Here is a 144,179-nt window from a genome sequence, read left to right as displayed (position 1 = left end):
GCTATCACAGGAGCGGATGAAGGGACAACTTGTTACAGCCTATCTAAGGTCTTTATAAGAGAGCTTCAAAGAAACCTGAAGCCAGCCAGGACTGCTCTGGCCTGAAACGACCACATCTGTAGGGCATGTGGTGCCTTAGATCCTTGCATCATGAATATGAGGAAAGCATATATTAATTCCAGAGATCGAGTGTGAGCCTTAGAGGAAAGATGAAGAAAAACCTCTGGTACTTGCTAATCACTCATTAGTGTGAGAAACTAGGTCAGACACTAACAATGAAGGATTTAACCATGCTCAAGAGTAGTTAGAGAAAACAAACTATAGTAAAGATTAAAATGTATTCTAATTGATAGGCTGTGCAGTTTTAAATCAATACCAAAGTTCAAGGAATATCATGGCAAATAGCTGAGATTCATCTGGCAGAACTGGGCAAAAATGTTAAAATTTCTTTTCATATTTTAACAATATTACAGCGTGATAATAATATTATAGTCTCATAAACCAGAAGAGAGCTGGTTAAACAGAAAATTGAATCAGTAAAAACAATAAAAATTCTATGAACAAGAAGCTATAAACTCTTCAAGAAGAGACCCTATTCATATTTATCCCTGTTGAATTTCTACCTAACACTGTGCGTGGAACATATTAGTAGCTTAACAAACACTTAAGAAAATGAACTGGGATCACCAGGTGTAATATAGAGAAAAATTAACTTAAAGCCATTTTCCATGCCATATACTCAATTTTAAGAGCAACTGTTATGAAATGTTCTTATTGTGTTGGTTAAGAGTCTGGGCTTTAGAGACAGAGATCTGAGTTTAATTCAGTTCCCTGTCTTACTAGGCAGGCCAATGATGGACACTTTATAAGCCTGCTTTCCCCAGGGCAAGATAAGCCTCCTCCTGCTATAATACAATTCACAAAGGGACAAGAATTAAATAAGAAAAATATGGGAACTGAAAAATATTTGTTATATTAATTAAACATTTTCATCCTTTAAAAGCCAAGGAAAAGGACAGGCATTTTAATCTAAGCTTTGGGGGGAAATACAGCATCTGAAGGTCTAAGAATTAGAAGAAATTATGAAAAACAAAGGCAGAGTCATTTGATTGTGTGGAAGTGTTCCATAATGAAATATAACACAGCAATGTTAAAAGTAATAGTTTCACAGAAAATATGTATGTGGAAAACATAAATGAAACGGTGTTATCACTCACACCAATTATTTACACAGGAGGTAACCAGATTTCCATTAGTTTTTTAACAAGATAGTAGAATGATCAGATGAGACACTGTTGAAATTTGTAATTTAAAAAACCTAATAACGACTGTATATAAAATAGATGAACAACAAGGTCCTACTGTATAGCACAGGGAACTATATTCAATATCTTATAATAACCTATAGTGAAAAAGAGTATGAAAAAAGAATATATGTATATGTATAACTGAATCACTGTGCTATATACCAGAAACTAATACAACATTGTAAATCAACTATACTTCAATTTAAAATTTTTTAAATATATTATTGGTAATATATATTATTAGTCTGTTTTGTAGCCTAACACTATAAAAGTAAACAAAGGATCTCAAAAGAAAATTTCAACCAAAAAAAAAAAAACAAACAAAATCCAATTAACAGAGGAATTCTGAGTTTTAAATTAAAAGTAAAATTTAAATACAATTTTGTTAAAAATAAACAACAGTATTAACCATAAGATGGCAAGCACTATTTAGGGTTTTCTATGACACTATTCTAAATATTTTGTAAGAAATAACTCATTACATCTTCAAAATAATCTCCGACAATACATAAGAGGTAATTTGACCTAAACTTACATCAACTATTGGGGTTGGCACGGGGAAAGATGTTGCAAGACATTTCAGGCATGACTTCTTTGACATACCTCAGTAATCAGAAGACTAAACCTTATGTAAACACAGCCATAAATTTATGACCAGCTGCCCCTCTTCCATTCTTATCTCCAATATGCAGGTACATAGTTACAAGACAAGATAAACTTTAAAAATAGAGTTTAAGGAGCAGAAAAATAAAATCCAGCAATGCACTGTCACTTCAAACCTTGGTTTAGAACTGTTATATTTCCACCAACACCCCAGGGCTTCATTCTTTCCTCTCAAAGCAAAGTGTAGCACCTTAACATGTGGTCTTGTGCTCCTACTAGTATAATGCTAAAAATCTCACAGAAGATATACATGTGGAATGCACAGATGAAACAGTGCCAGCATTCTTATATCAATTATTTACACAGGCTGTAACCAGATTTCCCTTAAAGTTTCCTAATAAGATAGCAGAAAAATCAAATGAGACGTTATTGAAATTTGTAGTTGGGGCGATCGGCAAAAATCATGTGACATATTTAGCTACAGGAAGAGGAGAGACTAACATCAGCAGTAATTATGTTGTTTAATTTTATCTGCATATAAAATATTTCTATCTGTCTGGGAGCAAATATACCTGACATCACCTACTTCAACAAGGTTTGCCTTATGTCTTTTTACTTATTTATCTTAGCTTACAGTTGAGTCTCTGAGCCGTCCCAGTAAGGACAAGCCTAGGGCAACGGCTGGTTTCTGGTTTTTGTTGTTGTTCAGTAGCTCAGTCATGTCTGACTCTTTGCCACCTCAGGGACTGCAGCATGCCAGGCTTCCCTGTCCTTCACGATCACCCAGAACTTGCTCAAATTCATGTCCATTGAGTCAGTGATGCCATCCAACCACCTCATCCTCTGTCTCCCCTTCTCCTCCCGCCTTCAATCTTTCCCAGCATCAGGGTCCTTTCCAATGAGTCAACTCTTCAAATCAGGTGGCCACAGTACTGGAGCTTCAGCTTCAGCATCAGTCTTTAAAATGAATATTCAGGGTTAATTTCCTTTAGGACTGATTGGTTTGATCTCCTTGCAGGCCAAAGGACTCTCAAAAGTCTTCTCCAACACCTAATTCATAAGCATCAATTCTTTGGCACTCAGCCTTTTTTACGGTCCAACTCTCACATCCATCCATGACTAGTGGAAAACCATAGCTTTGACTAGACAGACCTTTGTCGGCAAAGTAATGTCTCTGCTTTTTCATATGCTGTCTGGGACTCTACCCATTTTGAACACAGAACTTTCTTGTTCTGGGGAAGTTTGAGAAATAGTCAGGGAAATCAGGTACCTTGCCCCAACTGCAGAAGTAGGAAATGGTCATTAGAATGCTGTCAGTGATGTCACCCCTTCCCAATTCCTTCCCACTAGTTCTGGAAATGAGGGAGAGTCAACTTAAGACTGAAGTCTTGCAACTGACATTACAGAACATAAAGCAATGCCACTGCCTTCACCTGAGCCCCACCTCTGAGAGGACCTTCATACTTACATTGGAGGAGTGAGGAAATACGTGAGGACTGGGACTCTGGTCACTTGCCATTTAGCCAAAGACCATGTCTCTCAGTTGCTGCAAGCAAGCATTTGGTCCAGCCCTGGCAGCGGGGAGCTGCCCAAAACCTATTACGGCTACGAACCCGCTTCTCATTGGGAGCTCCTGATGCATGAGTCTCACCTGATCCTTAGAGCAATGTTCTGAAAGTCTGTATTCTTCCCACGGAACCAGAACTGCCTCCTGCCCTCTATCACCTTCATGGCTGTTGCACCCAACTTAAAGCACCCAAATGACAGGCATCACAGAAACAGGGCTCTCAGAAGCAGGAAGTCCACAGACTGATATCCCAGCCCCAACTCTGAACGTAAAAGGTAGCACACCCATTAGCCACGGAATAGTATTCACACACTTCCACTAGATCACATAGTTCCAAGGTACTATTCTGCTTGGAGATGGCTGAGTTCCATCCATCAAACGGGAGACAAACAGGCAAACAAGATTTATTACACTAAGGGACTAGGTCAAGCATCCTGGGGAATCTGTCTGCACGAGGAGAGGTACAGTCTCTGAAGGACAGTAGAATCAGCTCAGTTTGAAGAAAAAAAAATACTAACCTTAGAGTAAGGAAAAGGGCTTGGTATTACACACACTGGGGGTGAAGGAGGTTGACTCAAGTCTCTAGTGCATTTAACTCGACAGGAGGTGACACCGTGCCCAAGAGTGGGAATATGGAAAAAGGAAGAGGTTTCAGGAGAAAGTCAATGAATGTGTGTGACGCTCTGAGTTTGACATTTGCAGTCAATCCCATGGAAAATCCAGTGGGCAGCTGGATCGTGACTGCTCTGAAGACAGAGAGAGAGGAGTTACAGACAAGCTTGGAAATCAGTGACAGGAGAACAGAGGGTCACAGAGGACCACACCTGCACTCAACAGCCGAGCAGCAGAGAAGAACCCTCAAAGGGCAGCGACAGGGAACACCCAGGGGAGGAGAGACATCACTGGGGCCCAGGAAGGCAGTGCTTCAAGGAGGCAGCCACAGTCCATGCCAAACTCCAAAGGAAGGTCAAATCAGATGAGAACTGAGAAATATGCCCTGTGGCTATTAGGAGATGGCCAGCCCCTCCACAAAGGCAGGGTCCAAGGTGAAGTGGGGCTGCCAGCAACTGCATGGAACCAAAGTCTGAATGTGAGATGCAGCCAGTCCGCAGAACTTTCTCAAAAACCATTAACTACAAAGGAAAGGGTGACCAGTCTCTCTCTCTCAAGAGTCTGTAATAAAGAAAATATATTCCAACCTGGACTGAACTGTCAGTTCAGGACAGATTTACAAGGAACTCTCTGTAAGTAAGGGCTTTCTCGGTGGCTCAGCAAGTAAAGAATCTGCTTATAATGCAGGAGACACAGGAGACATGGGTTTGATACCTGGGTGGGGTAAGATCCTCTGGAGGAGGAAATGGCAACCTGCTCCAGTATTCTTGCCTGGGAAATCCCAAGGACAGAGAAGCCTGGCAGGCTACAGTCCATGGAGTCACAAAGATTGGGACACGACTGAGCACACGACATGACAATGAACTCTCCGGAGTAAATCCAAGCCAGGCAGACACTGGTCATGTCAGCCACGCATCCTCGGCTCAGATGACAGACAGACTGAAGAGAGGAAATTAAGAACAACTGCTTAGAAAGATTACTAAGAAAGGAAACCAGGACCCTGACAATAATGAGTATGGAACCATTAACACCACTAAGGATCAACTTCTCAGAACTGGCAAAAACTAATTTTCAGGCCAGATTCTTTTTTTTTTTTTGAAAGATAAAGACTCTTTCTAATGTTTATAGATTGTTCTTAAGTAGGCAAGTGCACCAAAAGCTTCAGTTGGACATAATACATGGTAGATCTGAAACTCCTCATCATGGAATGGAAGAGGCATTCTGTCTGGTGACCACCGCTCATTAACCAGCAATGAGGGGGCTGACTCCTTGTACAATCCAACTCAAACAACCCCTGTGAGCAGATGGAGACCTCAGACTTCTCTTTGCTCCCTTGTTGTTGTTGTTCAGTAGCTAAATCGGGTCCGATTCTTTGTGACCCTACGGACTGCAGCATGCCAGGCTTCCCTCTCCTTCTTTGTTAGCTTAGCTTTTATTTTTTACCTTTTTCAGTCCAGATGACTGGTCACCATCAATAAGAAATTCTCACTGTCATACGCATCACAACAGACAAAAAGACACGTCTGCTCACATCAGCATTATTTTTTTTCATATTTTGCACTGAGGAAAGGACCCTTTGAGATGGATCTCTAGCTACACAGCTGTGATAGAGTTAAACGAAAACTCAGAAGCAATCATTCTGCTAGTCCCAAAAAAAAACACCAAACTATTCATAAATAGCACCTGCTTTCTTTGCAAGGAATGAGTCATAAAATGTCTGTGCGATGTAAATTTTATTTGCGAAAGAAAGAAAAAACCCTTCACAGTCTCACATATTTTAAGAGAACAAACTATGGATGGTAGATGGTCTGAGTCAAAGGTAAGGAATGGTTAACCATTAGTCATTCTGAGCTGTAGGTCTCATCAAAGATTAGGTGTTATGTCTGGCATGTTGCAGGAGTTAACCATTAACCTACTGCCTCACAAAAGCCCTGACAACCCTTCCCAGCCCTCGTGTCTGTGAACCAGACAGTGAAAAGGTAGGAATGCCTCCTGTTTCTAAGGCTGCAGATATGGTTAATCCCACAGCAATGCTCTATCAATAAAGAACATCTCAGAAGTTAAGACCTCTTAACATATACCTATTTTCAATTAATCCTGAGTCAGGAGAGGTTCACTCTGTAATACTAAATTCTAGAATGAAAATCTCAAGAGGTGTACATAACACCTTTTAACCCTGAAACTACAAATTAGCTGTCACAGACTTAAATTTACTCTTCTCTGGGATTTGAGAGTTTTAGACTTTACCACTATTTTCACAGTTAAGAATCCAACTACACTGCAGGAGACCCGAGTTTGATCCCTGGGTCAGGAAGATGCCCTGGAGAAGGGCATGGCAACCCACTCCAGTAATCTTAACTGGAAAATTCCATGGACAGAGGAGCCTGGAGGGCTACAGTCCATGGGATTGCAAAGAGTAGGACATGACTGAGCATCTAACACTTAACCACACTGATTTCAACAAATCTGTTCTAATCATTACCAACTAGCAATGCAGCACAAGGAAAGATCATTCATTTACATTTCTTATGTGGCTCCTTCCATTTATCCATCCTCTCTAAATACACGAAGCCCTGCCACTATGAGATGGTTCAGCTTTCTGGAGGAAAACAAACAGTTCACAGTCACTTCAACTTTTCCCTCTTTACCTACTAAATGCCAGGCACTGTTCTGAAAGCTGTGAATACAGCAGTACACAGAGCAGATTAAACATCTTGTTTACATTCTGTTGTTTTGTGTGACCCAGATAACTTTTATTGTAGAATCTGAATTTGTTGCCTCTATTTAAAAACCAAGGTGTGTGTGTGTGTGTGCTAAGTCACTTCAGTCAGGTCTGACTCTTCGTGACCCTGTGGACTGTAGCCCACCAGGCTCAGATGTCCATGGGATTCTCCAGGCAAGAATACTGGAGTGGGTTGACATGCCCTCCTCCAGGGGATCTGCCCAACTCAGGGATCGAACCCATGTCTCTTAGGTCTCCTGCACTGGCAGGCAGGTTCTTTAAGTACCACTAGTGCCACCCGGAAAGCCCAAAAACCAAGATATCTCACCCCAAAATACAGATTCCATTACTCGTGAAAAAACAAAAACTTTGATAGCAATGGCCTGAATTTCAGCCTAGCACCAAGGAGGGACCGCAGTGACTACTGCATTGATGGGGCAAGGACTCTGGTTCGGCTGTGGTCCCCACCGCTCCCTGTGTGACTGCAGCTGTGCCCCCTTCATCCTTCCTGCCTTGCCCTAGAGGCATGGAATCTAAAATCTGCACTGGATTTTGCACCTGAAGTCAGACTTCACAGAGTTTGAATTCCATATCTGCCACCACTAGCTATGCGACTTGAGCTAATCACTCTACCTCAGTTGCCTCATCTGTAAAGTGAAAATATTTACTCCATAGGATTGTCACAGAAAGTAGAAGAGACAAGGTATGCAAAGCGTTTAGCACAGTGCTTGGCACAGAGGAAGTCCTCATTAAGTATTTGCTATTTTTATTGTGTGTGTTTGTTATTACTCTCGTCACCATCACCATTCTTATTATGGCAAGAAAAACAACTAAAATATGCAGGGAATTCTAGGACCCATCCAGTTGTGAAAGACTCCTCCCCCAGGAGTGGTCTCTTCTCTAGGCCACTCCTAGGCCAACAATTTTTCTCTTTTCTCTCTTTTATTTTTTCAGTTCAGTTACTCAGTCATGTCGGACTCTATGCTACCCCATGGAGTGCAGCACACCAGGCTTCCCTGTCCATCACCACCAACTCCTGGAGTCTGTTCGAGCTCATGTCCATTGAGTCGGTGATGCCATCCAACCATCTCATCCTCTGTCGACCCCTTCTCCTCCCGCCTTCAATCTTTCCCAGCATCAGGGTCTTTTCTGATGAGTCAGTTCTTCGTATCAGGTGGCCGAAGTATTGGCGCGTCAGCATCAGTCCTTCCAATGAATATTCAGGAGGATAATTTTGAGAGTTGACTTAAGAAAATCAGGTGGTCTTTTACCATCTGGCCAAGCCCAGGCTGCAAATTCCAGAACAGCAAGCATATTCAACCTGTAACCCCAGGGAGCAAATTAACAGTCTTAAATTGTTCTTAAACAGGGGAAAATACCACATTTTAAAGGGCAATAAACCCAGAGCCTGAAATAAACTCCCAAGCTCTCTGCAAAATATCACGAGGTGACCCTGATTTGAGAATGTGCAGCACATGAGTCCTGTTGGTGCATCAGAACCACTCTGAGCCACTCACACCCCTTCCCCACAGCTGGATAACTGGGGGAAAGACTTTTCCAAGCTACAAAATGAACTTAGAGCAGTTGCAGATGGGCAACTATGAACCAGCAATTTCCCAAGTGAAAAGCCACCTAAGGAATTTGTTAGCGCAGATTCCAGAATCTAGCGCACATTCCAAGGCTGCGCTAGAGAGTATGATCCCCATGTCCAGAGTCCCTTGCAGGAACCTACTTTTTTTTTTTTTTTCCTGGTTGATAAGCATGATTTTCAGAATCTCAGTTCCCTGACCGGGGATTGAACCCAGGTCATGGCAGTGAAAGCCTGGAATCCTAACCACCAGGGAACTCCGAGCAAGAATCTAGTTTTAACAAGCCCCCCAGGTGAGCAGAGCTGGGACTATGATGAAATACCAAAGTATGTCTACTCCTCCATCATCTGATCCAGCATTCACCACCCCAGCGTATCCGCTCACCAACTACTGCACTGCGCACAAGGCCACACATTTAAGACTCCAAAAGAGACCAGCTGTGTACCCTCAGGGTCTCACACAACAGCATCCCAAGCTCAGTCTGAGGACCAGAAAAGGCACTAGAGGCATTAGTGTAAGTCACATTCTAAGCAGGAACCCTCTTAACCCTGTTTAGTCTCCTGGCAGTGTCTCTCCTCCAGTCTCTCCACCATGGAGAGGTAGAAGTAGCAAGAAAAGAATCCCTTCCTCCTAATACATCTTCCACCTCATCAAAATAACAACATGCCCAGGGAACAGCATCTCTTCAATGCCTTCTCAACAATCATCAGCTCTTCAAGAGTGCAGAAAGATCCCTCCATAAGCAGAAAAAAGCCTTACCTCAGGGATTAAAAGACAATAAAAAATGTATACACTATTTGGGTTTTTAGAAACTGCCTTCAGCATACTCTCTCCATTTTTAATCCAGTAATAGGGAATTTCCTCTTTCCTTCCCTCGCTCAGGAAATGTCTTGCTATCTCACTGCCCTTGGAACAGTAACATTTGGCAAATACAGCTTTTCTGGCCAAACTGCAATTGGGCTGATACTCTCACCAGGCCTTGTCCTGTATCGGTTAAACAGGGTGGTAGCCAGCTTTTTAAAGAAACTCCCAATATCTGGGTATAATTCTCCTGAACCCCTCCTGCCAAACCACAAAAGCAGGAAGTACATCTCCACCTCATCTCAGAGTAGCTGGGCTCACCCTGCGCCCAGGTTCTCAAGGCAAGTCCCCCTGTATTGGCACACTCAGGCTTCCCACGTGGCGCAGTGTAAAGAATCCACCTGCCGGTGCAGAAGACACAAGAGACGCAGGTTCAATCCCTGGGTCGGGAAGATCCCCTTCAGTAGGAAATGGCAACCCACTCCAGTACTGTTGCCTGGGAAATCCCATGGATAGAGGAGCCTGGTGGGCTTCAGTCCACGGGGTCTCAGAGAGTCGGGCACGATAGAGCGACTGGGCACACGCAGAGCTGACAAACCCAGTCACAGAACAAGAACACTCAGGGACGTCACTGGTGGTCCCGTGACTAACACTTGGCACTCCCAGCGCCGGGGGCCCAGGTTGGATCCTTGGTTGGAGAACTAGACCCCATAGGCCGCAACAAAGCCTGAAGATCCCAAGGGCCACAACTGCAATCTGGTGCAGCCAAATAAAAAGAGAGAACACGTCATTTGTCTCTCCAGTTTCTTCACCCTTCGCTACCACCCGCTTCTGACACCACAGTACTGAAATGGTAGGAATAATTTCCGTATGATGCTTTTTGTTTGGTTTTTCAAGCTCACAGTGTAAGAGGCTGAGGTGTGCACACCAACTGAAAAGTAATTCACAGCCCTTCAGACTATCCTTTGCAAGGATGACCGTGACCAGTGACATACACTCCTGTCGCTACCCAAACAAGTTCAAAAGAGTCATCACTATAAAATGTATGCCAGGCAGATATGACCTTTGCCAGAACCCCAGCATTCCTGTAAAACAGACGGTTTATTAAGATATGCTGACTTTCCTGCTGGCCATCATTCTTGCCAGCTTATCACCAGAGCAAGACAAATACAAAATGTGCTTTGGTGAAGTATGTTTGACGTTGCTGCTGCTGCTGCTAAGTCGCTTCAGTTGTGTCCGACTCTGTGCGACCCCATGGACTGCAGCCCACCAGGCTCCTCCATCCATGGGATTTTCCAGGCAAGAGTACTGGAGTGGGGTGCCATTGCCTTCTCCACGTTTGACGTCACCTACTCCTAAAAACTTACCCAGGCAATCCACATTGCTACCAGGACTGTAAATATGTATTTTCTCTGGGGACAGAATCAAATGGAGATAGAAAGGCAGTTTATGTTTGGAAACAAAGGATTGACTTGGAAATAAGAAAAAAAAAAAGTCAGTGACACAGGCAAGTCCCATCCAGGAAAATTCTTATCTTTCCAAAAAGAAAAGTCATACACAATTCTTGGGTCACCATCACAACCCAGACTGAAAGCAATTTCCATTTCCCACTCCACTTCACCCTATCTACCCTAAGAAAAACACATACTGGACTCCTGGCTTCCTGAACATGCCCTGCATTGAAGGCATCCACACTCCAACAGTCTTTCAGTTCCTGTTTTCTCTCTTCCTGGAGACATTCTTTCTTGTCTTCCCAACAAGTACATCCTACTCATTCCTCCTGACCCTCCTCTTTCTTCTGCTAAGGTCATCTCATGTCATCTAGGCAAATTCAATCAGTTCTGCCTCTAAGCGTCACAACATCTTATTCACGGCATTTATTAAGCAACCATCAATCCTGCGTATCTTCTTTCTACCTCGTTTCCGTGAAAGCATGGCAGGTGCACTGTAAAAGTTTGTCCCCAAAGCAAACTTTCTGCATGCATTACTGCATTATTGCATGCCTGAGTTTAGCAGTGCCTTCCTAAACTCATTATTGCACCAGATCGTAAGGAACCTAAATGGAGAAGGAGACCTCTTCCTCAACTATATCTCAATGGAACACCAACCATGAAATTAAGACTGGTTAAGACAAAAGTTAGCCCAAACACTGAATCTGAAGATGCTTGAGAAATGCTGCTGCTAGGTCAGGTTACCAGCCTTCCTCAGAAAATCGGAGAAAGCAGTTCAGGAAAGAAATGTCACTTAACCACACACACCTCTGAAAATCTTATGACAGCACTAACCAGGAGCCATAAATGAAAAGACACAAGAGCATACCCGCAAGGTGAAACCCATCTTCCTTCTCAGATAAAAAGGAAAGGGAAACAAAACAAACACAAACAAACAGGACTTCCCGAGCGGTCCAGTGGTTAAGAATCTACCTGCCAACGCAGGGGACATGGGTTTAATCTCTGCAACCTGGGAAGATTCTTCACGCCGAGGAGCAACTGATCGTATGCACCACAACTACTGAAGTCCGAGAGCCCTAGAGCCTACGCTCTGCAATGAGAAGCCACTTCAATAAGCAGCCAGCACACTGCAACTAGGGAGCAGCCCCCAAGCCACAAGTGCAGAAAAAGCCCAAGTGTAGCAAGGAAGACCCCGTGCAGCCATAAATAAGTGAATATTTTAAAACAACAATAATAAAACCAAACAAAATGAAAAACAAAAACTGCAGGCAAGGAGAGAAGAGGCTTAAAACATGTAAAACTTACAATAAAAGTCTCTAAAAAAAAGGAATCATCCTTTGTTTTCTTCTCATAATCCCTCAACGCTCATGGCGACTTCACCTAGCACACAGTAAACAATATGTGTGCATCAAAGGACGGACCTGAAAACCCAGCCATGATGGACTTCTTTTCCCAAGGATGAAATTATCATCTGGGGGGAGAGTAGAGAAGCACCACGTCATGCAGAAATGTTACAGAGATTTCGACCCAATGAAAAGATGACTCCAGCATATCCAAGCCAGTAATCTCTATTCGCCAGGGCTAACCAAAGATGTCCCAGCCAGATTCGGGACAATCTCCTTTAGAAGTTGGTAAATTATTTCCCAGAACAACAATATTTTATTTCACCTCTTTATTCATGTGCTGTGCTTAGTCACTCAGTCATGACTGACTCCCTGCGACCCCATGGACTGCAGCCTGCCAGGCTCCTCTGTCCATGGAATTCTCCAGGCAAGAATACTGGAGTGGGTTGCCATGCCCTTCTCCAGTATTCTTCCCAACCCAGGGATGGAACACAGGTCTCCCACATTGCAGGCGCATTCTTTACCATCTGAGCCACCAGGGAAGTCCTTTGTTCATAAAAGTCAGTAAATAGAGTAAATGTTGTATTATGTGACCTGTTCCAAATATAAGTTCTTTTGTCTAGAACACTACTCTTCTCCATTATCCATTATTATAGATGATGAATTTTAAGTTCCTTCTTTAGAGGATTTTATTATAAGCTTTGCATATAATTTAAGTCTCTGCTTTCCTTCTTTTCTCTCCCTGCCTCCAGTTCTCTTTTCATTTCTTTTACAAAGAATGAAAAGCAGTAGACAAGGATAAGTAATTTATTCACACAGAGAGGACGAAGCTTCAAAAAATAGATTCCTATGGTTTCTCTTGAGTTCCAGGCTCAAGAGAAAGCATCTAAATCAACTAAAATCCCACTGGACACAAGGGTCAGCTGGATCCAAGTGGGGAAAAAATATAAGAAAATGATAGAATTGTCTGTTACCTGCTCTACCTCTAAAGACAATAGCTTTGCATTCTATTCTGAGTTAGAATCAACTATACTGAAGCAAAGAGGAAAAATGAAAAGCTACAAACAACAAAATAAAGCAGATGGTAACCTGATAAAAATGTCCTAAGAATGCCTCCCCTATATTTTATTTTATATTCCAGAAATGGTTGCTGCAAACTACTCCCCCTCTTAATAAAAAAAAAAAAAATCACAACCTAGAGAGGTGGGATGGTGTAGGAGGTGGGAGGGTGGTTCATGAGGGAGGGGACATATGTATACCTATGGCTGACTCTTGTTGATGTATGTCAGAAACCAACACAAATTTGTAAAGCAATTATCCTCCAATTAAAAATAAATTTTTAAAAAAATCTCTCAAGAAGCAAGTGGGAAGCGTGTTCCGAGAGCAGCATCAACTGCATTCCTGTAGCAGGTCCCTACCATTCTAGTAAGGGCAGCTGATACTGGTCCATTCTCCATCCCCACTCCAGCTAGGAGCACCTTACTCATGTTCACAGTCCCTGTGCCATAGCCGCAACCCACTCAGGTCTCAATGTGTGCTGGTCCATAAAATACCAAAGCAGCTGCCAGATATTCATTAATATATTCCAGAGTCAGTTTGAAAAAAGAAATGTCCAAAAGCTGGCAAAATCTTATTCCATATACCAAAGCACTCTTATTTGTCTAACCGGCTAACATTAAGTTGTTCTAATTTACTCATTATATCTATCCTGCCTAGACTTCTGCTGGGTGAGAAAAATGCTTGTCTAAACTGTTTTTCCAGTAGCATATAAAATGAAAGCTCTTTCACATTAATCTGGATTATTAATATTCAAAAAGAGTTGAATCCTCCCGCCTCATGAAATCTTTGAGATACAAGAAAGCAGAGCTGTCAGGTATGGATTACAGCCTTGCCCATCATTTGGCGGTGTTGCCATGACAAAACGTGAACAGGCCGCAAGAAAGACAAGGAGGAAGGGTCTATGACCCCAGAGCTCACTCTGTGATCAGCCTTCTGGGTAGAAAATGTTAGGGACTGCTTATCTAGAGGCACTGTCCACTTCCCTTTTCTGAATAATCTACAACTACATCCACACAATTTAAAAAAAAAAAAATACAATAACATCAAATGACAGAACTTAGAAGGTATCTGGGGACTTCTCTGGTGGTCGAGTGGTTAAGAATCCACCCGCCAATGCAATGAACACAGCTTCAGTTCCTGCTCTGGGAAGATTCCACATGCCGCGGGGCAACTAAGCCCACGCACCACAACTCTGCAACAAGAGAAGCCACTGCAACGAGGGAGAAGCCCCCGAACGACAACTAGAAAAAGCCTGAGTGCGGCAAGGAAGACCCAGCGTAGCCAAAAATAAATGAATTTTTTCAAAAAAGAAGGTATTTGAATGCTTTGGCTTTAAACCAGGCTATAATAAGCACTGAAATCAAGTCATCAACCCCAGCGCCACAGAAAATGCAGAATACCCTAGGAACAAAGAAAGACAGGCTTGGGGCAGAGAAGGTTAAAAAAAAAAAAAAATTGAGGATTTTTAGCAAAAGAGAATTCAAATACTTCAAGATGTCTGGAACCTTAAAAGCAACCTGTCAAGGAGTTCAGCAGCAGGTGGGGACAGAATGGGTATAACTGCATTCTTCATCAAACTCACCCATGACCGCTGCACCAAACTCTGATGGCCGTCATTCCACAGTGGGAACAGAAGGGCAGGCTAAATGCAGTCAGTCTAAAGACCCCGTCCCCTCCCCACTTTTACTATTCTGCATGCCTCATATACTTTCCTCCATCACTTTGACATGTTGAGTTTATTGGGATCAGTCTTGTGATTAAGAGCCTTGTAAATAAATACAAAACATTTCACCAGTTCACTCAAATGTTTTACTGCCTGACCTCCTGCTTGGAGGTTACACATGGAGCCGATGAAAAGAATGTCATAAGCATTCTTTTCTACCCACCTGGACTAAATTGTTACTTACCCCAGGCCAGTGTCTCCTTAAAGGGGCTAAAATGCCTTCCTTGCTTTATGTAACACAAGGGAAAAATAAAACAGATTCTCAGTGGCTGCTGGGTCCACATTCCATTTCACATAAGGAATTTTAGGAAAAGAGAGTCATTTGTTTTCCTAAGTAGAGAATAAAATTTATCTCTGTAAGTGGCAGTTTAAAGAAAAAGAGAAAGATAAATGCATGTTTGTTTCAAGTTTTGGTGAAAAGGCATGAATTAGTACAAGGTCCATGACACATACGACATGTTAATAGAGTAAATAAAAAGACCTCTCATATAAATGCATACACATGTATATTCCTTTCATAAAGTATTTGATAATCCCTTAGCTAGTGGCAAAAAGGACTTCTTCGCCACCTACTCTGGCCAAGGTATACAAAAGAAATTCCTACAAAACAACTAACACAATTAAAATTGTCAAGTAAAAAAAGCAGATACAAGTACTAAATTGAGGACAGCATAAATAAATAGAAACAAGAAAGAACTAAAGGAGTTCAATAAAAAATGTATTCAAAGAGGTAACATAAACAGTTAGGAATATGGGCAATATTGATCCCCTAATTATGTTCCCCCACTTGTTTGTCAAAGGCACCTAACACCAAAATGTTTCATGATATTTTCATTTTGCTTATATTTAATTTACAAGAAAACATAAATCAGACACTTCTTAAATCATTGTTTCACAAGTATGAGCGATTTCATATCAGTATTATAGCAACTGAAATGTTCAAAAGTAGCTGTGATTACACACATGATTGCCAACTGGGTTGCGGAGTCTGTGATAACAATCTGCCAAGGCAAGCTTTAAATAGCCAGTGAGCATGCTCAGTTGTGTCCAGCTCTTTACCACCCCACGGACTGTAGGCTGCCAGGCTCCTCTGTCCATGGAACTTCCCAGGCTCTTAAGAATGCTGGAGTGGGTTGCCATTTCCTCCTCCAGGGGATCTTCCCAACCCAGGGATCGAACCCACGTCTCTTGTGTTTCCTGCATTGCAGGCAGATTCTTTAGCACTGCGCCACCTGGCCTCCTCTTCAAAAAGGATAACTTGCAAAAGAGTCAGCTAATTCCAGAGACTCAATTCTCTATGTTCAAAAGAGGAACAAGCAGGATAGAAACATCCCAAATCAGTAGAATGTAAGCAAGAATGCATGTGCTGCATGCTTTATATCAGATTCTGAAACAAACTCGCTTTCCTAATTACATTTGGCTCAAACCAGCATAAAAAATAGCTAACATTCCATGAGTCTAAACCAAATGGTGCTAAATGGAAAAGGCCGCCTAAAAGTACAGTTAGCAGACTTCAGGCTATTTTAAATAAAAGACATTGGAAAGTATAAATGAAGACCACCAGAAGAAAAAAATAGCAAGGACATTGTAAAAAAACAACAACAACAACAAAAACTGCACTTGTAAACAAAAGATCCCAGTTGTGAAAATAAATGCCATGGTGTTTTTAATGATTTAATGTGCAACTTTATGTTTAATACTTAATAATTGCCAGTGATGTCAATTACATTTAAAATACTGGCAAGATAAGACAAACGGAAAAAGCAGCCACCACTAGACCAGTTAAGAACCAGGCAGATACCAGCACAAGATTGTTTTTTTATTACAATGGTGGTCAGGAGTTAAGTGCCAAAATAACGAAAATTACTCACTTGACTTCATCGTACTTCTGAGGCATCTAAGCATACAGGAGACTAACATGCTATTAATTCTTGAATGATGCTGATTTTTCCAGAGTGCAAGATCTACAGGGACAGGCATGACCCATCTTTACAGAGGGCAGTGACCCTGGACCTTGTATGTAAAGGTCAACATAATCTCTCATCAAAGCACATCTGCCCGCTCCTCTCCTATCTTCCCATTTTCCTTGTACATCCCTCATGGGTAGTCTTTCCTAACCAGGAATGAAGCCAGAGTAATAACTCTAACTGGCTTCATGGATTTGATAGCTGGGGGCTCTGAGGGCATTTGCCATGAAGGTGCCAGGGATAAAGGGAGACCAGGGGTCCAGCAGCAATCCCCAGGCAGCTGCCCCCAAGAACACCGACCACCACTGTGAAGTCCAGAGCCCTTCCTCCTGTAGCCGCTGCCCAGGAGCCTGCTGACTCCTATTACTGGGCAAAGACATAGGAGTCACTTTTTGCACTGAAATTGTATTTAAAAGATGAGCTTCTATAGTGCACAACACAAGAGGTAATGGGCTTTTTCTCCAGGTAGCTGAGAACTCAGGATCAATTTTAACATCTTCCCTGGTGGCTCAGATGGTAAAGCGTCTGCCTACAATGCGGGAAACCTGGGTTCAGTCCCTGGGTGGGGAAGATCCCCTGGAGAAGGAAATGGCAACCCACTCCAGTATTCTTGCCTGGAGAATCCCATGGACGGAGAAGCCTGGCAGGCTACAGTTCATGGGGTCGCAAATAGTCAGACATGACTGAGCGACTTCACTTTCCCTTTCTATAGGAAAATCAATTCCTGGTTCTGGGCTAAATGATTTACACACTAAGTTTTGGAATCAATTCTTGATAAGGTGGGCTTAGAAGTTGAAATAGGATGCATGTTTCAAAGCAGTAAAAGTGAAAGAATAGCAATTTTCATCAATAAATGAAACTCTGTGTGTGTGTGTGTGTGTGTGTGTGTGTGTGTGTAATGAAAAAAAATACTTTGATTACACTAAAATCCAATCACTTAAAGTGGAAAGTAAGCAACAGAAGGTGTGCTTTTAAAAATATGAAAGGACTCAAAACAGAATAGGATCAAAGTAAAGATCACATATATAGTATGAAATCTATTTTTTCAGACTACTCTTATCCAGCAACTTCTATATATCAGCTTCGGCTCTCTGTCTGGAAATCACTGACCCACCTCCCAATCTTCTCTTGTCTCTTGTATCTACCACCTACTGTTTTCTAGACTAGATTTCCAGCCTGGAATTTGAAACACCCTGAATGTCTTAAAGTATTTCAAAATAAGTGATGAAATTCTGAAAACAAATCAATGTAATATGTGTATGCTATAAAGAAATCTACCCTGGAGGGCATCAGGAAACCTAAAACCCTGAGAGACGATGTTGCAACTCCCAAAAGGAGACAACTCACAGCTCAGGAGATGCCAAAGAGGCACATATGTAACACACAGCAACCCACAAACACTCTAAGGCCTACATGGTAACAACAGTCAGCACTGATCTCCGAGATCTGGAATCCTTTTCCACAATACAAAGACACTTCTGCTAAATTCTACTCATCCTTTTACCCCACTGATTTCCAAGCTTTGACAGGGAAACACCTAATGCAATCTAAAAATGACCTCAATGACCAGGGTGAAACTATGAAAACATATTCAAACAAAATTAGTATCGATTTAAATAAATAGAGCAAGTTCATTTACAGCATACAGGATAACCCCATTTTTTATGGGAAGGATCAAAGGTAAATGCCACAGATTCATTCAAATAAAATTAACCATCACTGCAAAAACGTTTAATACTTAAATACGGCAGTTGAATCTTTTCCTGGACAAAAATAAACCAGGCAACTAATAGTTTCTTCTGAGAAGAGCAACAGCAGAGGTTTCCTTTGCTCTGACCACAAACTCAACCGCAGAGTTAAAACAAAAAGTTTTCCAGAACTGTTGAATTTTCAGAGACGTGTGAAGCCAGGAGCCTGAGAGATCATGCTCTACTAGATCAACAAACTCACGATGAGGACAAAGAGACTGAGTCATGAGTGACTGAGAAACCTGCCTAAAACCAAAATAGCTAATTAGTGGCAAAGTAGGACTCGGGTTTCTTAAATTGCACAGGAGTGCACTTTCCACTAGACCACATGGGTGATGATGGGGGATGAGTGGAGAGTCTGCAAAAATTCAAACTGGACTTAGCCCATTACACATCTGCCCAGCATAGTTTCATCTTACACGACTTAAGGGACTCTCACATAACAAGCTAGTCACTTCATAATAGTGCTGCCTTTTTAAGGGGTAGCAGCTTTTTTAGCGGAGAAGGCAATGGCACCCCACTCCAGTACTCTTGCCTGGAAAATCCCATGGACGGAGGAGCCTGGTGGGTCGCTAACAGTCAGGCACGACCGAGCGACTTCACTTTTACTTTCCACTTTCATGCATTGGAGAAGGAAATGGCAACCCAGTCCAGTGTTCTTGCCTGGAGAATCCCAGGAACAGGGAGTCTGGTGGGCTGACGTCTATGGGGTTGCACAGAGTCGGACACGGCTGAAGCGACTTAGCAGCAGCAGCAGCTTTTTTAGACATATGTGTGATCAAAGTGATTAAAATCAAACTGAGTGTACACATACCAACAGCAGCTCAAATATCATGCAAGGAAGTCATTATTTGGTTTTCCAGGTTAAATAGTAATCTATGAGAAAATATCATTTTAATGTATTCAATCACCAGCAAAATATGCACAATGAGGAGACTACCCTGAGAGGCTGTTTAGTAACAACTCCAAGTAGGTACCCCGACACTAGAAAGATACATATCATTTGAGAGAGACAGAACTAACTTGCGTAGAAAAGCAATTCTTTGAGCACAGCTCCCGGGAACAAAATACAGCAATGAAAGATATTCAAGGTCTTAACTCAGTCTTGACTGGTCCAGACACAGCAGAGAAGACTGGACATTTTGACTGGCAAGATATTTGAAAATCTAGAGATTTTTGTTTGCTTGTTTTTTTATATTAAACCTGGGATGTATGGAAGAAATGATAGATGAAAGAAGGGACAGAACAGGAGGGTAGAATAGAAAATCAGAAGAAAGTAATAAAGAATTAAAGAGCCAGACACATAAGCCAGGAAAGGCAAAAAAAAAACCAAAAAGGTGTATATTATCCAAGAGGGCAGTAGGAAAGCCTTCATGCCTTCATGGCGGAAAACCCTGATCAAGACATAAGACTCAGATCACATGTCCCAGATATCTGGAGATATCTGGAGATTTCTGTCCAAATGCCAACAGAGGCTCTCTACATATCAGGTCTGGTCTTTGACTTTGCTGGTTAAGGAATTTGATTTTGAGTTCAACCAGAAACGACCAATGCCAATTGAGAAATTATACTGAGAAGCTAAACTTTCAAAGGGACAAATTGAGAAATTATACTGAGAAGCTAAACTTTCAAAGGGACACTGCTCACTCTCAATTCAAAGGGACTAATGGGTCTTGGCAAATCAGTTTAGGACTCAAAAATTTATAATGAAGAGAAATAGATCATTTTACCTATTGCTATAAAATAAGCAGAGTCTGTTACATGCACTGATTCTTCTGCTACCTGTTCAGAATGACCCTTAAACATTACTGTAATTATACTTTTAATTCCTCTTTTTTAGCATTTCCTTTCATCAACTAAAAACTCCTATTGGCATAACAATATTTCCTTCTAGCAGGCACATCCGAGAGTCTGAATACTCAAGTATTTCATAGTAGCACAGAAATGCATGCTGAGATATGCTTAGCCAATCACAATCAACCAAACAGAAAATTCTAAAAAGTAGTTGGGGAATACAGTTAAGCAGATCCCGAAATCTTTCAGACAAATGCTGTCTGGATTTTTTTTTTTACATTTTTTTTTCTCTTCATTGCCTCCCCCACCAAAAAAAATCTATAAACAACATTTTAAAAATCAATAAAGTACACATAAAGATAAATGGTCAGGGAACTAAGATCTCCCAAGCCACTCAGCATGGCCAAAAGTAAAAGAAGCGAAGTATGGTTGTTTTTTAAAATGGGACTTCAGTGTGATGCCCACAAGCACAGAAATCATGGATGGTGGATCCTAAACTGTAAGTCAAGGATACCTGATCATAAGCAAAGTACGTGCTTGTGAGACCAAGGTCCTCAAAGCAGCAAAGAGAAGATGACAGGTCACTCACAAGGTAGCCACCGCCCAGAATGCACTTGAATTTGACAATTGAGCACGCCAGTGCAACAGTGTGTGTTGCCTATGTTTCTTTGGGGAATGTGGAGCAAGAAGACAGGAGGGAAATTGACATGCCCTCCTTATGAACAGCCTCAGGCAATTTGCGGATATCAACAAACAGGTACTAAGTACTACATGACCAAAAATGGGAGAGAAGAACCCCACCTCTGTGTTATGTCTAAAAAGCATTGAACGTTCAATGCTGGTGAAAGACACAGTCGGTTGGATGCAGGTATATTAAAACTGTCTAGTAGTCACAAGTCTTCTTAGGGAAATAACCACAACATTGCTCCTGACAATCACCCATGGGGTTAACCCATGAGACCAAGTTCACTTGGGCTGTTAGAACAAAATACCACAGATTGGGTGGTTTATAAACAACAAAAATTTACTGCTTACAGTTCTGGTGAATGGAATTCTGAGATTAGGGTGTCATCATGATTGGGTGAGGGCCCTCTTCCAAGCTACAGACTTCTCATTGTATCCTTACATGGCAGAAGAGGCTAGGGAACTCTGTGGAGTTTCTTTAATAAGGGCGCTAATCTCTTTAAAAAGGGCTCTACCCTCACAATCTAAGCATTTTAAAGTTCACTCCTAAAAGCATCACCTCTGGGGTTTAGGATTTCAGCATATGAATCTTAAGGGGCACATTCAGACCACAGCATTATATAAGTGGACTCCACTTTTAGGCCAACACACAGGCTAAGAAGGAAGGAAAACAGAAGAGAAAGGAAAAAGTTCTGAGGAGTGAACAGGGTAACACTAACTAATTTGGGGCAACCCTGTACAGGGTCCCATAAGTGAGACCATCAGTCCCAGACCTAAAAGCTATATTTACACATATTTTACACCCTTAAAAAATATATGCAAATATAGCTTTTACATATATTTTACACCCTTGGGTTCCCTCATGGCTCAGACCATAAAGGGATCTGCCTGCAGTGCAGGAGACCTGGGTTTGATCCCTGGGAAGATCCCCTGCAGAAGGGAATAGCTACCGACTCCAATATTCTTGCCTGGAGAATCCCCAGTGTAGCCTGGCGGACTACAGGCCATGGGGTTGCAGAGAGTCGGACAGACTGAGTGACTAACATTTTGACTTTCACCTTTAGACCCTTAGCCTCAACTCTGAAATACAGAAATCGGAAAAGAGGAACACACTGCAAAGATAAGCACTTCTTTTGCCTTTAAAATTATTAGCAGCTTAAGAAAACATTTACAGTGAGCATGACAACCTTTGAGAAAGGTTCAGTAATAACCTTCTGCTTATAAATTTAACGTAGATATATCATCAGTCAATATAAAACAAGTATCCTATTTCACAACACTGATTTTTAAAAGCTCCTGTTGTGTGATTACTTGGTTTTCTCTATAGTAACATAAAACATCCTCATTCTCCTTACGTTGAGCCTTAGAATCCAGTTTTCCCAAAAGATTTAATTACCAAATCAAAACTTCATAAAGCAAAGGGTCCTCATCTTCCAAAGAAATTTGCACCAAATTTCAAGAAGACCTATACAAAATGAACTTAAGTTGAAACAGGAAACCATCTCAGGAACAAAAACCCAAAGACGTTCATGGCAAATCTATTCAAATTAATATTTCTTCAACACTAATCTGAGTCTTACTAGTCACAATAGCAATACTCTATAAATACTCACACTTTTAACATTCTGCAATAAGCACCTATTGTAACTGTTCAAATAAACTCTGGTTCACACACTGAGATCTGGCTCATATATACACTTGTTTCCCACTGAGTTGTAATATTTCTTATGAGCTTGACCAGGCTGTCTCTCGAAAATGAATTTCTCAGTTCTGAGGATTTTTAACATTCCTCTGCTAAATGAGGTGGGAGGCATTTGCACTTCAATGGTAGTTGCAAAATCAAACCTATCATCCCCAAATTCCAGCACACCATTTCCCATCCAAACATGAACGAACACACACACACACACACACACACATACACACACACACACACACACACACACACACACACACACACACACACACTTGCTTATTCTGCCTATGTACTCTGGATTGAGTGACCTAAGGATTTCTCTTATCTGTCCGGCAACTCTTGTTTCCTTGGCTGTGAGATCTCAGATCCTTACATGAGGAAGTATAACCAGGACATTGATGGGCATGTCGAGATACTACTATTTCTAAGCAGAAACCAAAGACAAGTATAGCAGCAGGCAACATGACACTTGTAAAGTAAGCCAAGAGAGAGGATGCAGTTGGTAATAAAGCGTTTTAGTTTACAGTTTGAGGGGGGAAGCTGTAGGAAAGACTGGTTCTTAAGTTTCAATTGGTATTTTCTGCTATAAAAACCATACGGCCATGGGGAATCTGAATGCCGTGGAATTAAAGCCATCCAATGTTAGGCAATAGAACAATAAACAAATTTCCTCTCCTAAGACTTTGAAATACGCAGCAAAAGTCAGCAATTTGAGTAGGTTCAGCCATTTACCTAGTTCCACAGTAATAATTACTGATTTGCTTTGGATAAAAGTTATAAAACCTCAAATCAAATATATGCTTTCTTTCTACTTTTTTCACCATTTTGTTTTACTGCAAGAATAAAGGTGTATTTAAGAAACAGTGTATTGAGAAAAACAGAAGACAAAAATGAGTATTTACTTACAATGACCTTCAGAAACTGGGAAAGGAAATTATAAGCGGCCCTGGTTTTATTCAATTTAATAGAAAACATAATTTGTTCCAAACATTTTGTTTTAAAATATCATCCTTGATAACTACAAAAATTAAGTGATAAGCAATGATGAAAACATACCTAAATATTGATGACGGTGCTATAAACTGATAGCCCCTGTAAAGAACAATCTGGCCATATGTAACAAGATCTATAAGCAATCCATGCCCTCTGACCCAGATACCCTACTTTGGAAACCGTATTCCAAGAAAATACTCTGCAGAAAAATAAATGCAATTTGTTCAACAATATTGACTGCAATGCTATTTATAATTGTTAACGTTGAAAACAATCCAAATACCAAGCCATAAGAGAATAGTTAAGTCAATGATAGTATAAAAGATGAGATTATTGATCACAACTCTTTGCTCCCTTCCTATAATGTATACCATCCATGTCCCTGTGACTTGCCTGGGAATCAGGCCAGTGTTGGTCTCCAACTCACTGGCCTGTGGCTTGGCCATGGGGTATACCTTGGCCAATGAGACATGAGCAGACAGCATTACTTACCACCTCCATGCTCAGGAGCTCAGACACATCCAACTCTTTGGGGTCCCATGGACTGTAGCCTGCCAGGCTCCTCTATGGAATTTCCCAGGCAAGAATACTGGAGTGGGTTGCCATGTCCACCTCCAGGAGATCTTCCCAACCCAGAGATCAAACTTGGGTCTCTTACATCTCTTGCGCTGTCAGGCAAGTTCTTTATCACTAGTGCCACCTGGGAAGCCCTGCCAGCTCCATGCAGCAGCTTTAAATGAGACTGCACACCTCTCACATTATCCCTGCTCTCAGTCAAGAGAATAGCATGCCCCAGATGGGGGCTGACCTTTAGTCTCTGTCCCGGATATGAAGACATGTGGAGTGGTACAAAGGCCCAGTCAAGCCACCAAGAGCCACAGCACACCGCAGCACATGCGTCACACAGACAGGGAATAAATGTTGTCATAAGCCACTGAGATGCTGGAACCTTTTTTGTTACCGTATCAAAAACTAATACGACAGTCATGAAAATATGGCAAGGTATAGAGTAGCTGATATAGGAAAACATATTTGAAAAAGGTTTGTGAGAAAATAGAAGATGAAACTAATAGGCACTTACCAAAGACATTTCTATAAAAGGCAAGCCAACAAGCACCAAAAATTAACTTCAAATGATGTAACAAGTTTATGATTATTTTTATCAATAAAGCAGGTACTTATGTATCTTTAATTCCTTTTAAATGCTACCTTTATATCAATATAGGGCTTCCCTGGTAGCTCAGCTGGTAAAGAATCTGCCTGAAATGCAGGAGGCTCTGGTTTGATTCCTGGGTCGAGAAGATTCACCAGAGAAGGGATAGGCTACCCACTCTAATATTCTTGGGCCCCCCTGGTGGTTCAGACACAAAGAGTTGGACATGACTGAGTGACTTTCACTTATATTAATATATATATATATATACAGATCATAATTATAACAGAAGTAATTCTATCCAACACCCTTTTTTCTGCATTAAATGATATAAAGATAAGTGAACAATTATGCTAAAAGTGAATCTAGTGTGAAAGGTTAATCGGTTTTAGAAAGTAAGAATTCAGGACTGATCAAATTCTTTCGTCAGACTATAAGGAAGGGAATTGTTAAAAAAAAAAAAAAACAGACAAAAGCAAGAGTTATTTTCAGGGATGATCCACTTTCTAGTCATCAAACACGTGCAAAAGTAAGATCGGAAAAAACATTACTTACCAGAAAATAAAGTTATGCTACCTCTGAACTTATTTATGACCTGTTTGAAATTCCACTACATTTATATGATTCAAGAATTGTGTTTATTATAACAAGTACTGTTACTCACAGAAATTTATCAAACAAATTCAGCAGTAATTTTTAAAAACTGTTAATTGGGGCTTCCCTGGCAGTCCACTGGTTAAGACTCTGCCTTGCAGTGCTAGGGGCTGGGGTCTGAACCCTGGTCAGGGAGTTAAGATCCCACATGCCTCAGGGCCAAAAACCCAAAATATATAAACAAACAATATTGTAACAAATTCAATAAAGACTTTCAAAAAAACTGTTAATGTGAAGATTCTCACTATATTCTTTTATGAGATAGCAAGAAACATAAGTGTATGTATTTTCAACAATAAAAAAAGGAACTCACAGTATGTCAATTATATGTAGATATACAACATATTCATTATTAAGATAGTAAGAAAGATGAAAAACACGCATATTTGCAAGGGCATTTATATAAAACCACAAAAATATGTTTACATAAGAACAAAGGCTAAAAAATTAAATAGATTTGTAAAATACACTTTTACCAATTTTTGAAAAGTATTATAGCTATACTAAGGAAAAAGATCTAATGCTTATATTTATAAAATCTGTACTTGCTATGAGGTACATCAACGTCTCTCAGTTAAAAGCAATCTGACACACACATGAAAGTTTCTAAAATCAATTTCTGGTAAATACCTTTCTAATTAAGACAACCTTGGATGACTAAAGAGAGTAAACCAAGCATAACTTCACCATTTCTTAATAACTTGACGTCATCGATGGTTGTGCTGCATTCCCTAATTCAAAGATGACATCAGCCAGGGCTGTGGAGAGGAATGTGTGTCCCTCGCAGGCACTGAATGAATCAAGGAACTGTCACTGATTGATTCCAGGTAAGGTTTTCTGTTTTGCCTTTGAGAGGCAGTGATGCAGAGGGGTTACAAGTACACGTTCTGGCTTCATGCCCGGATTTGACACTGAGTCCCAGCATTTATGTACTCGAATTTGCATGCCAATGGTGTTGCACAGTAAACCAGTATTTACTATGTATTTACACAGTATACCAGTATTTACTAGTATTTAGCGTAGGAGCTTGTGCCTTAGCCTTTTTAAGCCCGAGGTTTCTCATCTATAAAATAAGCCAATGAGAGCCCTTATTTCACAGAGTTGTTAGAAGGATAGAAAAGATAATCCATTTAACGTGCTTCACAAAGTACTTGCTCATGGTAAGTAGTAAATAAATGCCAGCTAACACTAGCCTCTCTCTGCTGGTCATCCTAAGGCACCATCAAGTTTGCTTTTCACCATCACCAAAAACTATTTCTAATTTTCGTCTGCATCCACTGTTCCCTCAGTCTTGAGGTATCACTCAAGGGTTAGGTTTCCCAAGCATAGTTGGATAACCATCTGGACCAGTCCTGTCCTCAAGGACTCATTATGTCCTCAAAACATATTGTGGACCACAAATGCGAGCCACATAGGTAATTTAAAATTTTCCAGTAGTCACATTTAAAGAGCAAAACAGAACACAAGATATTAATTTTAATACTAGATTGTATTCAACTCAGTATATCTGAAAATTATTTCAAGAAGTAATCAATTTTTTTAAATTACAATGAAATACCTAACATTCTTTTTGTTGTTGTTGTTGTACTAATTCTGCAATAATCTGGTGTGTACTTGATACAACACATTGCAACTCAAACTAGTCACATTTCAAATGCCATCTGGTCACAGGTGCCTAGTGGCTACCTGAATGGTTGCTGAGTCTTTTAAAGATTAAGACCTCAGCAAAACATCCCCACCTTCAAAAACATCAAAATACAGTTATTAAACAAATGGATGAAAGGAAAGAAAGAGGAAGGCAGGACGAAGAGATGTCCCTGACCTGCGTAGACTTCTGGGCCTAGGGTTGCAGTTCAGAACTTGGGCTGTGGAATAAGCTCAAATCCACGTCTTCCACTTGGTAGCTGTGATTCGTTAGTTAATAACCTCTTTTATATGTCTCAAAGATAAACTAAAGATAAAAATAACTTCTCTTTCATAAGATTGTTATGAATTGAAAGGTTGTAGAGGAAAGGGGGTGTCCATACAGAAAGTTCCACTTTGTAAAAAGTCAGGAATGAAAGTGGGGAAAACTGAAGGAAATAATGAGCAAATTAGCTAGAGACAATAAAAAGGCCATGGAAGAGAAAAACTGGTCATGTGATAGTCACAGCATCTGTGTTAAATGCCCAGTTACACAAAACAACTGCCACAGTGGCAGCTATTAATAAAATAATTGCAGTGACATTTCTACAGCCCTCAACGGTTTATACCTCCTAAGCCTGACTGCTTTCTTTAGACAGAATGATAAGGGCTGGCAGTGGGGGAAATGGCTGGCTGCCAAAACTTAAGAGAACCAAGATTTTTTGGTAGTGTATATATTAATCACAGCCTCTGGCCTCAACTAGACAGATTAGTGAAAATACATGGATCTTTCCTTGAAGGATGACGTTGCTGTAGTGCCTCAAATTCAATTGGAACATTACTCTTCTTTATGTATTACAAATACATATAATTAGATGTTTACTATTCCTACAACTTTCCTTGAAAGTTGGTTTGCAGATAAAGCCTTGATATTTCATTTTAAACTTGCTCTTGTTCTGTGCCTCTTCCATCACCACCACTCCCCCCACCAAAATTCAACTAAGAAAAAGTAGTATAAAGTTAGCCTAGTCTGCTAACAAAGACTTTTGATGCTTATTCGTGTTAATAATCTAAGTCACAATACTCTCTAATTTAGACGTGGGGTTTCTTAAAGACAACAAACTAGCCTGCTCTGTTACAGCCACCTTCCAAACTGAGATTTTCCTAGAAAGTATTTTATATAATATTCATGTCCCTTGAGATTATGTGTTCCATAAAATTGACTTAAAAAAAAAAGTCCCTAAATAAATTCAACCCATTTTTGTTTACTGCAAGACTTCCTGGAGTCTTTAATATGCTCATGTACACAGATTTCAAGCTGCTATGAGTGAGTGAGTGAGAGTCGCTCAGATGTGTCTGACTCTTTGTGACCCCATGGACTGTAGCCCTCCAGGCTCCTTTGTCCATGGAATTCTAGTCTAGGTAAGAATACTGGAGTGGGTTGCCATTTCCCTCTCCAGTAGCTTCTTAGCAGCTTCCTTCTCATGCTGCTATGCTCAGCCACCATTACCATTCTATCTCTGGGTGGGGATCAGTTCAGTTCAGTCGCTCAGTCGTGTCTGACTCTTTGCGACCCCGTGAATCGCAGCACGCCAGGCCTCCCTGTCCATCACAAACTCCCGGAGTTTACTCAAACTCATGCCCATCGAGTCGGTGATGCCATCCAGCCATCTCATCCTCTGTCGTCCCCTTCTCCTCCTGCCCTCAATCCCTCCCAGCATCAGGGTATAGCAGTCTACAAATGAGAAAAATGATAAGTGAGTCAAGAGACTCAAACGACAGGAAGAGAGCCTAAGTAACTCACGGAAATAGACATCTTTTCAGACCTTTACACCAAGTGTCCAGCCTGATGGGCTGTACTCTGCAATTTTCCCTTTTGTCACCCCTGAAACATACACAGTAATTAACCTATCTGTGTGTGCTGCGCTCAGTCACTTCAGTCGTGTCTAACTCCTTGCAACCCAATGAACTGTAGCCCCACCAGGCTCCTCTGTCCATGGGATTTTCCAGGCAAGAATACTGCAGTGGGTTACCATTTCCTCCTCCAGGAGATCTTCCAAACCCAGGGATTGAACCCATGTCTCCTACATTGGAGGCAGGTTTTTTACCACTGAGCCACTAGGGAAGCCCCAATTAACCTATCAGAGTCTTCCACATGAAGGCAATCTATTACAAAAGAAGGAAGGGAGGGAAGAAGAAAGAAGCGAGGAGGAAGGACTGGAATAGGGAGAAAGAGAGGAGGGAGGAAATTTCTTTTAATGATGTAGTAAGTGTAAACATCACATCATATTCACAGGCAAAGTTTAAATGCCTAAACGCATGCCTAAGGATGAAGCTACATGAAACATTCACTTGTACCAAACCCACCCCTTGGAAAATAAGCCTCATTTTCAAAACAACCAAACAGCTGCTCAGCTGAAACACAGCACAAATCATCCTTCCCAGCCTTTATTTTTAGATGCCTCTTAAGTAAAACAATAATTTTCTAGAGAATATAATTAAAACTGGTAGGTGTCATTTCATTATTTTAGAGTTTTATTATAATTCGTTTCACATCAGTCACACTGTTTCCCCCTCATAAATCACATAATTATATAATATTCCATAACAAATTCCTTGCCTTTGAATAAAAGAATCTGTATGAACTTTTAAAAATACACAGACTTTAAAACAGCACAATCCACCCAGAATGTTAGTATAGCCAACAGGTTTAAACACACAGAGTCTAAAAGTCAGCCCATTTTTCAAATGATAATTTGGAGACGTGTGTATGTCTAAACAAACAAACAAACAAAAAAGTGTACCTCTGTCATATAAAGCACAGTTTACAAAATGTCTAATGAAAAAGAATATGCTTAATAGATCATAGGATTTCATTGGCAGAAACGAATGCTAATTGCCTGCTGGAGTCTTTAATGAAACCTAATTGCTGGCTTGAGCTGTCACCACTGACCCTGGTAACAGACCAGTACACCCTTCATAAACCTAATACAGCATAATCCTCCTTCATTATGGTTATCACAGCTCTGCAGTGGGACACGTCTGCCGCAAAAATAAACTCTGCTGCCTCTCCTCCACAAGGATGCGTGGCTTCTCTATCCCAGAGCAAGTAGCACTGATGGCAGAAGTCACCCTTACAACAAGTGGTACCACTTCACAGCCCAGATCTGCTTCCACACCTAGACGCACACAGGCTCTCGGACACTGCTACAGAAAACATCAACACAGTCCGTGATCATGGGGGGAAAGACTAAACAACAAGAACAAACCAAAACAATTACACTATCCCCTGTCACCATAAGGTAAATGGGAAAAGCAGAAGAAATAATGTCTAAAACTAATCATGGGTTTGACTTATGATATCCATGTATAAATCGATCCTTGGGTTGGGAAGAGCCCCTGGAGGAGAGCATGACAACCCACTATTGCCATGACAACTCCAGTATTCTTGCTTGGAGAATTCCACGGACAGAGGAGCCTGGCAAGCTGCAGTTATAGGGTCACAAAGAGTCAGACATGACTGAAGTGACTTATCACACACATGTATAAATCAATTCAGTCTACAGTCTACATTTCTGATACTGAACCACAAGATATTCCTTCCTTCAATTTGAAGTTTTTTTGGACACGCTCTTAAAAAAAAAATTACTTCAATTAAAACCACTCATCTTACAGCTATGATTCAACAATTCCAAGCATTTATTGAATATCTACTTTGCAGCAGGGGCCAAGAACCCAAAGACAAGCAAATCTACAAAACATGTCCCCAAAGAGCTCAAAACTGTGGGGAGATAGATGAACAAACAGCTATAATTTAATGTGATGCTTATCAGTAAAGAATGAGGAGAAGACCAAAGGAAGACAGACCAGGTGACAATGAACTCTTCCAAATGATAAAAAGGGAATGTCAGACAAAACATCTAAGAAGATATAGAACAGAAGAAATTAGTATGTGACCAGATGGGAAAAGGAATTCAAGGGAAGAGTAAGAGTAGACATGAGTCAAAGCCACGATGTTTCAACCGCGAGAAATGTTTCCAGCCCAGGCGAGCAGTTAGGTTAGGTGGGAACAAGAGCTGTGCATTCAGAGCCCGGAAGGCTCAGCTAAGTCTGCACTTGATCTTGGGCAGCTTTGTGTATGGTTAAAATTAAGTACATCAGACATACAAGAGAACACAGTAAACTTACATGTTCCCACCACTCAGCTTAGGAAATAAAAGAACACTACACTTCGGTCCTCACCTTCACTACCGACTTGTCCCCTGTATTTGGTGTTAATTGTCTTTCTGGTATTTCTTTACCCAGTTAACCCTTGAACGTGATCTGAACTACATGGGTCCACTTATACTTGGAATTTTTTCAACAGTAAGTACCTACAGTGCTACCTGATCTGCATTTCTGGAATCCATGGATGTGGAACCACAGATATCGGGGCGGGGGGTACACAAGTCTATGTTACATAAGAATTTTCAAATGTGTGAAGGGTTGGTGCCTCCCTAATACATACACTGTTCAAGGTTCAACTCTACTTTTATGACTGGTGTATGTATCTCTGAACAGCATCAAATGGCAAGACAGATTTCAAGCAAGAGAAGGAAAATACAGACGTGCTTTGCTTTTTTTTGGGGGGGGGGGTGGCCTGCACCGCACAGCATGCAGGATCTTAGTTCCCGACCAAGGATGAAACCTGCACCCCGCTACCCTCCATTCAGTGGGAGCGCAGAGTCTCACCCACTGGACCCCTAGGGAAGTCCCAGCTGCGTCTAAAACGAGACTCGGAGGTGTAGGGGCGGACCGGTCTCCACGCCGGCAGAAGCAGGACAGGGGACAGACAGAGGTCAGGATAACTGTCTTTCCTGAAGCCCTGTCACCATGGAGAGAGAAGGGTTCGCCTCAGAGGGGATCCCCGGGGCAAGCAGGAGGCAGACCCGAATGAACAGGTACAGGCGACCAGCAGCAGAAAAGAAGCAAGAGTCTGGGGCAAGTCTGTGCTGGGGATGAGGAGGGACGTGGACAGCAGCGAGGCCAGTGGCAGCTCCTGGGCAGCTGGCAGGCTCAAGACAGGGCAGAGGCGGTTAACCAGGACCAGGGCACAGACAGGTCAAGGCCACGATGAAGTGGCCGAGGGGAGACTTTCCTGGTGGTCCAGCGGCTAAGACGCCACGCTCCCAACAGACAGCCCAGGGTGGGGCCCAGGTTCAATCCCCAGGCTGGGAGCTAGATCCCATCTGCGGCAACTAAGACCTGATGAGTGAGTGAGTGAGTGAGTGAAGTCACTCGGTTGTGTCCGACTCTTTGCGACCCCGTGGACTGTAGCCTACCAGGCTCTTCTGTTCATGGGATTCTCCAGGCAAGAGTACTGGCGTGGGTTGCCATTTCCTTCTCCAGGGGATCTTCCTGACCCAGGGATCGAACCCGGGGCTCCCGCATTGCAGGCAGAGGTTTTAACCTCTGATCCACCAGGAAAGTCCCTGACACCTGATAGAGCCAGATAAAGAAATAAAGTTTTTTTAAAAAGTGGCAGAGGGGCCCAGTTGGGGGCGAGATCAGGAAGGCTGTCCAGGGGAGTGGTGTTTATGGTGGACCTTTGAAGATGCTTTGGACAGGTTAGGATGGCCGAGCTCTAGGAAACCTGGGATCTGTTCAGGACAGCTGCAGCATGGCAGAACCCTGGAGAATAGTAGGACATAACGAAGAAATCAGAGGAACACTGGGGGGGGGGGGGGGGGCGGTTATTTGTGGAGAACCTTAAAGGATCAAGCTCAAGTATATACAGTGTGTACATGTAATTCATAACAAAGTCACTTTCATGACCATGAGACCTGCCTTAATTCCTTTCACTTGAGAACTGAAATAATGACGAAAGCCCATCTCATGATCTGGGGGATAACATCAGTGATATCAGCGCTGCTCATTACATGGTTCTCATTACACGGTTCTACATGCAGAACCCAGGTGGCTCAGTGGTAAAGAATCTACCTGCCAAGCAGGAGACATAGGTTCGATCCCTGGGTCGGGAAGATCCTCTAAAGAAGGAAATGGCAACCAACTCCAGTATTCCTGTCTGGGAAATCCTATGGACAGAGGAGCCTGGCGGGCTACAGTCGATGGGGAACTGGACATGACTGGACATAAACAACAACACGACGTAGAACAGGATGACTTGGTTAAGGACAGGTTGGTACCCACTATGACAACGTCATGGAGGGTCTCTCTCTTATCCATTTTAAAGACTAGCAACTCAGAGGTTGAATAATGAGTGATTTGCCTTTTCCTTATTAACATAAGGTACGAAAGAAAATAATGCACAGAAATGAAATTAAACATACTCTAATCAATAGTACATCTAAACTTGTGAAAACAATTTTGTTTTATGCCTGAAGCCCCAAATGTTCTTACTTACTAATTTTTGTGTGATATTTACACTCCCTTGATCTGCAAGGCTTCCTAGGTTTGAAAAATTAAGAAAGAAAATATCTATGTGTTTGAAAGTAACCAAGTAAAACAAAACAATAAGAGCCAAAGTCTCAGTAGCTTGAGAAAACAGCTCAGGGATGTGATTCGCCTCCTCAGATGAACAAATAAGATGTGTATCATAAATAACACTGCTATCTGTTTAACTTTGAAAATCACATACAGTCATTAACATGATATAATCTTCCCAGCGCGCCACACCTCCTATTAAAGAATAAACAATAAATTCCACACCAAACTGGGCTCTAAACCTCCAGGTCAGCATTTCAGAAAAGCATTCATTCATGGATTCTTTAAACACTTCTTTATAAAAAGTTAACTCCATTTCATTCTCTGCTTAACAATAATAATAGTACCTACTTTACAGGGTTGTTCAAAGACATAATAGAAAGTGCTAAGAACACTGGGACAGAGTCAGCAACAGTAAAGGTAAGCCATGGCTCTTTCTAACCAACCTCCATACAGGGCAGAGATTCTGAACCAAATAAAATGTAAATCCTGCCGGGAGAAGCTTATAAGTTAGTAGAGGAGACAGGGAGGTAAACATAAATAATACGGTGAGACAGAAATTATCAATAGAGCTAATTGCAAAGTGTTCTGGAACTATAAAGAAAGGAATGCCTAACTGGCGGTGGGAAGGAGTGTCAGGGCAGGAAAGCTTTGGCTGAAGGTGCAGGGGCTAAGCAGGCGGCCAAGGGGAACAGGTCAGTCTGGGTCGGAATGTAAGGAATAAAGGAAGGGGATTACACATCACCCTCAGGGTTTTAGGGCTCTCGCATATAGAGACAAGAACTGCAGATGGGAATGCGAAGGTAGTCAGGGTAAGGAAGCTTTATCACACAGGTACTAAGAAGCGGAGTAAGAATTTAAATACTATTAAAGGTTTGTGTTTTAAAAAGCTCTTTAAGAGAACAGATGAAGAGAATGTGAAAGACAGCCTTTGAAGCTCTTGAACAATCCCAAGAGGCAGTGGTGATGGAGGGAAAGGAACAAATCAAGGATACTTTAGAGACACAAACTCAAAGGATCTAAGGACTAATTGGGTTTGTTATGGGGGTTTGAGGGGCGGGGGCAGGGGCACTGGGTGCTAACAAAGAGTGACATGTTGAAGAGAACTCCAAGTGCCTGGCTTCAGCAGCTAACTCAATTCATGTCAGTAAGACAGGAAATCAGAGGCAGCAGCTTTTGTGGCAAGAAACCAATGAGTTCAATTTGAGACAGGTAGAATTGGGCATGTATGGTGGATAAGCAGACAGAGAGAAGTACCAGATAAATAAACCAAACTGTTTAGAACCAAGCGGTGGGGTCAGATGGGAGAGGGTAGCATGCAAATCGATTAAAATGGGAACATCTAATTCATGTTCTCCAAGGGCCTAGCTAGGAATAACTTACCATTAAGTGACTCCCAGCCTCTCCAGAGCGCCAAAACCACCAGAACCAGAATCATTTAAACCACTGCAGTGAAAAACTTAAGTGACTACCACACAAGGTTGAAAAGGGTGGATGGACCAAAATGGCTCAGCCATTCTCGAAATGCTGGTGATCAAGGACCAGGAGTATTAGCATCACCTGGGAGTGTCTTAGTTGACTCATTGGAAAAGACCCTGATGCTGGGAGGGATTGGGGGCAGGAGGAGAAGGGGACGACAGAGGATGAGATGGCTGGATGGCATCACCAACTTGATGGGCATGAGTTTGAGTAAACTCCGGGAGTTTGTGATGGACAGGGAGGCCTGGTGTGCTGAGTTTCATGGGGTCGCAAAGAGTCGGACACAACTGAGTGACTGAACTGAACTGAACTGGGAGTGTCTTAGGAATGCAAATTCTCAGGGCCCATCCCAGACCTACAGAATCAGAAGCTGGGGCTGGCATGGGGGATAATACCAGCAAACAGTGTTTAATGAGCCTTCCAGGTGATTCTGAGGCTCACTACCACTTTAACTAAGGGAATGGAGTGTGAAAGAAAGAACTCCTGGGAGACAGGTTCCCAAAGACTTGAGGAAATGAAGTCCTGGAAAAGGATACACTTTGCACAAAGACAAGCATGAGGAACTTCTGCTAATTTTTGACAATGAAGCCAAAGGAAATCAAGTCAGCGGCCCTCATGGTAAATAGCTCCCCGATTTAGGAATATCGGTCAGTACTAAAATATAAAACATCACAAATGTGAAAAGGATGTTCAGCTTCACAGATGTCATGCCACGCTTTTCCTCATTTTCTCACCAGATACCTCCTAGTTGACCAGCATCAAGCACTGATGGGATGGCCACCTAGGGTTTACAGGACCTCTGGAAATGCAACAGACTTCTGGGTCAAGCTAACTGACCAGGCCCAGGATGAAATCCTTGAGCTGGGCCTAATGGAGTCCCCTCAGGAACTAAGCCAAATCAGCCACGTATCAGATTTTACATACAAGCTTGATCCAAGCCTGGCCACAATGTGTTTTTTTCCAGTAGCAAGGACCATAAAACAAGTCCAACAAAAGCTTGAGTGAAGAGTGAAACAAAACCAAGCCAAGGCATATGGAACCAACAGGAAAAAGGGAAAGGAAATTAAAACAATGTTCATATGCCATTTATAATCCAACTTGGACACATAACCACTCCTATCCCACAAAAAGGTACTTAGTCACTTACCTTTTACCTCAGCTACTCTAAATCCTCATCCACAGAATTGCATCATATCCTCTCATTCAAAATTATAAATAATTCAGAGATTATTTATTTTCATAATCAGCATTCATGCAATACGCAGCAAAGGCGATGGCTGGTCCTAGCAATGCGATTTCCTCCCCCTTTCCACTGCAAAAACCACCGCCTGATCTGCGTTTCCTAAACTTTCTCCCTCTATTCTTCAAAGGGGTCTTCTTTCACCTGGGACCCGTCTGGAATCCTGTATCGTCCTGTATAATAATAATAATAATAATCCTGTATCATCGGATCCTCAATCAATTCTTGGCTCTAGCAATCCGTTCGGCTTCTGGAACAGTTACTACACACCTGTCCTCCTGACGTTGTAGGAGTTGTTCCTTTCTTCTAACATCCCCTCCTGCTGGGAGGTTGACATGAAGATCAGTGAGTTAATGTTTGCCAAATACTTCAGGCTTCTCGGATGAAAGGCAACATTAAAGTTCAAGCGACCTGAAGCTGGCAGGACCTGAGAGGCGCGTTGCAATTGACTCCTTAGACCTGAGCTTCAAAGAAGGAAAGCAAGGCTGCAGAGACTCATTTGTGCCGATCGGCTACCTTTTGCATTCTTGCTAAAGGCAGGCGGATTTATTCTAACATCATTTAATTCACTGGATTTCAACATTAGAAAGGCAAGGATCCTTGTGTTAGCACTAGACTCTCCTTATAGGAAGCAGTGTATGGGGGAAAGGATCCCTTTTTCTGCCCTTGTCTACATGGCTTTCCCTCCCTAAACTAACCTACTGCCTGATCCTGCAACTCACACCCTCCTTCTACATGAGGGGCTAGCAGCTGCCAGCCAACACGTTTGCTTTGAGCCAACACACCAAAAAAAAAAAAAAAAGGTCAAAGACAAAGCCTTATGTGTATGTTGGCACACATGTGAATTCAGGCTGCTGGGGAAAAAGTGAGCCACAAAAAGCACATTCATGGCCACATGTAACTCCTGGAACATATAAACAGCCATCCTGGACCCAACACCTACTCAGTGTGAGGGAGGCGCTGTGAGCAGAGGGGCATAGGGCATTACACAGAATTCCCCACAAGCATCCTGGCACGTTAACAGCTGCTGGCCCCACCTTAGAGATGAAGGAATGGAGACTCCGGAGGGCTGCAAAGTTCAGTTAACATCACAGCTAAAAGACGGCAGAGCTGGGACACAAACTGAGCTATGTCTCGAACTCCCAGCCCTGGGTCTCCGGCTTCCAGCACACCAACAGGCCAGAAAAGCTGCTGAATTTGCTACACACACCCCTTGAACCATTCAATAAGCCCTCCGCGGGGCTCAGACTGGGGGAAGGGTAAATTAAATCAGTAAGGGGAGACCACAGAGTCTCATTTTAGACATCAATTTTAACCTCTTCTCCACCAAAACGTGCTTGTTTTCCCTCATTCTTTTTCAAGCAGCACAAGCAGCAATAATTGAATTGGCTAAAGATTTCATCTTATCTCTTTCCCCTGCCTTATCTCTAACAAGGCACACCGCGCTGAGGCTTAGAATGAGTTCAAAAAATGCACAGCATTTGGTGACCGAAGAAGTCCAAATGTAGGACTGCAGGTGACAAAGGAGAAAGATACAGAACCCAGGTGGGGGCAAGGTGCAATCCAAGGGTATATGTTCGCATCCCTGAAGCCAGAAATAGAAACCCTTAATAAGGAAGGCAGGCACTGGGGGAAAAAGTTCTCCCAGTTGTCAACTTCTGGCTTATCCATTCAGGACAAGTAAGAATTCTCCTAAACATCCTAATTTTACTGATTTTTTTAAGGTTCCTCCGCATGAAAATAATCTAAATGCTCTTTCCATTACATCTGTCTGTTCCACATGGTCTGCACAAACCTGAATATCTAAAGTGTTGACAATAACGACTGTATGTTTAAGCCAATGATGCAGGCTGGACCGGTACCTGGGAATAGCAAGAGTTTCTCTTGAGCCGTTTCTCTCACGAAGGTCCTACGCCTTCAGGAAAGCCATTTTCCAGGGGCTGTTCTTGAGATAGAGAAAGGTGTGTTTCTTTCTTTCTGGGGGGCTGGGGGAGGCCGAGGCAAACCCCCAGCACTATAGGAAGTCAATGTGCCCTCCTCACTCGCCTGTACTGGCCTGAGGTCATCGAGAGCTGGCCTTCCGCCACCTCGGCCAGGACGCGGCCACTATGAAGAACACTACACCGCCACTTCAGCCCAATCAAGAGGCACCCTTGAGCGGCAAACCACCTACCGGAGGCTCCTGCGCTATAAAAAGCTTTCTAGGCAGGATCTGCTGAATCCTGGACCAGGAGGCGACGACAATCTGCTAGAAGACATTCCGCTTTTCGTAAAGTTTCAGAGGAAGGAAAAGTCATTCCTCCAACTGTGCTGATGCCGCGATGATGTGGGGAAGTGGAGAATACTACAACAAACACAGGGACACACACAAACTCACTCTGCAGAGCACAGACACCCAGTCAGATTAGGCAAAAGGGCATCTGTGCTCGCCAGCTTCCCCTCGTTAAGGCTATCCTTCCCAAGGCACATGCTTTTAACGCCATCACCAAAAGATAAGGCGACTTCAATACAAGGTTCTGTAAGGGGCAGTATTATCACCTACTGCATTCAGGTGGCCCTTTGAAAGGGCATCAGTACCATTCTGATGAAACCAGGCATGAGCCAATTAGTGTCAATGAAAATGGAGATGGTCCCCCAACCACTGCTTTTTGCAGAACCAGCATCAGGCATCCAAAGAGAGAGATGTGTGTGCCTCCGGAAGCTACTTGGTTCCTAAGTGCTTCCAGTTTAATATCTGATATTAAAAAAAAAAAAAAAAAAAACCTGTCCTGGCTACACTGAACCAACCAAGCCATAAATCCTCCTTCAGCCCCCCAGCTCTCTACTAGGTATGATATCTTTGCACTCATACTTTGGATGACTCTTACTTTGCACAAGTTCTTTCCTCCCCCCTAGCAGGCACTTTCCTAATCGGTCCTCTAGGTGAGCAACACCTGAACTCTCCAGACTCAGCGCACACCTGCCCCCCGCCCCCCCACCGCCGCCTCTGAACCAAGCCTTTCCAGACCCTCTCAGGACACTCTACTTCCAGATCAGCCAGCGGGTTTCCTCCCGCAGGCTGCAGTTACATCCTGTTTTAGCATCTTTGTATTCCCAGTTCCTAGCCCAGGGGGACAAACTGCAAAACTAGGTTTGTTGAATGAATGGGCCAACGAACTAACCCATTTGAAGAAATTCACACGTTTGTGGAAACCCTGTAACCCATCCACAGCCAGCAGTCTGGAAATTCCTCACCTTCACAAAGACCCAGCAACAGCCAGCCCCAGGACGGACTGAAGGCGAAAGCCCACAATCGGCCTTAAGCTGTAGGGAGGCGGGGTGGGGTGGGGGTGACGGGACCTGGAGGAAGTGGGAAGGAAAGGGGGTGTCGGGGCAGCGCTTCCTCACTGCTCCTCAAAAAGGTGAAAAACCCCTTCCGAGCGTTGAAACCCCAGAAGCAGGGGTGATGCCAGGAAAAAGGGAAGACGGTGTCTGAACACCACCCTTGGAACTTGTTAATATTCAGAACTTGGGGCGTTCGAGGTGGAGACCTGCTCTGAAATTAGGGGGCCACAGGGTCTCCCTGTGAGTCGACCGACCACCCAAGTAGGGGCCAAGAAGCCCAGAAGTTTTGTGGCAAGGTTGTGGCCTAGTGGAAGGGCATGGAAATTTCTCCCTCTCAAGATCCCGTCTCCTGGAGGGTGGGGGGGAACCGGGGGCGGGGGGTGTGGAACAGAGGAGGGTCGCGGCGGGGGACCCTCTCCAGCTTGAGAGGCAGCGACGTCTTTGGCTTTCATCCCCCGGCCCCCGCCGTCTGGGTATCTCAGCTGCCCTCACTAGGCCCTCTGTGGTTCCCCAAAAGAAAACTGCAGTGGGGAGGAGGGGGCAAGAGTGTGAGTTTCACCGTCCACTCTGCAGACAGCGCACACCTTCCACCGTAACTCCAAGCCGTGAGCATTAGCGGGCGGCTCCCACCGCCACTTAACAAGTCCAGCTGCCCGGCCCCCTCGCGCTCCCGCTGCCCTGCCAGGCGTCCCGGGCCGCCGATCCCAAGTCGGCGTGGCCAGCGTTTGCCCAAGTCATCGGCAAGGCACCCGGAGCGCCTAGGGCGGCCCCCAACCTGGGGCCCGACTCCCCGCCCCAGACGCCGCTTACCTGCTTACATGGCCCCGTCGGAACCCCGGAGTCCCGCGCCGAAAGGCTGCCCTCCGCGGGCGGCGGAGCCCCAAGTCCCCCCAAGGAATTGATTCCAGTGGCTGGCGGAGGAGGGGCGGAGGGAAGGAGCCGGAGGAGGCGAAAGGGGAGGGAGGTTTCCGCCGCGATCCCGGCGCAAGAGTTGGCGCGGGGGCGCCCGGAGAAGGGGGGAGAAAGGAGAATCACCCCGGCGCGGGGTTGTCCCGCCAGAGAGGGGGCCGGGACGGGGAGGCTGGCCGAGGTGGGAGGGGACGCGCCGCCAGGGGCCACGGAGTGGCGGCCGCTCAACGAGGACCGGCGCCCGGAGGGCAGGCGGCGGAGCGAGGACGAGCGCAGCAACCTGCCCCCGGACTGCGCCCGCCGCGCCCTTCGCGGGGAGAGAAAAGTTGGGACGAACTTTCAGGGGCCGGGAGAGCCAGAGCGGCAGGAAATGCGAGCGGCCGCGAGAGGAGGGAGGAAGGGGCCTGGCGAGTGGGAGGGGACGGAGCAGGCGCCGGCGGCCGCGGCTCCCCCACCCCCGGGCCCGGCGCGGCGGCGCGGGGGGAGCGCGGGGCGCGCGCCGGGGGCGGGGAGGAATGCGGCGGGGCGGGCGGGCGCGCGCGCGGGGGCGCAGCGGGGCGGCGCGGGAAGGGGAGCCCCGGCTCCCGAGCCCCGGGCGCGCGTCCTTGGGGACGTCACAGCGCTGGAATCCGAGGAATGCCGAGCTGCCGGAGCTCCTTCTGCAGGCCCGGGAGAAGTCGCGCACTTTTATAAACGTGGTGGCTTTGGGAGAAGGTTTTCAAAGGTGAGGGCTGAGCTGGGAGGACGGGGTGAAACTGCCCGGAGTAAGAGACTGGGGGAGTGGGGAAAGCGAAGGGACCACAGCGAGCCCACCTAGCGCCTCTCCCGGGCGGGGGCTGGGGGGAGGCAGGAAAAATCCCACCGAGACCTCTGCAACCTGCAGAGGCGAGGCCGCGGCGGGGACTGGCCCGCCCCGACCTAGAGCGGCCCACCTTATTCGGGGGACCCCTCCAAGCAGGATGTCCCCACGTAGCCACTGCACAGGGCAAACAGACCCGGAGAAAGAAGGTGGCTTCCCAGAGCAGACAACATTAAAGTTATCTGTCAGGACTCCTGGAACCTCTGGGTACCAAACCTGTGGTCTAAACCACCCCTCACCCGCTCCTCCGGGAACCGCACAGTTAGTGTACCCAAGGAATTAGTGTACCCAAGGAGTTAGAATCGTTTTCCCGGTTTTTTCCAAGTCACAGAATCGCCCCACCCAGCCGGCGTAGGCACTGGGAGGAAACTTCCTTAGCATTTTCGGAGGTGGAGTTAATGAGACGCAGCTGGTAAGACGAAAGGAGCCCGGTCCGGGAACCCGGGTTTTCGGACCTCCCCTGCCGTCACCGGCCGAGGAGTGTCCCTGTCCCTGAAAGCCTTGACCTCTGTAGCTGTAAAAATTAAAGGATTTGCCTGTTTTTCTGTGGTCCTTGGCATTGCAAAAATAATGCCTTAGGAGTCTGTGGTCTTATTCGAGCCCGATCCTTTCAACCTTTCTTAGGTTGAATAGGGTCCTCGGAGAATTGCCACTGAGGATGTCGTTCCAAATTCCTTCCGTGTCCCACAACTGAGAAAAATTCCCGGGCTCTTGGGGAAGAGTCTCCTGTATCCATCAGGTACAAATCTGTGGTCACGTGACTTGCCTGAGCATTTGCCCATATCCAAAACTACAAAGAAGCAGAGAAGACCTTAAAGGGATGAAAGGGAAAAGGCTGAAGAGAGTTAAAATCTTTCAAGAAATAGCTGGCTACTTTCAATATGGACTTGCTGGATTTCCAAGGAAAATTAGGGAGTGCCTTATTGTCCACCAGGAAGTGTGGAAAGCACTTCATGTGCTCTTGTACTATTATCCCCATTTCAAAGATGAGGAAAGTGAGGTGTGAAGACAGTATCTGTCTCACCAAGGATCACACAGCAAGTATACTATGATAATGGACCCTAGTGAGTCTGGCCCCAAAATGCAAACTTATAAACTCTTTAACCTTTAACCAGGACAGGATTAAGATCAAAGATAAGGAAATGCCTACAGGCTCTCAAGGTTTCTTAGGGTTACAGGCCTCTTGGGGTTTCAAGGAAAAGACGTGGCATTTGTATATTTTTGCTGGAAAGTCACTTTGATACCAAACTCTCGCACACAACACGGTGAGACTGTTGTGTAGAAGAGAAAGGACTTGTATGTGGACAGCAGTTGTACCTGGGTGACCCTGAGCAAGACACTTCACCTGTAGGCCTGAGTTTGATTGTGAAGTGGAATGTGACATGAACTTCGGAGCTTGGTTGAAGGAGTTCATCTCTGAAGTCTTTCCCAGCCTGATCTAGGATGAATATATACTCCTCTGTGCAGATGGCATGCCTATGGAGGAAGCTAAGTGATAAAGCCAGGATGTCTTGGGGGAAGGACTGTTTTCACACCGCCTTCAGAATCAAAATAAATGTTGAGAATGTTACTGGGTGTTCAACAGCAAAACAGAAAAACACCAAATAAGATTTAGTACTACTCCTGTAGACTTATTTTTATTTTAAATAATTTTACTACTAAAAAAAAAATGCCTGTGGACTCATTTTTATTTTAAATAATTTTACTACTAAAAAAAAAAAATGCCATAAAGTGGTTAAAAAACCTTTCATTCTCTAGATAAATATATAGAAGTAGTCACAAGTTTCTTTCATAAGAGAAAGAAACAACCCATTGCCTAAGTCTTCTTTATACTTGAGTCTCCTCAATATGCATCAGAGTGACTAGGAGCTTGGTTGATGGGATAAGCTCCAAACACATCACTACACATTTATTTCAAACTTTGTAATTTTAGGAACTTGTCAATATTAAATATGCTCCCAAATCTTTCAATTGGTTCTAAGCCCAATTTAAACTATGAATAAAGGCCAAATCTCATGGGCCACCGTGATTCCTCCCGCCTCCAAGGTGTTTCTCATTAATTTATTAATTTTGTACCTTTAAAACCATTGAAAAGCAAAACAAAATAAGTTCCCCAATCAAACAAACCTGGAGAGTGAGCAGGCTCTCTTCGGAGAAGTCTGACAACCACTAGGGGCCTTCTACAAAATGTAAAGTCATAGATAAGTAGAGAGAGAGAGAGAGAATGTTTGCTTTTATCCTGTCTAATTTCAGTTCCTAAGAGGATATTTGGCAGTTTACTGTAAAAGAGGAAAAGAGAAAAGAGAAGCTTTTTCAAAATACACATCCTCTGTAAGCCCTGCTCCCCATGTCTCATTCATCTTATCCCCATGGTCTCAGGTAGAGAGACTCCAGTTGGTGTGTGTGTGTGTGTGTATATATATATATATATATATATATATATATATATATATATAATTCATAGTCCATAAAAATGTACATACAACGTGACTTTTTCACGCAGATATATCCATGTGAAAACCACCCAAATCAGGATATAGAAAATGTCCATCAGCACAAAAACTCCCCTTAAGTGACTTTTCAGTCTGTCATCACCTCTCAAGATTAACTTCTACCACCATAGGCTAGTTTTGCAGGTTCTCAAACTTCGTATAAATAGAATTATAAATATAATGTGTGTTATGTATATGTGGGTCTGGGTCACAAGTTGCTTACCCATTCTTCTGTTGGTATACTGGGTAAGTATATTTTGAAAACATTTCCCAAGTAATTCTGTTATGCCTGACCACCTCCAATTCAGAACTGTTGAGTTACAACAAAAGTAATCATAAATAAGCCTAGATTATTAACACCTACAAAAAAACATTAAGTAGCAGAGGAGGAAAAAACATTTTAGAACAACCAACTTGAAAGTTTTTTTAATGGTAGTACACATTCAGAGATTCTTCTTCAATAAAAACAAATTAGGAAATTGACTGGAGTACGGACTTCGTGTCATCTAGTGACTTTTGAAAGAGCTATGTGACTGTGCAGAACTGTCATGTCCAGCCACATGTTCAGTGAACAGTACTCCATGAGCTCAGATAGTCTGCAGTGTGAATGGCATCCCCTGGATAGGGCACTGTGGTGGCTGTGATATGAGCTCTCATTTTAGAGATATTAATAACTTCATGGAATCTGCTTTGGAAGAATCATTTCTGACACAGAAGACTGAGCCCTTCCCTCCTAGTTGCATCTTTGTGGACTTTAAATGTGGGGAAGAAAAGTGCCTTTTTTGAGCAGGGGTCGGGGGGGGGGGGGCATGCCATTCAGCTTGTGGGATCTTAGTCTTAATTCCCCAACCAAGGATTGAATCTGCACCCTTGACAGTGAAAGTGCTGCACCCTAACCACTGGACCACCAGGGAATTCTGAAAAAGTGACTTTCTAAAACTCAGATCTCCCCATGGTGACTAAAGGCAGGAAGTCACATCATGCTCAAGTAACTGCTGCTAACATAACAGAAGAGGTGGCAAGAATATACAGAAGAACTATACAAAGAAGATCTTCATGACCCAGATAATCACGATGGTGTGATCACTCACTCACCTAGAGCCAGACATCCTGGAATACGAAGTCAAGTGGGCCTTAGGAAGCATCACTACGAACAAAGCTAGTGGAGGTGATGGAATTCCAGTTGAGCTATTTCAAATCCTAAAAGATGGTGCTGTGAAAGTGTAGCACTCAATATGCCAGCAAATTGGGAAAACTCAGCAGTGGCCACAGAACTGGAAAAAGTTTTCATTCCAATCCCAAAGAAAGGCAATGCCAAAGAATGCTCAAACTACCTCACAATTGCACTCATCTCACATGCTAGCAAAGTAATGCTCAAAGTTCTCCAAGCCAGACTTCAACAATATGTGAACCAAGAACTTTGAGATGGTCAAGCTGGATTTAGAAAAGGCAGAGGAGCCAGAGATCAAATTGCCAACATCCTCTGGATCATTGAAAAAGCAAGAGAGTTCCAATAAAATATCTACTTTTGCTTTATTGACTATGCTAAAGCCTTTGACTGTGTGGATCACAACAAACTGGAAAATTCTTCAAGAGATGGGAATACCAAACCATTTGACCTGCCTCCTGAGAAATCTGTATGCAGGTCAAGAAGCAACAATTAGAACTGGACATGGAACAACAGACTGGTTCCAAATCGTGAAAGGAGTACATCAAGGCTGTATATTGTCACCCTGCTTATTTAATTTATATGCAGAGTACATCATGAGAAATGCCAGACTGGATGAAGCACAAGCTAGAATCAAGATTGCCGGGAGAAACATCAAACACCTCAGATATGCAGATGACACCACTCTTATGGCAGAAATCGAAGAACTAAAGAGTCTCTTGATGAAAGTGAAAGATGAAAGTGAAAAAGTTGGCTTAAAACTCAACATTCAGAAAACTAAGATCACGGCATCTGGTCCCATCGCTTCATGGCAAATAGATGGGGAAACAATGGAAACAATGACAGATTTTATATTTTTGGTCTCCAAAATCACTGCAGATGGTGACTGCAGCCATGAAATTAAAAGATGCTTACTCCTTGGAAGAAAAGTTATGACCAACTTAGCATATTAAAAAGCAGAGACATTACTTTGCCAACAAATGCCAACAAAGGTCCATCTAATCAAAGCTTTGGTTTTTCCAGTAGTCATGTATGGATGTGAGAGTTAGACTATAAAGAAAGCTGAGCACCGAAGAATTGATGCTTTTGGTATTGGAGAAGACTCTTGAGAGTCCCTTGAACAGCAAGGAGATCCAACCAGTCCATCCTAAAGGAAATCAATCCTGAATATTAATTGGAAGGACTGATGCTGAGCTAAAACTCCAATACTTTGGCCACCTGATGCAAAGAACTGACTCATTTGAAAAGACCCTGATGCTGGGAATGATTGAAGGTGGGAGGAGAAGGTGACAACAAGGATGATATGGTTGGATAGCACCACCGACTCAATGGACACGAGTTTGAGTAAGCTCTGGGAGTTGGTGATGGACAGGGAGGCCTGGCGTGCTGCAGTCCACGGGGTCGTAAAGAGTTGGATACGACTGAGCAACCAAATTGAACTGAACGTAACAGGAGACTTTTGTGGACGCATGAATAAGATGAAAGTGCAAGATACCTGTTTTTCCAGTCTCTTTTTGAGGCCCACCATACCTGCACCCTTTATGTTACGTACTGTCTCCATTTCTTCATCTTTCCTCGTGTCTCAGTTCTCTCATTCTTGATATACCCTGGGCTCTGGCCACCAAGCCTTCTGGGCACCTTATTATTGCCCCACTTCATCTCTCTTCTTTTATCCACCTCTCAGGAAAATGCTCCCTGCCTTCCAAAGGTATCATCCTCTGACTTAAGTCAAAGGAGAGAGGGCCCCCAGATCCATGCCCATCAACCAAGGTCACAAATGAATTATTGCCTTGTTATTTCCTTCTGGAAAGAATTCCAAAGATTTTGGGGTTGTGTTCTTTCAAGCTGGGAGGAGAAAGATAAATCTGTCCTCTGGGACACTGTGCCAGCTCCCCTGGCAACTGCAGTTGACCACGTGGGCAATGGTTTCAGCAAGGGTCATATACACCAGGGCAGCCTCACTCTAGACCAATAACTAGTTTTTCCAAGGAAAATGTACAAGATGCAGCCAATCGTTTACTATTTAAAATCTGATACAATAGCAATATATATTAATCAAGTACACTTGAGAAAGGTAATTAATTCACACACATTTGTACTATTTTCAGCAAGTTTTGAAAGAAAACCTAGGCACCATGAAGTATCTTGCCTATTTCAATGTATTCATTATTCTCTACTAATTTCACCTTAGATCACAAACACACTTTGAATCATGTCTTAAAGGTGCAAACTGGTCACATTCACCGGTCTCAGCTTGCTGACTTTCTCCGCTGCTCTCGGCCCCCACCTTGTCTTTCAGCCTTTCCAGACTTGATGAGAACACACAGTTTTCCTCCCACACTGACATGTGCGTGCCGTGCGCACACAAACACACACACACACACACACACGAATCATCACCATAGCCTCCATGGGGCATACTGCCAAGGAAGAGTTTACCCTCCTTTTACTGCTGAAAGTCATCTATTATCCAGGGGGGGGGGGGGGGGGAAGGTTTCACTATTTCCAAAATCTTTTCTGGAGAGCTTCTTCATTTTGATTTAAGCCATCTTCAACTTTGTAATGAAACAGAGTCATTAAAAAAGAAGGAAAGAAAGAAAAGAGAGAAGAAAAGGAAGGGAAGGAGGAGGGAGGGAGAGAGGAATGAAAAGGAGAAAGAAAGGCTCTCTGTAGTCAGTTACATGTGATTGATAAACTCAAAACCATAGTCTGTTAGAGTGTAACAGATCTGGTGCGTACATGCTAAGTCGCTTCAGTGGTGTCCAGCTCTTGGCGACTGTATGGACGGTAGCCCGCCAGGCTCCTCTGTCCATGGGACTCTCCAGGCAAGAATATTGGAGTGGGTTGCCGTGCCCTCCTCCAGGGGATCTTCCTGACCCAAGGATGGAACTCATGTCTCCTCTGCATTGGCAGGCAGATTCTTTGCCACTGAGTCCCCAGGGAAGCGACTTGATAGTTATGTGACCCTGGGCAAAGTACTAAAGCTCTCCCACCTGAACTTCCTCACCTGTAAAATGAGGAATTATGAGCATGTCTCTCTCATAAGGTTGAATCAACGAGGAGTAGTAAAGTTGTGGTGAGTGAGTCAGTACATAGGAAACTTCAAACAGCACCTGGTTCACATTGAACTCTCAATGTGTTACGTACATATTAATACCATCACCAACCTCATTCTGTAGATTTCTTACAGATTGGATTTCTTGCCTTCAGCAGGAAAATCCATCTGAATCTCAATCCAAATTCCCAGAAGAAAGAATATGTCTTCAGGTGTCAGTGTAGGGTCTTAGAGACAGAGCAGGCTGGGTGCAGCTCTCTAGGTGGGAAGGAGAATTCTCAGACAGGAGAGAGTGCCCAGGGAGGCATCTGAAACCACAGTGAGAATGGAAGGGGGGCTTTTTTTTTTTTTAACCAAAGTGAAGTCTTGAGAATTCCTCTGTTCACACCTGGCTCCTCATGGTAGAGACGAAAGTGACCTCCTAGGATGGGAGTGACAGAGGGAGGAAGGAAGAGAACCAATATTCATTGAGCACTTGCGATGCGCTAGGAACAAGGCTAGGTCCTGTATGTACGCAATCTGAAGTAGTGCTTGTGATGGTGTTTGAAGGTTGTAGGCTGAACGGTGTCCCTCTGAAATTCATACATTGAAGTCCTAAGCCCCAACAGGGCTGTATTTGGGGATAAGGACTTTACAGAGCTAATTAGGGTTACATGAAGTCATGAAGGTGGGGTTCCAATCCAATAGGACCCGTGTCTTTATAAGTAGAGGAAGAGATTCCAGAACTTTCTCTCTACGTGTGCACAGAGGAGAGGCCATATGAGGACACAGAAGGAGGCTATCTGCCCGCCAAGGAGAGAGGCCCCTCCAAAAACCAACCTGACAGCACCTTAATTTGGACTTCCAGCCTCCAAAACTGAGAATATTGGTTTCTGTCGTTTACACCACACAGCCTGTAGTGTCTCACTGCGGCAGCCCTAGCGGGCTGATACATCGAGGTTAGTGTTTTCGTTGTTTAACAGAGAAATAAACCGAGATCTCAAGACCTTAAATAGCTGCATTTAGACGAGTACCTAAGTACCTATGTACATGGCAGAACCAAGATTCGAATACGGACCTCTCTAATTCCAATTGTTCATTTTCTTTCTAAGCCATCATGTTGCCGCAAAGTTTATTGAGTACCAGGATAGGTCAGGAATAGGGGTAGGTGGTGGCCGAGCTTGTATGGTAAGAAAGGGAAGTGAAACCATCAACAGGGTAGAGTCAAAATTCCCCATGAAGAGGACAGCTGTACTTGGCTGATGTTAAATTCTGCTAATAAGAAGACACATATCCAGCGTATGTGTCTCCGATTATTTTAAATCCTTCTGTTCCCGTGTCTTTCTGAGTACACCTAGTAAAAGGGGGAGGGGAAGCTGCCGCCGTATGGTCTTGGAGCGAATCCTTTCAAAGAACTCACTACTAATCTCACTGCTAATTATTTCTTCAGGGAAGCCTGCTGCGCTGAAGTCCATGGGATTGCAAAGAGCTGGACATGACTGGGTGACGGAACAACAGCATTTTTGTCATCGGCTCCCAAGATTCCCATGAATTAAAGTCCTCACTGTTTAGCTACATGAAGTCCAAGAAGTGGCAGTTTGGGTCCATGGTCCTCCCTAGCACACAGAAGATCGCCTTCGACTGGCGTGAAGTCACCGTTTCTGGTAGTGCAGAGTCATTTCTGTTCGTGACCTCAATCTCAAAAGGTCAGAAATACCCTAGTTTCTAAGAATAGTTACTTGTGATTCTCTCATGAATCCATGAACTGAGCTCAACTGTTCTTCGTCCTGTTTATATCCCTACCTGGGCCAGCTCTGAGGAAGGTACACAGCTATAGAATTTACCAGGGCTGGCCAAGGAGCCATCAACACCTCAAGGAGCTGTGTGAGGGCAGGTCAATGAGAGCTGTAATTATCCCTGTCTAACCATCTCCAAGATATCTGCCTGTTGTCATTTTGTGGCATGGTAGTGGCAATAGGTGCCAGGTTGCTAAGAATAACTGGGCTAGAGAAATCCTGAGTGGAATCTTAAAATCATTGTTCATAGGAGACAAAGTGATGGCTAAGTGCGCTGTTATAAAAGTCAAGTCAGCCAGGACGTTTCTGAGTAAAATCTCAATAGATTCCCCTTCTTCACTATGTATATTTTCCAGTCCTTTCCCACCAACCTCAGAGGAAAAATTTTTAAAGCCAGAGCGTCAGTCTGTACCTTCTTAAAATGATGGCATTCAGAATAAAGGGGCCAGGCGAGATACAGTCCTTTCACTGACACTGTGTTTGCTAATATTCACAGCTGCCCTAAAACCTCCCTGAAAATATATCCAGTCTGAGGAAGCCGGATTCCAATTTTATGGGCACTGACTCTTCTCCATCTCGTGTCCTGAATGTGACATTTAAATAAAGCCCCAATAAAAGGTAATTCATTAGTTTGTTTTTTCCCCCTCACCTCTTTGGTTCTGAGCTTATTTTCAAATGTAATTTAAACGCCTAAATGAAATTGTCAATAAATAATAATGCAAACTGTACTACTGCCCTTATGGAAGTCAAAAAAAAGCTAGATAGACTTCCAGATGGATTGCAGATTCAGAGAGGACTGGAAAATAGAACAAGAAAGGGTGCATTTGTTTCTAACATTGGCCGCTATTGCCAGAACACCCCTCTGAAGGTATGGGCCATGAAAAGGATCTTCTGCTGTGATTAGCAACAAGGAACAACCTTTGCTGGGGGAGGGAAGAATCAGGTCGTGTTTGGGATGCCTTTCTAAAGAACATGGACTCTCCAGCCTGCAGGGGTGAGATAGGGTTACCCCCAAGTATGGGCAGGGCTATGTCAGTGAATCCAATAGCACTAAATCAAAACCTCCTCTTAAGACCCGGCTGCTTTCTGGCTGCCTCCCCTAGAATAAGGGGTGACTCAGAGGGTGGCTGACTCCCTGACTTCAAACATTTCTGAGTAATTCCCACAGACCCAGACAAGGGCAATTAGAGGACTGGTTTGGAATGACCACTGAGGATTGCAAGAGACTTATGGTGGCCAGCAGGGCAAAGGCAAATGGTCTAGGAAGCTCAATTTTGAGGTGTCTTCTGCTACAATTAGGAGACAGAGGTACCTTCTGACATCCTAAATCTTAAGATGCTAGAAGGAGTTTACTCACGTAGGAGGGCACGTCCTGAGCTTCCCGCCCGATGGGCACCTCTGAGGTCCTGGGATACACAAAAGACAGAGCTTTTATATGCTGAAAGAAAAACTAGCTACCTTTCCAATCTAATTTCCAACTATACTTCCCTGGCTTTCTCTGCCCCCTGGATGCCGGCATTCTGCTATTCCTTGAACATACACTCCGAATCCTCTCCCACCCCAGGATCTTTGCATGTACTGTTTCCTCTGCCAAGAACTCCACTCCTCTAGGTGTTTTTTCACTTCAGTCCTTGGACAGAACTTTCCCAACCATCCTGTCAAAATAGAACCTCTTCACACTCCATCCTCTGTTCCTTTGTGTGCATGCTCAGTCATGTCTGACTCTTTGCGACCTCGTGGACTATATAGCCCACCAGGCTCCTCTGTCCATGGAATTGTCCAGGCAAGAATATTGGAGTGAGTTGCCATTTCCTCCTCCAGGGGACCTTGCTGACCCAGGATTGAACCCACGTCTCCTGCATCTCCCACATTGGCGGGTGGGTTCTTTACCACTGAGCCACCCTGGAAACCCTCTCTTCCTTCACCCTGCTCTAATTTTGTTGATAGCACATACACTACCTAACATTATATATCTATTTATATTATCTATTTACATTTGTTTGTTTATTGGCCCCACCCCAACCCCTGCCCCTCCAGACGCTCCATCACAGGTAGAGATTTTTGTCTGTGTTGGTCACCACTGTATTCCACTGCCTGGTACATAGATCTTCAACAAACTTTTTTATGAATATTTGGATAAATAAAAACTGTATAATTTCATGTAATTATATACAGTTATTTTCCTGTGCTCAGAATTCTACATGTACTATGTTATTTAATCTTTACAACAACCCTATGATGTAGGGGTTATAATCTCCCATTTACAGATGAAGAAATTGAGGATTAGAGAGATGGAATAACGTATCTGTTTTTGTTGTTATTTCTAGCTGGTGGTTTCTGTGTTTAGCGGGTTTTGATGTTTGTTTGCTTGTTTGTCTTTGGCGGCACTGGGTCTTAGTTGAGGCACGCAGGCTTTCTCTAGTTGTGGCAGGTGGACTTAATTGCCCCATGGCATGTGGGATCTTGGTCCCTCAACCAGGGATTGAACTGTGTCTTCTGATTTGGAAGACAGACTCTTACCCACTGGACCACTAGGGAAGTCCGGCTGTTTTTAAAGACCTCAGTCACATGGAGTTAACTGCTATGCTTAGTCACTCAGTCATGTCCAAATCTTTGCAACCCCATGGATTGCAGCCCGCCGGGCTCCTCTGTCCATGGGGATTCTCCAGGCAAGAATACTGGAGTGGGTTGCCATGCCCTCCTCCAGGGGATCTTCCCACCCAGGGATCAAACCCAGGTCTCCCATATGGCAGGTGGGTTCTTTACCATCTGAGCCACCAGGGAAGCCTGGACTTATCTCCATTCCGAACATACTCTGTTCTTCAGTTTATGTACGGCCTCTCTTTTGCTTATTTTATAATTTTCCCTCTTTATGCCCTGTTCCTAACTTGGTTCTCTTCCTTCAGATTTGCATTTGATATTGTATGTCTAGGGCAGTAAATGATAGTTAAGGGTCCAGCTAGTTTGCCTGGACTGACCTCCTGGTTTTGCCACTTATTAGCTGTAACATTAGGAAATTCTTGGTCATGATTCTTGAATTTTGGTCTCTCTCCTTTTCCTTTTTTTCCTTCTGTATCTCTGATACAGAGACTTTAACACTAACCTGATTCTCCATGTTTCTTTTCTCTCCATTTTCCATTCTTTATCCTTACAGTTTCTTTGCCTCCTGGGGAAACTCCTTAACCTAATCTTCCAACTCATATATTTACTAGATACCTTCATTCTGTAAGCAAGCCATTGAATTATTTATTCAATAATTACAGGGTTTTTAAATTATTTTTTCCATTTTATTGAGGTATAATCAACAAAATTGTTAGATACTTAAAAATATATGATGCCATGATGTGATATATGTAAACATTGTGAAAGGATTTTGCCCATTAAGTTAACACATCTATCATCTCACATATTTACTGTTGGCGGGTGGGTGAGAAACTTTAAATTCTACCTCTCTTAGCAAATTTCAATTACACAAGAGTGTTATTGACCATAGTCACCGGGTTACACATTAGGTCCTCAGACATTATTCATCTTATAACTGAAAGTTTGTACCCTTTTACCACCCTCTCCCTATTTCCCCCACCCTCGAACTCCTGTTTCTACTCTCTGCTTCTATGAATTTGACTTTTTTTTTTAGATTCCACCTAGAAGTGATGCCATCAGTACTGTCTTTCTCTGTCGGGATTCATTCTAATTCTTTTACTTTTCTAGTAAGAACTGTTCATTCTCACTTTATGTCTCCAATATCTTCTCTCACCTCTTCAAGCATATTTGTTATTCTGGTTTTAAATTCTTTCCTCTTTTCCATGAGTTCTGCTTTCTCTGACATAAGTTGTTCAGTTGGTTGTTCCTCAGACTCACAGTTCTCAGTATTTGCCCTCTGAACTCATCCTTGTTCCTTTGGGACGTGTGTGTGTGTGTGTGTGTCCACTTGCTCAATCGTGTCTGACTCTTTGCCACCCCATGGACTGTAGCCTGCCAGGCTTCTCTGTCCATGGGATCTTTCAGACAAGCATACTAGACTGCGTTGCCATTTCTTCCTCCAGGGGATTTTCCCTAACTAGGGACGGAACCCGCGTCTCCTGCATCTTCTTCATTGGCAGGCTAATTCTTTATCCCTGAGCTGCCTTGGTTAGCAAAATTCATCTGTGGAGAGGGGCAGACATCTATAGTAAGCTTATGCTGCTCTAGATGAATTGGTGCCTATATTTGTTATGTGCATTTGTGGGAAAGGCACAGAGCTTTGCTCAACTGGTCTCCAAAGAACTTCTGGATTATCTTTTATTGGAGGCAGCCACTCTGTATCATAAGTAGATGCCATAGTGGGGATGAGAGCGAGGAGATGTGTGTGTGGAGGGGGTATTATTAAGGACTGGTCAGACCAGCTACACTCATTGCCATCTGCTTATACCCGTACCTGGTCTGAGCTCTGCCTTATAGTTACCCCACTGTTTCTGGCCTATGCTCTGAAATCCTGCCTCCATGGTAACCAAAGGAGGGGGCAAATCTTCCTACGGCAACACGGATGAGAAAAGGGCAGAACTAAAACATTTCCCCCAAACTGAGTCCCTGCTCATGACCCCACGGCTTTCCCACCCCTGGCCAGTTTCCCTGCTGGTAGATCAAGTCAGCTCCTATACTCTCCAAGAATTTCTGTCCGTGGCAAACTGCTGAGCACAGTTCCAAGGTCTGGCATCTCCCGTGGCATTTCTCCAGGAGAGAAGACTCAATCTGTATTTCTTTGCTATCTTGCCCTGAACCAGAAGCTTCGGAAATTTCCCAAGATCACCAGCTGTGAGTGAAGGAGCTGAGGTTCAAGCTTTGATCTTTTTCACTCCAATCCTTGTGATTGTAGCCCCTAAACTATGCTCAGGGTTTGCTGAAAGGTGATTGGGTCAAATTATCCATTCAACTGAAAAATTATTTCATTCCAAATGTTTCCCACTAACCAGAACATGGGCTCCTTAGAAAAATGGCAAATTTCAAGTCTGAGGAAAGAAATGTACAAGAAAGGTATCAAAAGAACACTAGGGTCATAACCAAAGAACTCAGGAACCACCTTGAAGAGATTCTCAGTGGGGGTAGATAAACCAATTTTAGCACCAGTAAGTATAATAACAGCAATTAGTTATAAAATTTCAACTGTGTTGAAACCCATTAAGTTCATAATGGTAGAAGAAAAAAGAAGAAAAAGAGAAAAAACCCCTAACTAGTCACCTTTGGAACCAACTCATTATTTTGAAAAATGATAAATGAAGGCATAGAAATAAATCACCATGTCTTTCCTAAGAAATTACACCACTGGTAACCAAATAGTAGATGAGGAGGGATTTTACATGATGGAAATACCCTAGATAACAAATAAAAGGGATGATGAAATTAGAATATCACTATTTACAGCTTCTGATAAGGAATGGATCTAGGCAAGAACTTCAGTGGTTGCTAACATCACAAAAAGAGGACTATTTTGAGGACTAAAGAGAGTCAAACATATTTTGTTTTGAAAAAGATAATCTGAACCTGATCAGGCCTCTAGATAGAGTTAGCTACCAAGTTACAAAAAATGCACGTCAGAGGAATATGTTCAAACAGACCTCAAAGATCAGTAAATGAGCATTAGCAAAATGTAGGCTGTGGGAGTGTCTAGAAGAAAACTTTTTTTTTCCTTTTAAACAAATACATTTCAATGGTGGGGAAGAAATAAGGTTAATGTATAGATTAAGAGACTTAAAAGACATATCAACTGTCACGACATGTGGCCTTATCTGTATCCTGATTCAAACAGCATCTAAGTAAAAAGGTATTTATTCTACTTATGAAGACCTTTGAACACTGATTAGATATTAAGAAATTATGAAATATTTTAGATAACTGATATTGTTTTTATGTTAAAAATAGTTCCTCCTCTTTTAAATATATGTACATATATGTACACATATTTTCAAAATTTATTATAGTTGAAATGTTATATTTCTGCTTTGCTTCCAAATAAGACAGGAGGTGAGAAATTTATGGGGGTATAGGTAAAGCAAGATTGGCAAAGAGTTTATGATTGCTGAAACTTGTTGATGGATATACGGACATTCATTTTACTATTCTGGTTAATTTTGTATAAGTATGAAATAATAAAGTTAAAAGCCTAATAATAAAGAGTTTCAAAAAGAAAAATAGAATAATATGTCCTTATTTCAAATATTATTGAAGTATATAATTAAAAGATAGGTTGCATGTTTTTTTTTTTCTTTTTTTTTTTTAAGGTTGCATGTTTTTAAATCCTATTTCCATCTTAAAATTCCCTGCAGGTGATCACTTTAATTCTACACTGATACAAAGGTTTTATGAGTTATTTTATAGCTATATATATATCAAGTGCAAGAGAAAGCTGAAGCAAAGCATTAGCTACTACAAAATGCTGTCAGCCATCCTACATTTTTGGTAGGATAGACACAAGATTGTACGTTTTTTTAAAAGTCTGTAATTATATATATCAAACTGTTAACAAAATAGAAGAGAAAAATGACATTTTCATTTGTACTAAATTTGGGATTTGAAGCTATCAGAACAAGTTCCAAGATACTTCACTTAGGAGAAAACACAGTATAAACATTCTAAACTGAGGAAACAAATTTGTTTAGGATTGGATAGAAGGAATCTTCACTCAAAACAAGTAAACATAAGTATAGCTTAGGGCTCCTTTAGATGGTGCATTCCACTACTGATTTTGATTTTTAAGTTCTACTGAATTTATACATAACTTTTCAAATGCACACACTCCATGATCCATGATCTGGATTTGAAGTCAGAAGAACTGAGTCTATTGGTAACCTGTGTGCTGGGAATCCAAACAACTGGTCAATCCTGTCAATGAGGTTTTTAAAATCATCTGTTTCAGCTAGAAATACTCCATTTCAATACTTGATAAATTACTCACAGTAGACCTGTCCAGGAAAGAGAAGAAAAGAAAGCTCAGCAAGCATAAGAATATAAATAGCCACCAAGTATCATAACTACATGGACCTTATTTAAAAACAGAGAGAGAAACACTTAGGGTGTGCATCAATCTTATTATCTCTTTTCTGACAAGAAGCAGAAAGATGGACTTGTAGGGCTCTTCTGCATGCCAGGAACCACCTACTCCCACCCATCTGCTAGGCCAGCTCCATATGTTCTCTAAAATCAATGTATCTCTTTGTGATATTTTTTTTTCCAATTAGGGAGAGCATGTTTCCTACTCAATTTTTCTGCAAACTCTTCAAAGCACTTACATGATTGGATTTGTGTAAAATTTAATCTATTTATTATAGATGGTATGTGAATTAATATTGGCTAATGTTAATTATTCTTTTCTGTGTACCCAGCTGATATTAGCATTAATTCAAAAGTGTTTAATAAGCCTGGAGAAGGAAATGGCAACCCACTCCAGTACTCTTGCCTGGAAAATTCCATGGATGGAGGAGACTGGTAGGCTACAGTCCATGGGTTGCAAAGAGTCGGACACAACTGAGCAACTTTGCTTTCAGTAGTATTTTATTTGTAATACTATGTGTTGTTTATTGGTCAAGTTTTGCCTATTAAAATGAAGAAAGTCTACTAAAAAAAAAAAAAGTGTTTAATAAGCCCTTACTGTTTGTTAAGTGTTGATAATATACAGTTGAATAAGCCATGTTTTGGGGTGAACTTTTTAAACAGTCTTCCATATTTATACTAAAGCAGTGCTCTGTTATCATCTTTTGATAATTTCTTATCTGTAAGACAAAATTATGCATGAATACATGGTCTTTGATACAAATGAAGGGTGTTTTTTTTATAATACAATTTGGGGAAAAGGTTCAATAGCTACTTTCCTTGAAACACTATTACCACATCTTTCTGTATTCTTTAATTTTAAAAAGAATCATTTGAATTAAGTGGTACTTAAGGTAAAATTTGAAAAATATTATGATATCATCAAATCATGACGATTTAGGAAAACAGTCCTTCGGAGGAGCACAAGAATATCATTTCTGGCTATAATAGCACTTTGCTGTAAGAACTGTAAATGGAGCATATTAAAGGAGTCTGACTTCAGAATTCCTAGCATTTGAAAACCATACGAAGGAGGAAAACAATGTTAAAATAAGGAACTAAAAATTTTACTCTAAATAATAGCTATTCTGCAGAATGACTTACATCTTTCTGTGTGTTTTCTATCTGACTGAACACACAGTTTTATTGATTTGCAATCAGCAAAGCCATTGGTACCCATTTTCGTATAGAAAGCAAGCACTCTAGGAAAAACATTTGAGAAAACCCTCTCTATATCGTGGAAAAAAATTTGAGAAAACTACTGTAGTAGTCATTTCTAAACCAAATTCTGTAACCGAGAAAGTAAATATTAATATATGGCCAGACAAAACTATAAATTTCCTCAAAAACACACAGAAATAAGTGAGTTATAAAAAGTTGGCAGGACAGGGATGTGATTCATGTGTGAGACCCTCCACTCAGGCTGTTGCTGGCCAGGCCTGGGTCACTGGAGAACAGGGCGCTTGTCCACATTCTGTAACCCCTGCTGAGCTCACCAATGTCTTAGCAGGAATTTGTAAGAGGAGAAAGTGACATTTTCACTCATGCTAAAACTGAGATTTCATCAGAATAGTTCAGCGGTGCCTCATTTTGGAGAAAACCTAATATAAAAATTCCAAACTCATGAACCAAATATATTGAGGGATTGTTTCTCATTCAAGGTAAATAGCCAACGCTCTAATCGCGGGCTTATTTATATTATGTGCTCCAGTATTGATTATATATCAGAATTCAAAATTTATACAAATTATACACTCACATATACACACACATGATGTAGTATTTTGATGTGAGGTTGGGCATGAGATTATTACAAGTTGTAACAACTGGCCATGTAACTCTACAATTCATTTGTGGGTCCTTGTTTCCCAAACTATACAGTCAGGAAAACTGGCCTAAAACCTGTTTTAACTCTAAAACTGTGTGATCCTCTTATTTCTCTAAGATAAGTTTACTACATCAGTGGTATAAGTTCACAGTTCCCGTATATGCCTTGTCCCCAGGCTCTCTATTTTGAAGAGCAGTGGTTTTGGCCAATGATATAGAAACTATGCAAGTATACTTCTTGTGGTTCTAGAACTTTGGTTTGTATACATCTGGACTTTTTGGGACATGTCAAGAAAAAATGTTTTTAATCTCCAAATATCAGTACAGAATTCTACCTGAGACTTACTACAGGTAAAATAAAACAGTTGTCTTTTCTTAAAAAAAATCTCTGGAAGAGCAAGTTAGCACAACATGTGTTCTCTGCTGTTTCTCCAAACAGTCTCTTCAGTTTCTAAGGTCTGCCACCATTTGTCTAGTAGTGGAGGAGAGCATTATAAATAGGTAGCAAACAAATGCAGATGGAGAAATAGAAGACTACTGAATTTTAGTTCAAGAGTTATTTATGCCTATAAACTTATGGCTATAATTTTCTATTCCTACATAAACTATCATCATTTACTAACTCAGCAACTATAACTTGAACTCTCACTGTGTGCCAGGCCTTGTGCTAGACACTAGACGCAAGTAGATAGAACCAGGCAGGCTTTGGTCTCATGAAAGTTACAGCTGGCACAGACCATAAGCACTAAATAAATTGTTATACCAAATACATTCATAATCACAAATTGTGCTAAATGTAATGAAGGGAGAAAAACGAGAGTATCAAGAGAGAGAGGATAAATCTCCTAACTTAGAATTTGGGATACTTGAATCTTCAAAACAATTTCTCTTTTATGCCAGGTCAAATGTGATCTCTGAGGCCAGGCTGAGTATATCAGTCAGGGGTCTCCAAAGAAACAAAATCAATAGAAGCTGTATATTTGGCTTCTCCCCATGGTAAAGAATTCACCTGCCAATGCAGGAGATGTGGGTTCGATCCCTGGGTGGGTCAGGAAGATCCCCTGGAGGAGGATATGGTAACCCACTCCAGTATTCTAGCCTGGAAAATCCCACGGACAGTAGAGCCTGAAGCGCTACAGTCTGTGGGGCCACAGACAGTCGGACGTGACTGAGCAACTGAGCATGCATAGACATAGAAAGAGAGAGAGAGTTCTTTTAGGATTGACTCAGATGATTATGTAGGCCAAGAAATCTCATGATCTGCCATTTGCAAGCTGGAGAACCAAGAAACCTGGGTGTACAGTTCAGTTCAAGTCCAAGGGCCCAATAATAGAGGAGCTAATGGCATAGGTCCAGGTCAGATCCGAAGGCCTGAGAACCAGGAGTGCAGATGTCCAAGGACAGGAGAAAATGGATGTCCCACCTCAGGCAGAAGGAGCAAATCCCCACTTCCTCTGCCTTTTTGTGCTATCCATGCTCTCGATGGTTTGGAAAATTCCCATTCACATCAGTAAGGGTGGATCTTCTTTATTCACCTTATTAATTCGAATGCTAATCTCTTCCAGAAACACTCTCACAACCGCTCAGAAATAATATTTTACCAGCTAGCTGGGCATCCCTTTGACAAGTCAACACGTAACATTTACCTTCAAATACAGTGAAGAAAAAAAGAAAAAACCAATATTAAAGGAGAGAGTAACCTAGAACTTGGGATATTTGAACCTTTAGAACAGTTCATCTTCTAAAAATTTTTTAAATTGTATTTATTTCTTTATTTAGCTATACCCCATAGGTATACCCCACTTAGTTCCTGACCAGGGATTCAACTTTTAGGCCACAGTAGTGAAAGTGCCAAGTCCTAACCACTGGGCTGCCAGGGAATTCCCTATAACATTCATCTTTAATGTAAGGTTCCTATATTAGTGTAAGGTTCCTAATGTAAGGTTCCTAATGTAAATTCCTATAGATCAGATGTTTGCTCGAAGGTCAGGCTAGGGGATGTAGAATTTCTTTCCTTTCTATACCCCTCTCTCTTTTCTTCCTTCTTCATCCGCAGGTTGCTGGGAACCAACTCTTTCCTCCCTTCTCCTTCAGAAACAATTAGGCCCCCGTATACATCCATCTGGGCTTCCCCTGTGGCTCAGTGGTAAAGAATCTGCCTGCAATGCAGGAGGTGCAGGGGAGGCAGATTCGATCTCTGGGTCAGGAAGATCCCCTGGGTAAGGGATGGCAACCCACTCCAGTCCTTGCCTGGAGATTCCCGTGAACAGAGGAGCCTGGTGGGCTACAGTCCATGGGGTAACAAATAGTCGGATACAACTGAAACGACTGAGCACAGACATGCATACACCCAGTTATGAAAACCAGTACCTAGGAGAGCCAGGGATAGCCTGGAATTAGACGTGATGGGTCATGATAAATGGTGAATGGTAAATGGAACACCTTAAGTAAATAATCAGGCACACCAGACATCAGGACTCTCAGAGTGAGGCCATGCTATCAAGCCCTACGTTCATTTTTCTTTCTGTTCTCCCTTTGCTTGGCTTCTTGGCAGCATTTCGCTGAGTTGACAACCTCCTCTTTTGAAACACAACACCTCTTGGCACACTCTTCCTCTCGCTGCCCCCTTCCAAACTCTCTAGCTACTCCTTTCTCGACCCGTCTCTAAATGTTGGAATGACTCAGGATTCTGTCCTGAGCACTCCGTCTTTGATTCCTCTTCTGCTTTCCTTGATTAATTATGTTCATTCATGTGACTTCAAATGCCATTTGTAAGAGATGTCTTCCAAATTTATGTCTAATGCTGAAATCTTTCTTCTGAGCTCCAGTAGCAAGATTAAACTCTTAATTCACGTTCTTTAATCCCGTTCCTCTCCCAGTCTAGCCCATTGTATGCATTAACACCACCATCCACCCAACTCTATGAGCCAGAAACATAGGCGTATCTGTGATGCCCTCACCTCCTACTTTCTTCGTGCATTCCATCATATAATTTTGAATCAGCCCACATCTTCCCATCTCCTCTGCCAGCATACTAGGCCTGGCTATTCCCATTACCCACCTGGACACCTATAGTAACATGCTACCTGTTGATTGGCCTCCATTGTCTTCTCTAGAGGCAGCCATCTTTCTCCAGGGTAAAAACCTTCAATGGCCTCCTATGGTAGTTTGAAAAATAAGTTCAAGTATTTTACTAAGAGTCCTGTGCACTCTGACTTCTGCAAACCTCTCCAACCTCATCTTGGGCCATCTCTATTTCTCACGGTGCCTAAAACATCCTGAGTTCTTTCTCACATCCTTATTTATCACAGGCTACTTCCCATCTCAGGGCCTTTGGGTATATGCTCATCCCTCTGAAAGGAACATAATTAACCTCTACTTCTCATATAGTTGATTCCTTATTCATTGGGGTCAGTTTGCTATCACTTCCTCAGGTCTTGCCTGGTAACTGTCTGTATCGAGGTTCTCTAAGGAAATAGAACCAGTAAGAATGATGGATAGGACAGACAGATAGACAGAGATGGAGCTATGTAGATAGATAAATAGATAGACATTTTATGGGGGAAGGGGTGGTAGCAAGTCTGAAATCTGTAGGTCAGCCCAGTAGGCTGGCAGCTCCAGGCAGGGGCTGACACTGCCTGCAGTCTTGGGTAAATTCTGCCCCAAGACTGTTGTGTCAAGACTTTTTTCCTTAGGGAAATCTCAGTTTTGTTCTTAAGGACTTTCAACTGATTAGATGAGGCCCACCCTCATTAAGTAGGCTTATCTCTTTTATTTCAAAGTCAACTGAAAAAATAAAAGGGAAAGTCAACATACTGTAGATGTTAGCCACATCTATGAAATACTTCTATAGCAACATCTAGATTAATATTGAATTGAAAACCTGGATACTATAGTCTAGCCAAGTTGACACATAAAGCCAACCAACACACCCTGCTAGAAGTATTGGACTCTTTTTAATCTTTCTTTTCATGTGGCTAGCATATGTGTTTTATTTCCTCATACCAGATACCTTGATCAGGGCCTAGAATTTTTCTTTATTACTATTCAAGGTTGGACTAAAGCACTCTTGATGTGCAAGAGAAATTTTGGGCTAGGGAATTACTTCCACAAATTTCCCTTCATCTGTGTTTTTCCAGCCTAAAATTTTCCCAGTTAGAGATAATTTAAGTGTCAGACACTGTTAAAATGTAAACTCCATAAGTAGTAATAATAATTATCATGTTATTGGAAATTCTAAGCTGGTCTCGGTAAAGAAGGGGAAAAAGGAAAGTTAAGTTTGTCTGTAAGCACAGTTTTGAGTAGGACTCCCTCTGACTCTCACAGAAACCACTTTCTCTGACCCTTTTTCCATCTAGTCTCTGGTGTTTACATCTGCTTTAACTTCCTCCTCTCTCTTTACAATGACTTCCTATGACTTTGAATATTCTTCTTTGCACTTATACCTGATTGTTCTAGAATACTTAATTAATGTCTGATTTTCCCTAGATTACCACCCAGATGTGTTATCTAGTACTGGTAAATCCTCAAATTTTCCTTGCAAGAATATAGGGGTTTTATTCTTATAATGACTTAGTATATTTACAATTCACATTCTTATACTATAATTCATATTCTATATTCTACCATTCATATTCTATAATAGGATGAGTACATACTGTAAAATAACAGAGGAAAATATTAGAGAGAGGCAGTGCCTCAATCACTTTCCAGTATAGGCAATAATTAATAACCCTATCAATTATTGAAATTATTTCAATTATTGCCCTATTGAAAGCAATGCAAAATTCCCCCTTCCCAAGGAATGGGAGGGAGAGTAAAAACATAGAAGTTCACTAACTGTAGTTAAGTGACTTTAGCCATCATTATGCTAAGGCTCCCTAACTTGGTAAAATCTAGGGTATTGACAAACTGGAAACAGATCAAGGCCAGAAGTAATTTTCATATTAGATCTTGCCAATATTACAGTGATACCCCTCTGCAGTCTTTGCACAATTAAGTGATGAAGAGAGGCGAGCTGGGTTGTGAAACTTGTGGGCCGCTTGTTTTGCCTTCTTCTGTTAATGATCGTCCACTCAGCTGAGCATCTTGGGGAGGAGAGGGCAGGGGTGCAGATAGGATGTTATCTTCAACTTAGTCTACCTTGTTCTTTTGTAGAAGTACCAGAAGAAGGGAACAGGGGTTGAAATTAATGAGGTGGAAATGAGATTCTGAATTATCAGTGCATTGCCATGATCTCTGCTCACCCTTGCAGGTTGACTGCACTCAATTTCCTTTAAGCTTCCCTAGGTAGGAAAGTCTAGACACACGAGAAAGAATTATTTCTCTCTCATGAATCTCTATTCTTTGTATCCACTTCTATTACTACCAAGGGAGATGTTAAAAGTTAGGGAGACCTAAATAGAAAAACATTTCTACTTTTCGTTTCATCTAAAAAGCCTTTAAGACATTTTTGTTAATAGAGACAGGATTTTTCCCTAGTATCCTTGGACATGTTTCTGAAAATTTCCTCTAGGTTACTTCTCTGCATATGCTCCCCAGAGTAAAGGAATGTAAGTAACATGACATACCCTCTGTGCACTTTTTCTTCAGTTCCTTCTGTCCTTGTTGGAGAAATAGTTTCCATTCTTTCAGAATGCTTTTAAATTCTAATGTCAGAGAACTTTTGCAAAATCCAAATACGCACTTGGGTTGATCACGGTGGATTAAGTTGAAATAATATCATGCCTGGATGCAACAAGAAGTGAAAATTTGGTTATGTTCCACTTCTGTGGATTTAGTAAACAATGATAAAATCAGGCAGGGAGACTATTTTTATTTATTTTTTAAGAAAAGAAAGAAAATTGCAGCCAGGAAATCAAAGAGAATGTCTTTTGTCTCTAGTGGGACTTCCTTGGTGGCTCAGATGGTACAGAATCTGCCTACAGTGCAGGAGACCCAGGTTCGATCCCTGGGTTGGGAAGACCCCCTGGAGAAGGGAATGGCAACCCACTCCAGTATTCTTGCCTGGAAAATCCCACAGACAGAGGAGCCTCGTGGGCTACAGTCCATGGGGTCACAAAGAACCAGACACGACTGTGCAACTAACACTTCACTTTGTCTAGAGTTGACCAGCTAGCCCAAAGAATCTACCAGAAATAGTGAAAACTGTAGCAATGTCTTGATAGTTTGGAGGAAGGAGAGTGCCCTTGGGTTGAAGTTCTTTATTGGTAAGGCCATTTTGAGTTGGACCTGGAAGGAGGGGAATTAGAGAGGTGGGGGGAAAGAATTCCAAGCAGAGTTTCAGAGGCGGGGCACAGGGGTTCCAATGAGCACAGTGGTGGGGATGGGGGTGGGGGTTGAGGAAGGCTGTTTGTTCCAGTCAAGGGAGGGGCTGCCTCTGAGGAACAGGATACCAGCCTCTTCTCCGAAGGATGGCCTCAGCATGCCCACCCAGTGGCCCACGCTGCTTCTGTCTGGCAGAAAGCCTTCATTAAGAGCTTTTGAACTGCCAAGGAAATTAGTCCCCAGTTCGACTGAGTTAAAATTCAACTCTCCCCCATCCCACCACCAACCCTTCAGGAGCCTTTCCTTTGGCCGTTAAGACCTTTAACACTGCTGAAACAATGAGGCAGAGAAGAAAAGGTTAACAGGTTTTCCTAAGCAATTAATTTGGGCATGCTATTTGAATAACAAGTTTTCTAGTATTCTCTTAATTTATTTTTCACTAAAAATTCATATCAGGCTCATAGCTACTCCATACAAGGACAAGTTTTGGAATTCTCTCTTTGTTACACACACACACTCACGGCCAGTTACCATCTCATCTCTCTCCCTCACTCAGAATTTCCCATAGGTTCTGACCTGGGGATCATTTAATAGCACTAGCTGGTGAACGCAGAAAAGGAAATCTTAGCATTTGACTTTCAACGCATACTAAACATTCGACTGTGTGTACACGTTGCATAGGAAAGTATAGAATTATACCATTCAAAAAAAAAAATCTGCCATTTCCCCCAGAAGGAAAAAAAAATCACATTGGCCCAAGAATCTTGTAGTGTTCCTTTTTTCCCCGTGTTAATTCCTGAAACCTAAAAAGAAGATCCCAGAGAATGATTAGAGTTTCCCAAGGTTAGTCCTCAGTTATTCTGACACTCTCTTCTTTGGGGTTTACATGGGTGTGGGGATCTTTATTGGATTTGGTCTTTGCCCAGATGCCTAACTCAGTCCGTCGTCATCTTGTTATCTTCAAGTGAAATCCTAGTCTCCAGGAGGAACTTTAAAAAAAAATAAACAAAAACAAAAAAAAAAACACACCTGGTCTGGCACCCAGAACGCTAAGGGCTGAAAGCCAGGGCAGATTCTTCAAGTATAAGAATCAAACCATTCACCGTCTGGCCTTGGGATCGGGTCTGCCAGCCAAGAGGGAACAGGAAGCTTGCCTCTGAGCCCAGGACTATGGAATGCAAACCCCCAAGCAGTTATTTGCTGTGGTTTCAAGTTTTGTCCTGGAAGTTAAGAACAATGTGAACTCTTTTCTAAGTAGCATTCTAGTCAATATGTACCAACCTAGCGCCCAGAGTCTTTGAGCCTAGTCCAGTATGCGCCCTTTACACACTATTTTAACACTGTATTAGTTTTTAAAGCCAGTCTAATATGGGTACTAGTGTACAGAGAGCCTGGATCTCCTGGCTCATTAGGTTGCTATTTAAGACTGAGGGAGATCAAATACCCTCCCTAAAAGTCCTTAGTAGGCATCTCAGTGCTTTCTGTAAACCTCAGCCGGCTACTGGACATTTCTCATGGGTCACACTCGATTTGTAGTTTACAGATTTGTCTAGGGGTCGGGGGCAGTTTGAGAGGAAAGGTCTGAGTTTACTGTAGCTAATTACACATGTGCGTTTAGACCAAACGCTTGCTGGCAATGCAAAGTAATAACTCATTTCCAAATCCTTTCTTGGAAAAAGAATTCAGATTACATAATCATGAAAAACAAACCTGTTGCCACTCAGCATGAACTAACACGTTACAGTATTTTATGGCTGAGAGTTGTTAAGCCAGCACCCAGTTTCATGCATGGAGGAGAACACTGGGAAAATGAGAATCTGCCAGTTTTGTTCAAAGTTATGCCACTTAGTGGTAATGACACAGGCAGTTCCCCTTTCTTGTTAGATCACATTACCTTGGGACTCTGAGTTGATTAGGTAGGTGCTCATTTACTGCTCATTAGAGCCGTAGGGTTATTATTAATAGCCACCTAGGAGCCGGTGAGAGCGAGTCGTTAAATGAGCTCTTCTTAGCAGGAAGACCACCTTGGGTGTCCCCAGGTGTCCTCCAGCTTCCATCACATGCACCCTCTGCTCTGGAGCCTTCCTGAGGCTGCCTCCCTGGGCCACGGAAGTAATGAGCTCCGATCTGGTGTAGTTGTTCACCAGCCGACACTGTCCGTTAAAGTCAACCGGAGAATTCTAATGTTCTGAGTCTGCAAACGTTTCAGTTCAGACGGGCTTGGAGATAAAAGAGCCTAGACTGGATTGTCATCTATGCTTCCTAAATTAAGAGCCAGATACAGATTCGGGCCTAAGACTCCTGCTTGTGGTTCCTAAAGGAGATCTATGAGACACAAGGGTGGGTCGGTGGCCAGGCATTAAAAGGCATTACGTTCTCCCTGCAGACGAGTAACCAAATAAAAACGCTTTTCTGCCTCAAGCAAAAATTTGACCCAAATTTCTATTTTCAGCACAGAAGTGAAAAAAAGAAAACAATCTGACTCATCAAATTAGGCAATCACCAACTCACCGTATAACCTTTCCTATGATTAATATACCTTATAAACTCACTAGGAGGTGTAAAAATTACCTTAGTTCTTCCAGCAGAAATCACAGGTAATTAGATGACATAGCCTACCCAGGACAGTACTTTTTGAGTACTTACTGTGTGGCCTGGCGCTAAGAACTTTCCACAGATTATCTCACTTAATCCTCGTGACAACACTATTAGGTGGATAAGGGTGAAAAGAAATTGAGTCATTTGTCCAATGTCTCACAGCTGGTAGGTGGCTGCCCTGAGAAGCGATCTTCAGTTTGACACCTATAGCCCAGCACTGGGGTGCCTCCTGGTCACCAGGCAGGATAGGAATCTAAAGGCGAGGAAAACACTCTTCAGATGCTATGGTCAACGGATCACCTTCATATATCCTGAACACGTATTCTGTCACCTTTGACTTTTCATGAAAAAGATACCTTTTTTCTTGGTAATTAAGAATTGTGTGCAAATCTGAAAAGTGTTGGTTACCTGTTTAAAAATAATCAGGTATTCCTATTTTCTGATTCTAGGACTCTAGAAGCAAAGTCTTCTCGAAGGGAAAATATAAGCGATAATTTTATACTTTTTATCTCTCAGCTACCTGGGTAACTGATACCATGAGAGGAGAGCTAGGTTCCTTCAGCTGGTCTTTCTCCTTTAACGTTAAACAGGCAAAGGAGACAGGGAAAGAGTTGCCCATTTGTGGCTCGTCTGCACTTCAACTCATCCTCTGAGCTCTTGGACAAGGCAAAAAGGAAATCAATCATTCCCCAACTTTTTCTCTCCCTTCTGCTCCCAGGGACTTTCACCACAGAGCTGGGTGAGAATAGTTAGATGAGTTTCTTCTTTTGGGGGACACTCTGATCTATCATTCACAAGTTCTACACACAGCCATTGAAACTTACTATGTGCCCAGCATTGAACTAGGCACGAGGAGTCAGTGCTCTGCTTTTTTGGTGGCTATGCAGGGAAATGGACATCTATAAAGTCAGGCAGTCCCTGTGTGCTGTTCAAATATTGCACCTGCTCTCATGGGCAGGAATAGATTGAAGGCCGAGGGTGTGAAGAAGCAGAAGTCAGGGATCCTTTGGAGAGAAAAGAGAAGGAAAAGAATCTTCATATTTGTCTGGAGTTTTTCTAGTTTGGGAAGTAACGACTGGAATATAAGGGAGTCATAAAACTGGCTATTTATTTTGCGATACAGTGAAGGTAAAGAGATTTTCCTAAGATCATGGCTCAGGGGCCCAGTATTCATGATTTCGTTTCTTCACATGCAAACCTAGCCTCACCTAAACACCCTGGAGTCTGCCTTCATGTAATAGATGTAGGGAGATGATCAATTTCCTCTTGCTTGAGACAGTCACAGTTTTAGCATTCAAAGTCCCACAGCCCAGGAAACCATCCTTCACTCCTGGGCATTTGTCATGTTGGTCCTTCAGTGATTCCTTGAAAGTCAACAAGCTAAACCTACACCCTCAATATGTAGGATTATGTTTTGCTTAGAAGCAAATGAAACAGTTTTAAACATTCTCTGGCCTTTTTTTTTCTCAATGTCTTATACCCTAAAATAAGAAAATAATCTCCATCTAAATTCATTTAAAAACATTCCAGAACTAGACTTCCTGGGTGGTCCAGTGGTTAAGAATCCCCTCGCACTGCAGGGACACTGGTCTGATCTCTGGTCCGGGAAGATTCCACGTGCCACAGAGCGGCCACACCACAGCCATTAAAGGCTGCACGCCTGGAGCCCGAGCTCCGGAGCACACCACCACAGCGAGCAGCCCGCACGCTGCAAAGAGTAGCCTCCGCTCCCGCAACTAGAGAAAAGCCACAAGCAGCAACGGAGACCCACCACAGCCAAACAAAAAAGGATACGCTCTTTAAGAAAAAATTCTAGAACCAATAAAGGGCGTGAATGATTTAACTGTTCCTCAAATTTGGGCTTAAAATAAAGTGAGCATACAATTTAACTGAAAAAGATATTTTTGAGAATAAAAAGACTAAAATGATTTAACATGTGGCATTTTTAACATTTGCTTATTGAGCAATAGATTTTGTTTTATGTAGGCGTTCCTATAAAATAGTTCCATTAAAAATCATTTTCAAAAAAAAAAATTCTCTTTTAAAAACATATACACCGGGAACGTTCCTGGTGGTCCAGTGGTGGACTCCATGCTCCCACCGCAGGGAGCACCTGTTCCATTCCTGGTTGGGGAAGTAAGATCCTGGGTGCCATGAGGTGCAGCCAAAAATCAGAAAGCAAAAACCCATATATACCTATGTGTAATAAAGCAAACTTTTGGAAACATTTATATTGATTATCTGAATATTAAAAATAATATAAGCCAAATAATTGTTGTTGGTATGTATTTATACACCTTATTCAGTTTCTTGGTTGTACCATTAGCTAATACTTTGTTACTGAGATATTTCTGAAGAATATGTTGTTTTCAATATGATCTTTACTTTTTCCATCAAACTGCCACAGTTTTCTCCAACTGAGTCTTCTCTGGAGCCCACAGTATTTTCAACTGAGAACTTGTTCTTCAGGTGGTGAGACTCATGGTAAGCTCAGAACGGATTCTGCTGAATGGAGGAGATTCTCAATTCTATTCTTTATATTTTTAATTGTGTAAATACCTCAGCAAAGGTATTTTCACAGGTGCCCTATGTTTGCCTTCATTCAGAGTATTTTATTTTTTTTACAAATACACTTAACAAGACAAAACTTGTAAGCTGTCTCCATTTATACTTCTTTCAAATATTTTGTATAACTTAGATGCTTCAAAATTGTCAGCTTTTGCAGTTTCATTCCCTCTGGGACAGAATATACATTCATGAAATAAAAACAAGAGGCTCTCTCAGAAGATTACTCCACAAGTTTGGATATTCCAAGGCATAACGGTAGAATTTCAAAAGTAAACTTTGCAAATTGATTATGCTCTCATAGTTTAATTTGTTCATTTTTTCCCCTTGTTTTTGTAGGATACATTTCAATATCTCCCTGTTTCCAAATTTGTTTTTAAGAAATGCAATTTTCTAAAAGCTTCAAAAAGCATTTCTGCACTCTATATTTCTTATGTAGCAAGAAATTTATTAAAAGATAGACTGTAGGCAGACTTTTACCTATATGATCTTCACAAAACAAATTATCTTCAAAATTAAACTTTTAACTAAATTTGCAGTAGTATTCACAATAAGGTCTAATGAATTTTTAAAACTTTGATTACACGAATCATGAAAAAATTGAACAATTATTGGAATTAATTTTTAATTTGAAACAACTGTTGACACATAAAAAATGAGTCATTTAGCTGTCTGCAGAGTTCTATTAATTAAATCAAGCACATTAATAGCTATTTTTCATGGTTCATACTCATCCAAGAAAACCTTAAAATAATGTCTAAGATTTAAAGTAAATTCTGGAGTCTTTATAGCATATTTACGGCCCAGTTTTTCTTACTACAGGCCCCATGGTTTATGGTAAATGTTGGCAAACATTTTATGTATGTTGTACAATTATTATCAACCTTACTGAAAAATAAAAATTCTGTACTTCATTTTCACTAAACCTGTGTTTTTGTTTTGTTTAGTTTTGTTTCTTGAGCCCATTGTTCCTGAGAGAGCTCATTGTAAAATCTTTAAAAATTGTTACAATAATAAAGTAAATGCAGGCTTCCCCTGCTTTACAAAAGTAGTGTTTCTATTAAATCTTTCCTAAGCTGAAATGATGTGATGTGAAGAAGCAATTTATTTAGGACACATCTTGCTAATGGAAGCACAGAATAAATCCAGCTGAGGCACGGATGCTCAAAGTTCAAAGCTGTGGTGGATGGATGCTCAAATGCTGAGAGTAATTCCTGGGGAAGGAGCTTGGTGGTGCCTCAGCCCAGCTCCAAGTGTGTGTTCAGTCGCTCAGTCGCGTCTGACTCTTTGCAACCCCATGGACTGCAGCACGCCAGGCCTCCCTGTCCTTCACCATCTCCCAGAGCTTGCTCAAACTCACGTCCATCGAGTTGGTGATACCAAGTGTGTATTGCCTCTATAATATGGGCTCCTGCAAAACAAACACGCAGAGCTGTTTTTGCATTTTGCCTTTTTTGTGAAAGCAAAAATCCTCTTCAGATTTGTTTCAGTTATTGAAGAAAGGTTATTGAAGAAAGTAAGTGGCTTAAACCAAATTTTTGAAAAGCAGAGGTTAGCTGTAAGTTGCTGTGGTCTTCCATACCCTAATATAAGACAAAACCATTTCAGCAGGATTGCTCACACTTCTCTGTAAGAGCTCTACTCTAGGCATGCTTCCCCCCACTTCCCGCCTTTATTTCGCACGCATGGGGATTTCTGATATCTCACATTTCAACGTGACCGCTCCCACTGGGAGACGCAGTCTACTTCCTCACTCGCAGGCCTCTCTCTGGACTAAGAAACCACGATTCATCCACCAGATGGCCACCAGGGGCAGCAGCAAGTGCTTCTCCCACATCACTGAGAACCAGAAATTCCTTGCCTGCCTATAGGCAACTGCGCTTTATCAGCCTGCATCCTATATGCTATCCTGAAGTGGTGGAGTTAGTTACCAGTGTCAAAATTGGTTTTGGATAAGTCAGAGGTCTTATCACTGCTGGTTCGGATTTATCCACTTATTAATTGCTGGACTCTGCTTACTGCACCGTGTAGCTCACTGGCTACCAAAAAAGGTCACGAGGCACTTCTCTGGTGGCCCAGTGGTTAAGAATCCACCTTCCGGTGAAGGGAATTCAGGTTCCATCCCTGGTCAGGGAACTGAGATCCCACACACCACAGGGCAACTACGCCCGCCTACCGCAACTAGAGGCTGCGTGCTGCAAACTTCAGAGCTGGCATGGCAACTGCTAAGACCCAACAGTGGCCAAAAATAAACAAATATATAAAAAGAAGGCCAATCATAGAATATGGAAATACAAAGTGATCTATCAAACCCAGCCTGGCTTATTTGAATACAACTGTTTTGAATAATGTTTTCTTAAAAACAACAACAATTCTGGGACACCTGTTAAACCAGAGGGATGCCAGGACAATAGAAGTAAATCAGGAAGTATATTCACTTTATCTACTATCATGGTGTGCTTCATGAAATGGATTTCTGTACTCCACTCCAAACCTGTTAAATCTGAACAAGGTAGCATCCAAATTAGCATTATAAGAAGCTTTCCATGATATTCTTGTTTGTTTTAAATTCTATTTATTTGCTTATTTACTTAATCTTTTTTTCTATTGAAGTGTAGTTGATTTACAATGTTGTGTTAGTTTCTGGTATATAACAAAGTGAGTCAGTTATACATACATATATATATATCTGATTTTTTCAGATTCTCTTCTTTTAGAGATTATTATGAAATATTGAGTATAGTTCCCTCATGGTATTCTTAGGGACGCTAAAGTTTTCCTCCTGGTTTAGGGAATTCCTTCACCTTTTACTGTGTCAAGCTCCACGGTCAGAGAGGTTGGGAGGATCATGTGCTTCACTCCATGGCTGATCTAACACTTGGATCAAAACTATTATTGAAAATGAGCTAGACACAAATTGAACTTAAATTAAGTCACAAGATAAAAATACTGTCCTCTCCTTAAGCAAACTTGTCTTGCAAGTTGAGAGATTTATTTTTGGCTACATCATTGCCTATTGGGGAATTTGGCCCTATACCAGCCACTTTCTTTCTTTGGGGATTAGGTTTATAGCTAAGGAATATATAATGAGCATTGCTTTTAATATTTTGGAAGAGATAAGCATTAGGTGAGATGTTTCCCTTCTAAAAAAATGCTACTAAAATTTTAAAAAACACATTATTTCATTTCATTCATAAAAATTACTACTGCGAGTCATAAGATGTGTTTTGAGTTTCTGTAAGGTAACTGATTCCAGAATAATGATGTTTTATCGGTTTATTTTCTTAATTTGCATTTTGGGTTTTTTGTTGGGGGAGGGTCAGTAACTGGTTGTGTGAATTTTTAGAAATATCTTGATTTCACTGACAGCTACAAAATGATTTTAGTTTAGTGGTTGTTCAATGTTCATTCCAGCTTCCTGAATTCATCTTTTAAACCTTTTTGAATGTTTGGAATTTTTATCATGTGCATATTATCATTTTATTATTTTGTTAGTAAGAAAGATTTTATAAGCAGTAGAATTATGAGCTATTATTTTTTCCTCTACTTTAAACAAGCACATGTTATTTTAAAAACAGAGTAAACAAAAACATTAGATCCACCAAGGGAAGGGAGAGAGGGAAGGAGAAGGATGAAGTAACCCAGGATATAGGACAGCAGCAATTTTTAAACCCTTTCTAAGGTACGGTATAGGGGATCACCTAGTGGTAGATCTCAGAAAAGCTTTTTAAAAGTTTGAGATCCTTTCTTCCTGTGCAAGAGTCCATACAGATTGCAATCAATCTATTTAAAACATGAGATGTTGAATATTTGTTTTTTGTGATCAACTTTATTGAAATCATACTAACAGGTTGAATATGTAAATATTTACCCCAAGCCTCTCTTTTATAGAGGGATAAAAAAAAATCCCCTAATATTAAGCTTTGAAAATTAACTTCTGTCTCAAAGGGTGTATTAAATTCATGGTTCCATGGTCAAAAAAGAGACACGACTGAGCAACTTTCACTTCATGGTCAAAAAAAGTCTAGATATGCACAAAACAAGCATGAAAGCATGACCCTTACCATTCAGAAACCTCTGGTCTAAAAACCATGTTGTTTAGTTGCCAAGTCGTATCTGACTCTTTGTGACCCCATGGACTGTAGACTGCCAGGCTCCTCTGTCCGTGGGATTTTCCAGGCCAGATTATTGGAGTAGGCTGCCACGTCTCCAGGGAATCTTCCTGACCCAGGGATCAAGCCCGTGTCTCCTGCCTTGGTAGGTGGATTCTTTACCACCGAGCCACCTGGGAAACCCAGGTAAATCCATTAGGATTGTACTTCTAATTTAACAGTTGAGGTAGCTGAGGTTCTACCTATATAATAGAAACTTTAAACTATTTGGGACCAAGATGGAATTTTCACTTGTTGAAAATAATAATGAAACATACGCGGATGGCTACTTCTGTTTTTGTTTCAGTTCTCCCCAAAACAGAGACTAAGACAGAGGTTTAGTAGTAGTTCACTTGGAAGTAGTTCACTTGGGTGATGATTCTAGGAAGAAAAGTAGGGAGCAGGGAGACTGAGACGGGGCGGGGGGAGGGGGGGAGAAGCCAAGAGAAGGGGGACAAATGGCAGTTACTATAGTAGATGCCTACGGCTTGATTTTCCCAGCATCTCTCAGAATTGCCTGTGGGAAAGATGGAACCCTGTGATGTTTATCTGCCTCCTGACTCCGTTCATTGAGGATTGCTCCTGTATGCTGTGACTGCCCTACATCTCCAAGCTGTGCTGTGTACTGACTGAGCAGCCTCCTTCAGCTTCAGAGAAGGCCCTGGAGCAGAGAACTGGAGTGACATGTGGCTTGTTGAGGTGGAAAAAGTCTGAACCTACAGGGAATTCTCTACCACATCTGTGGCTGAAATCAGAGCTGGGCCAGGGGGATGTCATAAAGGACTAGCTGTAGACCACACCTTATATTACTCAGATCTGTTTGTCCTCTTATTAAGTTCATGTTGTCATTGTACCCTCAAGGTGGTGGCCACGATTTCTAGAAAGGACTCTGTGCAGAAGAAATAGTGGAATAAGGTTAAGATGGCTGCTGGTCCCAAGGCCATGACTGATATTCATCAACTTTCTCCTCTACCACTTGTTCTGGATGATCTCATCCTTGGCCAACATTGGCTGGTCTAATTTATTTGCCTGGTGGGGGAATCCCAGAACTTTATCTGAGAGCTCAGGCCTTTCACTGTCTTGCCCTTATTTTGCTATAGTGACTGCAATTGTTTGTTCACTGTTATTATCAAACACAAAGACACATAAGGGTCCCCCAAGGAATCCCCTGAGTTCCAGCATATTCTCAACTGCCCCCCTAACAGAGCACCAGTGCTGGCTTCTTACGATCATCAAGACTGAGTAACCTCACCAGTATTGTAACTCCTTTCTTTGCCTGCTGTTACACCCACCTAAGGAAACCAAAGAGATCAGTTGTAGTTTCTGATTTTGTGGAACCCTTCATGTGTCACTAAGAGTAGTGTGACCCACTCCCCACTTTACCCAGTAGAGCCCACACTAGAATAGGAAGCACAAATGGGTTACTGGGAGTGGTAGTGAGAAGGGCGAATTCTTGTTCCATTTCTTGGCATCTGGATTCTAGCCATGGGGGACACTGCTAGATATGTTGGTTAATACAGATAGTGAGTTATGGAGGGTATTTCTCCAGGTCTATGGGATGTTGCCTTAGTTGAGCTGTTCATAGGCCATTCCAATCTGGTATTTGTATTCGTTTCCTGAAGCTGCTGTAACAAATTACAAACAACGGGGTGGTTTAGAATGACTGAAATTTATTGTCTCAGATTTCTGTATCCCAGGGGTTTGAGATCCTGCCATTGGCAGGATTGGTTCCTTCTGAGAGCGGTGAGGGAGACTGTTCCATGCTTCTCTCCCAGCTTCTGGTCATTCATCAGCAATCGTTGGTGTCCCTTGGCTCGTGGCAGCACAAATCCATTCTCCACATGGTGTTCCCCCTGTGCCTCTGTCTCTGAAGGTCTCCTTTTAATAAGGACATAGTCATACTGCATCAATGACCTCATCTACAAGCTGATGGTATCTGAAATGACCCTGTTTCCAATTAAAGTCACACTCTGAGTTACTGGGAGTTACCACTTCAACACATGAATTTATGGTGGAGGGAAGACACAATTCAACTCAAACAGTATTAGACCAGCTACTTCCAGGAATACTTTGGCCACCTGATGTGAAGAGCTGACTCACTGGAAAAGACCCTGATGCTGGGAAAGACTGAAGGCGGGAGAAGAAGGGGATAACAGAAGATGAGACAGTTGGATGGCATCACTGACTCAATGGACATGAATTTGAGCAAGTTTCCGGAGATGGTAAAGGACAGGGAAGCCTGGCCTGCTGCAGTCCATGGGGTTGCACAGAGTTGGACATGACTGAGCTACTGAACAACAACTTCTAAGAAAAAGGTTGGCTAAGTAGAACCAGAAAAACCCATAGTCGTGTACACATTTCTCAATAAAACGAGTGCCTTGCTGCTGCTAAGTCTCTTCAGTTGTGTCCGACTCTGTGTGACCCCATAGACGGCAGCCCACCAGACTCCGCTGTCCCTGGGATTCTCCAGGCAAGAACACTGGAGTGGGTTGCCATTTAACCCGAGGCAATCTTATGCAGGATGCTATGACTTTTAATCAGGTATTCTGTAAGCCCTTCAGATAGTACAGCTAGGAGAGGCCCTGCAGAAAGAGAAGATAAACCAATATTGGGAGCAGGTATCACGCCCTTCAGAGTGGAAGGGATCCAATGCAATTGGCTTGCCATCAAGAAGCTGGTTGTTTACACTTGGGTTTCTGAGGGCCCAGTGTCAGTCTAATGATGACAGGTTGATTATGCACCAGAAATGGTGGTTAGACCAGCTTTGCTGAGCCCATGCTGGTGGGTCCATTTACAGCCATCATCCCTGATACCATGGCAGCTCTGATGATGGGATCATTGTGCACTTGGGTGACTGGGGACATCCACTGGACAATCCATCAGACCAATCATCTTGTCCATCTAGTTGTGCCTCCTCTGCGGTGGATGCTTTTCAGTGAGTACTGACATTAAGACACAAAGACTCAAAGACTTCGTTCTCTTTCCTATAGGTCTACCCATAACCCCCTTTTCTAAAACTGTTTATAATATTAATAATTTAATCCTGCTCCTTCCAGGCCCCTGATCAATCAATCATTTGCCCAGAGATGTATCCTGATCTTGGGCTACCTTTTCTTCCGTGTGAAGCAGATGGAATCGACTGTTATGCTCGCGGCTCGGGGTGTTCCCCTTGTGGTGCTGTAGGGAACAGCAGTTTACTTTCAGGACACGCCAGCACAGTTTTCAAAGTATTGAGCCTTTATTTTAAAAAAAAAGAAATCATTTTTGATAAAAATGCTGCTTGAAGAAAACCTCTTGTGTACTGGAAAAGGGAAAACCTTTCAATGGTTCCTTGATGCTCTGGAAGCACACCGTGAGCTGGAGCTGAGGCGCAAGGACCCTCGGAGCCGCCCTCTGCAGGGACAGAGCCCCCTAAGGGGCAGAAGCATTGGTCCGTGCCTGGTGGTCAGGGCCGGGAGAGCTTCTCCCCTCAGCAGACTCCCTGCTCGGGGCGTTCCCCTTAGGGTCTCTGCTACAGGAGCATCATGGCTAGTGTGCAAGGATGTCCTGAAAGCCCCGCTGCCCTGCTGGTGGTGATGTGATCGGCACATTGAGCCAAGCCATCTGTGAATGAGGATCAGGCATTTTCTCCTCTGTTGGCTTGTTTGCGGGAACCTAAAATAATCCGCCTGCAGCGCAAGGGATGCGGGTTCCATCCCTGGGTTGGGAAGATACCCTGGAGAAGGGAATGTTGACCCCCTTCAGTATTCTTGCCTGGAAAAATCCCCTGGACAGAGGAGCTGGGTGGGTTACACAGTCCATGAAGTTGCAAAGAGTCAGACATGAGGAAGCCACTGAGCACACACGCACGCGCTGTAAGATCTCAGATGTCCGCTGAGACAAAGCCTTGGTGAAACAGAACAGGTGACCTATGGCCACTTATTTATGTAAGTTATTTATGCCCTTTGGACCTGCTTGGACCCCATCATAGAATGGCTTGCTGCTGTACCCACTAGAACCCCTGACTTAGTGGGTCTGACAACACATAGCTAAGTGATGGACACATCCGATGTTCTCAGGTCAGGTGCTCGGTCTTTAATAAAGACAGCAGCATATCAGGATGCTTTTTTCAGATGGTGAGTCATTCTCTATGGAAAAAACATGGCCTTGCTCCAGGATGCTAGGGAGTCTGTGCGATGAATCGCTCCCTGATGCTTGCCAGCAGGTTGGCCTTTTCTGTTATAGTCATCTCTAGCATTGTTAGGTTTACAGAGGACGTGGCCACACACAGAGCCCCTCCTTGAATCCACAGTAGTGGCTCTCAGCTTTCTGCTGGGCCAACGCTTGAATATTTCTGGTGGCATAAATTAAGTGAAATCCAAGTGTGTTGACCACTAATCTTTCACTGAGGAATATAATCTCAATCAAAATTCCAGAAGACTCCTGGAAAAATTTATATTATTATTCTACTTTCTTTTAGAAAGATAAAGGCCCTAGAATAGATGACACAATTTTAAAAGATCACAATGTAAATCAAGAATTGATGTTACCTAATTTCATGACTTACTATAAGGTGGCAGTAATCAAAACAGCGTGTTACAGATATAAAGATAGATAATATAGATCAGTAAAACACAAGAGAGGCACAAATAATCCTTATTTGTATATTCAGTTAATTTTCAACAAAGGCGCTTTCAAAAAAGAAAGGATAATCTTTTCAACAAATAGTGGTAGAATAACTGCATCTCTAGATGAGAAAATGTAAAAATATCAATCCTAACTTCACAACATATGTTCATGAGCTCAACTGTGTCTGACTCTTTGTGATCCCATGGACTGTAGCCTACCAGGCTGCTCTGTTCTGTTCTTTCTAGTTCTGTTTTCCTTTGACAGCTAATAAATAGTTGAATAATTACCCTGGAAAACAATGCAGCTGTAACTATTATTGGAATTTGGTTCAAATCCCGGAACAGATACTAGACTCATAGAGCAGTGTCTGAGAAAAGTTCTCCTCCCCTACCTGCTCCCTCCTCTCTCCCTAGGGCTTTCAAGGAGAGTGGAGAACAAGACCTTTCTCCAGCTGGCAGTTTTACTTGCCAAGATAATTTTAAGTTATGATGTGCAAGGTTACTAGGGAGTTGCTAGGAATGTAAAGATGAATTCAAAAAGATTTTACCTTACAAGAATTTCTGAGTCTGCAGGGGGAGCCAGACAAAAATAGATATCTATATGTATACCTATATTTATCTATCCATCCATTTAAAAACACAGCAAAAATCCTTATAGTGAAGTATAAGCCAAAGTCTAGGAAAGGTCTAGGGAATTATTTCGAGGGGTGGGTGGGAAAAGCGAAAATTTTAAGAAGAAAGTGGCATTTGAGTTGGGTTGAAGGATGAGTAAACTTTCAGTGAAAGATAAGGGGCTGCAGGAATAGTCTAATGGAAGGTAAGCAGAAAGGCTGGAATTTATTGAGGAACATAGTAGTGTCAGAGAAATAGTAATTTAACAATTCATTGTTTTGATCCTGTCTTTAGAGGCTTATTTTTAGTTTGTTGCTGTTGTTTAGTAGCTAAGTCCTGTCGGATTGTTTTTGCTAACCCAGGGACTGTAGCCTGCCAGGCTCCTCTGTCCATGGGATTCTCCAGGCAAGAATACTGGAGTGGGTTGCCATTTTCTTCACCACGGGATCTTCCCCACTCAGGGATGGAAAGCCACGTCTCCTGCATTGGCACACAGGTTCTTTACTACTGAACCACTAGGGAAGTCAATTATTTTTAGTTTAGGGTACATAAGTACACACATTACTAGAAAGCTTCATAAGAAAAGAGGGGGTTACATCATATGTTCACGACTTTTCTGGGTACAATCTTCTCCCCTGGAATGGCAGATAACAAATGCTTAGAATCACCTGTGAGACCCTGCATCTTCTAGATTCAATTTCAAAAGACTTAGCCTCTGTGTGCCTCAGTTAACTTTTAAATAAAAACAAGAATACTTTCCTAAAGAATTGTTAGGAATGACACAGGACGAAGAATGTCTGGCAGAATAGTACTTTAGTAGATATGTCCTAAATTATATATTTAATAAGTAAGTAGATACGCGTGTGAAGTATTAGTAAGTTTTCACCTGGCACCCCTCTCCCGCTGGCCGTAGCCGATAGACCACACCCTCCTAATCCGCCATCCCATTCCCTGGCGCTGGGGGAAACAGCGGTTCCTAACGCCTCCCAGCCTCAGCCAAAGCACGTGGGCTCCGCCTCCCCACAACAACAAAAAACCCTGTAGCACCAGCCCCAGCCCCTCTGCGGGCTTGGCTTGATTTTTAAATCCATCTGAAAGGGCCAATCAGAGGCAGCCGTTCGACTACGCGGAAGCCGATTGGCTCACAACCTCTGATAGTGACCAATAGGCTTGGAGCTGAGTTCAGCCTGGAGGCCGGAAGCGCTCGAATCGAAAACGGGCGGCGGTCGCGGGCAGTTTGAATTGGCTTCTGTGCTCCAGCTCGCCGAGGCTGGACAAGGACTCGCCTTTCAGAAGGGTTGTTTGCCCTTTCCTGCCAGCAAGGTGAGTGTTCTCCTTGGGTCCCAGCTCTGGCGGCGGGCGTGAGGGAGCCGCGGGCCTTGTGCTGGGGGCTCCTGGGCGGCGATCCCTGTGGGATGGCGCTTCTGGGCGCTGAGGCCGCTGCCTCCTCCCACCCGAGGGCCTAGAGAATCGGCCCCGGGCCAGGTTCGTGGGGGTCTCGGCGCCACTGTGCTGCCGGTGAAAGTGGGCTTGCACTAGTGTCAGGAGACCTTGCTTCGCCCTTTGGGGGAAACATTCCTCTGTACGGAAAGGGACTTGAAGCTCAGCAGGTATTTCACTGGCAACCTTTCTAGACCTCCTGTTTGAAATGTGGACATCGGTCTTTTGTCGCTTGGAGGAGATGCAAACTTGGGATTTGAGGGTTTTGATCTGGGCAACGGTTTGGTGTGCCTGTTGTTCGTTTCGAGAGCTTTTCTCTCTTGCCTTCCTTTTATTTTCGCATTTCTTGGACTGCGCCTGTGGACCTGGCTTGCGCTATATATGGGATGAGGACTCAGAAATAAATGACTTTGAGGCCTGTTCTCGAGCTTGGTCTGGAGGCGCAGGCAGAATTTTCACTTACAGGCTCCGCGGTGGCACTTTCGGCGGGGACTCGGGTTTCTTGGAGATGGGGGATTCTGATCAAGGGAACGTGTGAACCCGGCCTGCAGTGCGTGATGTGCGCGTCACAAAAGAGTTTCTTTGGGGTTCAGTGATTCGGGCATGGAAAGTGTCCTCCACTTGGTTAAGATAGAACATTTTTGGATTGAGCGTAGTCCTGCAGATCCTTTTGGCAGGAACCTTGACATCCTGGGCTTTTCTTCATCACCCCACCCCCTACCCCCTTTGCCCGTTTCATCTTGAGGTTTACATTGTTTTTTTTTTTTTTTTTGTCCTGTTGCCCCAGTGGTTCCATATAGATTGTTGAATGATTGATACCTTAAATCTGTCGAAGTCCCTTGTAATCAAAATTAGCTTGGGTCTGTTGGTTGCTTTAACCATTTATGTTTTGTTGTATCTTAGACTTGGAAATGGAAAAGCATTTTACTGGCCAGTCGTCCTTCTGTTTATTTCCATCATCTGTATCATCTTTTTAAATTGCTCCTTTTAATATTTTGTTTGCTATGATGTCTTGATGTAATGCCTTCCATGGCTGGCAGAATTGTTTAGGAGTTATAGTGCCTCTGAAGGCACCCCTGAACTCCTGAATGAACTAGCTAGTTTATAATAGATGAGGTTGCCTATTGGGGAAGTGTAAACTGTCTTTGTTGCTGGAGTGGCGTGAGACTCCTTGAAGTAGTTTTTGGGTAGATGGGAATGGGGTTTACCACACTGTGTTCAAAGAATTAAGGGAGAGGGGAGAATGGCAGAGAAAACAACTTTCTAAGGCTTGAAATTATGTGCTTTCGGAGACCCTTGCTTCTCTTTTAATTTTTGGAAAAAAATTATTAGTACTTTCATCAACTAATTTTTTTTTCAACTAATTTTTAATCATGCTGATAAATTTCCTTGATGAAGTCGATTGAAACAAAACACCAAAATGGTTGTGGACTTCACTTAGTAAAAAAAACAGATTCTCATCCTCTTGCTAAAATAACTGGAAAATGAATGCTTTTTTTTCTTCCATTTGAGTTCCAAAGGCTAATGAGAAGAGAATAATTACCATACTTTTCTCTCAGCTGTTTTAAATTTTCTAAGATATGTCCGAGAAAGAGGTAGGCCATTTCTGTCTTGGTACCATAGGTAGCAATATACAAACAAAAAAGTGTTTTTCAGGAACTAATATAATAGCTAATATGTATGGAAAGCTTATCAGGAGATAGTGTTCCAAAGGTTTAGGGAGTCACCACCATTATTATTCCCAAACCTGGAAACCCGAGCACAGACCTGTTAAATAACATGCCCAAGGCCACACATCTTGTCTATAGCTGAGAAGGAATTTGAATCACTAAGGCTATATACCTGATTCCTGGTCACAGTTGGTCTGGAGAATGACTTGACTGCATTTTGCAGTGATTCTAGTGCTAGTATGGCATTCACACTTTGTTCTTTCATGCACTGACTCAACAAATGATAACCACGTGGGAGGAGAAGGAGGTACCTGTATCATGAGAGACTCTGATGGAGAGAAAACACCAGATTATGATGGATGTCCTCAGGGAAGTCTTCCTGGAGAAAGAGGGACGGAGTATGAGTGGGAATTAATGACGTGAAGAGTAGAAAGATGAGCATTTGCAAAATAACTTATGTATCTTATTTGTCCTATAAGACCAATTTCCCCAGAAACCTTATAGCAAAATATTCATACCTTGTATAATGAAAACGAACTGACTGGTAGCCTAGTAAGAAGTGAAAAATGAGAAATAAGGAAAACAGAAAGCAAGGTGAAACCAAACGAGCATATTGTGTACTACTTCACAGTCAGAGTCATTGGGAGTCACCTTGCAGAGGGTGGCTAGGTGGAAGCTATACTTTGTTATCTTTTGAAAGAAGTTTTGAAATTTGATTCTTAGAGGTGGTTATGTAGATTAGTTCGTTTCTGAGACTGTAAGTTTTCTTTTACTGTGGTAGGATCAACAGTCTGTTTATTCTTTTCAGTTTGTTTATAAATGTTGGAGTCATAAAGAAAGGAGAGCAAAATGAGCTGGGCTTTGGAAGAATGGAAGGAAGGCCTGCCTACAAGAGCTCTTCAGAAGATTCAAGAGCTTGAAGGCCAGCTCGACAAACTGAAGAAAGAAAGGCAGCAGAGGCAGTTTCAGCTCGAGACCCTGGAGGCTGCGCTGCAAAAGCAAAAACAGAAGGTATCACTGAGATGCTGGGTTTTACAACTGTTCACTCATTATTTGGATTAACAGTTTTCTCTTGGTCTTTTTAATTTAGAGAAAAGTGATTTTGCTGTCTGCAGGTGGTTATCCTCCCTCCTCTCCTCTATTGAATCTTTTTTATTGTGATTACCTTACTTCTGCATTCTCTGTCCTCATTTCTGCTTATGTGCTCGTGTGTAGGGATGCTGAATTCCATTTTCACTTCTGTTAGGGACCATGAATTGGACATTGCTTTTGCATTCTGCACCAACATGGCCAAAAATCTCTGGCTCTGAATCTGGGGTCAGTATCAGAACACTTTGCAGCCCAAATAGATACTGCTTTTTTGGGGGGGGGAGGGTGGCTGTGAGGCTTGTGGGATCTTAGTTCCCTGACTGGGGATCGAACCAACACTCCCTGCAGTGGAAACTCAGAGTCTTAACCACTGGATCACCAAAGAAGTCTCCTAGATACTGCTTTCTGACAGTGAGCTTTCATTGTGGAGTTCCCAGATCTCTCCAGGACTAGTAAATGGAAACTTAAATAGTACTCTTTCATACTAGAGTAGTAATACAATTGCTGCTTCTAAAATGTTTTTGCTAGTGGGAGAATTTTTCAGTTTCTTATACTTACTGGCTTTGGCAGCTGAACTTGAAAATGAGTAGCTAAGAGAGGGTTTATAGGTTAATGTTTTTTAATTCTTGAAAGCATATTAAAGCCTCTCTAGGATCAGTGTGTGTAGACCTAACGAAAGACAGTGTAATACATGACTTTGTAAAACTTTTGTCAATAAACTTCAAAATGAGGTCACCTAGGATTTCTGTGTTCATCAAGCATTGACTTCTGGATTATTACAATCATATTTCAGAAAATTAATCATCAGGATTAGACTCAGATTCACAGATAATGTCTGGTAAGTTCATGAGTAAGTGATGTATTTCCTTTTGAACAATCCCCACTAGGTTGAGAATGAAAAAACAGAGGGTGCAAACCTGAAAAGGGAGAACCAAAGCTTGATGGAAATATGTGAAAATCTGGAGAAGACTAAGCAGAAGATTTCTCATGAACTTCAAGTCAAGGAGTCACAAGTGAATTTCCAAGAAGGTCAACTGAACTCGAGCAAAAAACAAATAGAAAAGCTGGAACAGGAACTTAAAAGGTAACTTTTTGGGGAATAGTATTTATTATGGATATCTTTATATGTATTTATCAGGTGCATCCTTTTCATGGTGTTATTATTACATATTGAAGTTTTTTCCTTTCCAGTGGAATGAACAATGATTTGAGGAAAATTAATTCTCATATGCTTCAGTCATGTTGTTGCAGGCTCAGGGCCGTGTGAATTCATTAAATGGTTGCTGGCTTATTCATTTACTTATTCAATATATGTTTATTAAGCTGCCTCATGTGCCAAGGTCTGTGTTACTAGGGGGGTGCAATCATAAATACCCAAACTGTCAACAGTGGTTACTGGAAAGATGCAGGGAAGTTGAAACGTGGCTTCTATTGATGGCATGTGTCTTCTCTGTGTGGAAAAGCTGCTGTAGAGAATGAGAACTAGGGAATTCCCAAAGATTGGGAGCAGCGAGAGCTCAGTTAAGACTGGAGGCCAGGAATTTATAGTAGGACCAGTCTGTAGCATTGTATGAGGGTTTTTTTTTCTTCTTTAGCATGTGGGGTATAAATGCTGAGAAGATATCCAAGAGGATTGATTTAGGGTTTGGGGGCAAGGGTGATGGGCTAGAAGACAGTGGAGTAATTGAGGATGTGGAAGAGAGTGAGTGAAGTTGGGTGCCAGCTGGGTGCCACGGAATCTCAGCTGGAGAGGAGGGAAGTGAAGTCTGCAAGACTTTCCCACCGAGATCCCCATCCGAGAGACCTGTAATGCATAGAGACCTATGCATTACATAATCAGCTCATTGATTTCATTCTCTATGACTGCATCTCTCTTCCTGCCCTGGAAACACGTGGACCGTTGGGGAAGGTGGGGGTGGGGAAATTGGGATTGACATACATACACTACCTTGTATGAAATAGCTAGCTGGTTGGAACCTACTATAGAGCATAGGGAACTCAGCTCAGTGCTCTGAGAAGACCTATATGGGTTGGGATGGGGGAGTGGGGGTAGGAGGGAGGTCTAAGAGGGAAGGGAATATATCCATATAGCTGATTCACTTTATTGTGCAGCAGAAACGAAGCACAACATTGCAAAGCAATTATACTCCAATAAAAAAAATAAAACTGCTTGTCTTATAAAAGGCAACCAATAAAATACTTGTTAAATGGGAAGAAACCCAGCAATTTCAATGCCATATTTGACCAATTTTTTTCTTTGACCAATTTTTTAAAAAGTGCTTATTACTATTTTTCCATTTTAAAAAAAAATCCCCAAACAACTAGAGGCATTAATCAAAAAATAAGTTTAGTGGGACTTAAGCACTCCTAGCTTATAAATGGAATCTTCTCATTCTAATAGTGGAAGATTAAAAGCAAAAAAGACTAGCAAATTGCCCCATGTTAATTTCTGTGAATGTTCCCCTAGAAATTTTAAGAATAAATTTTGTTTTTAAATAACTTTACACTTCCAGAACCAGTTAACACCTTACATAACCAGGGTGAAATGACCAAACCGGAAGTTAATGTTAATTCAATACTATTAACTATAGATCTTATTAGAATTTCTCTCATTTTTCCAGTCATGTCCATACACTCATTTTTCCAGGAATGTCCTTTTTCTACTCCAGGATCTGAGCCAGGATTCCATGTTGCATTTAGTGGATGTTTTCTTTTCTCCTTAAGCTGTGATGGTTTTTTGACTTTTGTGACTTTGACATTTTTAAGGAGCACTAGACCCCTTTATTGTAAAATAGAACTCATTTGGATTTGTCTGCTGTTTTTCAACAATGGCAGAGTTGACACTTTGGACTGGATTACTCTTTGTTGTGGAAGGCTGCCCTGTTCACCACAGGATACGTGGAATTTCTGGCCTCCACTCACTAGATACCAATAGCACTTACCCTATCTCCAAATTTTGACAGTCAGAAATGTCACCAGGCACTGCCAAATGCCCTTTGGGAGGGCAAAGTCATCCTGGAGAGAGAATCACTGGGTCAGATTGAGGCTATGAATTTTTGGTAAAAGTGTCACAGAACTAGTGACATGCCTTTCTCAGTGCCTCTTATCAGAGGGTACATGATTCAGTTTGACTTTTATTTATTTATTTTTTTTTTTCAGTTTGACTTTTAAACCTTCACTTGGTTAGGGTGTTACCTGAATTTCTGGATTGTAAATTACTGTTTTTCCGTTTGTAATTAATAAGTATTTTGATACCAAGAACTTTTTTCCAGGCATAGCTTGCAGTTATCTTAATTCTACCTACAAAGCAAACATATTTGTGAAAGGTAAAACATTTAAAAATTAAGAGTTGACTCTTCATATCTATGAGTTCTGCATCCACAGATTCAACCAACTAGGGTCAAAAATATTTGACGAAAAAATTCCAGAGAGTTCCAAAAGCAAAAATTAAATTTGCATGCTGACAACTATTAACATAGTATATACGTTATATTAGGTATTATAAGTAACCTAGAGGTGATTTAAAATGTGCAGGATGATGTGCATAGGTTATTATGCAAATACTACCTATGTGATTTAATATGAGAGTTGAACCTTTGCACATTTTAGTATTTAAGGTGAAAGTGCAAGTCGCTCAGTCCTCTCCGACTCTCTGCAACCCCATGGACTATACAGTCCCTGGAATTCTGCAGGCCAGAATACTGGAGTGGGTAGCCTTTCCCTTCAGGGGATCTTTCCAACCCAGGGATCAAGCCCAGGTCTCCCGCATTGCAGGTGGATTCTTTACCAGCTGAGACACAAGGGAAGCCCTTTAGTATTTAAGAGGGTCCTAGACCCAACCTTCTGCAGGTACCAAGGGTTGATTGTCTGCTTGTCTTTTTATGAGGATGATAACTTAGGTACATAGCCGTCTTTTTCTAATTTTGTTTTCTATCCATGTGGTAAGGTGGCTATTAAGTTGCAGTGTTAGAATGATAAATAAATGTCTTTTGTTCTTTGTTTTCCTAAACTTTATCTTTGTTTGGCTTGTTCATCACTGTATTCCTAGCACCTGGCAATTGCAAGTCCTCGAATACTTGTTGAATGAATAAATGAAAGAAGCATTTGTTTTGGAAAGCAGGTGCTTGGGAAATAGGAAGTTCACTTCAGTATGCTGGAATAATTATTTCTTTGAAAAGAACATTTTGGGTGCCAATGTTAGAAATATTGATGTTAATAATTTAGACAGAAACATTCATATTTTAACATTTGAGGAAGAGATGCTTGGGTAAATTAAACCTAGTAGAAAAGAGCTTAATTTAGTACATTTTTTTTAGTGGTGATAGTTTGTGTTTTTTTTCCCTAGGAGACAGGCGATACAAAGGTTTATAAAAATAACAGCAGGGTATATTTTTATTTAATATTTAAAATTAATGAACTTTTTCAAATGAAAAGATAGGGAAAAGGGGATAAGATGTGAATTTGAGAGGGAAAAGAAACACCAATTTCGCAAGTTCCTTCAAAATTTCTCTCTGGAGTCACCAACCTTTTACCCCCTGGGAAGTCTATAGACCTGCAGTGTCCAATATGGTCACCACTGGCTACATGTGGCCATGGGACACTTGAAATGTGGTTAATGTAAATGGAGTTGTGCTGGAAATATGCAGTGAACTCCAAATTCTGAAGATTTAGTACAAAAACATGTAAAATACCTTATTAATGATTTTTGCATTGATGGTACGTTGAAATGATAATATCAAAAATATTGAGTGAAATATTAAGATTGAATTCATTTATTTCTTGTTATTATTTTTACACTAATAGAACATTTTTGTTGGAGAGGTGTTATCTATTATGAATTTGAAGGTGATTTGATTTGCTGAATAACCATTTTCAGCTCATACATTACTTCTTCCTTCTCGGATTGAATTTAGATCCGGGAGGAGCTAGCGCACTGAGGCCCTTCCTTTATTCCTTTCTTCCCTTCCTGCTTTGATTAATGTGTCCTTGGCAGAGAGAATGGTGCCCATCATTAGCGATTGTACGAGGAGCTTCATTTTATTTCTTGTGTTAAGGGAAAACCAGAGACACTGGGCAAGCTGCAAGAATTGCGTTCTCTTGAAGGGTGTTAGAACTTAAATGGTAAGGATACTCGACACACGTACAGTTCAGGTTCTCTGCATCCTCAGGTTCTACACCTAACGATATGAAGGGCTGACGGTACTACTGCTAATTCTACATAAGGGACTTGAGCATCCCTGGATATTTGTCATCTCCAGGGGTCTTGGAACCAATGCTCCACACACACTGAGAATGATTGTGTTTAGCTCACTTTCTTCATTTCTTTGGGACAGTTTCCTGCCAGTATCTTTTCTACATGCATGAAGTTAACTTGATTTTTTTTTTTTAACTTGATTTTTATATGTGCATTTAAAAAATGTCATAAAAGGCATAGTATGTATATCAAGGCTATGTTTTTATTTATTTAAATTTCCTACTTATTTAATTTTTAACTGGAGTATAATTGCTTTATAATATTGTGGTAGTTTCTGCTGAACAACAGTGTGAATCAGCCATAAGTATACATATATGCTGACCCTCTTAAGCCTCCCTTCCAGCCCTGTAGGTCATCACGGAGCGCTAAGCGAGTTCCCTGTGGTATAGAGCAGCTTCCCACTAGCTATGTATCTTATACGTGGTAGTGTATATATGTCAATACTACTCTCTTCATTCACCAACCCTGTCCTTCCTCCTCTGTCCACAAGTCCATTCTCTACATCTCTGTTTCTGCCTGGCAAATAGGTTCATCAGTACCATTTTTCTAGATTCCTTATATATGTGTTAATATATGATACTTGTTTTATTCTTTCTGGCATACTTCACTCTCTTGTGACAGACTCTGGGTTCATCCATATCACTACAGATGACCCAATTTCTTTCCCTTTTGTGGCTGAGTAATACTTGTATATTTGTAAATCTTTTTTATCTGTTCATTTGTCTGTGGACATTTAGGCTGATTCCCTGAACTGGCTGTTGTAACTAGTGCCGCAGTGAACGATTGGGGTTGTCGTTGTTCAGTCACTAGGTTGTGTCTGACTCTTCTGCGACCCCCATGGACTGTAGCCTGCCAGGCTCCTCTGTCCATGGGATTTCCCAGGCAAAAAAGACTGGATTGGGTAGCCATTCCCTTCTCCAGGGGATCCTCCCAACCCAGGGATTGAACCCATGTCTCTTGGATTGCAGGCGGATTCTTTACTCCTGAGCCACTGGTGAAGCCCTAACATGGGGTACATGTGTCTTTTTGAATTATGGTTTTCTCAAGGTATATGCCCAGTAGTGGGGTTGCTGGGTCATATGGTAGCTTTTAGTTTTTTAAGGAACCTCAGTACTGTTCTCTACAGTGGTTGTATCAATTTACATTCCACCAACAGTGCAGGAGGGTTCTCTTTTTTCCACATCCTCTACAGCATTTATTGTTTGTAGATTTTTTGATGATGGCTGGTCTGACCTGTGTGAGGGGATAACCTGACTGTAGTTTGATCTGCATTTCTCTAATAATGAGTGATGTTGAGAATCTTTTCATGTTGTTGGCCATCTATCTGTCTCTTTTGGAGAAATGTCTGTTTAGATCTTCCATTTTCTGATATTTTTAAAAAATAATTTTTACTTATATATTTATTTTTGGGTGTGTTGGGTCTTTGTTGCCACGCCAGCTTTTTTCCAGCTGCGATGAGCAGGGGCCCTCTCTTGTGGGGCACAGACTCTAGGGCACGCGGGCTTCGGTAGCTGCAGCTCCCGGGCTCTAGAGCACAGGCTTAGTAGTTGTGGGGCATGGGCTTAGTTGCTCCACAGCACGTGGGATCTTCCTGGATCAGGGATCAAACCCATGTCTCCTACATTGGCAGGTGAATTCTTTACCACTGAGCCACCAGGAAAGCCCTGCTGTTGTTGTTTTATACTGAACTCCATGAGCTGCTTGTATATTTTGGAGATTAATCTTTAGTCAGTTGCTTCACTTGCAAGTATTTTCTCCCATTCTGAGGGTTGTCTTTTCATCATCTTGTTTATGGTTTCCTTGGCTGCGCAAAAGCTTTTTAAGTTTAATTAGGTCCCATTTGTTTATTTTTCTTTTTATCTTCATTTCTCTAGAAGGTAGGTCAAAAGGATCTTGCCAAAGTCTATATTATTAATATAATGACAATATTATATGTAATGTTATCTAGTTTCAAGATTTGAGCCCTTGCTTCAATGATAGCAATGTCCTCCTGTGTTTAAGTTCTGGGGTTTTTTTTTTTTTGGTTGCACTGTGTCTTTCTTTGGCCTAGAATATAAAATTTGGAATGTGTCCCAACTCTCCCAACTCTCCTTTGCTATGATAGTGGTTATTACAGATCTTCACTATAGCCTTTATTACATTGTAATTGGCTGGCTTGTATTTCTGTTTTCTGAGTTCCTTTGGAGACAAAGGACTGTCTCACAAGTTAGTTCTTATGAAGTGTCTGTTGGACAAATGCAGTGGTAGGAATTCTTAGAGGGTGGGTATTTTTGTCAGTTTGTTGCTCTCTGGGAATGTATGGTGTTGGTGTTCTGCAGCTGTGACTGGTGTGGCATCCTCTCGGGTCGTTTTCTCACAGGTGTAAATCTGAACTTGAAAGAAGCCAGCAAGCTGCACAATCTGCGGATGTCTCTCTGAATTCATGCCTTACACCACAAAAAATTTTTGCAACTCCGCTCACACCAAGCCAGTATTATAGCGGTAAGGATTCTTTTCCCTTTGTATAAATAGCTCTTTTGTTGAGATTTTTAATTCTGCCCAAGAAATGAAATCATTCAACCTTGAATTCAGCTTCTAATTTAAGCATTAAAAACAACAACAAAAAGCAGCCATTAGTTACATATATATTTGTGTATCTGTTGAAATATGTTGCGCCATCAGTCAGCCTTTAAGCTTTTCCCTTTATGCGTCTATGGTATTTTTTTTTATTTTTTATTCTATGGTATTTTTTTAAATAATTCAGTTTTGGAATATTCAAAATGCCTGTGTTTCCATGCATTTTGATATTTGAGTAATTTGATCAGTATCGGTTGCCTTAACCAAAATATTCTTTCTATCTGATGTACAAAGATACTCATTTCTAGACTATCATAATGATTCTTTGCAAAATCAGTGATCAAACTGAAACTGTATCTCATTGTCTGTGTTTAGGTTCCAAATATGAAGATCTAAAAGAAAAGTATAATAAAGAAGTTGAAGAACGACAAAGATTAGAGGCAGAGGTAAAAGCCTTGCAGGCAAAGGTAAGTTAATTATGGGCCTTTTAATGGAGTATGCAGTTGAAGAAGTACTTTGCTATAAGTAGGATGGAGCAAGGATAGAAAAATCTGCTCTACATAGGGCTGACCCGTTTTTCTTACACCGAGAAAACAGACTTCCTGGCTCATTGGTTATGCTATTTTTAAGTTTAAAAATAGGTAAGTGTGGAGTACAATGGATTGGGCAGATGACTTTATCCCTAAATATCAAATAGGCCGCAAATTCCCTAGGAACTGTGGAAACATACTTGTTTCTCTGTTAAGATCTTATATGATAAAGAATATGTTTGGAGAGGGTGAGACCAGAGTTATTCCTGGCTGACTTTGGCACCTGGAGGCAATTGCTTCCTATTCAGACCTTCTGATGGAATTTGGTGATTGCTACCAGGGATGAAAGGTTTGGGGATCATTATTAATGAAATGTTTATTTCAGGTGAGAAGGTTGTCAACATAACCTCTCTAGTTCTTTTAAATATGTAGCTGACAAGGGATTTAAACTCCAATTTGGTAGGGGAGAAAAAGGCTGAGAGAGGTGGGTGAAAGATTTGCTTAACATCAATAGAATAAACAAAACGCATGTTTTGGGAACCCCAGCTTTTAGTTACAGGACTGACCCTGAAAATACCTGGTGTCTGTAGAATATACCTTTCTCATTTCTGCTCACATGGTATTATTTGTTTTCTTTTTTTTTTTAAATTCCAAGAAAAAAAAATTCCAGTTTGGTACTGAATGACACAATCCCACTCAGCATATGAACTTGGTGAGATGGCCCAACTTAGCAGACAGGTTAAGGCTGAATGTATAAGTAGATGCCTTATATAGTATAGAGGATCAAAAAGTACCTGTTCGAGTTTTAGCAATTTTAATTTTTTTTTAAGCCTTTAACCCTTGTTTTGAGATCACCAGAGTTTTGGTACATAGCAAAGGCATTGCTTTTCAACATGAATAAAAATGAAACCATAAACTTCTGATTGTCTTGGAAATATCATTTGCTTTGTTACCCATTTCACATTGGTATCAATTCTGGCCCTGACATCTGTTGCCAGAGTTATTTTGTGGAGGACTGTGAGTCTCCAAAAACATTAGACTTCTCCCCGTGGTGAGAAAAGCCCTTGCTATAAAAAATTTAACTCAGCTACTGTAGCTGCAACTTGATGTTTGTTAAAATGGAGATAGAAGAACAAAAAGGATTCTAAACATCAGAAAATCCACAAATGTGTTTTATATAATACAAAATGCCTCTTAGGACATTTTTTGGGGGGAAACAGTATGGTGGAACATGAGATTCTTGTAAGAGTTCTTTGGTTAGTAATGAATTTTGAGTCTCTGTGTTCAAAGCTATAGGGGGAAGTGACCAAGGGTGGGCAAAGGAAAACCGTACTTCAGAATTCAAAATGGCAGTGAGTACTCACATGCGTTTTTTTTTTTTTTTTTAGTATTTCATTTATCATTTTATTTATTATTATTTTTTTATTATTATTATTTTTTTTTCCAGTGGGTTTTGTCATACATTGATATGATCACATGCGTTTTTATGAAGTTTATGAGGGATGCAGGATAAATACAAAAGCTGAGCCCAGTTAAAATAGATTGAACCTCAGCTGGTGCTGGCTTTACCCTTCAGTGCTAAGTCTGACCGTTAGAACATTTCACGGGATAATGGGACTCAGTGGTTCCCCTGACTTGATGAATGTTCTTTTCTGGTACACAGTGGAAGTGCTATTAAATACCTTCTTGGCATGGCTTTATGTTCTATTTGAAAATAAGTACGTAGTCTTTTTAAACATTTTGATTGTAGTGTAGCTGATTTACAGTCTCGTATTAGTTTCAGGTGTACGGCAAGGTGATTCAGTTTTATATATATAAATATATATACACACACACACATACTTTTTCATATTCTTTTCTGTTATAGTTTATTGCAAGATATTGAATATAGTTCCCCGTGTGTAAGATCTTGTTTATCTATATTATACGTAGTAGTCTTTCCCCCACCACCACTTTCCTCTTTCATAAGCATGTTTATGAGTCTAGTATGTAGTCTTAAATATTGTGACTTCTAAAGGGCTCTAAAGAGCTTCTGTTTTTACAGAAAGCAAGCCAGGCTATTCCCCAAAGCACCATGAATCACCGGGACATCGCCCGACATCAGGCTTCTTCATCTGTGTTCTCATGGCAACAAGAAAAAACCCCAAGCCGTCTTTCATCCAGCACTCTAAAAACTCCAGTTAGGAGAGATTTCTCTGCATCTCATTTTTCTGGGGAACACGAAGTGACTCCGAGTAGACCAACTTTGCAAATAGGGAAAACAGATACTAATAGCAGTTTCTGTGATAATTCTAGCAATTCTCATCTTTTGGATCAGTTAAAAGCACAGAACCAAGGTAACTTCTTGGGTTAAATTTTCCTGAGATAATTTCAGACATGACTCCAGACACTTTTAATCCTAGAAAGTGGTACTGTGTTTTGTTAGACCCATCCTTGGTCAACATCCCAGCCTGGTGATATGAAATAGTGTCTTTGGGATAATGAAAAAAGCTATCACCATTTGGAAAGATACCTTTATTTTACTAAAAAGCTGGTGCTGTAAAGACTTTAAAAGTAGGGTGAGTGGCTTTGACTTTCCGAAGCAGGGAGAAGCGGTCACTGTTGACATTCCCCGCGCTTCTCACCTGTCTCCTTGTGTGGCCCGTGAACAAGCTGGTTTTGGCCAGAGGTGTGGCATGTGTCTGCAGAACGGCTTTCCTGTGTGCTGCCAGGCTGTCCATATGGGGGCAAACCTGTAACCTTGGCTGCCGCACCGCGCTGCTGCTGACGGCCAAGGGTGCCAGGTGGTGTTTTGGAATCTGCTCTGCAGACTATGATAATTTCCAGTGCTGTGATAGATTGAAAATCACCATCAGCGTGCAATGGTGAGAGCTATCACACGGCCAGTGCCTTTGGAACCAATATTATGTATATGCAGGGAGAAAAAAATGAAAAAAAATTGTTAATTTTGGCAGTAGAGGGGGTTCATACTGTCTTGCTCTTTACTGGCAGTAAAGCCACTAGAGAATACAGGAGGGTGAATTTTTCACTGCTTAGCACTCATTTGCATTGATATGGGTACAAAACAAATATTTGTGGGTATATAAAACCAAGTGGTAATTTTAACACAGGGTATTATATGTGATACACATTTTGCAGTTTTCTCAATAAGATACTATTCATGATTTTAGAAAAGCATTCCTCCCTGCCACAAGTTTACTGTGAAAACATAAAAATTTTCTTCTGCTTTTTATAGGATTTTTGAATAAAAATAACAATAAAGACTAAATATTGAAATTAAATCCAATTAAAATAGTTTCTTTGTTTAATGTGAATTGATTTATATTTGACACCAAAGATTTCAGAGTGTAGTAGCAGTGATACATTCTGAGTTTAGTTGTAAATTTGTTTGTGAAAAATACATGTTAATTGAAGTGTGGGTTTTGTTTGTGATTTAAGAACTAAGGAGCAAGATTACTGAGTTTGAGCTACGTCTGCAAGGACAAGAAAAAGAAATGAGAGGCCAAGTGAATAAACTTCAAGAACTCCAACTCCAACTGGAGAAAGCAAAAGTGGAATTAAATGAAAAAGAGAAAGTTTTGAACAAAAGCCGGGATGAACTGGTGAGAACAACTTCACAATATGACCAGGCATCAACAAAGGTACTCAACTTTTCACGAGTTATTGAAAAATCTGCATTTTTTTCATACAATTATTTGGAAAGAGTATGCTTAGACTTGTCAAATAAATATTAGTAATGAACCTTATTAATGTATACTAGGCAGTATTGATTGCAGTTGAACAGTAAGTTCTTTTAGAATTTGATAGATCTGGGTCAAACCTGGACTGCACAGTTTTTAGCTGAGGGACTTCACAAGTCGCTGATGTCTTTGACACCTCAGAGGGTGGTGAAGAGTAAACGTGCATACAGCATCTGACAGGTGCCTGATACGTAGAAGAGGCACGTAAAGTCACGGAGCTTTGAAAGAGGTTTAGGACATGTGACAGAGTTGAATTGATCTACTCATGGAAACCAGTATATACCCTTCTGCCATTTAACCTTTTTTCAAGTTTTTTATTTTGTATTGGAGTCTAGCTGATAGCAGTGTTGTGATGGTTTTAGGTGGACAGCAAAGGGACTCAGCATACATACACACACATCCATTCTCCCCAGACTCCGCTCCCCCCCAGGCCGCCACATGTCATTGAGTAGAGTTCCCTGGGCCGTACAGTACGTCCTTGTTGGTTATCCATGTTCAGTGTAGCAGTGTGTACATGTCCATCTGAAACTTCCTAACTGTCCCTTCACCCATCCTTCCCCCCAGCAACTGTTAGTTTATTCTCTAAATCTGTGAATCTGTTTCTGGACTCAATTTGAGTCATTTACTGACTCATTTGACAAATATTTATTGACAGTCTGCGGTATGTCAGGCACTGTTCTAGACCCGAGGTGCGGCAGTAGCGGTGAGTAAACAGACACAAAGCGCTGCCCTTGTGGAGCTTCATCCTAATGGGGGTGTAATGTCAATGTACCAGGCACATTGGTAGTGCACTACATGGAGACAAGTGTAGAGAAAAATGAACTGATTTTATATATTTCTGAATTTTATTTACTAATAATTTGTTAAGGATTCTTGTGTCTATATTTATGAGGGATGTTGGTTAGCTGTTTTCTCTTTTTGTACTGTCTTTGTCTGGTATTTGTATCAGAGGTAGTTCTAGCTTCATAAAATGAATTGGTAAGTGTTCCCTCCTCTTCTGATTTTTTGGGAGGTATTGTGTAGAATTGGTGTTATTTCTTCTTTATAACATTTGGTAGAATTCTCTGTGAAACTATCTGGGCCTGAAGATTTCTTTTTGGGAGTTTTAAAATTACAAATTCAATTTTTAAAATAGTGACAACCATTAAAATTATTTATTTCACATCGGATGAGGTGGGTTAGTTTGTGATTTTAGAGTAACTTTCATCTAAATTGTCAAATTTATGTATGTGGGGTTCATAGTATTTCCTTATTCTTTTGATGACTATAAGTCAGGCTATTTCCCGGTTCATTTCTGATATTTGTGTCTTCTTTTGTTTTTCTCTTTGTCAATATTGCTAGGAGTTTTGTCAGCTTTATGGCTCTTTTATTGATATTACCAAAGAGTCAGCTCTTTAATTCATTGATTTTCTCTATTATTTCCTGTTTTCAGTTTCAGTGATTTTTTTTTTTTTTGCTTTTGTTTTCTCCCCTCGGTTATTTTCTTCTGCTTGCTTTGAGTTTATTTTGCTCTTCTTTTTCTAGGTTGTTGAGGTGGGGCGCTTAGTTTAGTGACTGGAGACTTCTCTTCTTTTCTAACACAGACGTTTAATGCTGTGAATTTCCCTTCCTATACTACTTTAACTGTGCCCTTCAAACTGATACGTCTAGTGGATTATTCAGAAATTTAGTTTCCAAGTATTTGGAGATTTTTCTTTTTGTTATTGATTTATTGTTTGACTCCATTGCTGTCAGAGAACATATTATATGGTTTCAGTTCTTTTAGATTTCTTGGGGTTTGTTTTATCGTCTAGGATATGGTCCGTCTTAGTATATATTTCACAGGCACTTGGGGAAAAAAATGTATATTCGGTTGTTGAGAGCAATATTCTAAAAGTGTCATTAGCTCCTGTTGATTAATGTTCTTTATTGAATTCCTCTTTATCTTTTCTGATTTCCTGTCTAATTATTTCTAGCAATTGTTGAGGGAAGCGTATTGCAGTCTCCCATAATTGTCTATTTCTCCTTTCAGTTTTATAAATTTTTGCTTCACTTATCTTGCAGTTCTATAGTTTGGTCCATACACATTTAGGATTGTTATGTCTTCTTTTGGATTGACCTTTATCATGTAATATCCCTTAGTGTATCTGATAATTTTTTTTTTTCTCCCATTCTGAAGTCTACTTAATCTGGTAGTAATATAACCTCTCCAGCTTTCCTTTGGTTAAAGTGTCATGATGTATTTCTTGCTGTCCTTTTACTTTCAGCCTATCTATACTGTTAAGTTAAAAAATATGACCTTACTATGAATTAAAAAAATAGCCTAATGTTAGTTTTGTGTAGACAGCACATAGTTGGGTCATATTTTTTAATCTCTTTTAGAAACACTATCTCTCTAGTGTTTTAAGACCATTTATAGTCAATGTAATTATTGATATATCATGACTTAAGTTTTACATCTTATTTTTTATTTCTTTCATTTCTCATTTGGCTGTTTTCATTTTTTCTGCCTTCCCGTAGGTTTAACTTGAACACTTTTTAGAATTTCATTTTGAATTATCAATAGTTTGAGTATATTTCTTTGTAGGGCTTTTATGATTGTTCTAGCAATGGCAACCCACTCCAGTACTCTTGCCTGGAAAATCCCACAGATGGAGGACCCTGGTGGGCTGCAGTCTATGGGGTCGCGAAGAGTCGGACATGACTGAGTGACTTCACTTTCACTTTTAACTTTCATGCATTGGAGAAGGAAATGGCAACCACTCCAGTGTTCTTGCCTGGAGAATCCCAGGGACGGGGGAGCCTGGTGGGCTGCCATCTCTGGGGTCGCACAGAGTCGGACACGGCTGAAGCAACTTAGCAGCAGCAGCAGATAATGTATGTATACATACAATTTATCAGTTTATTGGTGTTGTCATTCTATCAACTCTAATAAATTATTGAAAGTTTACTTCTCTTTTTGTCCTTTTACCATCCCCTATTTATAGTATAATTTTCTTGAGCATTTTTTATATATACATTTAGAACCACATCAGGTAGTGTTACACTTTTGCTTTATTTGTGAAACATAATTTAGAAAATTGAAGAAGAAAAGGAAAACCTATTGTTTATACATTTATTGTATATAGAAATATTCTTATTTTTCTTCCAAATTTCCTTCTTTCATCATTTCTTTTTAAAGAACATCCTTTAACCATTCTTTTAGTGTAGCAACAAATCCTCTAAATTTTCTTTTGTCTGGGAATGTCTTTATTCTTGGAAGATATTTCAGCAGGGTATAGGATTCTGGGTTAACAGTTTTTTCTTTCAGTACTATTATGCTTTTCCTTGGGTCCCAAAGTCTTGTTAATCTTCCTTCTTCTCTCTTTTCAGAACTTTCTTATGTTTGTTTTAATAAAATATGTGGGTTTTGGATTGTTCTTGAAATGTTCATCTTTTCCATCTTCCTGGAGTTGGTAGTCCCGGTTCATTTTTAGAATTCCTCTAGTGCAGTGGTTTCCACAGAAAAATTCTCAACAACTATGGATTAGATATATGATGAAACATGATCTGCCTTGATCTGTATATTTACTCTCTTTGGGCAGTATGGGTTTGTAATTTGGTTTTCTAAGTTAGACTTGGATTCAAGCCCTGGTTCTATTGCATCCCACTTGTATTACTTTGGAGCTATTTAATTAACTTCTGAGCTTCAGTTGCCTAATCAATAAAATGATGTTAGTAATAATGCCTTTCTCATAGGATTGCTGTAAAGTTTGTGATGATTTTTCTCAAGGCTTTAGCATAGTGCCTGGCATATGGTGAACTTATAATAGTCGTTATTGTTATATCGAGTTCATAGTCAGTGTAGTTCATTTTCATTTGCATTTCTGCCAACTCAGCCTTCTTTTGTATGAGCATTATACTTTCCTTTCATATGTTGAGGGCTTCCCTGGTGGCTCAGATAGTAAAGAATCTGCCTGCAGTGCAGGAAATCCAAGTTCAATCCCTGGATCTGGAAGATCCCCTGGAGAAGGGAATGCCTACCCACTCCAGAATTCTTACCTGGAGAATTCCATGGACAGACGAGCCTGGCGGTCTACAGTCTATGGGGTCGCAAAGATACTGAGCATCTGACTTTTACATATTGCTTTGTTGGTTTTGGTGTGACAGGATCACCAGATCCTTCTCTCTAGCATATATCATGAGGTCACTTACCAGATCATGAATTAAAATTTTTGAATAGGACAGTGCTGAGAACATAGCTTTTGCACTCTTTCTATTAGAGACTTCCCTCCAGGTTCTTAAGACTCATTTATTCAGTGCTTTCTGGATTCCATTTTTTTCTCATAAACTATAAACCCACCTAAATGAAAATTCAGTCTACTTTTCTCCATCTTGTCTCTAAAGATAGTATGACCTTGTCCAATATGTTGCTGAAATCAAATTATTCTTTGCTTATGCTATTCCCTGATCTACCTTTAGAATTACCTATTAAATAAAATGGAGCTAATTTAGCCAAAATCAACCACGTGCTTCAGTAAACATATGCTGTTTCTAGTATGCTTCTTTTCCAAGTATTTACCCACCATGTGGGTTGCAAGGTTTGAACTCATGTAGAAACAGTGTTGGGGCTGGGCAGCAAATTTGGGCTTCATATTTTATGGCTAAAAACTCAGGCCCAGACCACTGAGTCTCTAGGGTCTCTATATGCGTACTGTTATATACTCTCTATATACATACTGTTAAAGGACTAGAGCCCTGAACCCTTTTTTAGAGTATTATGGAGCATTCATGATACCTAGTGGCCAGGTACTTGTATATGGATGGTGCATCATAAATACCAACATTTAAAAAAATCTAAATATAAATTATTCCCAAAGGCTTTTTCTTTAAACCCAACTCTTTGTACAATAATAAGAAAGTATTACTGATTCTGAGATCTTGTGGGTTGCAGTTTGAGGGAGTACCAGCAGAGGGTGCCAAGGATTCATTCATTTATTCTGCCATGCATGGGTTGTCCCCCTCCCCCGAGAATTGTCAAAATTTTAGACCATTTAGTCAGTGATTTTTGTCTTAGTTGCCTACTGCTGTATCCCCAGTGCCTAGCATGGAGCTTGACATATTTGCTGAGTTCATATTTATTATTGTTAGAAATAATTTTCTTTCATACTTTTCCTTATGATAGTGAAGTCGCTCAGTCATGTCCGACTCTTTGCGACCCCGTGGACTGTAGCCCACCAGGCTCCTCTGTCCATGGGAGTCTCCAGGCAAGAATACTAGAGTGCGTTGCCATTTCCTAAAATTCAAGAACAGTAAAGATAATGACAGAGGTATCTTAATGTTCAAAGCAGTGAATTAGTTCGAACTACTGGCTCAATATTTTACTTTTTAAATTCAGGATCTTGAAAGTTCTGATATTTGCAAGATCAGACCAGCTTTATCTTTTCATCTATGGTTAGTTAATCATTGGTGTCAGGTCTTATGGGAAATTTTACACAGTGTTTTCTTTTCCTCTTTGTTAAATTTCTAATAGTTATAAATGGGTCTATAATGAGTCTCAGAAATATATTAGTGGAGAGATTTGCCACACTGGGATACATTTCTTTTGGACCAGGAATTCTCCCCCAGCAATGTGAGTTGTTCTTGTTCTTTCCTGGGAATTTAAAGTTGTTTTGTAGGGCAGGTCTAGGATTTGAACACCACAGGGAAGAATTAGAGGAATGGGTTTTAACACTTAAAGATTTAATTTTAAAGAGCATCCTAAATTTCAGTGTAGTTCATGTTTTGAAGATTATTTTAAAGATAACTAGCTATGTATTAAAAAAAAATGAAATAATGCCGTTTGCCGGATGTGGAGATTAGGAGTAAGTCAAAGACAAATATCACATATCATTTATATGTGGAATCTAAGAAAGTCATACAAATGAATCTATTTACAAAACAGAAAGACTCACAGACATAGAAAACAAATATATGGTTACTAAAGGGGAAAATGGGGAGAGGGGTAAATTGGGGATCTGGGCTTAACAGATACACACTACTATATATAAAATGGATAAATAATACAGCACAGGGAACTATATTCAATATCTTATAGTAATCTATAATGGAAAAGAATCTGAAAAAGAATATGTGTGTGTGTGCATGTTGTGTGTAGTTGGATCACTTTGCTGTATAGCTGAAACAACACAACACTGTAAATCAACTATAGTTCAATTAAAATAAAAGATAACTGGCTATGTAAGAAGGCAAATGAGTATTCTTTGTGTTGCCTTTGGCAGCTTGGTTAAAAACTCATTGTGATACTCTCTGGAGTGCTGTGAACTTCTAAACATTTAACATGACACAGTGGGAGCATTGTGGAAAGATGCATATTAATATTTAAAATTTCTCACAAAATCTGTTATGCTTGAAACAGACTACGTATGAGGATAATAGATACCCTCTGGTTATTTTGCCGCCTCTAATTCACACAGGTTGACATCACCGCGTTTTTAACCTCTCATTTCTGTACGACAAAATGTTCGGTGGCTGACTACTCAGACACACTGATTACTTTTATGGCACAACTTATGAAGAGTTTAGTTAAATAGCCTAATGCAGGTTTACAGCCTTGCTGATATTTCCCAAATATAAATTTACGTGTGCTGAAATAGTTATAGTAGTTTTGGTATTTGGCTAATTGTTTTAGCCCCAACTTTGTATGATATAAAAAAGTCAAAACACAATGTTAAACTTGAGCCAGATCGTGGGACTAATTTTTCTAAAGTTCAGAATGTTTGCTTCTTTCCAAGAATAATTTTTGTTTTGTATTGAACGTCTTAATTTGTTGTTAGTGTACTGCTTTGGAACAAAAACTGAAAAAATTGACTGAAGATTTGAGTTGTCAGCGTCAAAATGCAGAAAGTGCCAGATGTTCTCTGGAACAGAAAATCAAGGAAAAAGAAAAAGAATTCCAAGAGGTAAGGTAAACGGATTCATGAGGAGTTTGTCCAGAAGACTCTTGTGGTCATTTCCTAGTTTGATCATTTGAAAAGAGGAGTGTCTGTCATCATTTGGGATGTTCCAGTAGAGGGGAAATGCTGTGTGTGGAAAAGGTTACTATACTTTCCTTCACACTTTTCCATCTTTCAGTTTTTGATTGGAGAAGGGCTTTAGAATTTTTTTTTTAATCTGTTTTCTGATTTGTTTGAAATTTGATACCAAGTAGAAAAGGATTATATTTCTTATTTCAAACACTCTGTGTTGTAAGGGAAATTATATTACATTCTACAGCTGTTTGGTTTTTTTTTTTTCTTTTTTTCACTTTTTTACAAGTTTTATTTGTTTTTTAAATTTTTGGCCATACCCTGTGGTATGTGGAATATTAGTTCTCCAACCAGTGATTGAATCTACACCTAATCCACATTGGAAGGTGGAGTCTTAACCACTGGTCTGCAGGGGAAGTCCTTCCAGCTGCTTTTAAAGTCTGTGAGTTGGCAAATACATTAAAAAGGTGATTAATGTCTAGGGGGAAGAAGTTGGCAGACAAGTTAGGGCTGAAGATGCACTTAAATAAATCTTGGTATCAGTTTCAGGTGAGTTAGCCTGGAAGTAGGTCTGTAGTCTTTTCAGTGAGAGTTACTGGAATTGTTAATCTGGGGTCCCTGTGTGGTTATTAAAGGTAATTGGTGGCATCTGCTTACTCTTATTCTCAATGGTCAGTGGTGTATGGTGTTCGATGTTTTAAGCCCCATTTTTGAGTCTGTTGATTTCTCAGTGGGGTTGTGATCGGTTGACTCTCAGCTCTACCCTTTTGTCCCTGGGTACCTCAGAACAGAGGTGATTCATTTAAGATGGGGATGAGGTGCCAGCGGGCCAGTTTCCACGTGTTCTCCTGGTGGAGTGCTTCATCTTCCGCTCAGAGACCGGGATCTGATGCCCGGGACTGGTGCTAAGGCTGCCTGTGTTGGTCATCAAGTAGATGCTGACTGGCTCCATGCTCTCCTGTTCTTTCAGAAGAGCAGTGCCTGGAGGATATCTGGGTCTCGCCCTGGGCTCTCCCTTGTTAACCAGCATCCGTTGGATGCATTTGACTTTCACTTTTTAGGAGCTCTCCCGTCAACAGCGTTCCTTCCAGACCCTGGACCAGGAGTGCACTCAGATGAAAGCCAAGCTCACCCAGGAGCTACAGCAAGCTAAGAACACACACAACATCCTGCAGGCTGAACTGGATAAAGTAGGGTGCTAACTTACTTCTCCCTCCCCCACAACCTCCTCCCCCACGTTTTATTTTTTTATATTTTCTTCCCCCATGTTTTAAAATAACGGGTCATTTCTGTACCACAGTGGAAATAGGATTCCTTTAAAGGAAAAAAAACTTTCCTCACTTTCTTTAGTTATTAAAGTGGAGAGCAAACTGAACCTCTCTGGGTCTGCGTGTTCTCATTTAGAGAAAGGGGACGTGGAGTGGGGATCTCAGATCTGAGGGTCTGTGGGCGTCTCTGATATTCCGGTGGTTCTTGGTCATGCCACCACACAGGAGCTCTCCTAAGTGAGTATGCCCCCAGTCAAAGTGCTGAAAATTATAATTTACTCTTTTAACACCCACTGCACAAATGATTTCATCCAGATTTATGGCTTTTTGAATCTTCCATGTGATGATGACACCCATGTTTAAATCTCCAGCCTGGGTGTCTGGTCTGAACTTCAGACTTGGGGTGTGCATTCGATATTCCCACTCACGTGTCTAACAGGCATTTCACACTTAACATGCAGTCACTGGAACTCCAGCTTTTTGCAGACTTGTTCTTTGCTTCGTCTTCCTTGTCCCAGTAAAGAGCAATTCCATTCTTCACATTGCTTCGGTCAAAACCTTCCCGTCGTCTTCAACTCCTCTTTCCTCTCATATGTCAAAGTAATCCCTTAAAACTCTGCTGACTGTGCCTTTATTTATTCACACACATACACTTGAGTATATTTGTGTATATCTACGCATATGTGTATTTGCATGCACTTGTATATATGTGCTCTAATATACATTATCTCTCACCTGGGTTTCTGTACTAGCAGAATCCTCCTGTGCCAGGATAAATTTTTATGAATTATTTATTGGCTGTCCTCCAAGATTAAAAAAACAATAAACATTTACAGATGTATAATTTTTTTTTTCTTGTTTTAATTTTTGTTAAAAAAGGAAAACTGTCTGAGCTTTGTCCTTGTCAGATGTTTTGTAGTTTGTTTGTTTTCCCTACTGATGGGTACTGAGGTTTGTATAGTACCATTGGTAGTATCACTGGGCAGGTAAACGTGTGGGGCTGATATTTCTGTAGGACAGTTTCCTGCATGTGACATTGATGGCCTCTAGGGCATATATCTTCTCACGTGTGACAGGGTGCTTCCAAGCTGCCCTCAGGAACGTTGTAGCAGTTTACCTGACACCAGGTATGAGGCCTCTTAAATTCATCCTGCTAGTAGCGAACAGTCCTGATTTTAAAAATTTTGCCAAAGAGTGAAAAATATTATTGTTTTAATTCACACTTTCTTGATTACCACTGAGGTTATTTCTTTCAGAGGGTGACTTGCCATTTATATCTTTTGTATAAAATTTCTGTGTCTGTCTTTTCCTCATTTTTAAATGGGCTTGCTTTTTTGTACATTGAATCATAGATACGCTTTATGTGTTGTATTTTGGAATATCATTTTTATTCTGTTGTATTTATTGCAAATGTGTACTCTCAGTTTGTTTTCCCATCTTTTGCTGTTGTTGTTTCTCATCTCATTTTTTTTTTTTAACAAATTTTAGTTGTTTATTACTATTTAGTTGTTTTATTTCTTGTGGTTAACTTCTTTCTTTCGTGGTTTCCTCCCCAAGCCCAGCCTTATTCATCAACATATGCTATTGCCAAGTGATGTCATGGGTTAACATGATGGTATTTTAAGTTCTGCTTCTAGGACCATGTTAAGCTATAACATATATGGTATGTCTCAGCCAAAATAGATTGCTTCAGTTCTTATATTCCATGACCTTCTTATTATTTAAGAGTGAATAGCTGCTTGAAAAGTAAAAACAAAAACGAAGCTTGGCCTTGTTTTCTCCTTGCAGGTCACGTCTGTAAAGCAACAGCTAGAAAAAAAATTGGAAGAGTTTAAGCAAAATTTCAGCAGAACCGAACAGGCCTTACAGTCAAGTCAGACCAAGGAAAGCGAGCTGAGGAGAAACAGTGAGGTGAGGAGCAGAGAGCATTTATTTGCTTCTGTGCATGAGGAAGTGCCAGGGTTAGAGAATTTCTGCACCATTTTCCAGCAGTGTTTTTCTTTTCTTTTTTATTTGCCGGAAGTATTACAAAGTGTTTTGTATATAATCTATGACATAGAACGTAAGTGGTTTTTTTACTTTCTATTCTGATGTAACTTACTAATATGCATCTACCAATTATTGGAAAACATGACTTGTAGTAAGACCATTTGGTACTACTGTTTATTATTTTAAGATATATTTAAACCACCTGTGAGGTGGAAGGATGGAAGAAAGCAAGGGATTTTCTTTTCTTCTCTTTTTTTTCTTTTTAATTTTAAAATGTATTTAATTTTTGCTGCACTGGGTCTTCACTGCACAGGCTTTCTCTAGTTATGGTGGCTTTTCCTGTTACAGAGCAGGGGCTCTAGGGCACTCGGCCTCAGTGGTTGCAGCACACAGGCTCACACAGTTGCCCCATGGCATGTGGGATATTTCTGGACTAGGGATCGAACCGGTGTCCCCTGCAGTGCAGGCAGACTCTTAACCACTGGACCACCAAGGAAGTCCCGCAAGGGATTTTCTAAGTGAAAAGTAACAAAGTTGGTGATAGAAGGTATGATTTAAGTCCTCTTTCCAAGGGTTGGCTTTTGAATCATCAAGTATCAAAAACCATGTGCAAAGTGATAGACTTAAATAAAATTTTTTTGAAAGAGAAAGGGTTTCTAGATTTAACATTGTTACAAAAGCGTCAAGCAATAAAAATTGTATTACTCTGGCTTCAGCAGTCACACACTAACCTTCATGTTAAACATGTGCAGGCATGGGTGATGGTGTCTTCGTAGAGTCATGGTCTTGATACACAATGGTGGATGAGGTTTCCCAGTGACGAGGATACAAGGATTAGCTTGATATTGCTTCTACTAATAGATTTTATCTGTACTTACTTTAATTTGGTTCTCTCTGAATTTCTTTAGTTGCTTGGAGTTTATTTTAAAGGACTTAATTAAAATCCACCTAGGGATAGTTAATAGGCTGAAACAATTTGAATAGAGCCATAAGTCACCATCATAATTTTATGAAGAAGCATAGCAGAACAACAGACGTCTCTTTTCCATCAAATATCACAGGGAAGACTATTTTTCACTAGTTTTTAAAATATTTTTATAAAATATTAAATATTAAATCTTTTACGTATCTAAAATTACTTGTTAGATTGTATAGATTTTTTTCTTTTTAAGTTCTCTGTAAGGAACAGTGATTTATCCAGGTGAGACAAGTCTAAATGTATTTATCCTCTCAGCTTCAAAAAGTGTATTGGTTCTAGAATCAGAACATCTGTCAGTGGCAAAGAAGGGGTTGTTAAAGCAGCTATAGCCTCAGAGGGGTAATATTGCTGGAGAGAGGCGGCCACAGCCCCAGCCGCCTGAGTGGAGGAAAGCTTCATATCAGATGATGGTTTCATCAGCAAACGTTTTTAAATGGAAGCGTTTGTTTCAGCAAAACAAATGTTTGCCTTTTGGCCAGTGGGGACCAACCAACAGATGCTTCTGCTAACATTTCCACAGGCAGACTGGCACCGAGCTCTTCCCTCTCTGAGCTTCCCTTTCAGCCAGGAACTCTCCTGCGACTCCACTGGCTGCCTGGTGGAAACATTTTGTAAAAGCGATCGTCTGGTTAAATGGGTCCAAACACTTTTCAAACGGTTTGCCTGGCCAAACGCTTTGCATAGTGAGCTGGACATTTCTTGCAGGTGTTTCTGAAGACTCATGCGTCCCTGCAGGGTCTGGTTTGTCAGCCGAGGAGCTGTCCACCATGAACTCGAGCTGTGCTGAGTTCAATGCCAGTCATGTTGTGCTCAATATTTCATAAATTTCTGTGTCCAATGAGGGCAGTCATGGAGGTGTCTAGCACGGGGCCAGGGAATTCATTTAGAAATAGTCTTCAATGCATGTTTGTGTGTATGTGTCTTCTTTTGAGAATAATATCAAAAATTCAAAGGGCTTAGCTGGCTCTCACATTTTGAATTGGGATTGGAATCAGAAAAACAATCTACCCAGTTTGACGGGTGGTATAACTTTGTGGTAAAATGGTGGCTTTAGATGCCCTGAGATCTGAACCTGCTGTGTGGCCTCGGGACCATGACTTACCCTTTGAGTCTGACTTGCCTTATCTTCATATGAGGACTAATAAAACCCTTCCATTTTCAGAAGGGTTTAAATTAAGTATTGTATGCCAAGTGCTTAGACCTGTGCCTAATCCATAAGGGCCCTTTGGTCTTGATAACTGTTAGAACTTTTTGGTGTGACCACTGTTTGCTGTCACTCATAGGCACAGAAAGTGATGAGCAAAGGACACGGCATTTGAGATTTTTCACATTTAAAATTATAGCCTATTCTAGTCTATCACTCTGGGTGTCTTTCTGTATCTAATTATAAGTAAGTGCAAGCAAGTTTAGTGCGCTTATAGGTTTTGGATGCTGAAATTATGTGACAGTTGTACTGAAATGTTCCTTGTCCGTGTTTAGGAAACTAATATGCCGCTCACAATGAGAAATTATCAGTAGTGGAAACGTGATTTAATGGCCCAATCAAGGGTAAAGTTAACATTTAGTATCAAAGTGAATGGAGGGTTTAGCTAGGCTGCTCATCCAACATCTAGTGCCAGCCCCATAGTGCTGGGGTTAGACGATCATAAACCATCATTTGACAGCCAAGATGAGGGAACACTTGCTTGGGGACCTTCCTGCGCGTGGGGACCTGTATGACACGGGGTCCTCTAAGGGACCTGGTCTGGCAGGCAAGAATGATGAGGTGGAAGGGGAGAAACACATCCTTTGCATCCATCCCTGGTTCACCATATAGACTTCATGCCAGCAGGGGACGTATTAAGCTTCATTCATGGGTGCGATCACGAGATGCCACACAGTAACTGAAATGTGTTTTGTCTGGCCCTAGGAAATGACACTTCCCTTGCTGCTTCTAAAACCAGAGTTGCTCTGGGTGGAACTGCTTGCTAAGCTCTAATGCTGGCTTGTGGTTATAGGGATTTTTGCTGTGTGTTTCCAGGCCAGTACCCAATTTTTCAAATCATGTTTGGTGGCGAGAGATGCCTGGGAGACTGTATCCTTGTATGCTTAACTCATTGTTGGTAATGAGCTACCCAATCAAGTCTTAAGTGGCTGTAAGCTGTGCAGAAAACTAATTGCTGATGGATGGCAGCCTACAGCTTCATTTTCAGATATTCATTTTCTAAATTCTGGCCTTTTAAAATTCTTGGGTTGGCTATAGCCATAGCATGATAAGCCTGCAGGGTCCTGGGGTTGGCTGAATGTTTCTTCATTTGAAACAAATATTTACGGAGCTAATGCCAGAATAAAGGCATGTTAATCTTTCCACTGGGCTTAGTGTTCACTTAAATGTCTCCAGTTATGGACATGATGGATAGACGAACAGACACATAAACATCAGTTGTCCCCCTCCCTCCTGGGGTCCCTCCTTCCTCTTCTTTTCACCTTCCCTCCTCCTGCTGGGATGCACCCAGCTTTGCATATAGTCTTGTCAGTTTTCTTGTCACACCTCTAGATGTAGATGCCCTTTGATTCAATGATTTTTTTAGAGCAAAAAATACAAGTTGCAAAATGCAACTTAGATGGTTACATTCTAGTTACTTTCCTATGTTGAGCTCATTTAGCTGATCTGAACATTGAACACACAGAATCTAGCTGCTGTTGAATTTTAGGAAGAAACACTACTACTGATGCCCCATTGCCTGCCTTAGAGTGAGTAAAGGTATTTTTCCTTTCACATCTGTGATCTCATTTGAGTGGTGATTTTTCTGAGTCTGAAGAGCAAACAAGTGATTACACATTCTCTAGCTGAATGATGCTCGTTTAAGTCAATCACATCCTTGCACCTTAGTGATCATTCATCCTGTGCAGAATTTCATAATGACTGGTATGAACATCAGTCTTGACATGAGTCGGTGTGGGCCTTTAGTTCTGGTGGATCTCTTAATTTGATGGAGTCTTACTCAGTTGAGCGAATGGAAAGGAGGGAGGATCAAGACAAAGGAGACAGAAATACAATGACAACGGGCTCTTAAATTTTGATGATGAAATGAACATATATACACGAACACAGCAGCCGCCAGCAAGTTTTCAAGTACTTTGTACCAGCCAGACTCTCCCTCCTCTTGAATTTGGCTTTGCTACATCAGTACCCATCTGCTGGTAGTAACCAGACGGATAATTGAAGGCAGGCTTCCAGCACCACGTTGCCAGGGCCATCTGTTTTCTAACGGTGCAGTAGGGTTTTGGAGGATGGGTCTTAACTGTTTCTTTAAGAATTCAAAAATTTCCTTTACTTCTCAGAGGAATATTTTTTTAAGTGTGTTTGTGTGCTTTTAAAATTAGGCTTATGAGTTTCCCCTTCCCACACCACTCCAAGGATGGGGTTGCTTAGTTCCATCAGTTTGTAATGATACATGCCAATTCCCAGTGATCCAGAAGGTGCCGTATAATATAGGTTGAAATAATTAACAACTGTAATATCATTGAAGGTTGAACAGCAGGTTGAGGAATATGGATAGAGGAGTTATAATATTGATTATGCAAGTCACATGGTTAACAAGAAGCGTTTTTATTTGGCAGACAAATATTGCTTCGTTTTAAGACTAAGACAAATAGATCTCCCTAGAAAATAGAATGAGGCTGCGTGTGTGTCTCTGCTATTCTATGGCACATCAATGCACGGCTCTTCATTTAGTCAGGTACCCACCAAAGGACCTGTCTTCACTGGGAAGCCTCAGATTCCTCCACCGAGAACTGATCCTTCCGTGCTCCAGCCATCTCATTTCTCATAGCACACTTCACCTCTCTTAAGCATATAACACATCCTGCCATGTATTAAGTGATAGCCCCCTCAGGCAGGTACCTGTCCTGAGGGCAGAGACTCTGTCTTAATTTGTAACTGCACCTTTCATAATGCCCATTCCAACATCTTGTACATTGCAGATTTTAATAAACATTTCTTAAAGGTAATTTTACTCATAAAGACATTCCCATAGAGCAGTGAAACTTAAGATGGTTTTACAACAAAACATCAAAAATCGTCACAAGAATTTTTTTGGTTCGTTAGCACCTCGGAACTTAGCAAAGATATTTTTGATTATTTAGGCGTGATGGAAACTTGGAGCAATTGTGCCTTTAGGGAGCTTGTAAAAAGGGTTTTTCTTATGAGCGACTGCTTCAAAAAGTAAACTTCTTGAAGGAAAAAGATTATCATCAATTCTTAGGTTTCGTGCTTCTGACTTCTATTTGTGATATCATTTTATTGAAATAAAACTATCTAACTTCATTGCTTGAAGGGCAAGTGAGATTCACACATGGTCCCATGAGACAGAAGTCCCACCGAGGCAGAAGGGCTGAGTTGTTTGAGCATTTGCCAGGACAGTAAGATAACTAACTAAACCTGTCTTGTAGGAAATGAAGAGGGAAAACAGCTTCCTCAAGAGTCAGTCTGAGCAGAGGGCCCGAGAAGTCTGCCACCTGGAGGAAGAACTGAAGAAGGCCAAGCAGTGTTTGAGTCAGAGCCAGAATTTTGCAGAAGAAATGAAGGGTGAGTGGCATTTTAGAGTTCTTTCTCTAGGCTAATGTTCCCTCGAGGGAGGGTGGATGTCATTAGAAACTTCTTTGAATTTTTCCATATCTTCTCCCAGAGAGATTTCAGCAGCTGATGTGGAAAAAGTTTTTGCTTTTCCACTTTTTAGTTTCCAGAATGATAATTGGACTTTTTTTTTATTGGAACACACTGAGTCCCCAAATGCCTGGTTTTCAGTACTTTGAAACCAGAAGGGTAAATATTTTCCACACAAAAGTAAATTGTTGGTGTTGTCTCTCCCCAGAGTGCTATTTTGTGTCTCAAGTGGGTTTGTTAGTTATATCCAGACGGCTCATCTTCTCACCCATTACCATTTCCCTTATAATGGAAAATTCTATATTAAATGCATGTTTTCCCAGCCCTTAGTGACCATTGTTTTTGGATGGCTTACTTGACTGAATGATTTTATTTCTTTACTTTCTATATAGCCACAGGATGATGCTATGTACACCAGATGATTCCACTGTTTGTTTCACATTTATTTGTATGTGGAATGTGTCTTTATTTAGATTTATTTTCTCCCCTGGGGTGTTTGCACGTCTTGGATTTCTTTTAACCTGAGTACTTCTGACTCTTTTCTTTTTTAAATTCTAATATCCCCATACAGCTTTCAATTTTCCACGGCAGGAGGTAGAAATATCAATCTTCAGATTTTTTGAAAGAAAACTATAGGAAAAGAAAGAGTTAGGGATTTTTTTCAGCGTTGCTTGGGGCTCTCACAAGCGAATAGCCTCTATGGCGCTGTCCGCAGCAGCCATCCACTCTCAGTAGGTAGACGGAGATGAGCGGGCTAAAAAGAGGAATTGCTGCCCAGCTGGTATAACACCTGAGTTTATAATACATGCTGCCTTTCTCATCGACTACTGAGATTCTTAACTTTTATTGTTTCTCGGCGTTCTTGAGAAGGCTTCCCATTGTTGAATGAAAGCAATGTGATTGTTCTCAACTGGGAGAGGCCTGTGGGCAGAGGGGAGTTTTTAAGCAGAGAACAGGCAGTGATGGAGTCTCTGACAGCTTCCTGATGGTTCTTATCTTCACAGGCACCACCCTGACTGAGGGGCTGGGGTGTGGGGCCATTGCTCCTCACTGATATTCCTGTGTGTGCCTCGAGGGTTGCTGATATATAGAACCATATATACTTTGGGAAAAAAAATATATTTTTTAATCTAAGTATAGTTGGTTTACAAAGTTGTGTTAGTTTTGGTTGTACAGCAGAGTGATTCAGTTATACATACATACACACATATATACACACATAGCTGTTTTCAAGTTATTGTCCTTTATAGGTTATTACAGAATACTTCAGTATAATTCCCTGTAGCAACACATACTCTGTCCTTAAGCCTGATCCTATGCATTTTTGACTAAAATGGCGAAGAAGTGACTCACCTTTCTGAGATATCGGGGATATTGCACAGTGATGTGGGATGTTTCCATCCTGGTGCTGCTCCTCTCGCACTTTTCTCTCCTTGAATAGCTATTTCCAAAGGGCAAAAATATGCATATACATAAGCGTATACAAGGTAAAAGAATAAAAGAAAGTTTCAAGTGCTTAGGAGAATAACCCCTTGGTGTTTTATACAATAGCACTTTGTTATGCTGCTTATAAAGAAGATAAACACATGTATTACCATCCTGAAAAGGACCATTTTCTCATTTTCTTTATATGAGCTTAGATAATTGTCAGGTGGTTTACTTTCAAGGAGGTATGCAGGCAGTAATGCCAGTTTTTACATGACTTAAGCTGTTTTTTTTTTTTTTTTTAAGAGTTTAGAATTCTTGTAGAATAAATATTTATTAAAGCCGTGACAACTTAAAAATATATTTTTTCCTGTTTTAATAGCTAAGAATACCTCTCAGGAAACCATGTTAAGAGATCTTCAAGAGAAGATAAATCAGCAAGAGAATTCCTTGACTTTAGAGAAACTGAAGCTTGCCTTGGCTGACCTGGAAAAGCAGCGAGATTGTTCTCAAGACCTTTTGAAGAAAAGGGAACATCACATTGAACAACTGAACGAAAAGTTAAGCAAAACAGAAAGAGAATCCGAAGCATTGTTGAACGCTTTGGAATTAAAGAAGATAGAATATGAAGAACTGAAAGAAGAGAAAACTCTGTTTTCTCGCTGGAAAAGTGAAAACGAACAACTTTTAAATCAGATGGAATCAGAAAAGGAGAGCTTGCAGAGTAAAGTTAATCACTTGGAAACTTGTCTTAAGACACAACAGATAAAAAGTCATGAATATAATGAGAGGGTAAGAACCCTGGAGATGGAAAGAGAAAATCTAAACGTGGAGATCAGGAACCTTCAAAATGTGATCGACAGCAAGACCGCGGAGGCAGAGACGCAGAAACGAGCTTATGGAGAACTGCAACAGAAAGCTGAGTTCTCAGATCAGAAACATGAGAAGGAGATAGAAAATATGTGTTTGAAAATCTCTCACCTCACTGGGCAAGTGGAAGACCTAGAACATAAGCTTCAGTTACTGTCAAGTGAAATCATGGACAAAGACCAGCGTTATCAAGACTTGCATGCTGAATCTGAGAGCCTCAGGGATCTGCTAAAATCTAGGGATTCCTCTGTGGTGATAAGTGAGCCTCATCAGAGAAGTTGTTTGGCTTTTGAACAGCAGTCTGCACTGAACAATTCCTTCACAAATATAATTGGAGAGCAAGAAAGTGTGCCTTCAGAAAGGAGCGGATGCCGTGTAGCCACAGACCAAAGTCCTAAAAGTTCATCCGTGTTGCAAAATAGAGTCGTTTCTCTCGAATTTTCCTTAGAGTCGCAAAAGCAGATGAACTCAGATCTGCAGAAGCAGTGTGAAGAGTTGGTGCAGATCAAAGGAGAAATTGAAGAAAACCTCATGAAAGCAGAACAGATGCATCAAAGTTTTGTGGCTGAAACAAGTCAACGCATTAGTAAGCTACAAGAAGACACTTCTGTTAATCAGAGTGTTGTTGCTGAAACTTTAGCTGCCCTGGAGAGCAATGAAAGAGAGTTGCAACTTTTGAATGAAAAATTAGAAACGGAGCAGGCAGAGATTGGAGAGTTAAAAAAGAACAGCCATTTACTGCAGGAATCTCTAAAGGAGCTACAGTTCTTGTCTGAATCCCTGAGCTTGGAGAAAAAGGAACTGAATTCCATTATTTCTCTAAATAAAAAGGACATTGAAGGGTTGACCCAAGAGAATGGGACTCTCAAGGAAATTAATGCCACCTTAACTCAAGAGAAGATGAACTTGCTCCAAAAAACCGAGAGTTTTTCAAACTGTATAGATGAAAGAGACAAAAGCATTTCAGAGTTAACTAATCAGTACAAACAAGAAAGACTTACTTTACTACAAAGATGTGAAGAAACAGGAAATGCATTTCGGGATCTTAGTGAAAAATACAAAGCGGTTCAGGAAAAGAACTCTAAATTAGAATGCTTGCTGAGTGAGTGCACAGGTGTTTGTGAAGACAGAAAAAATGAATTAGCACAGTTAAAGGAAACATTTGCAAGAGAACACCAAGCATTTGTATCGCAGTTAGCATTAGCTGAAGAAAGAAACCAGAATTTAATTCTGGAGTTGGAGACAGTGCAGCAAGCCCTGCAGTCTGAGATTACAGATATCCAAAACAGTTCCAAGAGGGAGGCCGATGGTTTAAAGCAAGAAATCATGAGTTTAAAGGAAGAACACAATAAGATGCAACAGGAAGTTAATGCCTTATTACAAGAGAATGACCACCTGATGGAATTAATGAAGACGAAACATGAGTATCAATGTCTAGAATTGGAACCAATTCAAGACTCTGAGAAAGAAGGAGAGAGGGAGATAAATACATGTCACGTTCAACTTCCAATGGATCTTGATGTAAAAGATACTTCTCTAGACACTTATAATGCACAACTGGCGCAAGTAGAAACTAAAGTCAGAAACATGGGATTAAAACTTCAGCAAAGTGAAAAGGAAGAGTGTCTCCAGCACGAATTACAGACTAGAGAATTAGAAACTGAAGATTTGCAACAAGATACTCGGTCACAAGATATCAGTGGCCTTGGAGACTCTGAAATAGATCCAGAAGAAAAATATATTTCAGTGCTTCATGAGTTGTCAACAAGTCAGCAGGACAATGCCCACCTGCAGTGCTCTCTACAGACAGCCATGAACAAGCTGAATGAGTTAGAGAAAATGTGTGAAGCCCTGCAGGTTGAAAAGTCTGAACTCATATGTGAGCTGAATGACTCAAGATCAGAATGTATCACAGCAACTAGTAAAATGGCAGAAGAGGTAGGGAAACTAGTAAATGAAGTTAAAACATTAAATGACGAAAATGGACTTCTCCAAGGCGAGTTAGTGGAAGAAACTCCAGTAGGTGAATTCAGTGAACAACAAGATGAGCAGACGTCTGCGAACTTAAATCCTTTGGATGACAATAATTTCTATGAGCATTTGACCTTGTCAAACAAAGAGGTTCAAGTGCACTTTGCTGAATTACAGGAGAAATTTTCATCTTTACAGAGTGAACACAAAATTTTACATGATCAGCACTGTCTGATGAGCTCTAAGATGTCAGAGCTGCAGTCCTACGTTGACACATTAAAGGCTGAAAATTCCGTCCTGTCCATGGGTCTGAGAAGCTCTCAAGGCGACCTGGTGAAGGAGGTGGTGCCAGGACGCGGGGAGGAGCATTTGCTGTCCTTGTCATTCTCTTGTGTGACTGACCGCCCCGCTGACGCGGGTCTGGGAGAGTCCTCTTTCTACAAAGATCTTCTAGAGCACACAACAGAAACGTCCCTCTTGAATAATTTAGAAGGGACTGTTTGGGCAAACCAGTCCACTGTGGAGGAAGTCTCTTGCAGTAGTCTGGAGGAGGAGAAGGAGGAAAATCTGACCGAGAAGGAAATCCCCTCTGCCCCCCTGAGGAGCCCGCGAGAACCCGAGACCCTCTGTCAGACGTACCTCCAGTCCCTCAAGCAGCTGGAAGAGAAAATTGAAAGTCAAGGGATTACGAAAAACAAGGAAATCCAAGAGCTCAAGGAGTTACTGAGTTCTTCGAGGGAGGAGCTCGCCTACCTCAGGAAGCAGTGTTTGTCGGAAAATGAACGGTGGCAGCAGAAGCTGACCGACGTGACAGCCGAGATGGAGTCCAAGCTGGCGGCTGAGAAGGAACACACGGGGCGTCTGACACTTGAGCTCGAGGTGGCGCGGCTCCAGCTGCAGGGTCTGGACTTGAGCTCCCGGTCTCTGCTTGGCGCCGACATAGAGGATGTAAGTACACGGGACTGACATGCCCTTTCTCTAATCGCGTGCCTAGCAGGCACGCAGTGTTTATTGAGATTGACAGTAAATCCAAATTAAAATATTTTTAGGGTTTAAGGAAATAAGAGAAAAATATACCACAATTTTGAAAAAATAAGCCAGAACTTGGGGGGGTAATTTCTATCCTGATTATCTTTAAACACTCTTATATTGGACATTACTACAGAGGTTTTTTTAAAGTCTCCTAGAGAAAATCATGTTATAGAGTCACAGACTATCTTCTTGAGGATGTTTATGTTTTCACTTTGTGAGTTAATAAAGCACATCGAATCTCAAACTGAACCTTAGGAATGGTAAGGTGATTAGAATTTTTACCTCTCTTACCCTTTTCAGACGGTTTTTAATGTTACAGAGTTATAGTCATGAAACTAAATATTAGTATTTATTATGTAATTCTGAATACTTTTCTAATACTTTGCTTGGGTACAAATCTATGATTTGATATCAGTTATTCTAAGAGACACTTTTTTCTTTATTGAATAAAAAGTTGTTTAGTTACTTACACCTTTGTCTTTTCTTGTCTACCAGCTAAACTACTAATGGTGTACAGTCAGTGAGTCTCACTTAATTCCCTCCCTGTGCCTCTGTAAGGTGGTAGAAGGCAGGTGGAGAGGTGATAGCAATTGTGGTCAAAGTAGCAGATCCCTACTTTACAGATAAGAGAAGGGTAGGTTCAAACATGTGATTTATCCAAGAATATAAAGTGATATTATATTAAGTGATTAAGTCCTTGACCTGGGGATTTGGTCATGAAGCCTTACTGCCTTCTCTTATCGAAGAGTGTCATAAATGCTGAAGATGGAAGCTGACCATTTTATTTGGAACTTGTTAGCCTCTTATTTGATAATCCCAAAGAAAATTTCAAATTTGGCTACTTAGAATATTCCTACAAAAAAATTTTGAAATATAACTACATCACAATTTAGATGATCACATAATTGAGCTGAAGGGTTTGTCTTCTTGATAAATACCCAGGACCCTGCACATGGAGAGCACTTCCTGAGTGTTTGTTTACTTGTGTTGACTGTTTGGATGGAGAGAGGTGGATCTGGTAGGCAGTATGCCATTTGAAGAGATGTGTTTAGCAGAGACAAATATCTAGTTTCCAAAAAATAATAAGCCTATTCTGATTCTTCTTGAAAAGTAAGATGCATTCTTATTATATTTTGCAACTACAGGCTGTTGTGGGTGGAAACGATAGCTGTGACATAAGAGAATCAGAAGAATATACTTCAGCAACTAAAGAGAGGCCCCCAAGGCGTGAGATTCATCAGATTTGTGAAAAAGATGTTCAGCAGGATCTCAGTCTAGAGATGCAGAAAATAACAAAGACTGGTGCAACCAAACTTAGAGAAGAATGGTCCAGAGAGCAGTCCTCAGAAACCAGTCATGAGACCCCAGTGGAAGATCCAGCCCAGGGCTGTTCAGAGTGCATTTCTGAACTGTCCCTTTCTGGGCCTAATGCTTCGGTACCTAGGGATTTTCTGGAGAATCAGGTAACCATTCAGAGTCTCGAGCTGAAGGTAAAAGAGACATCAGATGAGAATTTGAGATTACTTCATGGCATAGAGGAACGTGACCAAAAAGTTGAAAATTTGCTAAATGAAATCAAAGAGTTAGACTCAAAATTCCATTTACTGGAAGTACAACTAACTACCAAGAGTGAAGCATGTGTGGCATTGGAAAAAATAGTTGAGGACCTTAAGAAAGAAAAATTAGATTTAAATGAAAAATTGGAATTCTTTTCTGGTCATAACCAGAGAGAAGAAAGTTCAGGAGGTCTCACTTCTAACTTAGAAGTGGGTACAAGCAAATTGCCGCATGAAGGTATTGAAGATGATGCAGCCAAGGTGACTGACAACTGGAGAGAGAAATGTCTCCAGGTGGAAAATGAGCTACAGAGGATTCAATTTGAGAAGGATAGCATGGAGCATCATGCCCTCTCTGCGGAAGCCAGCTTAGAGGTAGTTCAAACAGAGAAACTATATTTAGAAAAAGACAATGAAAATAAACAAAAAGTTATAACCTGTCTTGAGGAAGGACTCTCAGTGGTCACAAGTGAGAGAGACCAGCTTCGTGGAGAGTTAAATACTTTGTCAAAAGAAAATCAAGAGCTAGATCAGATGTCTGAAAAGATGAAGGAGAAAATACGAGAGCTTGAATCTCATCAAAGTGAGTGTCTGCATCTCCAAGAGCAGCTTCAGAGTTTGGAAAAGGATTCACAGGCACTGTCTCTGGTAAGAAGTGAGCTGGAAAACCAAATTGAACAACTAAATAAAGAGAAAGACTCACTTGTATGGGAATCTGAAAGCCTGCAGACCAAACTGAGCGAGTCGGAGCATGAAAAGCTGACTGTCACCAAGGCCTTGGAGGCTGCACTGATGGAGAAAGGTGAGGTCGCCGTGAGGCTGAGCTCCACGCAAGAGGAAGTGCACCAGTTGAGAAAAGGCATTGAGAAGCTCAGGGTCCGCATTGAGGCTGATGAAAAGAAGCAGCTCCATGTCTCAGAGAAGCTGAAGGAAAGCGAGCGGAGGAATGACTCGCTTCAGGACAAGGTTGAGACCCTTGAAAGGGAGTTGCAGATGGCAGAAGAAAACCAAGAGCTGGTGATTCTTGATGCTGAGAATTGCAAAGCAGAGGTGGAGACCCTAAAAACACAAATAGAATTGATGACTGAACGCCTGAAAGATTTAGAATTAGACCTTGTCACAATACGGTCTGAAAAAGAAAATCTTTTGAAACAACTACAAGAAAAACAAGGTCAGGTGTCTGAATTCGATATGCTACTCTCTTCACTGAAAAACCTATTAGAAGAAAGGGAGCGGGAGAAGATACAGACGAAGGAAGAGTCTAGAGCTGCAGTGGAGGTGCTGCAGACACAGCTGAGAGAGCTGAGTGGGGAAGTAGCAGCCTTGTGTGATGAACAGGAGGTCTGGAAGCTCACAGAACAGAGTCTGGACTCTCCTGCCCAGGAAGTACAACAGCTGAGAAATAACATTGGAAAGCTGAAAGTCTGCTTGGACACTGATAAAAAGCAGCAGCTCCATATCTTAGAAAAACTGAAGGAAAGTGAGCATCAGGCAGATTTGCTTAAGGATACAGTTGAGAACCTTGAAAGAAAACTCGAGCTATCAGGAGAAAACCAAGAGCATGTGACTCTTGAGGCTGAGAAGTCCAAAACGGAAGTAGAGACCCTGAAAGCAACAATGGAGGAGATGGACCGAAATCTGAGAGGTTTGGAATTAGATCTTGTCAACATAAGATCAGAAAAAGAGGATCTGACTAAAGAATTACAGAAAGAGCAGAGTCGAGTGTCTGAATTAGAAACATTAAATTCTTCATTTGAAAACCTATTGCGAGAAAAAGAGCAAGAAAAAGTACAGATGAAGGAAGAATCTAAAGCTGCAGTGGAGATGCTGCAAACACAATTGAAAGAGCTGATTGAGGAAATAGCAACCTTGTGTGTTGACCAGGAGTCCTGGAAGGTTGAAGAACAGAGGCTGGACTCCCCCATTGAGGAGGTACAACAGCTGAGAAATAACATTGGAAAGCTGAAAGTCTGCCTCGATGCTGATAAAAAGCAGCAGCTCCATATCTTAGAAAAACTGAAGGAAAGTGAACATCAGGCAGATTTCCTTAAGGATACAGTTGAGAACCTTGAAAGAAAACTCGAGCTATCAGGAGAAAACCAAGAGCACGTGGCTCTTGAGGCTGAGAGGTCCAAAGCAGAAGTAGAGACCCTGAAAGCAACAATGGAGGAGATGGACCAAAATCTGAGAGGTTTGGAATTAAACCTTGTCAATATAAGATCAGAAAAAGAGGATCTGACTAAAGAATTACAGAAAGAGCAGAGTCGAGTGTCTGAATTAGAAACATTAAATTCTTCATTTGAAAATCTGTTGCGAGAAAAAGAGCAAGAAAAAGTACAGATGAAGGAAGAATCTAAAGCTGCAGTGGAGATGCTGCAAACACAATTAGAAGAGCTAAATGAGAAAGTGGCAGCCTTGGGTGATGACCAAGAGACCTGGAAGGTCAGAGAACAGAGCCTGAGTAGTCAAGTAGACTCTCTTGAACGTGAGAAGGCTCAGTTGCTGCAGGGCCTTGATGATGCCAAAAGTAATTACATGATTTTGCAGTCTTCTGTGAAAGACCTCATTCAAGAAGTTGAAGATGGCAAACAGAAACTAGAGAAAAAGGATGAAGAAATCGGTATACTAAAAAGTCAGACTCAGGACCAAGAGCAGCTTGTCTCTAAACTGTCCCAGATGGAAGGAGAACAGCAACTTTGGAAGAAGCAAAAGGCAGACCTGGAAAATCTGATGGTGGAGTTGGAGCAGAAGATTCATGTGCTGCAATCCAAAAATGATGCTTTGCAGGACACCTTAGAAGCTCTGCAAAATTCTTCCAGGAATCTGGAGAAAGAGCTTGAATTGACAAAATTGGAAAATACGTCCTTTGTTCAAAAAGTAAGTGGCTTTATGTCTTTACATTTGAATCTGTTGTCAGGAGGAGGGGCAACCACTGTGTGAATTCTGTTTCCTTGTGGACAGTGTTTGCTGTATTGGCTCAAACTTTGTAAAAAGTTTGGGGGTCTTGAACTGGGGGGGATACTGACTTGGTTCCTACAGTGAGTGACTCTTAGCTTTGGCGCACACTTCCAGGGGGTACTTCTGTGGATTGGCCCAGTTTTCACGGTGACGCCTGGGCAGGGAAGCAGCTCTGGGCTGTGCCTGGTTCATTTCTTGCAGTACATCAGAACAGTAGCCCCCATCCCCATCCCCAGTTGAGTACCAGTGCTGTAGAGAGTGTAACACGTATTAGTCAGAATCAGTAGCGATCGCTTTTGCCTCTACCCTGCCATTTTTGCCTTTAGGAGAAAGAACTATTAAAGATACTGATATAATTATAACCAATGGAACCCTCATGGCTCCCAGGGCATGTCCCCGCTAGGGATTTTGTGCTTTCAGCCCCCTCTTTTGTACCTTCTCTTTGGGCAGTCTCCTGTTTTGTTAGCTGATGATGAAAGGGAAGATCTGCCATCAAGAAGCTCAATTATTAAAGAAAAATTAAAATTTTTCCCTATACTTACTGATCTAGAAAAGTGATTCCTTCAAATTAAGTTTTTATTGAACAAGTAGATTGTCCAGAAAATAGTCAATCATACCTCAGTATTTTCCAAGAATTTCAAGTTTTTGCATAGCTTGTAAGTGACAGCAGTTATGGTAGAGACAGTTAGACAAACTTTACCAGGCTCTTTCAGTCTGGTGTAGGGATGGATGCAAACAATCCTGCTTTAACTGGTTTTAACAAACCGTCATCCTGTTTCTTGTATTTTAGCATGGCTCTGGAGAATACATAAGAGATCCAAGGGCTGATAGATTAAGTCACTGCCTTGTAAATACTTTCTGATTTTTAAGTTTAATTCAAATCATTACCTCTATGAAGGATTTTAAGATTTGATAATATTATCTTTTTTTGTCATTCTTTTCCTTACTGCTGTCTTTTGTTAAATCTTTCAGAGAAGAAAAGGTAAGCTTACCAGTCAGTTTTGAGAGTATTAGTTGAGTGGATTAGTACCGGGAGGATTAGCTGGGTTTTATTTTATTATCGGAGTGATGTGAATGTCACGAATATGCTGTATCACAGTGATTAATATGATCAAACAGACAACCATAAGCAGATCCTAATGAAAGATGAAATTTCAGGTAAACACAATGACTGTGAAAGAAACTGAGCTTCAGAAGGAAAGGCATGCAATGATACAAGAAATGGCAGAACTGAAAGAAGAATTTAGTGGGGAGAAAAACAGGCTAACGGAAGAATTAAATTTAATGTTGGAAGAAATAAAGAGCAGTAAAGTAAGTTTCTCTGTGATAGATTCATTACACTCTAATAATTCTTATGCACTCTCTCATTGTTTTGGTAAGACCTTCTGTAATGTATCAAACTTTTTTTTATCTTTTGAAAAGAATAACCCAAAGCTATGTCATGGTCAGACCTGCAGTAATCTTCGCCATTCAGCACTGTCATGAGCCCTGAAGGAGTCCAAAGAGGTCCCCAAATACATGAAAATACCTGTCAAGGAGCCCAGATATGTTTTTCATAGAAGACAGCCCTTCTAACTATATTAAGTCATACCAGAAATGGATTGCATGTAGCTTTCAGTAGGCTCTTTTCCTGGCCTGCTCCAGATTATAAGCCAGAGTGTTGCTAGAGACAGATGCACTGATCTTGCAGAGAACTAACAAAGTAACAGAGAGTCACAGTCAAATGTAAAATTGGAGCAGTCTTGAGTTGCTATTTTAGGGCGGGTGGTGGCAGAACTATAGCATTTGGGCTGCCACTCCCGCTGCTGGTCCCATAATAGACATTGCTGATTCATGTGCTTTCTCCTGAATCTCTTAACAACGAGACTTAGGTAGCAGCTACCATGCAGCCAGATGGCAAAATTCCTATGTTCATATAGTCCGTGTGCAACTTCATCCCCAAGTAGTTCTTAGAAAAGGATAGCAAAATATAATTGTGATTATGACCCAGAATAATACATAAAGTTGCAATGACATTTGGAATAGCCTGTATAAGAAATGGGGGGAATTTGTGCTTTTTTTTTTTTCCCGATAAGGTAGGTTTTTAAAAAATTATTAACTTTGTCTTTGCTATGTCTTTGTTGCTGCCTGTGGACTTTCTCTAGTTATGGAGACCAGGGCCTAGTCTGCGGTTGCAGTGCTCAGGCTTCTTGATGCCATGACTCCTCTTGTTGTGGAGCATGGGCTCTAGAGTCCAGGCTCTTGGGCTTAGTTGCTGTGCAGCTTATAGGATCTTCCTGGACCAGGGATGGATGTCCCCTACATTGCAAGGTGGATTCTTAACCACTGAACCACCAGGGAAGCCCTGTACTTTTCTTTAAATATGGTATTTAAAAAAACGGAAAAGCTTTGGCGTTTAATCTCAGCAATTGGTTCATGGGATTTGTGCTAATGCTGTGTGGAAGGAGTTCCTATGAATGATATCTAAGTCCTGCACCTGCTGAAATCTGCTTGGGACTGAGCAGTCTGAGTGTATCCCTAGTATATTGTTACTTGCATTTCATTTATAGGCTCTTCTAAAAAAAAAAATGCTAAGTGTTCAGCTTGAAGGCCGTATGTATGAGTGTGTTGGTCTGCAATGGCTTTATTCATTCTGTAAACACTACTAAAATCAAAGGATAGCTATCCAGAGGTTCCTGCACTCACAGAGCTTACCATCGCGACACAATAAATCACCCCATAGGAAATGTATAAAATAATCATGAACTCTTCAAGTGCTATAAGACTTGTCCAGTGGTTAAGAATCTGCCTGCCAGTGCAGGGGACACTGGTTTGACCCCTGGTCCAACAAGATTCCACAAACGGTGAGGATGCTAAGCCCGTGTGCACAACTACGAGCCTCTGCTCTGCAATGGGAGATACCGCTGCTGTGAGAAGTCCGGGCACCAGAGCTAGAGAGCAGCCCCTCCTTGCTGCAACCAGAGAGAGCCCATGTGCAGCAATGAAGACCCAGTGTTGCCAAATAAATAAATTAGTATTTTTTAAAAAACAACTGTTAAGCATGATAAAGGAAACAATTCTTCCCTGCAGAATGTTTGAGAAGTTGGGTATAGGAGTAGGGAACAACCTAATTTAGACAAGGTGGTCTGAGAATGCCACCTGCAAGGCAAGAAGTCACCATGTGAAGAACATGACCAAGGAAAGAGCCTTCTAAGCTTGTAGAGCAGTGTGACAAAATTTCTGAAATTAGCGACTTCCCTGGTGGTCCAGTGACGAAGACTCCGTGCTCCCAAAGCCAGGGGCCTGGGTGCAATCCCTGGTCAGGGAATTAGGTCCCATATGCCGTGATTAGGAGTTCACATGCCTCAACTAAAGATCTCGCATGCTGCTATGAAGATTGAAGATCCTGTGTGCTGCAAAGACATGGAGCAGCCTTAAAGGGGGGAGAAAAACAAAACTCTGAAATTATAAACACCTATGGACATTTTCGAAATTGAAAGGAAGCCATTGTGGCTGGAGTCAGATGGAAAATAATATAAAAGAAGGTTGGAGCAGTAGGAGAACGTGGTAAAGAACTAGTTCAGCTCAGTCGCTCAATTGTGTCCGACTCTGTGACCCCGTGAACCGCAGCGCGCCAGGCCTCCCTGTCCATCACCAACTCCCAGAGTCCACCCAAACCCATGTCCATTGAGTCAGTGATGCCATCCAGCCATCTCATCCTCTGTCGTCCCCTTCTCCTCCTGCCCTCAATCTTTCCCAGCATCAGGGTCTTTTCCAATGAGTCTGCTCTTCGCATCAGGTGGCCAAAGTATTGGAGTTTCAGCTTCAACATCAGTCCTTCCAATGAACACCCAGGACTGATCTCCTCTAGGATGGACTGGTTGGATCTCCCTTGCAGTCCAAGGGACTCTCAGAGTCTTCTCCAACACCACAGTTCAAAAGCATCAATTCTTTGGCGCTCAGCTTTCTTTATAGTCCAACTCTCACATCCATACGTGACTACAGGAAAAACCATAGCCTTGACTAGACAGACCTTTGTTGACAAAGTAATGTCTCTACTTTTTAATATGCTGTCTAGGTTTGTCATAACTTTCCTTCACAATCTAAAATGACACAAAATACAAGAGGCTGGTGATTGAAAGGATAGATACATGAATTTGGCTAGTTCGCAATATAGGTAGTGTTTAAAAATTATCAGGGTGGTAGAACATACAGATCGAGAAGAGAAGGTGCAGAAGAGGCAGCTCAGGGCCCAGCCCAGGTGACCCCCAGGTGACCCCCAGCATGCAGGGTGAGACAGAGGAGGAAGAGCCAGTAAAGAAACTGGGACGACAGGAGGAGGCAAACCGGGAGAGCGTCCTGTTCCTGAAGGCACGAGTGGAGGCTGTCTCGGGACTGAAGGAGTGGTCAGCGGCATCAGATTCTGCTCAGAGGATGAAAGAGATGAGGGCTAAAGAATGGGATTTGTAATATGGAGCTTGATGATGCTATTTCAGGAGGATCTGGGATAAAAGGTTGGAGTGGGTTGAGGAGTGGTTGATGAGAAAGTGGACACAGCATGTATATAAACACATGTAGGAACAGCTATTTGGGATCAGGCACGGAGAAGCCAGATGCCTCCAGGGCTGCAGTTTTTCTAGTCCTGCCCCGTGAAGGGAGAGAGGGGCAGAGGAGTAGGGAGCATGTGACAGGAAATTCTTAAAGTGACAGAAGATGCACCGAAGCTGGCCAAGGAAGGAAACACAAGTCTGGAGGGGCTTGAGTGTAAAGGTGTTGGTGGTCCTGTTGATGAGGTTAAGAAATTACTGTAATAGAAGTACTTAAAAAAGTGAGAAGCCCAGAGAGCCAAGGAAGGTTTGGTCCAGGGTATCTTAGTTGTGAAGTTGAGGTTTCAGAGATCCCGTGTTCCTTGTGGAGGTGACCTGGGGTTGGAACAAAGGAAATTGCCCCTAGAGGTGAAGTCACCTTTTAAAGTGAATTATAGTCATCCCTTGGTATCCACAGGAGATGGGTTCTAGGCCCTCCAGATTTCAAAATTCATAGATGTTCAAGTCCCTCCTATAAAATGGCATACTGTTTGCATGTAACCTACACACATCCCCCAGAGTACTTTAAGTTTGCATGTGCTCAGTTGTTAGGTCATGTCTGACTCTGCAACTCCATGGACAGTAGCCCGCCAGGCTTCTCTGTCCTTGGGATTTTCCAGGCAAGAATACTAGACTGGGTTGCCATTTCCTCTTCCAGGGGATCTTCCTGACCCAGGGATTGAACCCAAGTCTCCCGTGTCTGCATTGGCAGGTAGATTCTTTACCACTGAGCCACGTGGGAAGCCCATACTGGATTACTTAAAATACCTAATACTATGTAAATAGTTGTAAATACTCTGCCTGCAATGCAGGAGACCCCGGTTCAGGAAAGTCCCCTGGAGAAGGGATAGGCTACCCACTTCAGTATTCTTGGGCTCCCCTGGGGGCTCAGACAGTAAAGAATCCGCCTGCAATGCAGGAGACCTGGGTTCCATCCCTGGGTCGGGAAGATCCTCTGGAGGAGGGCAACCCACTCCAGTATTCTTGCCTAGAGAGTCCTCATGGACAGAGGAACCTGGTGGACCCCAGTCCATCAGGTTGAAAAGAATTGTACAGGACTGAGCAACTAAACAATAACAATAAGTAACCTACTAGAATATGTAAATACAATGTAAATGCTGTGTGGAAAGTTCCTGGTACACAGAACATTCAACTTTGACTTTTTGGAACTGTCTGGAATTTTGGGGGAGTGGGGATGGAATATTTTTGTTTTGTAGTTGGTTATATTTGTGGATGTTTAATCTGTCTGTAGAACATCAACTGTACATTGCTAAGGATTATAGCCCTAATTCTGTATAGATTTTGTCTTGCCTGTAAATGATTTTTTTCCCTTCCATACTCAGTGTTCCTAAATATATATGTCCAGGTTCTTAATTATCTTCCCATAATTTTATTGTTTTTCTCATTAGGGTCAACTGAAGGAGCTCATGCTAGAAAATAGTGAATTAAAGAAGAGTTTGGATTGTGTACACAAAGACCAGATGGAAGAGCAAGGGAAAATGAGAGGAGAAATAGCTGAATATCACCTACGGCTTCAGGAAGCTGAAAACAGACATCAGGCTTTGCTTCTGGATACAAACAAACAGGTAAAAAGTGTGTGGTCTGGAGACTGGGCAAGCTGTAGAATATGTGTCGATGGTGGTGATGAGAAATTTTTTGCAAGCAAGCCAGTGTTGTGTATTATAATTATGCTTCATAATTTTGTGAGTGGTCTCATTCTATTAACTTCCCTTTCTTTCCCCCAGTTATTTGCACATGTCTTATTTTATGCCTTGAGTTTTTAAAAAATAACATTTCCATCTTGGAGAGAGTTCCAAAAACCATGATCTTTGGAGTAGCAGTTTTCTTTTCTGTTTGTTTCCCTTATGATGTTTTTACCTGAGCCTCCTGGCTAAAGTAACATTTTTATGCCCTAGCATGAAATGGAAATCCAGACATATAGAGAGAAACTGACTTCTAAGGAGGAATGTCTCAGCTCACAGAAGGTGGAGCTAGACCTCTTAAAGTCCAGTAAAGAAGAACTCAATAATTCTTTGAAAGCGACCACTGAGCTTTTAGAAGAATTGAAGAAAACCGAGGTATGTACACTTATCCTTACTTCATAACTTAGAATGACTTAAGTTATTACTGTTACTAATACATGTACCAGTGATTTTAATAATATGAAATTAAGTGTTTTCATTTTACTTTTCATGAAAAAAGTTTTTGTAGTGATAAATCATTCATCAGTTGCCTGCTGAGTTGTTTCTACAGATTAGAGGACAGCATGCAGTTCCATAGCCTGAGTAGACTTTATCCATCGCTCAGTGAATCCTCTCAAAGTAGAGGATGTCAGAGACTTCTTGAGGGGGATATGAAGATCAAGCCAATAATAGATCACGGCAGGCCCCTCCAGACATAGATGATGATTTTGTAGTGAAAGTCTTACGTGATTGGTCTTCAGGTTCACTACTGTCATCAAACCCACGTTCCCATGACTTTGGGATTCAATGTGAGCCAAGCACTTGGCCAGCCATACATATGTATACGTTTTCCTCTTCCTCTCGGTGCAGGGACCATCAAACTTTTTTCTTTAGAAAAAAGAAGGTGAACCCTAATCTCAGTATTGTTAAGACTATGTGTGTGGGCTCAGTTGCTCAATCATGTCTGACTCTTTGTGACCCTGTGGACTGTAGCCCATCGGGCTCCTCTGTCCATGGAATTTTCTGGGCAAGAATACTGGAATGGGTTGCCGTTTCTTACTCCAGCGGATCTTCCCTACCTGGAGATCCAACCCACGTTTCTTGTGTCTCCTGCATTGGCAGGCAGATTCTTTACCACTGTGCCACCTGGAAAGTTCCATTGTTAAGAGTATAGGAAGTCCTATAGTAATTCTACCTGGAGAAGGAGGCTGTTTTGATTCCCACAAATACTTTGCATAAAACTGATACCATCCAGAACGTAAAATATGAACCTGGAAAATAAATATCTTTCAGAAAAGTTATGATAACTAGGTATAGATTTCTTATGTTGATAGTCTTATACAATTATCACAGTGAAGAAAATATACCAAGGAAATACAAACTAAGTTTAAAATAACATTAATGATCAATAATGCCCTGTTGCTACAAAATGAGAGATATTAGGTTTAGTAACAGAAAGAAATAGCTTCAGGTCTTTTTAATTTACTTGCTTTCTCCTTTCTTTAAATCTTTGACAGTTGTACTGTGGGGAATGTCTATTTATATATGTACAAAATGGTACATTGTTAGTTGAGTCTATTCAAATCTCATAATTTTATTGAAGTTGATAAGCATTGTTGAAATTGAATTAAATCTGTCTCTAATCCATTTATGTTTGGAATCAGAAATAGAAAATTCTGAAAGTTCAGATTTATTGCAACATTGCTGATAAAATTATTTCAAGGTGAAATGTACAAAGAGGGAAATCTGTTTGTAACATCAATGTGCTGCTAAGCTGCTTCTTTCTTTTTTTTGACAGTTTGATCTGCCTTTGTATGTTTATGATCTCTTATCAGAACTTCTTAGAGATAGATTGTTTTAGAGTTCTGTATTTCTTAGATAATGCAATGCATATGCTGCATATCACATAATATTCTATCAGAGTCTGGGGTGATACTTCATAATCAAATTCATAGTTTTATAGCAAAATGTATGAATATTTTCACAAGGTGGGATAAATAAAGACTGTAAATTCCTTTATATCTGTTCAGGTCAAGTTTTGCCTATAAATCATTTTCAGAATTTGTTTTTTTGATTTTGCAATTGTGCTTAAGGAACTATGAACATGCACTACTAAGAAGTGCTTGATGACATAATTCTCCCACCATTCTATTCACTTTTTTGTTTGAGTTACTATAACATTTAAATTTATGTTATAAACCATAATATCATTTGGCTTTAAATTAGTGTTGTGAGCCATATCTCTGGCCTTCATTTGGTATGACTCAACAAATGTCATCTTAGGTATTGAAACTGTGCCAGAGCACAGAATCACAAATGGGAACACAATTCTCTCATCTGGAGTGTTTGGCCCACCAAGAATATGTCCATGGACCCTCGGCCCCTGCCTCCCGGGTGTGATTCCCATTGGATAAACACAGATATATTGGGCTACTTACTTAGTAGGACAAAGACACAGTGTTTACTGGGGGGACTTAGGACACTGAACAGAGACGAGGAATTGTTTTATGCATCTTTAGATGTTTTATCCTGTTCTTAAACTTATAGCATATAATTCTTAATTATATCTCATTAATATTTTTCCATATGCTCACGAAAAGCCATTCAAGGTTTTTAAGTGGGATTGCTTTTGTTTTGTAGATGGAAAATCTAAAACATGCAGATAAATTGAAGAAGGAAAACGATCGTGCCCAGAGTAAAATAAAGTTATTGATGAAATCCTGTAAACAGCTGGAAGAGGAAAAGGTGATGTTGCAGAAAGAACTGTCTCGTCTTGAAGCTGCAGAGCAAAAGCAGAGAGCAGGTGGGTGGGCACACGTGGACCGGCCCTGACCGATGTCCACTAGTGAAGTCACACACCGGTGTGTCTGTGGGGGAAGCGTGGTTGGTGCTCTGTTCTGAGACAGCACGCCCAGATTGAGCAGGGAGCCATTTCCCAGTTTCTGAATTTTGTGCTCAGGCTGGGGTCACTAATGGGATTCGGAATGAAGCCTGCATTTTAAAAATAGAATGACTGCACCTTCTGTTCTATAAAACGTTCAAAAACCTGGCAGCCCTGTTTGCTAATGAGCCTTTCCAAGAAGAGTTATTCATGTGGATGTCCATTACATAGTTCCTACATCAAAGGAAGATTGGCCTCTGAGCTGGCACTGGTAATTTACGAACAGATGATTCTGGTTGTCCTTGGCCCTACTAAATAGAAAGGTTGGGGACTATATTTTTGGGTGTGTAGATAAAACGAAACAGTAATGACAATGCTTTTTGTCACTTTTCGCCACATACACCCCTAGAGTGGAATGCTTTTTCTGTATGGATAGATGACGGCAAATATAGTACGCATGGCTCTTGTGGACCATACATAGCTTGGCAGGGGTGAGGGGTCAATAGTCTTCCCTACTGAGAAGAGTAGTCAGAATGGACTGGGGCTTCAAGGACGGAATCAATACCAACCAGGAAGCTACAAGTGACTGAGACATCTTCGCATATAGTGTCCTTCAAACCCTTGTCCATCAGACCCTCCATTGCCTCCACACAGTTTTCAGCACTTCTTTGGACTTGTCTTTTCATTAGCCGCTGCCTCTCTCCCAGTGTACAGCCTTGACGTACTCCTTTCCCAATTTGGAATCAGTCTGTTGCTCCATGTCCAGTTCTAACTGTTGCGTCTTGACTTGCGTACAGATTTCTCAGGAGGCAGGTCAGGTCATCTGGTATTCCCATCTCTTGAAGAATTTTCCACAGTTTATTATGATCCACACAGTCAAAGGCTTTGGCATAGTCAATAGAGCAGAAGTAGATGTTTTTCTGGAACTCTCTTACTTTTTCGATGATCCAATGAATGTTGGCAATTTCATCTCTGGTTCCTCTGCCTTTTCTAAATCCAGCTTGAACATCTGGAAGTTCACGGTTCATGTACTGTTGAAGCCTGGCTGGAAGAATTTTGAGCATTACTGTACTAGTGTGTGAGATGAGTGCAATTGTGTGGTAGTTTGACCATTCTTTGGCATTGCCTTTCTTTGGGACTGGAATGAAAACTGACATTTTCCAGTCCTGTGGCCACTGCTGAGTTTTCCAAATTTATTTGCATATTGAGTATAGCACTTTCAGAGCATCATCTTTTAGGATTTGAAATAGCTCAGCTAGAATTCCATCAACTCCACTAGCTTTGTTTTTACTGATGCTTCCTAAGGCCCACTTGACTTCACATTCCAGGATGTGTGGCTCTAAGTGAGTGATCACACCATCGTGATTATCTGGGTTTTGAAGATCTTTTTTGTATAGTTCTGTGTATTCTTGCCACCTCTTCTTAGTATCTTCTGCTTCTGTTAGGTCCATACCATTTCTGTCCTTTATTGTGCCCATCTTTGCATGAAATGTTCCCTTGGTATCTCTAATTTTCTTGAAGAGATCTCTAGTCTTTCTCATTCTATTGTTTCTTTTGCATTGATCACTGAGGAAGGCTTTCTTATCTCTCCTTGCTATTCTTTGGAACTCTACATTCAAATGGGTATATCTTTCCTTTTCTCCTTTGCCTTTAGCTTCTGTTCTTTTCACAGCTATTGGTAAGGCCTCCTCAGATAACTATTTTCCTTTTTTGCATTTCTTTTTCTTGGGGATGGTCTTGATCACTGCCTTCTGTACAATGTCACAAACCTCCGTCCATAGTTCTTCAGGCACTCTGTCTATCAGATCTAATCCCTTGAATCTATATGTCTTCCACTGTATAATCCTAAGTGTTCGGGAAAGGAGTACGTCAAGGCTGTATATTGTCACCTTGCTTATTTAACTTAAATGCAGAGTACATCATGAGAAATGCTGGACTGGATAAAGCACAAGCTGGAATCAAGATTGTCGGGAGAAATATCAATAACCTCACATATGCAGATGACACCACACTTATGGCAGAAAGCGAAAACGAACTAAAGAGCCTCTTGATGAAAGTGAAAGAGGAGTGTGAAAAAGTTGGCTTAAAACTCAACATTCAGAAAACTAAGATCATGGCATCCGGCCCCATCACTTCATGGCAAATAGATGGGGAAACAGTGGCTGACTTTATTTTTCGGGGTTCCAAAATCACTGCAGATGGTGACTGCAGCCATGAAATTAAAAGATGCTTATTCCTTGGAAGAGAAGTTATGACAAACCTAGACAGCATATTAAAAAGCAGCGACATTACTTTGCCAACAAAGGTCTGTCTAGTCAAAGCTATGGTTTTCCCAGTGGTCATGTATAGATATGAGAGTTGGACTATAAAGAAAGCTGAGTGCTGAAAAATTGATGCTTTTGAACTGGGGTGTTGGAGAAGACTCTTGAGAGTCCCTTGGACTGCAAGGAGATCCAATCAGTCCATCCTAAAGGAAATCAGTCCTGAATATTCATTGGAAGGACTGATGCTGAAGCTGAAACGCCAGTACTTTGGCCACCTGATGAGAAGAACTGACTCATTAGAAAAGACCCTGATGCTGGGAAAGATTGAAGGCAGGAGGAGAAGGGGACGACAGAGGATGAAATGGTTGGGTGGCGTCACCAACTCCAGGGATACGAGTTTGAGTAAACTCTGGAAGTTGGTGATGGACAGGGAGGCCTGGCGTGCTGCAGTCCATGGGGTTGCAAAGAGTCGGACACGACTGAGCAGCTGAACTGTCTCCCAAAGCCTTTACAACAGTGACTCTATATTCTCTATTGACTTTTACTGTTCATTCACTTAAAATAGAAAGAACGGACAGATAAATATAGAGCGTGTAATAAATTGTTTTATGTAGTATGATAACTACAAGAAAGTTTGATGGATTGGCTGAAATATGAGTTTGAGATATTGATGGGTTATATTTAAACTATCCTATTCAGTATGTGGGCTCCCCTGTTGGCTGAATAATCTGCCTGCGAAATGGTAAAGAATATGCCTGCCAAGCAGGAGATATGGGTTCAATCTCTGGAGAAGGAAATGGCAACCCACTCCAGTATTCTTGCCTAGGAAATCCCATGGACAGAGTAGCCTGGTGGGCTACAGTCTGTGGGGTCTCAAAAGAATCCGGCATGACTTAGCAAGTAAACAATAATGTTACTCACTAGAATATGTATTTTGATACAGTCCCTCCCAAATAAGAGCTGTTTAAAGTATAAGAACATCTGTAGCTACATCTTCCCCCACTCCTCCAAAATAAAAAAAATCAAGAGCAAGTCTAACATTATCTGTTTGATGATGCCCAGTGTTAACTAGAGAAGTGTCACATTACAAATGACTTGTTGCTTTACTTTTGACAGATACCATTGTGGATGGTAATGTCGATGAATTAATAACCGAAATGAAAGAACTGAAAGAAACCCTTGAAGAAAAAACCAAGGAGGCAGACGAATACCTGGATAAATACTGTTCCCTGCTTATAAGCCATGAGAAGTTAGAGAAAGCCAAAGAGATGTTAGAAACACAAGTTGCTCGTCTGAGTTCACAATCTAAACTTAATCTTCAAAGTTCTCCTTTGGTGAATTCAGTTGCTCCAGGACCATCCCCAGTCCCTTCTGCCACTGAAAAGAAGTTACCATCTGGCCAAAATAAATCTTCAGGCAAAAGGCAAAGGTCCAGTGGGATTCGGGAGGATGGGGGAGAAACCACGCCTTCTACACCAGAGACATTTTCTAAAAAAAGCAGGAAAGCCATCAAAAGTACTCACCCTGCAGCGGATGCAGAAGATGCTGAGTTTGAGCCAGAGGGGCTTCCAGAAGTTGTAAAGAAAGGTATAACATAATTTTAAAAGTATTTGTGTTCTTTTAAAAAATTCTAAAAAAATTCACATACAAAAAGAAAAGATGCATTTGTATTTTGGGGTTATTATGCCATGGTCCTAATTAATCTTCAGAAGCAATAGTCCACTGTTAAATTGGTAAGGTATATACTTTCTTTTCTCTCATGAGAGAATGACAGATCTAATTATTTATGTCACAGTACCAAAAAGTACTAGGAGATTTGAAAAATGACTGTCAAAAAACTGTTTGGAAATTGATATTTCTGTGCTGAAAAATCCCGAAATCAAGATAACCCTTCAAGTTTCCCACCTTTAGTGTTGTGTGACCCAGGTAGTAGGGGAGCTGAAAGATGGGGGCCCCATGATGCTGGCTCCTGGCTGGAGCTACTTACCATGTTTTTTGTTTGTTTGTTTTTTAACCCCAGTGTTCCCTCAACGTGTAGCCCAGAGACTGGGGCCAGTCTAGGAATGTTCGTTACTGTCCCATGACCAAAACAATGTATAGAAATCTTGAGTTAGAATTTAAAATTTTCCTAGCCATTTGCTATTTTGCTGTTTGCAGTATCCAAGCACATAATCAGTTTTTATTGTACTCATTCTTATTGTATTATACAAAAGTATCATTCCACAGCGGATGAGAGATTACTCCCTACCCCTCTTCTGTCCTGTAGAACTAGAGAAAAACAAGTATCATATTAACGCATAAATGTGGAATCTGAAAAAATTGCTATAGATGGTCTTATTTATATAGAGCTGAAATAGAGACACAGAAGTAGACGACAAACATATGGATACCAAGAGGAAAAGCGGGGTGGCAGGATGAATTAGGAGATTAGGACTGACATATATAAATTTTGACATATGATATTGTTGATACTATGTATAAAATAGGTAACTAATGAGACCCTACTGTATCGCATGGGCTTCCCAGGTGATAAAGAATAAATGATATTCTTTATGAATGATAAGAATCCATCTGCCAATGCAGGAGATCAGGGTTCCACTCCAGGATCAGGAAGATCCCCTGGAGGAGGGCGTGGCAACCCACTCCATATTCTTGCCTGGGAAATCCCATGGACAGAGGCGCCTGGTGGGCTACAGTCCATGGGTCAGAAAGAGTCAGACGCAGCTGATGGATTAGACCGGCACGCGCTGTATACAGCACACGTGTGGGAACTCTGTGCTGGGTGCTCTGCGGTGACCTAAATAGGAATGCAGTTCCAAAGAGAGGGCTCATCTGATACATGGAGCTGATTCACTCTGCTTAGGGTAGAAATTGTAAAGCAGCTGTACTCCAATGGCAGTGTAGTTTTAAAAATGGATTCTGGGATACAGAAAACAAACAAACGGTTACCAGTGGGGAGAGGACAGGGGGAGGGGCAAGATGGTGCAGGAGATTAAGAGGTACCGACTACTACTCTTGAAATAAATGAGCTACAACAAGGCTATATCGTTCAGCATAGGGAATAGAGCTAGTAATATAGCCAATATTTTATAATACGTAAAATGGAATGTAACCTTTGAAAATTGTGAATTACTGTGTTGTACACCTGAAACTAATATAATACCATTAATCAATTAAAAAGAAAAAATTCTGGGAGATGATTTGGGAAAAGAAAACTTTTTTTTTGCCATAGATGGTTTGAGAAGCACAATTTTGAGTAATTCTAACCCTTAGCTAAGAAATCCAACCTCCAAATAGTTAGTTGGCTCTTTTTTATGACCGCCTTTTATTTGTAGGTAAAGGTTAAAAACAAAAGCACAGTCTCCTGTAGTTAATGTAGTTGCTTTAAGGCTGTTTTGGAGCGTGTGTGACACGCTTTCTCTTAGTGTCCTTGGGATTGCCGTTCTCCTCTTGGCCATCACTAGTTGTGTCAGTTCCCTCTATGCGGGGAGATGATGCCTAGTGAAGTCACTCTTAGCAAGACCCAGGCTCTCCTCCCATCCAGTCTTTCTACGTGAGAGTATCCCCGCAAGTAGCTGTTGTGACTTCACAAATCCCCCCTTTCCACAAGAGCAGGCCTTCCCCTGTGCCTGCCCCTTTCCATTTTACCCCTTATTTTACCCCACCGATCCGTCTTACAGGAAGGCCTGCCGGTTTGTTCTCAGTAGAAGCAGGAAGTTTTTTCCTTGAATGTTATTTCCACCCCCACCTCCCTTTCCCCCATGTTGTTTCTTTTGTTTCTAACAAGAAAAAAAAAACCTGTGAGGGGTTTACTCAGCTTGCTGCCTCCCAGGGTGATTGTGAATAAAGTGGGGCCGCCGCCCACTGCGGAGGAGGAAGTGGTTTTGGAGTCGCCCTTATCCTTGCTCACTCGTGAATGTCACTTGTGAATATCACTCCCCCTGGAGAGGCTGATGGAATTGCAGCCAGCAGTGCTGACGGGCACTTTTGTGCCCTTAGGGTTTGCCGACATCCCAACCGGAAAGACGAGCCCGTACATCCTGCGGAGGACAACCATGGCAACCAGGACCAGCCCCCGCCTTGCTGCCCAGAAGTTAGCAGCATCCCCGCTAAGTCTCGACAAAGAAAATCTCACCGAGATCTCCAATCCAACAGCTGGTGGCAGCAGATCACAAAAGGTAAACTCCGTGAACATGTATCTACTGTGTGAAATCCAGGAGGTGAGAGCCTTATCTGGGCAAGACTTTGACACTGAACCCTCTGACTCAGGAGCCCTTCAAAGTCTGACCTTTTCCCCCGTGGTATAAATAAGTCAGTAGTGAGGAGTAGCAAGCAGATGCAAGGATAGACGTCACGTTATCCTGCCGCACAATCTCATCCTTGACCCAGCAGGCTGCTTATAAACAGTCTGATGGGAAGTGGTGTTGTCAGAGCGGAGCTCCAAGGGTTTGTTAGAACGTTTCGGCCGAACTGTGGAAGGACGGGGCGCAGGCCCTGGTCTTTGCTTGTTTACAGGCTTCCCTCTCACCCCTCTGCCCCCCGGCTGTGATTCTTAGTGTTTATTACTCCTTGACTTTCTATGAAAAGCACGTATTTCAGTAGATGTCTGAAGAAAGGAGCTCTGCTTGTGGGTGTCTCTCTTGATTGTTGAAGTGAGAGAGGGTTAGAATCCTAGGGACCTCTCTGCACCTTGCAAAGAGCCCAGTCAAGTTATTTAAAGCAGAGAGTGTATTTGCTTCACAGCCATAGCAGCAGCTACCGTTTATGTATGCATAGTACATGAATTTTAGGTAACTCGGTTTTATTTTATTTTATTGAACTCTCTTAGGTAGTTATTATAAAAGGACGAAGAAAGTAAGACTCGTAAGATTGAACCTCCCCAGGGTTAACACCTGTCTCTCAGCTCCAGTCTTGCTCTTTTCCTATTGTTTCTCAAACTAGGGATCACAGGACTCTTGTTGGAAGTTTCTGGAATAACTTACAAAATTTTTGTTTTTAATATTGTGATTTTACTTTGTTTATTGGTTAGAGTTTAAGTATTCAATCAGATAACCTTGATCCAGCCAACAAAACTTTGAAGGTGTAGTAATCCTTATTTGTATAAGGTAATACTTTTTAAGTGGGCAGGCATGTTCCTCATTAGGATTTTAGATACCAAATACAAAGACTTTGGTGATTAGTTGCATCAGAGCAACAACTTTTAAGCAAATGTTTGTTATGCTGATATATAAGAGCTTTAAGGATTAAGGAGTTTATATCTACAGTTAAGTTTGTTTATAACTTACATTATAATAAAGATCTTATTCACTGGGGGCTGAGGGAGAAGGGTATGAGATTTTCTTTCACTCATTAAAATGGGCCCAGCTATGACTTGGAATTAGAAATATTCTGCTATTTTGAGCAGATTTCTTTCACCTTTCTCTATAATTTTTCTTTCTTACTGTACACTCATGTTTGGAGTTAACTTTTGAATGTTGGTAACAGTAAAACACTGAAGAGTATATTGGAGTAGGTCCTAACTCTCCAGGGACGATAAGAACAGTTTCTTTTCCATAAAGTAACTAGTACTTTTAAAGAGTGAAGCTTCCAGACTTGACCAAAGCTATTAATATTAAGCACAACCTAACTCCTGAAATGAAGTATTTGGCTGTTTCCAGTATGACTTCTGTGATGTTGCTGATTATGTGAACAGTTTACTTGTGTCCTCATGTCTAATACAGATATCTTCTAAATTAATGGAGCTGTTAATGTCCTAAAGTGATTGCAATAATAATAGATGTTTAAATAGATGTTTAAAGGTGTGTTAGGAAATCACCTCATAAGATTACCGTAGGGGTCACTTTTCCTTCTTTTATGAGGACTGCTGGTAAAGCAGTTGTCATGTGGAGTTCGAGCTTCTTTTCTAAGAGAGCTTTGCACGCTAGGGGGCCTGCTCTCCACACTGCTGTCACATCTGCTGAGGACAGAGCAGTAACCATGGTTTCCTGCAGACTTGTGTGTGCAGGAGCTATAGGCTGCAGTAGGCACCAGTGGTTATGAACTGCTAAGCAATTTTGTGCACTTGTGCACATGAATGGGGGGTGGTTCCTCTTGAAAGGAGGTTATAGGGGACTTGTGATTAGATGCAAGCCTTCAAAACCCAGCCTATTGATTTTTAATGTAATTCAACATTTTCTGAGTCACCTTATAAAATGCTTGCCTCATCTGCTGAGGATATTTCATCATTCAGTTTGAAAAAAGAGACCGCAAGTTATCCTTTCCTAAAGCGGTTGCTTAGAAACTTCAGATTATGAATATTCACCTGAAGTCACTGGCTGAGTGTTGAAAGATTTCCTAGATCATTTAACAGAACTGTTAGTGACAGCTGACAAGTTCGAAGGGGAACATGGCCAAGATGCAGAATAGGTGAGGATCAGTCTCTGCTTTGACTCTGGGAGTTATCTCCAGAGGACCATCCATTAACTGTATGAGATGACTGTGAGGCCATCACCACAGGGCCTGTCAGCAATTTAGTGGGATCTTAACCATTTCTCCTACTTATGAGTTTCTTTTCCAATGAGCTATTTGCATACCCACTGTCTCCCCACTGTGGCTGCAGACACGGTTTGTAAGACAGTTAGGGTACGGCGGGTGCACTTAATATCTTAAATACCTGGGAAGTCTGACCTCATCTAGTTATGGATAAGTCTGAGGCTAACTAACCAACATGAGGATCAAATCTGAAGTTAAAACTCTGATTACCAACTACAGTTTCCTCAATTCAGAATCAAGAAATTGAGTCTGAAAGGGGAGGCCAAAGGGTGAACTTTGGCTATTCTATTGGGTTTCAGAAGGAGTTTTACTAGCTCACATTCTCTTTCCCCAATGCAGTCTCTCTCCCCACCTCCTCTGTCTTTTAATGGTACAACTAAAGGTTTGATTCTGCTGCAGCTCATGGGTTCAAGGGAAATGTCTGTCTTCTGTATCACTTTCTACTTTAAAAAAAAGAAAAGGAAAGAAAAGAGTGCCAGTAAAACTCTTGTTTTTTTCCTTCAAATTTCCATGGACAGTAATTTTCCATTAAGTCCTAATCCTTCAAGGCCACTCCTTTTAAGTGTCCTGCACATCATCTGAGGTAGAGGCAACCTTTCCAGGGATCTGATCTGTTGGCCAGATTTACTATGTTTTGTAATGAAAAGTATTTAGCTGCCTTTTAAAACCACACACTTCCTATGGAAAGAATATACACAGGGAAATAATTTCCATTCTTTCTTCTTCTGCTTCAGAAGGCGGTCCCAGGCAGGCAGTTGGGCAGGGAGTGGTCTGTCCCATAGGTGCTTCTCAGAGTTGGTACTGAGCACATATAACCCTAGCTAAGAGTCCTTCCTCTTTTTCTTTTAAAGATCTTCCTACCTGAACCGTCTACTCTTGCCCTTTCACTTTGGTTGTGACGTTTTCCTGTATTTCATCCGTCTTGCTCTTTCTCTCTCCTGACCCCATATTTTTTCTCACTACCATAGAAAACTCAAAAAAATCTCAACCCTATCAGCTGCATTACCCTCTCATCTACTTAAAGTCTCACATTTTTTGAGATCCCCCTTTTTCTTAAAAGGAGGATCCCCCTTTCTCTTAAAAGGCAGGACATCGAAAAGGGAACTGAAAATTTTTTTCTGGACTTTAAATGGAAGGAGAATGATTAAAATGTTATTATGTGAGGAAGAGGCTCTAGGTCTTTTAAATGTTGTAAATAAAGCTTCCACCTTATGAAACTGTTAAGACTCACTGGAATACGTTTATTTGAATGATAGAGGCTCAAGTAAGATAAATGGAAGCTGGTTTGGGTTCTTAGGCAAATATTGAATGTTTGCTATTAGTCAAGCATATTCTGGGCACTGTGGATGCAGAGGTAAAAAGGACACAGTCTTTGCCCTCAGAGAGCTTACCTTCTGATCTGAGACGGTCACGGTGGCCTTGGGAACGAGTGTCTGGTCATTAGAGATGTCAAGGAAAGCTTTGCAAGGTGGCTCTTCAGAGGTGGTGTCCGACCCTTTTCTCTAGCTTCTCTTTTAGGTGGGGGCCTGTTTTCAGGGTAGAAGAAATTGTCATACTGTGTACAACTCCTAGAAGAAGAATTGAACTTCAAATGTGATGACCTAAATAAGTACTTTATTTTTCATGCTGTAGAAATGCGAATGTGATTTTAAACCTCTAATGCCAATACTTGTGTTGCAGGTCAAGGTTTCTCAACAGAGCCCAGTGGATTCAGGCACTGCCTTCCGAGATCCCACTGCCAGATCTCTCTCCATCAGTAATCTTCCCGAGAGAAGTCCAGCGGGCAGCCCCAGGGAGGGCCTGAGAGCCAGGCGAGGCCGCCACGCCCCCAGCCCAGAAGCCGGCCTGGAGTCCGGGGGCGGCGAGAACTGCAGGGTCCAGTAGAGAGCCGAGCGCGTCAGGGCTCCTGGAGGCGGCTGCTGCTGGGCAGAGCGCGGCCTGACTGTGCGCTTGTCTCTGTTCATCGGTCGGCACCTTACCAGAGGGAAGAAAACAGCTCCTTTTAAATCGAAATACATTTGACCGCTTAGATCTCCCCTGTAGAAGAATTATAAAAGTTTGGAAGCACTGATTACCTCTACATTGATACTCCTCTTCCGTAATGTAAAATAGTCCCGTAGAAAGCATTTTGGCAATGTTACACTTTAAATGGCAAGCACTGTATCACAACTCCTGTTTTTATGTGGATTTTACACTAAAAAATTCAAGTAACATTTTCTTACTTGCAACAGACAGCTCCCAGGAAAATGTAAACTTTTGCTTTATGATATTTCTTTTGTATAATGTTAGACATGGAATAATTTTAGATCAAGAATTTCTTTGAGTTGAGTAAAATGAAGGAAACCCTGTTACATGTTTTTAAGGAAAACATGCACACAGATACATGTGTGGGTGTGTTCCTCCTCTTCCACACTGTTTTCTAAATCTTGGCTTACTTATATAACCTGTTCATACTTGTGTGTGGTGTGGTGGGAGTTGTGTGTTGATTTTCAGTCAGCCTGGCTGCAGGCTCCTCAAAGGTACAGTATCTTGAGTTTTCTGTCATTGTGCTGTTTCTCTTCAAGGCCAGTTTGTTGGAGTGCTTTGGTAGGATTCTCATAAATGGTGATCTATAAAATATGGCATTTTTTCTAATAAAAAATTCAATTCACCTTTGTTTTATGTACAAATGATTTCTAAATATAAATATATTATGAACTTTGGTACCATTTCTTGTTAACTTCAACAGCCTCTTGTAAAAGTAAACATATTTTAACAAATGATACTACTACATTTAGAAAACACATTCAGTTATATTAAAAAGACATGGTTTGGAATGTGGGTCATGAAGATTATGTAGGCATATAATACGTCCAGCCAGTGCCTAGCACATGTGTGTACTCATTAAATCTCATCAACAAGGTTACAAGTATGTGGTATTTTCCAGCTCATTTATGGATGACAGAGTTTTGTAAATATGCAGGCATTCTGAGCCATATCAATTTCAAAAACTTTGGAACAAGTCCTTGTGTCCTCGAATCAGGGTAAAGAAGTTTTCCAGGACATGAACTTGTAAAAGATAATTTGCTGTTGACTTTTAGTTCAGATTTATGTATAAACTTTGACAAATACTAACATTTATATTTTAAAATTGTCCTTTGGTAGGTGGCCTCTATGTTGGATAATGCTTCAATAATATGAAGCTACTTAGTATTCATCTACTGAAAGTGATATCGTGTCTTTCCCCCTGATTCTTCAGTTGCTCGGGGTTGTGATCTGGTGCAATATCCTTATCATAAGTCATCCCAAGGCTGCCATGTGCTCAAGGGCATGGCCCAGAGGAGATATTACTAATATCAGGCCATCAACTTTATTGGCTGTCTGCAGTTATTGGAAGATTCCACTCAGTAGGTCTGGCTGGGTGGTTCCGTGGGTTCTTAAAAGCATCCTTTTTTTTTTTTCTTTTTCTTTTTTTTTTTCTGTTAATTTTTTACTGGAGTATATTTGCTTTACAATGTAGTATTCTTTTGTACAGCAAAATGAATCAGCTATGTGTATATACATAATCCCTCTGTTTTGAATTTCCTTTCCATTTGGGTCACCGCAGAGCACTGAGTAGTTTCCTGAGCTATGCAGTATGTTTTTTTCATTAGTTATCTATTTTATTCACAATATCAATAGTGTATATGTGTCAACCCCAGTGTCCCAGTTCCTCCCACCCTTCCCGCCTTCCCCCTTGGTATCTGTATATTCTGTGTTTCTATTTCTACTTTGCAAATAAGATCATCCATACCATTTTTCTCGATTTCACATATATTATGTTAATATACAGTATTTATTTTTCTGACTGACTTCATTTTGTATGACACTATCTCCGTCCATCCATGTCTCTACAAATGACCCGATTTTGTTCCTTTTTCTGGCTGAGTAATATTCCATGGTATGAAAGCATCTTGATCTTTCCCCAGGTGGACTGTAGCTGCTGCTCCTTGTTACGGAAAATTCTCAGCATGTCTTCCATTTATATAATTGTAGAGACTTGTTCACAGTCTTATACATGGGCAGCCAAGATGTTAAATATTTTTTTCCTTAAGCTAACAATACTTGTTACACTATGAGCTGAGTTGCATATAGGTGGTGGTTTAGTTGTTGTATCTGCCTCTGTGCGACCCCGTGGACTGTAGCCTGCCAGATTCCTCTGTCCATGGGATTTACCAGGCAAGAATATTGGCGTGAGTTGCCATTTCCGTCTCATTGCATATAGCATGAAAACAATACACTACAGTCCCAACCCTGAAGTACCTGATAAACCAGTTGAGTCACAAATAAGATCTGGTTGACAAATCATAGGGGAAACTAGACCAAGTCCAGAGATCTAGGTATTTGATTCTCATTTGTACAATGACAGGCTCAACTGAGATGATTATTTTCATCCTGAATATTCTGTAGGAACTGAGATGGCCCTTTGTATTATTGAGAGTTATCAGGAGTCCAAAGGGACTGCATCTTCAATAAAAAGGGAATAAAAACCAACATTGGAATTGTAGCCCAAGTTTCTAAGAGTAACCCCTCAACTCTGTATACATACTAATTTTCTCTCAATATTTGTGATTTTTCTCATTCAATCCCAATCTATTTCTTTTGTTGGAACTATCAAATTAAGATTTGTTTGAACCTGGAAAGTAGTATACTTCTTCCCAGGGGCTCCTAACTCTAGAAGGGGTGATCCGTTTCCCTTGCCAACTATCTTT

General features: G+C 41.3%; 1 protein-coding gene and 1 long non-coding RNA gene across 3 annotated transcripts; both read left to right on the top strand.

Moving 5' to 3' along the window:
- The first annotated feature begins 41,081 nt into the window (after positions 1 to 41,081).
- Positions 41,082 to 51,719, top strand: LOC133069670 (uncharacterized). The gene is made up of 3 exons (XR_009695914.1): positions 41,082 to 41,248; positions 49,528 to 49,783; positions 50,370 to 51,719. It is a non-coding gene; the product is annotated as an uncharacterized LOC133069670 (long non-coding RNA).
- Positions 51,720 to 80,759: 29,040 nt separating this feature from the next.
- Positions 80,760 to 142,155, top strand: CENPF (centromere protein F). 2 transcript variants are annotated; one of them, XM_061160953.1, is made up of 20 exons: positions 80,760 to 80,888; positions 83,484 to 83,686; positions 84,652 to 84,848; positions 91,378 to 91,499; positions 91,950 to 92,041; positions 94,149 to 94,440; positions 95,543 to 95,745; positions 102,639 to 102,764; positions 103,892 to 104,020; positions 105,887 to 106,009; positions 111,501 to 111,636; positions 113,522 to 116,928; positions 118,158 to 121,445; positions 122,685 to 122,837; positions 127,501 to 127,677; positions 128,008 to 128,169; positions 130,414 to 130,576; positions 134,035 to 134,505; positions 136,918 to 137,096; positions 141,130 to 142,155. In XM_061160953.1, the coding sequence occupies exons 2-20, from the start codon at positions 83,525 to 83,527 to the stop codon at positions 141,331 to 141,333; spliced, it is 9,786 nt and encodes a 3,261-aa protein (XP_061016936.1). In that variant the 5' UTR covers positions 80,760 to 80,888; positions 83,484 to 83,524; the 3' UTR covers positions 141,334 to 142,155. The 2 variants fall into 2 exon arrangements, with proteins under 2 accessions (XP_061016936.1, XP_061016937.1); XM_061160954.1 differs by lacking the exon at positions 122,685 to 122,837.
- The last annotated feature ends 2,024 nt before the right edge of the window (positions 142,156 to 144,179 follow it).

This window comes from Dama dama, chromosome 14 (assembly GCF_033118175.1).
Source record: "Dama dama isolate Ldn47 chromosome 14, ASM3311817v1, whole genome shotgun sequence".
In the NCBI taxonomy this organism is placed as follows: Eukaryota; Metazoa; Chordata; class Mammalia; order Artiodactyla; family Cervidae; genus Dama; species Dama dama.
Note: the sequence above shows the minus strand (reverse complement) of the source record. Positions and strands in the feature narration are given on the sequence as shown.

Coding starts and splice junctions, on each gene's coding strand:
- CENPF (XM_061160953.1), top strand. CDS start 83,525: ATGAGCTGGGCTTTGGAAGAATGGAAGGAAGGCCTGCCTACAAGAGCT. Junction 84,849..91,377: donor CTGGAACAGGAACTTAAAAG/GTAACTTTTTGG, acceptor GTTTTCTCACAG/GTGTAAATCTGAACTTGAAA. Junction 121,446..122,684: donor ATACGTCCTTTGTTCAAAAA/GTAAGTGGCTTT, acceptor ATGAAATTTCAG/GTAAACACAATGACTGTGAA.